The following is a 121,896-nucleotide window of genomic DNA, read 5'->3' as shown; positions in this document are numbered from 1 at the left end:
GATATAGAAAGGGCACACAAAGGTTGCACTATACTTGGAGTTGACCACTGCATCTAAAAAAATGATACTAAATTAAACAATGTGCTTCCACTTATGATGAAAGTGAAATTATGTGGAATCTACCAATGACAATAGTATGTAAATTGTTTTGCACAAAGTAAGAAAAATTGCTAAGCTGCCTATCATACAGAGGTGTGTCCTTGCTTACCAATGACAATTGGGACTGGCAACTCTGTCTAAGCGTTGCGGTCACTAAGCACCATGTTGCCATGTCAACTTAGAACCAAGTGAATCATTGCAGTTGTTAAGCAAGACATCATGATTTGGCAATTTCATTTCCACATTCTCTGTAAATGCAATGGTGGAAATCAATTTGAGGCTCGCAAATGAGAATCATGAGACTGGGATGTTACAACAGTCATAAATGCATGCTGGTTTTGAAGTACCTGAACAGCGATCACATGGATGCTTCAATGGCTGTGAATGGGAGGATGTTTACCAACCATTGAAGTTTTGAATGATTGCTAAACAAAACAGTTGGTAAGTAAGGACTACCTGTATTGTTTGGGTTTGTATTTTAATCAACATTGTTTTAAGTCAGGTAGACCCATGTAAAGAATAGCTAAAGTTCAATTAACTTGATAGACAAGTCTTCCAATCCAAGAACGCTTATTCATTTATACAACAGCAAAGAGAGAATTCTGATGTATTCAACAAAGGAAGAAGGTTTCCTCATGGACAGTATTTCAAAATGTAACAGCCCTTGCCCATACCAAGGCATCTACATGTACCTCAGAGCTTCAGTTTGGGGTGACTGCGTAAGATATAATTAAGCTCATCTATTTAAAGTGAGAGCAGTAGACTCGTGTAGTTGTAGCATTGCACAGATCATGACCTACTTAATTAAGAATTATAATTAGATAAACTCAATTAAAGAAAAAACAAAGAGAAGGCATTGGTCCTACAAAGGTTACTCTTTATGCAACTTGATGATTCCACTGATATCATTGGGAAATTGTGTAAAACAAGGATGAAGAATGTCTCCAGATTTTGCTGATCTACAACTGCTTTAGGTGGAAGTTCAGCAATATCCAAAGGGCACCGAGTTCCCTTAGGCATACAGTAACTTGGTTTCAAAAGTCTGGATGACAAAATGATGGGACAAAATAATTCACTGGATGGAAACAAGGACAGGCAGAAAATTTCTTGCTGCCATGTAGTGATCATTTTTAATTTCTGCAGCCCAGACAGTGAGTGAAAAAAATATGAGTAACTTGTTTCAGAATCAGGGTCTTTATATACATTCTTATGTATGTATATATATTGCACTGCCATACTTTATAAATGCCTATGTCTAATGTAAGACCTATTGGGCTAGACTAAAAGTTAACAAGTCCTGCATGCTTTTCTCACAGTAGCCAACCGGATGCAAAATATTGCATACAGAATACAAATACTATATTTCTTCCCCAAATGTTGTGTTTCAACAACTAATATTCAGAGATATGCTGCCTCCAACTCTAAAGGTAATCTACAGTTGTCATGACTGGTATTTTTTTCTTGCAGTCTTTTCTCCATGAATCTCTCTGTTTTTTAAAACTCTGTCTTGAAAGTCCATGAAATAAAACAGCAATCACAGTTGAAAACATATTTATAGAATTTGGAAAAGGCACAACCTTCTTGCAAATGGCCAGCTGCCAAATACCTACTTTGTCTTCTTGTCAGCTCAGTGCAATCTATGGTTTATTTTATATGTAACATGCAAAGGGGGAGGATGTAAAATAAGAAACCTCAAACAGAGTTTATAATATTAAAAATGCATTTCCATTGTCATAAAAGAGAAGAAATGGATTTACTCCGCAAAATTTGCCATCAATACATTTACAAGTAAAAGTTAGAAGCAGAATTAAAAAACAGCTGAGATTCTCAAAAATAAAGTAGAATTTTAAAAAAGGGTTAACAATAATATTTATCAATCTGTACAATAAAATTTTACATACACATACACAGATGATACATTGGCTTACTAAGGAAATTGTAAGAGGATATATCCCTGATTTTTTAGAACAAAACTATGTGTTAAAATTCAAGTTACACTTGCTATCAAGTAGTGAGAATTTCTTTTCCCCAAATATTAGCCAAGCAGAAAATCAGGAGAACATGATATCTTATATAATCTCCATTTAAAATCCTACTGCCAAGTAAAGTTGAGGTATATGGCAAGTAGGAACATCATTCAAACATAATTTGAACATAGTTTTAGCACACTTTTTTAGAGAAGAGGCCAAGTAGCACCATGATGTGAATTCAATTCCAAATCCATATATAGATATATATATATAGATATATAATATATATTTATATATTTGTACATTATTAAAATACTAAAACATTGCTTTAAAATTGTTTACAAGTTACTATACATCTGTTTTGCTTACACTTTTATACAAACTACCAAATTAAAAACCATCACAGCAAGCCAGCTGCCTCTACTTTATTCTCCCCAAGCCCCTAACTTCTTCCAGTACAACCCTGTATTTCTTTGTGTTGACTCTTCTCAACTTTTCCTTAAAAATATGGCTACATTACACTGAGCAGTGCCATAGACCATAACATAAATAAACCATGATTAAATAAAGCAGTAACCATCATCTGTAGAATGCTATGATCCTTAAAAAGTAGCTCAACATTATAACAAAATGGTCAAGTTTAACATGTTTTTGTCTGTGACTTATATATATATTAAAAAATTAAAATGTGTACTATTTCAGGAAAGAGCTTCTCATTAAAATAGTTAAAATTAATATTCACAATATACCTGTTTGAGACGAGCACCAAAACACGAAACTTGTATTTTTTTTTATCCCGTTACCTATGGTTGAACAGAGTAAATAAAGGATTTATTCTTTCTCTGTTCTTTTAGTGAGTGTTTGAGCAAAGGTTTCAGTTTGTGTCTATAATTGGCTTAAAAACTTTATCCTGCTGTATGCAGTTACAAATACCTTCTCCTCTTTCCATCTTATATAAATTTGCTCCAAAGATCAAAAGATTTAAATAACAATAATAGCAATTTGTTGAACACCTGTAAAAGTTGAACATTTATGGAAAAAGAAATCTGATGTTATAACGATCATGATTGGAGCCCTTGGAGCCCTACCTAAAGGATTTACTGAATATTTGGAAACTTTGAATTTATTGAACCTGAATATCTTAATTTTACAGAAAGCATCTTGCTTGAAACTATCTATAATCCTTAGGTACTATCTTAATAATTCTTGAGTTCTTCATTAATCCTTGAATTAATAAGTTTTCACCAATCTACTATGATTCTAAGTGCAGATTACTCTTAATAATCATCCTAACAATAAGTTATTAAACGTATATGCTACCTGACTCCCAGTGATATTGGATAATATATGAATTTAATTTGCATATACTAAATACATTTATTCAAATAAGTTTCTTTTAATGTTACAGTAAATGTCTGGAAAGTTTTAGCACCCAGATAATATTTTTCAGCCTAAAGAGTTTTTCAAGCACCATTCACAAAATATTTTTCTATTGTTTGCTGCTCTTAATCAGATCTTTGCCAAATGAGATGAATTCTGGTGAGATCCAACAAAGCTTATTTAACATGGGAGAAGTAGCAGAAAGAGAATTCAGGACTGCAGCATGAAAGCCTTATTTGCATTTTCCTGATAATCAAGACAAAACTATTATCTTCAATAGCTTTAGCCAAACAAAAGAAGACCAGTTTCTTTTCTGATTTACAATTCTGTGGAATATTAAGTCACCCAGAAAATATTTCTCAAAATGTTAGCACAGACTGGGAAAAGGGTCTCCTTTTAAATAAGTAGCAACCATTAGCATCATTTTGTTATAGTTACCAAGAGGCTTTGATTCATGTCCTTGCTGAATTAACCTTGAAAAAGAATATTGTTATTTGGTGCTAGTAATACTTGCTATATTCTGGGTTATTAGCAAATCATGGCTTAATCTAACTATGGTTTCCTATATTTACACAAGATAAACTAGAACTGAGATAAAAGAAATTAAATTCTTCCAACCACCTTGTGCTTATTTTCGTTAATTCACATAAAACTAAACCAGAAACAGGCAAAATAAAGCCTGGTCATACCCAGATTTGCTGGGTCATCTGAATCTTTTTTTCTCAAAGTTAATTAGGAAGTTTATGTTGCATGTTGTAATAGATACTACAGAACATGGGATGCTGAATACACAGGTATGCCAAACACATGATCATCCTAACATTTCAACTGTTCCTGTAGATAAACCAAAATGGATGCATACCCTAGTTCTAGCCTATGGTTCAGATTTGTTTGTCTGAAAGATGCCATCAATTCCACTATTCAACCATTGAAGTGTGAAGATTAATTCTTCTGGGCTGAATAGGTAGTGGTAGTCTTAGTTTTAAAGGGTGCCTTTACTACTTTCATTATTCTAGCTGCTACTGGCACATTGCGCCTGCAGTGCTCATACGATAGCTTTGTTGGATCTTGCCCTTGTTTCATCCAGATTTCCATGCTTTAAAATAAGTGTGTCCAACCCATAGCCTATGGGTTGGACACCCATGCTTTAAACAATAAGTTGTAGCTGATTTTTACAAAAATATCAGGTTAACTGGATGGTCAACATCAATGTAAAGGTTTTGTTAATGGATTAAAGAGAGCAGGATCTGCTTTTATCCTATCTAGTGCTAATAAAAGACATTAAAACTTGTCTAAATGCTGCAGTAGACACCATTTTTGTATATAGCACCATGTTTTAGAATAGCCAAAATAAATTCAGTGCTGTTGTTATAAATGTAGCTATCCTGATTAATATCAATTTATATTAAAATCATAGCGAAAACAAAACAAAAAACAAACCAAATTCCATGCTAAAAAGCTACATTTCCAGTTAGCATTTCAGTATACCATCAATTGAGCACCTAGCAGAATCTTCCATTTTCTGCAGAAGAAATACTGCAGTTTTTTCACCATTAGAAAACAAAAACACTCTCTTGTGTTATCTGCTCTTGAGCAAAATGGTTATAGATGTACAATTTTAAAATTATGGTCATTCTTTTTACCAGTAGTAATAGCAGTATTTCAGTCCTAGTTGGTTGTTATGTCTTCTTAATTTTGCATAGGATACTTTGGTTTTAGTTTCGAATTGTTACTTGTGACAGCTCTCCAAATATATGCAGTGGTAAAATTACTTATTTTGCTGGGATGGAGAAGATTTCCTCAATGACAAGTGAAAAAGAAAAATACTGTATCTTGCTGTGACTCTATCTAATCTAAGGAATAATTGCTAACTCTTTTTAAAAAGATGAGGTAACAAACAAAAGTGACTTTTATATATATCTGTTATAAGGCCCTGTAACCCGTGTAAAGGCATATGGAGATGTGGTTACTGTGGAATTTGTGGTAAGAGACATCGTCCTTTGTGCAAGGGACCTGATAAATCTAAAATATGTTGGTTCCAGGTTCTCATTTAATTCAGCAGGCTCCCGTTTTACTTTTTTGCCATGTACTTTCTGAGGCACATACTCTGGACCATACTTCTCACAGTCCTCTTTTTCTCTTGCCTTCTCAGCCATTTTTGCCTCCCACAAAGCCAGACCATGCTTTGGCTCATTCATACTTTTGTGTTGGTAGAAGACAAGCGATATCCTTGTAGGGTGATTCCTGTTAGGATTTTTCAATGGGGTTGTAGCATGGAGTTCACGTTTAGCACACTCTATGAGGATCGATCCATGGGATGGAGCTACTGCAACACCACCTATTTCAGGATCCAGAAAACTTTGCTCATTGTCTGACCAGATATCCTCAGGGTCCTCTGCATTGAGCACCTCTGTTTTATTTGCACCAACTTCAGAAGCAGTTCTATCATGGTTAAAATCTGGAAAGAGGTTTGACAGTCCATTAGCTGCCTGACTATTCTTGTTCTGGAGATGGAGTGAATGAGAAGAGCCATTGAACATGCTATGATAGTCGTGGGAAAGGTGTGCTGAGGGATACAGATGATCACCATTTTTATTCATGAAGTCCACACCTGGATTATTCAGATTTGATTTCAACCTGGAGGTGATGTCTATAAAAGGGTTATCAGTCTCGTGCTGGGAGTAAGATGGGAAAGAACCTACATGATGAACATTTGGTCTAAAGGTGCATTTGTTGAAAGCATCTACTGGCACATTTTGGCTTCCATAATTCAAGTACCTGTGCCCAAAGTTCTGATTATTTGCAATCCTGTGCTGATACAATGTATGTATTGGAGGTAGACTTAGTTTAGACAGAGAATCTTGGCTCTGATACCTAAACAAGTCCATATGCTGAGTCTGAGCAGAATAGGAATTGTAATAAGAACAATTGTCTATTGATAAGCTTCCATTGCATGGATAATGAGGGTACTGGTTATTTTGACCTAAATGAATAGAATAGGGATTTATGAGACTGGAAGAATTCAAATAAGTTCCTGCAGGTTGTGATGACGTTTGGTAGATATTCATTGGATTGGATCCTCCATAAGGATTGGAAGGATGTGTAGAGTTTGAATAGGAATTAGTCGGATTAGACAGACTCATATAGAGATTGGTAGGATCAGAAGCAGAGTATAAATTGCCATGGTTTGATTGAGGTGTAGAAGGGAGACTCTGGCATGGATGTTGGTAAAATTGCTGTTGTGACACAGCTGGTCCTGAAAGATGCAAAAGATCTGTGCACAAGAAAGAGAAGGGAAAAAAAAACATTTATCGTTTGTATAGAATTAATTCAATTATGGAAAGATGTTGCCCATTCTAGTTTTCATGGAAGAGGTTTGTACAATTGTACAATTGAATTAAGCCACAAATACAAGATATGGGAAATTAGATCAAATATGAATGTTACAGGCATCTTTCTTCTCTGAAAATAAAAATATCCTTGATGAATTAGGCCAAGGCCAAAACGTTGCTACTATTTTGTTTCCCAGATATCTTAGGAGGGCTTGGAAGCAGGTGTGAAAACTAACACGGATACTCATCTGAAATATGTATTCAAAGCCCTTCTAGAGTTGTGTAATATTTGAATTCTGATGTAAGCAAAGGTGCTTCAAATCTGGCATGAGTATTCTCCTTGTACCTGTTGGCAATTTCTTAAAGACGACCTCTCTTTCCTTGGGTTTATAGTCAAGCAGGCTCAGAGAAAGTATCTAAGGAAGTATAATGAAGTAGTAATGAGGTGCAATCAAACTTTTGCACTCCCTTGTTACTTCTTTAACTCAGCCACATGTTTTCTGGAGCCTGCACAACTACTTGGTGCTCTAAGAGCCCAGGTAAACATTTGACCCCTTTAAGCTTCTGAAGGTACCAAATACCAAATCTGAAGCACCTTTGTACATTTTGTTCCAAGTATTGAACATTTCTATTTTTATCTTTAAAAGGCATCCAATGATCAGTCACCACTATGCCTAATGAATTCTGAATGGTTAACTACTAAAAAGCATTCTTTTAAATTGTAAATCCCATGCCACTCAGCTATACTAGTTGAGTTTTGTGAAAATTTAAAAAAACCAAAATAAAAAAACTCCTTTTCTACTTTCTCAGTGCCGTATATCAGGGTCCCCAACCGCCGGTCCATGCGGACCGGTACCGGGTCAGCGGAACAAGCCTTACCGGGCCGCTGGTTGCTGGGCGCCGCCATCTTTTTGGTAAAAAGCGCTTCTGGTGAGCTTTTCCGGGTAGAAAGCTCACCGAAGCGCTGTTTTCATAAAAGATGGCGGCGCCAGCGCTTCGGTGAGCTTTTCCGGGTAGAAAGCCATTTCTACCCGAAAAAGCTCACCAGAAGCGCTGGCGCCGCCATCTTTTTATGGAACAGCGCTCCGGTGACGCCACCGGAAGCGCCTTTTCGTCATAAAAAGATGGCAGCGCCCAGTTGACGCCGGTACCGGGCCGCGCGCCCAGCTGATGTCGGAACCGGGCCGCGCGTCGAAAAGGTTGGGGATCCCTGCCGTATATAATTTATACATACTGACGTCCCCTTTCAATAACCTTTTGTCCCAATAAAAGGGTTTCAAATATTCTAGTCTTTTCTTATAAAAAGGTTCTTTGAGTACCTTGATGGTTTTGATTGCCCCCTTCTGTATATCTCCCCACAAATATTATATACTTTTTCAATTATGAATGAGAAATTTATAAGTGTATGATGTGGTTGGCTGTCAGTCTTATCTTCAGTCATTTTCATGATAATCCCCAGCATAATTTCCCCCCCAAAAGCGGCTACATATTGTGTCAACATCTTCATTCAGCTATCAAGACTGATACCAAAATCTTTTTTCTTGATTAGTTTGGACCCTGTCAGTATATATACTGTAAGGTTTTGGTCAAATGTGCATCATTTGGCACCCATTTAAACTACATTTGTCAAGTGTTTGTTCACCCAAAGGATATCCTTCTTAAGCTCTTTATAGACACTTTGTTGGAAGGCTTAATTCCTCAGCATCTCATGATCTATTTATTGAATATAGAAGGGATGCGGTGCAGAAAGAAAGTTAAGAATTTGCTTTCTGTCCCTTCTTTGTCTTTTACGTATCCTATACCTAAAATGATTGCTGATCTAAGGAGTTCTTTCTCTCTTTCAGCCATGTTTTCCAATCATGGAGGAAATATGGATTCTCCTTTTGGTAGGATGTAGGTGATACGCTTTCCCTGTAAATAGATCTCCTTTCTGTTTTAGATATAAATCTTCTAATTTCTTTCTCTAATTATTGTTGAGATCAAATTCCTGCTGTAAGGAAGAAACAACCAGCTCACTTTTTAAAAAACCTCAAGTGGTTCAGCAAACTTGACTACCTCAGTGCTTATTTAAATGAATCATGTAAAAGTTTAAAAGTATCAGTTCCAACATATATCCCGGAAGGATTTCTACTTTCGTAGATTTACTGGCTGAGGAATACTGGGAGTTGAAGTCCACAAGTCTTTAAAGTTGCCCAGTTTGGAGACCTCTGTGCTAAGACATATGCTATTTTCATACAATTTTATTTCAATGTGATCCTGTCCCATATGTCTCATGTTCAAAGTACAAATAGCCCATATGGTTCATGTGACAGAGCTGAAATCATAGCTAATGCCTACTAAAAATGTACCTGCTAATTGCTTGCCATGAGCTGATGCTTCTGCATTGATCTGCTTTTGACGTGCTGAGACTGGTTTTTCTCTCTCATGTTTGTTAGACCCATTCTCCATGGAGACCAATTTCTCTGTTGCTGCTTTCTTGGCTTCCAACTTTTTTTGCCGACAGGTTTTCACAGGTTCAGCCAGCATCCTTACTTTTCGTCGAAAAGAACTAAGAACCTGGATGCTACCATTTCGCTTTTTTTCTTCCTGACCTTCTGTGCTTCCAAACTCATCTACATTGGATATTTTATACAAGGGTAACACGTGCAATTGTTCATCTTCTGGTGTTTGGCCAATTTCACGATTGTCTTCTCTAGTTAGTGTGCAGACCTGTTAAAATAATATGATGGAAGACACATTTGGGCCGACAAATGAAGCAAGGTTGAACTTGGCCTGCAAACAATTATGATCATGACCTTAAAGCCACACTGCTAATTTTTCCTGAGAGGCAACTTGTCAAACTAAATTAAACATGAATTATTTTTAACCACAAATATTCTATTTTTCAATAGTTTCCCCAGGAGTCAGTAACCCATTAAAAAAAACAAAAAAACCACACTTTAAAAATATAACAATTTAAAATAATCTAGACCATGCAAAAATGTTTGTGGGATTTGTTCTCTAGAACAGGGTCTCCAACCTTGGCCACTTTAAGACTTGTGGACTTACATTTCCAGAATTCTGAGAGTTTAAGTCCACAGGTCTTAAAGTGGACAAGGTTGGAGACCCCTGCTCTAGAACATTCCATCATTTTCATTACTTTTCTCCTTTAAAAAAAACCCCAAAACATTTAGAGGCCAGTGAGTGCCACCTAGGAGCACCATGGACTCCATTTTGTCAACATCTTTATTCCTGTATTCACTACTATTTGTATATTATGTATGTTTGTACAAAATGAAGGCTTTGGCATCTTTTTTATGTTTGGAGCACCTAATATTCCTGAGAAATAAAAGTTCCAGTGATGAAATCCATGAACTAATGACACAGGTTTGGGAAAATATTGGTGAGTAAATCCACAAGGAATGGCTGAAAAGAAGAGAAATTGAGTGTTCTGGTATGGGCAAGCCAAGGCCCAGATTTAAATTCCATTAATATGCTGTGAGGTGATTTGAAATGGGATGTACATGCAAGTAGTCCCTCAAATATTGCACAATGGAACATTTGTGCATGGAGAAACAGAAATCCCTTCCCCAGTTGATGTCATAAATTTGTCATTTATTAAAAAAAACCTGCAACTTGGGGTTGTTTCTTCCAAATATCAGGTGTTAGAGCCAACTTAGTTCTTCTGCAGAAGTAAATGGCATTATCTTTTTGTTGAATAAATAATTGCAAATAATAAATTTAATAAATAATAAAGTCAAATTTTCATGTTTTTGTTCAGTTGTGTCCACCTTTATTTTTATATGATACTTGAATGAAGATAAAATATTGATAAGTCCACATATGTTAAGATTGAAAAATTTTTTTTACATGAGGTTTACTTCTTCACATACACATTCGCACCAGCATACAAGGTTGCTAATCATTGCTGAAGAAGGAATTGTCTTTTTGATTTAATCCTATTAAACTTCTGTTAATACAAAACAAAAGTTAAAATATGTCAATCAATAAGGGAATGATTGATTGCAGTATTTCAGATTTGTTGATCAATCTAGAAGTAGCACTTTGGGAATATATCTAGTAACCAAACTTCATTGGCACTCACGCTCAAGAAATCAGTATTGTATTCCTTTTACATTGCCTTGGGAAATGACTAATTTCACCTTAGCAAATGAAGGGATTTCTCAGCTCTCTTCTGCCAGCCCATCTAAAACAAAGCTGAAAGAAGAAAATTGCAAACCACTTCGGTATGACTTTTGAGAAAAATTTGGATACCATATAATGAAATAGTCACGTCAGAAGAATTTCTTAATGGGAAGAATAAAGTTTCATGAATAGGTTTAGAAATGACAACATGGCCATACCAAGGAAGTCTGTTTATCTCAAGTGCTGGTACTGAGTTACTCTTTTTTAGAATGACTTTTTAGAATGAAATATATAACAAAAGAAGCATAAAGTGAGGAAATATTGCAGAATTGCCTAAGTGGAATTTAAGCATATCTAATTGGATATTTTAGAAATGTGAAATTTGTGGATCAGAATGGGCCTTATTAATACTTAATTAAATTTGTGTTTACTACAAACACAACGATAGAAGGCACTAAAAAATCTGTATCAAATACAAAATGTCTTAAATGCTGATCTAATACATATAATAATATGCTGGCTCATAAAGCAGTCCCTACATTAGAGATTGTAGTTTGCATGTAGTGGAATGAGCAGGCTTGGGTTACAAAAGGGTTTCAGTTGTACTAATCACGTATTGGCCAAAACTGATTAATTCTATCCATTACCATTAGTAGAGAATGCTGTACAAGAAATAGGTAAAGGTAAAAGTCCCCTCGCACATATGTGCTAGTCGTTCCCTACTCTAGGGGGCGGTGCTCATCTCCATTTCAAAGCAGAAGAGCCAGCATTGTCCGAAGACATCTCCGTGGTCATGTGGACGGCATGACTAAACGCCAAAGGCGTTTCCCACCAAAATGGCCCCTATTTTTCTTCTTGCATTTTTACATGCTTTCAAACTGCTAGGTTGGCAGAAGCTGGGATAAGTAATGGGAGCTCACTCTGTTATGCGGTGCTAGGGATTTGAACCACTGAACTGCCAACCTTTCGATTGACAAGCTCAGCATCTTACCCACTGAGCCACTGTGTACAAGAAATACATATGACTAAAATAACCTTGAAGTCTGTAGAGATTCTCAGTCATCCAGGTCATGGCTGTCCCAAAGGTGCTTTTTCAGTCATGACCTGGATGACTAAGAATCTCTACAGACTTTTTTAGCTATACAATTTGGGATGAACACCCTTTGAATAGTGTGGGAGTGGGCATGGATTTCCAGAGGAAAAAATTGCAGACTACAGGAACCAGGATCACTACCTGTCTGAGGTAGTGATCTGAGGACACAGATAAACCTCCAAGTGCTTCAATGATCTTCTAGGGATGCAAATGACCATCTGTCTGCAAGGAATATAAATCCTTCAATTGCCCACTATTCTGTCAGAGCTGAAGAAACTTCTTGGATGAGAAACAAAACCTCTTCAAAAGAAAAAAGTAAGTAAGTCCAGTTGCCTTCTGAAAAAGCACCTTTGGGACAAAATAACCTTGACTACACATTCTTTATTTAACTAAAAGTGTTATGTGGAAGTTTTAATTAAGGACCAAATGGCAGTGAAGAATCTATTATCCCAACAAATAATAACTCTGGCATAGTTATATTGCGTGTCTATAAATCTGTGAAAAAAGGGAGAATGTAATTGATCTGAAAGAAGAAAGTTTGATTTTGTGGGTCAAAGTTATATATGCAGACAAAGGAAGCCATAGACTTAACTAGGATTGAAAGAACAAAATTTGTTTCAAAATATAATTCATCTAGATTGTTGTGTATATGGAAATATGAATCTATAGATTGGTGACAACAAATGATAGTAGTGGAAGAATCAATTATGGGGTTTTTTTTTGGGGGGGGGGGGATGCAACATTTTGGATAAATAGAATCCAGAAGAAATTGGTGAGGAATAAATGGATAGTATAAGATAAGAAAGTATAGAAAAAAATATGGGTGATTCAGGGACTCAGAAATAAATAATAGTGTATATTTGGTGAGTATGAGCTTTTAAAGACGTAGAGAAATGAATGTAAATCTAAAATGGTCATTGAGGCTATTGTTTATGATTAAAAATTGAGTAAGAAAAGGATATAAGACTGATAAAAAGTTCTAAATGTGGGATGAACCCAAATGTTGACAATATCAAGAATAGATAATAGGACAAATAGGTATGGAAGAAAAAGAAGACATGAAATTAAAGTGAAAGTAGAATGACTTTAGGAAAAGAAAGTATGATGTGTACTTAATATATCAGAAGATGAGTAGAGTAGAAGAGAAAAAGGAAATATGTATATAAAAGGATGATTGCTGAAAAAATTAGGACAAAAAAAAGGTGCTGAATAATATAGAAAAAAGATGAGAATATATGTCATAAGATTTTTGTGGAGTCTAATGGCTGAGAGTAGTGGGGTATTTACATTTTTAAATTGTATAGAGATTATTGTATGGTTAGTTGTGTTTAGTTTAATTTTTTTTTCTTTTTTAGTGGTGTTTGTCCAGTTTTACTTGTGGAAGAGCACCTCATTTCGTTGCACCCGCTTGCGAGTGTAATGACAAATAAATTCTTATGTCTTATGTCTTATGTCTGCTGGAATAAAAATTGGTGATAAAAACTACTTGAGACATACAGATGATAGCACTTTATCAGCCCAAGTAAGAAAGATGGGGAAGAGTCCATTATGAAACAAAAAGTAGAAAGTGAAATATCTGAGTTAATGTTAAATATTGGAAAAGCAAAAATAGTGTTAACCAGAATGCTAAGTGAACTTACAGTTGATGGTGAAGAAGTGAAGATGGTAGATAGTTTTGTTTTCTTGGGTTCAAGAATAGATAGAGATGTACAGTGCAGTGAAGAAGTAAAGAGGATATTAATCCTAAGGAGGAAGGCAATTACACATTTAGACATGGTTATGAATGATAAGACTGTATGCATGACAACAAAGATGAGAATAGGTCTAATATAATGTATGACTCTGAAAGATGAATAGGAAGAAACAGGAAGAAAAATCCTTTGGATTGTGGATTTGGAGATGGTAAGAAGAACAAATCAACTCTTGAGAAAATAGATCTTGATTGGTCTCTTGAGGCAATCATCAGCAAACAGCAAGTCACAAATTCTAGGCATGAGATGTAAAGAGATGATGAATTAGCAAAACAGGATCAAGCGTGGCAACGTTGAGGGGGAAAGGAGAAGGAAAGACAACAGATAAAACAGACTCTTATTTTCTTCCGTCCAAGCATGTATTTTGGAGATTGCCTAAATAAGTTCCTGCAGTTTTCTTAACAAGATTTTTCAGAAGTGTCTTGCCATTGCCTCCTTTCTAGGCTGAAAGTGATTAGCCAAGGATCACTGATCTGGCTTTGTGCCTAAAATGAAACTACAACTCACATTCTCCCAGTTTCAAATCTGATGCCTTAACTGCTACTCAGGCTGGATCTCCAAAGGGGTGTATCAGAAATGGGATGAACACATGACTGTAGAGAACATATCTTTTATGAGCTCATGGAACTTCTTTCAAAGGGCTTATCTTGTAAGTCTGAAAAATCTTGTAAGTCTGAAAAAAATGCACTAACTTTACAGCAAAATTTCTGTGGACTCCAAGGCATACATTGAGGCTTACATTTCTAAAACAGTTTGTTCAATACACAAGGCAATCAAAACTATATATTTTAAAGTTTCCAAGCATTACTTTATTTCACTATGCTAAAAAAAAAGAACAAGAAGGCAAACAAGAACAAGGAATTTAAGAATTAACCTTGAGAATCTCATTTTTTTAAAAAAAACTAAAGGCCTAGAGCAGAGGTGTCAAACTTGATTTCATTGAGGCCACATCAATGTTGTGTTTGACCTTGGGGGGGGGGGCATGGCTAGCACCCCAGCATATGTGTCAGGGGGTGCCTGTGGTGACCCAAGTGCTCTGCCTGTGAAAACAGGCTCCTAAGCTCCGTTTTTGGCTGGGACACCCTCCTGCAACCCTCTGTCAGGGAAAATGGAGCTTGGGAGGGCCACATGCAGAGACCCTGTGGGCCGGTCCTTCGCTGTTTCTAGAAGAGCCCTGTGGGCCAGATCTAAGCACCCCACAGACCGGATCTGGCTCCCGGACCTTGAATTTGACACCCCTGGCCTAGAGGATTTGCATTCATAATGATGCAAAATTTCACAATTTTCCTTGGTAGCCATCATGTGCCAGTTTAACAGAAATAGAGATTATGAAAAGTAAGAAGTTTGTTGTGCATGAGTAATGGCTTGGTGAACCACTGACTTACCAATGTACTACCATTCTGCATATTGTGCAGGTCTCTATGAGCATGAGCACAAAAATCCAGGCACGCAGTGACCCCTGAGAATGGACGACCTTCTTTTAAACCCAGACGGCATTCAGGAGCTCTGTGTTCATATTCAATCTAGACACAAATATAATTATATAGATTAACTCCAAGGTTAACTTCAGGCCAACAATTAAATAAGCAATATCCCAATCAAGGAACTGCCAAAGAGCCATCAGTAATCAGCCCAACCAAAGCATCTCTAAAACAGCCCCCATCCACACAGACAAACAAGTCACCAGAATATAAACTGACAGCAAACAGCACTCCTTACCAGCACTGATGTTGTTACCTAGTTAGGGTAATGAAATGCCTGCAAGAAAACAAGCAAGCTCAGAGAGCACCAAGGACCCCTTGTATTTATATTATTTAATTCACCAATTGTGTGTTACCAAATTGCTCTTGCAAATAGACTTTTTAAGCTTTGAAGTTGTTGCACCTTAGGGTTATATCCAAGCTGGGAACCATACAATAGTTTGAAATTAGTGATGCTCATTGGTGTAAAATTATTAGCGGAGATTAATAGGCTGTAGTATGTCTATTTATTTCTCTCCCTTTCATAATGACAGATGCTTTCCACCAACAATGGTCAGATAGACATTCCCCCAAAATTCATAAGATAAGATATTGGAAGGAATTCCTCTATTTGTTCTCAGCATTTCACAATAAAAAATTCCACTTTGCAAACAGGGATTTTTGGAAAATCCAGTTTCAACATATTTGCAAGAATCAAAGTTGTCAGAAACTGTGGAGACATACAATGTGCTTAGCCTGTGTTCTTATATGCCTGAAAGGCTCAATTTGAAGTGCCCTCAGAAACAAAAGTAGAGCAATAGTATATTTCATCCATTCCTAATCATAGTGATGCCAAAATGACAAAGTATTGTTATGTTATTAAGGAGAAGAGCTTGGATTATAATGTGGTGATGCATATTCTGTTACTTGCCCTTCCCACTTTGCAAAAGTCTCTGTTTCAAATTCTCCCTTCAGTTCAGAACTGTGGAAAGTCTTCACACTTTGATTGTTATGCACCAAGGAAGACCAACCCAATGTTCCTTTCTCCAGTTCCAATGATAGCAAGCCAATCATGCAGTGTCAATTTGATACTAGGTGCTAAATCATAGAATTATAGGGTTGCATGTATGAATATTTTAAATTTTTATCATTTGGGAGATTTGGCCTAAGACAATCATTTACTTAGTTTTGGTATAAACCCAACCCTTGCGACTTGAAAATAATGGTTTTATTATAGGTACAACAGGCTACTGTGCTTCTTTAACAAGCCATGGTTCATCAATGTGAATTCCATCATAAAAACTGAAAAGAAACATAATTTTTTTACTTCTCTGACATAATAGTGTATTTTCAGAGACACCATAGTAGGCAGAAACAATTTTTTTTCTGATTTTGAATTGTTTCATCATCTTCAATCGTTAATTTTTAATTGTTTCATCATCTTCATTTAATGACCCCATAATCCCTTGTGGGGTGGAGCCTAGGCAACTGAATGGAGCTAGCAGAGTGTTTTAATGGCCGGATGTCCTTCCTGTCACCAATGCAGAGTTTTGTTCAGCATATATATTCTCAGTGTGCCCAGAGAGAGAAATAACTGTCTCTACCTAGGATCAAACTCACAGCCTCCTGATTGTGAGGCAAGAGCACCACCTCTAGGCCACTGCACTGCTCCATTTCTAATTCTTTCGTATTAATGTAAAATAATAAATATGTAGCCTCATAAATGAATTCTACCTTCTAAGTGTGGTAGTTTCTTTTAAACTCTTGGGAGACTTATACATTGGTAAAATAATGCAACGAATCTTAGTATTGTTATCAAACATTTCTGTTTTTCTTTACTCACCTGGTTGTTATATGCATCAGGTGCCAGTTTCTTGTAGGTGGGTGCCATCAGAGTTGACAAAGTTTGCAGATTGGATTCTAGCTTTTCTTCCTATTTTTTTTAAAAGAACTTCACTCATTAACAGTTAATTACTACTTTTAGTTAATAGCTTTAATTCTGAAAACACTTATGGTTATTTCATTTAGTGTTAATGTGATTCAACAGATCATAAAATTATTTCCCAAGAAGAGCATGGAGCAAAATAATAGCTGTTTTCAAATATCTGAAGGACTTTTGTGTAGATAATGAAGGCTGCTGTTGTCCTCTGTTCCCAAAAAGCAATAGAAACAGTGAATAAAAACTGCAGGAAAGTAGATTCTGGCTTAAAATTAGAAGAAATGTTCAGCAATATGACAAATTGACTTGGGAAATAATGGGATATCCACTAGTAGTATTTAAGCAAGGTATGAACTGGCATCTGTCAGGAATGGAAAAACTGAAAATACCTGCACTGGAAGCGGGTTTTAATATGTTTATTTGAATTCTAAAAAATATGACTCCATATTAAAGCAAACTGATCCAACTGATGTATTGTTTCAGTTCTTGGAATTCTTTATATAGAAGAGCAGTGTTTAAAACTTACAAATAAAAACAACAAAAATGCAGCGTTGAAGCCGAATACCCAGACTAAATAAAACAAAAATGGACTGTTGACATTGCCAGTCTTTTTGTACTGAATATCATTACTGTAACTTATCTCTTTCTTTCTGTCTCTCTCTCTCTCTCTCTCTCCAGGAAAAATAATTGAAGGACAACCCTACCTCTTTTGGATCATCGCCTAATAGTTTAAACTTTCTTGGGATCTTGCTTCTGGCAAATTTGCAACCATTATAATACATACTCCATGAGCAACCAAAAGAAAAAGAAGCACCACAACTGTCAGGATCTAGACCTTGGCACGCACAGGTACGTCTAAGGGGAAAAAAAACATTAGCAAGGATTATCAGTGTACTGCCAATATACCATAGCCAATTTAAATCAGTTTCTTTATCATATAGTTATCATATATTATCTCTGATTACTATTGAAATGTAGCTGTTTTAAATGAAGTAAGAGCCAGTATAGTATAGTGGTAAACAGGCTGTGCTAGGCATGGTGAGGCACAGATTCATCTCCACCTCAGTCATGGAAGCTATCTGGGTAACTCTGCACCAGTCATTCTTTTTGCCTTAATGTATGTACAGTGTTATTGTTATGGAGAAAATGGAAGAGAGAGCATTATTAATGCCTGAAGCAAAAGCAAGATATACCTCTAAATTAGATGTGAGGAACTATGGCTCCTTATGACTTGTGGACTTCAACTCCCAGAATTCCTGAGTTGAACATGGCTGGCTCAGGAATTTTGGGAGTTGAAGTCCACAAGTCATAAAACAGTCATAGTTCCCCACCACTGATCTAAATGAGCTAATGAATGAATGATTTATACATCTTCTAAGACAAATTTGACATTCCTATTAAAAATGGCATTGGTTGATGTCATCCATTCCTTCCTTCCCCTCAAGATTTTCAGTTCTAAGATGTACAAAAAAGATCCAGAGAATCATCTAAAATAACATGGGAACATGAAGTACTGTGTCTCATTACAGGATACATGGAGAGATAATCTGAATAAAAATGCTATTTAAATATATTAAAATTATGTCATTAATCAGGATATACCTCTGAAAATATATGGATGTTGATTTAGATGTAGGTTTACATGCAATATATTGAAGGCATTTCCATAAGGGAAAATATAAAGTCTGAAAATAATTAAAGAAAATATGGAGGAAAAAGAAACAGCAGAGATACAGATCTTCCACTGTGAAAGAACAATTAACTTTTTTCATCTAAACAGTAAGAACAGAGCTAGTAAGATTAGTATCTAAGTGCAGTATAACACCTATTTTCCCCTCACAAGAACTCTGTGAGGTATTTTTGTGTATGTGGTAAGTATAACATTAGATTCCTGTCATGTACCATGGACATGTCTGTGGTCATTGCACAGTCAAAATGGGTATTATCCATTACACCACTGTTGAGATAAAACAGAATAGGATTGATCATGAAATGGACGAAAAATGATTTTTTTTTTTAACAAGATGGCTTTTCTATTCACTGAATGGTTTTAAAAGAATTACAGCTTTTGTACGGCTACAGGTAATCCTCAACTTATGATTTTAATGAAACCTGCCCACTCTGGTTGTAACTCATGATGCTCATCACGTGATTGATCCAATTTTATGGGATTTTTTGCAACAATTGTTAAGCGAACCCATTGTTTGCCATGGAGTGTTTTTGTTGAAAACTGGAAGTAAATATTGGTTGTTGGCAAAAACATTGTTAATTGTGGTCATGTACTGTGAGACACTGAAAATGTCTATAAATATGGGCCAGTTGCCAAATGCCTGTCCTGAAGCCATGTGATTGCAAGTGGGGGGGGGGGGAGGAAGGTGGCCAGTGGAACTTTGGAACCAGGTTGTACATACATTATATTTTGGAGGGTCTGTTGTAAATCTGAACAGTGACTAAGTGACCAGTTGTAAATTGAGCACTACATATACCTACTTACCCTGCTTTTACAGTGAAAGGAGATACCAGATCTGTAACTTGCCTGCCAATTGGGCCATGCTATTCAGGAATATTAGAAGTTACAGTTTGAACACATTTATTGGATGCTGGAATGGGGGATACTATGTTTATTATGATCTGTGTCATATTTATTTAAACTATAGGAAAATTTTACTTCCTGGAGGGGAAGGAAGTATATACTTAACTTACTCTTCATTGAGTGCACACCGCCGATTTGTGAGTGTGCCGTACTTCATTAAAGTGTCAGACAATTCAGAGTACAGCTTGTCTGCTAGGCTCTGAGGAATTCCTTCCCACACCAAGATAAGTACAACTATCACAGCTGTTTCACAGTGGTGGCCAGCACGTTCTCGCACTAAACAAAGAAGTTTTTCTTCAGTTCCATTTCGACGAATCACCTGAAAGCATACCAAAAATAATTTTCCAGTAAAAATTATGGAATTCCAGGTTAGCAGGCCATATTATGGTTTTGTTCAATTTTTGGTAAACCAGATTTCTGCATATCTTTTGCATACCATAGTGTTCTGGTTCAACTAGCAGTTTCTTTCCTTGTTTGAAATTTTCAAAGCAGGATAAGAATCTGCCTACAACTTAAAAGAGCTACTATGAGCTGGAAAAGACAATGGACATGGATTAATTGCCCATCATTATAGCTTCTACCCAATTATACATTAAAAGGTAAGAATGATAAATAGTGGTATTAAAAGTTCATGAACTGTGGTACTTCATCCCAACTTTAGGTCTGTGAGCTGTGAGTTTTAAATTTTAATAACAGATTAAGAAAGGCAAGATAGAATAAACCTAGCATAATTTAAAAAGATATAACATTGCAGGTCCACAGATTTTTAAAGGACTTACGTACATAAGACAATAATTACATCCTGGTATACATTTTCTATAAAATTTCTAAGATAAAAAACTGTTATTAATTTGTCATATTTTATTTAAAATGTATTCCCAGTTAACTTCTGTGATTTTTTTAAAAAAATCTGAATAAGATTTTTTTTGCCAACATGAACTGATTATATCTGTAGAGATGAACAATATCCTTTATAAGGTTGTGGAGATTATTCCTACCCATTTAGCTATAGGGCATCCTTGAACACTTCTGCCTTCTTTTCCTGTGTAGACAATTTTTTCTATTCTGATGGCTTTGCCCTTTTGTCCATATCTTTAAAAAAATCAAATCATGAAATAAGTAAATATAAGAACATGAATTTCATATAAATGTAAATGCAATCATATAGGAACACTGGAAACTTTATGACTTAAAATCCTTTCTTGTATTCAGGTTATTTACTATCCATAGCATTTTAATCAGCCTGGTCCAGATTTTTAAGGAGATAGCAAGTCGAAACCCAATCAAAAAAGCCAAACCAAACCCAACTCAAATGTTTCAAAAGTACTTTAATGAGGAAGGTTAATTTTGCTTTATATTTGTAATATAAAAATGTGTTGAGTTTTTACTAAACATATATTTATATTTTAAAAAGAACACTTACATTTTTGTTTGTTAAAGATCGAGTTTATGTTTCAATCAGACAAATGAAGGTAAGTATAGAAAATTTTATATTCAAGAAAAACAACAAGGATCCAGGATTCATTTTAGCTTAATACAATCTAGCCATTTTTCAGGCATGTGTAATTCAACTCCCAGAAATTTTACGAATGGTCACATTGGCTGGGGAACTGGCAACTAAGTCATCATATACAGAGAGTGCACAAATTGGAAAAGGCTGTAGTAGACCAAACAAGCACTGTCATTGTTACTTAAACAAAGAATACTATGTAAAGTATGTGTTTGTGTGTGTTTGTTCTTGATTAATGAGTCTTCAAGTTACACTAGAAATTTATATCCATGAGCACTTAATTGATTAAGCTAATTTCTTACTTACTTACTCTTCATTTAGTTCTTCAAAGTAAATAGAAAAACCAGAGTTTGTACTTTGTTGTGATTCAACAGACAGATTTCTTAAAGTGCCCGTGCTATGCATTCAAGACTGACCATTGATTTCATTATCCAACTGCTGCCCAACTTATTCGGCAGACCAATGAATGCCTGCTCATGTCAGCATTTGCCGGCATCTACCTGGAGTGGGCAACTTATGACAGCCAGTCACAGAGCTGTCCAATATTGTGACTTTCCACTGAACAGACTCTGACCAGGATTGGTAATGCTAGAATAGACAACCTAGCAATAATTATAATGGCTTGCAATGATGGTGTTATTTATGCGAACAGACTGGAAGAAATTCTGACATGCAAAAGTGGATACATTTTAATCTGCTGCATGCTTTTCTAATTCATTACCTTTCTTCCATTATTTCTCTAATAGCAGCGACATTAGGACCAGCTCCAAGGTGAGTATAGAAAGGACCTTCATCTTTTTCAATTATCTGTTCTGTTTAAAACAAAACACACACAAAAAAATGAAAAGATTAATTGGTATGCTTTAAAAGTGTTATATACCACACAACTTTGTTATAGTCTATACTGTATATCTAAACATTCAAGGTGAGAGGTAAGGACAAAGAAAATATCTGTAAGGTTTAATAATAATTTCTGTTCTAGAGCATGATGTTTCTTAACAACATAACTAAAGAATTCCAAACTGGGGAAACCTACCCTTTCTTAATAAACCATAAAGAATAGGCAGCATTTATATTATTTATTTTGTAAACAATAGCAATCAAAACTTACCTACACAGCTACATGAAGGAAAATCATACTGAGTTTTGATAGGTGTATCCAGCAAGTTTTTTAAAGGTGTATCTAGTAACGAAGAAGGTGATTCTAAGAAATTATTGAGGGCTGTTCCCGCATTTTTTTTGGTTGGTGTTTTTTCATTAGAGTGAATGACTTGTTGTTCTAAAGAGATGGCATGGCTGTTGAAATCTGCACCATTAAAATTCCTTGTCAGGATAGTAATGGGTCCTGCAGCCTCAATTTTGACATGTTTGGGTGATTTGATAGTAAGTGACTTGTGATTAAAGGGTGTTTTGACCTGAAACTGTTTCAACTGCTGTTCCATGGTTTCAATGATATTCCTTTGCTCCATGTTCTCACAAACACAGTGCTGAACCTCTTGTTTAATTGCTTTCTTCCATAGTTTGTTTTCTAACTGTCCAACCGGTGGAGGAAGGCAAGCGTTCACCTTTGAGCCAGCTTCAGTTTTGATAGACTTGAAACCCATAGCTTGACATGACTCAGATTTATTTTGGTTAGCTTGTTTATTCAAGATATGCCATCTAATAGCAGCATGCTTTTGAAAATCTTTGTGAGGTTGTGAGGGAAGACAGTGGCTGTGGCTCTGATCTATTGCATGGGATGCTGCTTGCTGATTGAAGGGTGAGTAACTTTGCTGAGTCTGACTAGCTTGTGAGTTATTCATATTGGTAGTCATGTTAGAATATTCCTGTGTTTGCTGGAAGGGCAGCTGTAGAAATGAAGTTGGTGGAGATGGAGGGTTTTGTTCCTGAAAGTTCTGGGGCAGATCTTGTTTAGGAGTTATGCTATTTGGATAATATTGCATGTGCTGCAAGTTGCGAGATAGATTTTGAGTTAAGAGGTCTGTGTTTATAGGATCTTCCTTTTTCTCAGAAACCAAGTGCATGTTGTTTGAGCAGGAATGCTTCATTACATTATTTGTCTGATTATAATGGGAGTTTTTGATGGCTGTATTTGAAATATGGTCCACTCTGGTCTGGGGAATTTGTACTGGGAACTCAACTGATTTGAAGTAATTATTTTCTACTTCAAAGCACTCTTCTAATTTAAGCCGATTTAAGGATGTTCCTTCCCCTTTCTGTTCTTGGCTGTTGCTTGACCGGGGAGAGATTTGGGGCAATTTTGTGGTTTTCATTTGTTGTGTGGAGTTCATTGTTACTTGTGAATGCTGTGGCGGTTGTATTGGCTGAGTCTGGAGCATTGGAGGCAAAATTTGTGAATGTATGAATTGGTCCTCCTCAAATGGAAGATCTAAGTGCTGAGGCTTTAACTGTGCCTCCAAAGTCTGTTCAAGGTGGAGTTCAGATTGTGGTTGAAGGTTAAAGTGCCTTGAATTTTGCTGCTGATCATTTATCTTTTTGGATTGTGGTGAGTGCTTTTGGAATGGGATTTGCAAAGTAAAATGATGAGGCGGTTGTGTTCCTTCACTTTTGAATAGTGCTGGTATTTGCTCACCCTGTATAATGTTCTGGTAGCAAGATTGCCCTATGACTCCTTTTGATTCATTGGAACCTCGAATATATTGTTTTGGATGTGTCTGCTCAGGTGAATTTGCTTGGAGTTGAAGCATGGTCCTCAAAAGTGTTTCATTTGATTTTGGGGAAGAATCACTGGGGTGAAAGGGAGGGGAAGTCATTCTCATCCAAGAAGCTTGTGAGGGGGTTTGTGACTGCTTTAAGTGATTTTTCACTAGATCTTTTTCATTATCAAGAGTAGTCTGCTGATTAATCTGGCTCAGAAGATGTGGAAAATGTTGCAATTCTTTACTGGTTCTTAATCTTTGTGGATCCTGAATTTTAGACTCCAGTTTGGACTGAATTTCACTAGGATCTTGCTGCTTTATTCCTAATATCACTGTACTGAGATCCACATCTGTTTCACGTCCAGTTACTTGTGAAACCTGAATCTTGTATTGATGACCCTGTTGAGAACTGAGTGTTTGTTGGCAAAAGCCAGAATTTTTTTTTGCATGTTCTCCCTGATGATGTGGTTGCCCTCTGTTATTTTCTTCCGTCACATTGAAAATATTTCTAGGATCTTCTGAAGCCTCAACAGAGAGCACACTGTTTATTTCCTGCTCAGGAGAAGGTGGTGCAATAGGGGGTAGATTAAAAGAATCATTCCTGAACATGGAATCTTGTTGGAAACAAGCACCAGTTTCTTCTCTTCGTTGTGACAAAATCTCTGAGCTACTATCATGAGTCTTCAGATTGTTGTTAGGATTGAGTGAGAAATCCTGACTGGGGACCTGCCCTGTATTTTCTGAAACTTCATGGTGGTTTGTAGGTGGCTGGTAAGTATTTTCTGACTTTTGCTGCTCTGAGCTCATTACTTCTGGATGATGAAAATTGGAGCTTGCTTGTAAAGTGGACCCTTTACTGGAGTTTTCTATACTGTGGACTTCAGTAGCTACAGAAGCTAGCACCTGAGGCAGCTCAGAGTTTGAGGTTTGAGCGGAACTTATCTGCCCTGAGGTATGCAGTAAATGTGATGTGCCACATGTCAACACATTAATAGCCCGAGTGTTTATGGCACTTGTAAAAGACGTAGTTGTCTGCGTTCCACTGAAAACATGTTCTGGATTATACTGAGACAATGTTTTTTCCAGGAATTCACCGTGCACGTTTCCCATGGAAGAGGCAGAAACTATAGCACCGTTAGGCATTGGAGCTGCCTTGTTCTTATATGCCATGTCAATGTCCCCGTTGTGGCAGTTGCTGTTTTCATCCCCTTGTTCATTCTGAAACTGGGGAGCTGGAGGAGATTCTGAAGCACCAGAGTTGCATCTTAAAGACTGTATAAGAACTGAAGCTGTACTTTGTTCTGTTCCAAAACCCATAACATTCTTCTCACTGTATGAATTAGAAGCGCCTGCTTGGTTGCTGATGGGGAATGAGCTATCTTGCCGTCTCTTTGCTTCTTCATCTTGTTTAAGCTTCTTGTTCAGGTGAAGTCCGTACAAAGAAGGCTCACTAAAAGTGCGTTTTATCCCACCATTTTGCAAATACCTGCTGCAATGTTTCTTTTGCTGAAGAAGGTCAGGGCTTATTCGACTACTCTCATTCCTTTTTGCAGAATGCTTCATTCCATAGTTGGCCTTCCTGTGCAGCCACATAGGGTTGCCATTCAGTTCATTGTAGATCTTTCCCACTGATGTGTTTCCATTATGCAGCTTTACTGACAAAGGCTCTGCTTGGCAAACACGAGAAGGATGTGGAATTAAAAAAGGATTTAGACTATTGCCTTCGTCATGATTAGTTCTATCTTGTTCCATCTGGCTTACTCTAGGGCCATCCACAAGGTTATCCTCTTACTGGATCTGGAAAGAAATGGGAGATAGAGAGAAAGCCATGTTTATTTGGCTATCATAATATTACTTTATCACATCTATAGAACATGCAAACATGCATTGCTCTAAATAGCCATCTATTGTCTATATGATTTTCAAGGTTCTCTGCTTTGTGTATCAAAAATTGCTTCACAGATTATATTAGAGGGATAGGTAACTCATGAGCCCTGGAGGTACCCATGATCGTTCCTCTGCAATTCGATAATTAAGATTATATGAATAAGTAACAAGAAAAACTGAGATTCCACTATTTTTTTAAGATAATGGTTTGATTTTATAATCTATCCACACATACATCTGAGGAAATTAGGCCCATATGTTTAAAGGTATAGCTAATGCTAAAGCACAGAAAGCTTTTGTGTACATGGTAGATTTCTCCTCCATAGGTGAAAAATTAGATAACTCTTATTTTCCACTATAGAAAAGGAATGAAAAGGCTATTATTTGCTTATGAATCATAACATGCTAATGAAACCTTGAAATTATGCTTATAAAGGAGAACAATAATTTTATCAGCAATAAATAAATAAATAACGCAAGAATTCACTGTATATTTAACATACACTCACCTAAGATTTTTTTGGTAATATGATTTTATTGAATTTCATTATAATATAACAATATAGAAGAAGCAAAAGTTAGAATAGAAAAAAGGAATGGGGAAACAGAGAAAAGATAAAGACATCAATTATTTTGTGTGCAGTACATTACATAATAATAGATCATTCTTTTAGTTTACATTTCACAATATTCCAAGCCATTTCTATAATTACAAAATCATTCTAATCATCAAAACAAATGAAAATGCTTCATTTTTTTTAATTTGTAGCAAAAAAAGTCTATTTGTTTCCAAGAGAAACAAAGCTAGATAATTTTTTAAATTTAAATCAGTCAATTTCACCATCTTTGCTAATTGTATCACCTTTACCATCCACACTTTCACTGTGGAAATTATTGCATCTTTCATGCATCTTCATTTTAAAATACTAATACAATGTATTGAGTACTTATTCGATCTTTTTTTTAAAATTCTATAAAATCTCTGGTTTATGTTTCCATATTCAAACAATATCTCTGAACAATCCAAGTATAGGATTTGGCAAGGGGGAGAGTAATTCTTGAGATAAGAGATTACTTTTGAGAAGGAGATATCTTTCTCAGTATTGAAATTAATGCACAATTCTTTAAAATTGCTTAAAAATCTGATTAAATAAAAATACTTGCTTTTTCTAATCAAGAAGAATCACCAGACAATTAATAAAAAGTAAAGGTTCCCCTCGCACATATGTGCTAGTCATTTCCAGCTCTAGGGGGCGGTGCTTATCTCCATTACAAAGCTGAAGAACCAGAGCTGTCCAAAGACATCTCTGTGGTCATCTGGCTGGCATCACTAAATGCCGAAGGCACACAGAACACTGTTACCTTCCCACCCAAATGGTCCCTGTTTTTCTACTTGCACTTTTACATGCTTTCGAACTGCTAGGTTGGCAGAAGTTGGGGCAAGTAATGGGAGCTCACACGCTGCTAGGGATTCAAACTGCCGACATTTTTGATTGACAAGCTCAGCGTCTTAGCCTCTCAAATAGGTTTCCCATCATGATCAAAAAAAATGACTTGTTTTTCTTCTGGGTTTTCAGAAGAACCTGTATCTGTTACATAGACAATGTAACAGCAAAAAGGCAGATGCATATTCCACAAGTTCAGATGAGGCTGAAGATAACCTTCATGAGAATTTGACAAGGTAGGATCAATCAGGACCTTGGACAGAGTATTGTGGAAAAACTGGCAGGAAAGGACAAGGTCCTTTGCATTTTACAAACTAGCTGGGTTCACTCATTTGTGCTTTTGGTGACAAAGAGTGGCAGCTGTGCTTTGTATCCATGGGCTCCTACAGTTTAGCAGAAGTAAACGTTACCAATCCAAGGAATATGATTTGGCAACATATTCTGTTCCAAAAAGATTTTAATTTGGAGAGTGGGCAAGGTGTAGAGATCTCCTGCCATGCAATTTGAAATAAAAAATATTCCTTTGGTATCTTGTAGCAGCGGAGTAAATAATTTTCTCAGAATATTAAGAAGATGTTGGAGAAATATCATTTGTAATTGATGTGTTAATTTTTGAGTCAGGATACACACACACACACAGAGAGAGAGAGAGAGAGAGAGAGAGAGAGAGAGAGAGAGAGAGAGACGAACACAATACAGAAGCCTGATGATGGCAGATGAGATTCTGCCAAAACGTTGCTACAACTTTAAAAGCACAACTATAATGACGTGGGAAAATACCCAAACAAAGCTGAATACTATATATATATATATATATATATATATATATATATATATATATATATATATATGTGTGTGTGTGTGTGTGTGTGTGTGTGTGTGTGTGTGTGTGTGTGTGTGTCTGTGTGTGTGTCTGTGTGTCTGTGTGTCTGTGTCTGTGTGTATATATATGTATGTATGTATCACTGCTTGCACTGGCACTAAGCGAAGCACCAGCCTGAAGATGGCGAGTGGGACCTCGCCGAAACGTTGCCTCAGATACTTTGAATCTTACGCGGAGAAAACCCGAATAACCAAAGATCCATATATATATATATATATATATATATATATATATATATATATATATATATATATATATATATATATATATATACATACATACATTACATACATACATACATACATACATACATACATACATACATATACATACATACATATATATATATATATATATATATATATATATATATATATATATATATATATATATGTATGGTGTTCGCTTGGTTCGGTATTTTCCCACGTCCATTGTAGTTCTTTTAAAGTTGTAGCAACGTTTCAGCAGAATCTCATCTGCCATCATCAGGCTTCTGTATTGTGTCCGTCTGTGGGTCAGACTTTTACAGTGGTTTCAGATTTAAATTTGGGGCAGCCTATTGCTGTGCCAGAATGGTTTTTTCTTCATCCTGATTGGTTGGGAGTCTTGGTCTGTGTTTATTGGTCTCGGAGTTTGCTGTGTTCTGCTTGATGGGTGTCTCTGATATCTTCTGTCTGTTTTTTGGCTCTTTTTGTATCTTGATTGGCTGGCAGCATGTGTGTTACTTTAATGGAGGTCTTTAGTGCAGCTTGGCTTCGGGTAAATGGAGGCTATCATTAGTTAGGAAGCTGGGTTTCATCTGGGTGCCTGGTTGGGGTGTGTTTGAGCTGGAGGTATCAGGGGGATCTGTTTGTGCCCAGGTGTTTGCCTGGCTTGTGGTGTGAGATTTTTTGTTTGTGAGTGCAGGCTTCCAAATGATTGACAGCCTGGTGGAATCATCTCTTCTGTTCATGCTTTCTGGTCTTTTTTTCAAAACTTAAGAAAATATATATATATATATATATATATATATATATATATATATATATATATATATATATAGAGAGAGAGAGAGAGAGAGAGAGAGAGAGAGAGAGAGAGAGAGAGATCAGGAGGCAGGAGTGCTATCTGTTCCATGAAGCACCTCTGTGTTAGGAGAGAATATTTATTAATTAAATTTATACACTGCCTATCTCACCATCAATACTGGGCAGCTATTCCTCTCGGTTGGCCCCATTATTTTGAAGGGTGTGGTTGCAGATCTTTTTTCTAGAAATGAAAATCCTAGATCCTCCTTAAAATGTTCTTTTCCTTTTCCATGTTCTTTATCCCCTCATGCAAAATACATGGGTAGAAAGCAGTGGACCAATTATATCTTGATCCATTTCAGTTTGACTTTCTTTTCTGGCTCAGTGTGTTTATGTTTCTCATAGATGAGGGGAAGAGCTTACAGAAGTGAACTGAGTAATTAACTAGCGGATGGGGTTTAACTTCTCTGCCAATATCTCAGTTCCAATCAGCAGTCCTTGGAAAGAAGAAAGGCAGTTGTAAGCTTTTAAACGGGAGAGTAAATCCAAACAAGACTATGTAGTGGCTGAGAACAGCACAAAAGAAAGATGAGTTTATTGATAGTGGGAATAAACCAAGGCATCAAAAATAGGAATATTTAAGCCAAAAAACACCCCAAGTTATGAATAATAACTACTATTATTCCCAGGAGAGAATGAGTTTTTGCATAAGACTAATAATTCTCAACCTTGACAGTTTTCTTATCCTTGGACTTCAACTCCCAGAATTCTGAACATTTACAACCACAATTAAGCCCAAAATTAAGCTGAGTGAGACCTTTGTTAAATGAGATTTGCTCCATTTTATGACCTTTCTTGTCACAGTTGTTAAGTGAATTTCTGTAATTGTTAAGTTGGTAACATGATTGTTTAAGTGAATCTGGCTTCTCCATTGACTTTGCGATCATATGACCCTGGGAAACTGCAACCCATCGTAAATATGAATCAGTTCCCAAGCATCAGGATTTTGATGATACAACTGTGAGGATGCTGCAATGGTTGTAAGTGTAAAAAATGGTCATAAGTCACTTTTTTCAGGGCCATTGTTATCTTTGAACAATCACTAAATGAACTGTTGTAAGTCAACGACAACTGTACTGATAAAATATTTCAGTAGTAATGTTTATGTTTTATTGAAAACTCTAAAGGATTCCTAAAGGAAAACCTTAATGAATATTTTAGCACTTGATTTTGAATAAAACTAGAGTTTAAGCCTTTTCCTTTAGGAAGATTCTGGAACTACTGAAAATAAATTGTTAAGGCGGGAAACTGGCTAGGATGAATTTTAAAAGTAAAACAACAACAACAAAAAATCCCTACCTCTTGTCTTTTCCTTTTTCTTTTAGTGTTTGATTAGCTTTGCAAAACTATGGTATTCCATTCCTATGTAATGACTGCTTAGCAAGAAGAGAATTAGGTGGGAGAATGCCCCATTAACTACACTCAAAAGAAATAATAGCATTGACCGAAGGCCAAAAAGAAAAATCGGCAACAATCAGGGGAAAAAAATCCCAATTCTCCTTCCTCCGTAGATATGATAATATACATTTATCTGTACAAATCAGGGAATGGTAAATGATAGAGTTGAAGGCAGTGCTGAATAATGAGGCCACAAATAATCCATATTGCATTGTGGTTCTTTTTTTTTAAATTGAGTAAATTGTATCTTTTCTAAGCTAGCTGTCTACTATTAGGGTTAACTTTCCACTCTGTTCAATAATTGTACTTGAGCTGAGGCCCTTAGCCACTTTACTATGGTTTTTCCTCCCCCCCACAGCCATTATGTATTAGAAATTCAAGGCACATCAGTAGCATCTGCAAAACAATTATTGCATCTAGGACCAACTCCGCAGTCTAATCCATCATAATTATGACTGGCCTCCTTGAAGATGTCATGATGCATGACTTAGAACAGCACATTAGTATGCAAATAACCGAGAATCTTATTTGTCCAATATGCATTTTAAGAAATCTACTCCCACCAACTGATGCTTTGAGACATGAGGAAAAGCTGGTATAATATTTTTCATATGACAAACTGTAAATACCAAGAGACGCACAAAAGAATCCTTTCATCCACCTTCCCTCACTCTTAAAAAATGTCCTTTTACATCCTGTAACAGGTAGGACATTAGCAAATATGCCAAGACCTCATACAAAAAGGTGAGCCATGTATTGTGGTTATCATTGTTTCATCTGACTTCCAGAAAAGTTTTTATTTGAGGAGGTCACCATTTTTTTCTGAGACAGTGAAAAAAGGGACAAAATATTATGTCAATAAATGCTACCTGATCCTAGCTATTAGCTAGAGGGTTTAAACATAGAAAAGTTTACTATCTGTTTTTTCTGCTGTAAAACCAAATTACATAGTAGATGTGATCATATCAAATTTTCTATTTATTGCTCTTTTTTTTCTCTTTTTTTGTATTTTCAAATAGTTATATTGACATCAGGTTAGGACATGGATGTCAAATTTGCGGCCCACAGGCCGGATGCTCTGGCCACACCATGCCCAGTTAGTGAAGGGGAAAAAGTCACTATACGTCACACGATGATGCCTTGGTGATGCGAGTTTTACACCCCTGGGTTAGGGTGATGAGAAAGATCAAGTCTTGTCATTGAAGTAGAGTTGCACACAGATAACACCAAATAAGAACATTCTTAGATCAGACCAAAATCTTCTCTAGTATACACTCACTTAGTAGTCAAACACTTCCTTTGAGACACTTTCATCTGTCTTACTTCCAAATTATTTACAGTTTGTAAGAAGAATTTTTTAAAGAACTGTGTTTTCACTTATGATCCAGATAGTATTATTTATATATTTTTCATAATTCTGATGCTCTTCATTTTTCTTGAATACAGTGGTTATTTCTTATTTTGTTTACAAACTTCTTAAAATTATTCACATTATCATCCATGAATCTTAGGTACAGATACCCTGGAGACCTTTTTCTTCTTTCAGTATTTGTAAAAAATTTATTTTACCAAGAACTCAAAAGCTACCATTTTCCATCTTAACCAATGTGCCTGGAATTTCAGCTCCAATCTGATATCAGTATCATGGTCCATAATTTCATTCATTCATACCAATTTTTCCATGCCTAGCAACACCACCACAGGATTGGTGCATATAATTTTCTTGAAGTATTATATTCAAATGTTTCTCATTTTCCGTCTGGTTCTTATATCACTCATTTCTAAAAAGGATTAGAGAACATGAAAAATAATATAAATGTTACTAAAACAATGAAGCTTAGTAATTCAGAAATCTGTCAAATCTGGACAGAAAATAGATTATAAACCAGAATTATTTTTACTTGGAATTATGACAGAAAGATATTATAAAGAGGAGATTTATCTAATAGTACACATTATCACAACAGCAAGAATGACTTTTGCCCAAAAATGGAAAGATAGAGAAATTCCCAATGAAGGTGAGGTGATAAAGATGATATTGGTATGTGCTGAAATGGATAGACTGACTCTGGAATAAAAAAATAAGGAGACAGAATTCCAAAAGATATGGAATAAATTTTATCAATGGTGGGAAAAGAAAGGAAGGACCCAGGATAAAAAATAAACAGGATTTGTAGAAGGGATAATTACAGATAAAAATTAACTGTATAAAACTACCTGTATATAAAATATGTATTATGTATTATAACATATATGACAAAAAGGAATGTCAGGATGATCACACCATGTCCAATGTTTTAATAACTTAATAAAATATGTTTAAAAAGAAAAAGAAATCTGTCATGCCATGGAAAGGAAAATAAACTGATTTGATTAAGACAAAAAGCATATTTTTTAGTGTAAACAGTGTAAAAAATGAAAGAATTTGATGGAGATCCTGATGTCCATTCAAATTACACAACATAATAGTATTATTATAGGCACAAAATATATTTTGCAATTCTTTTGTTCTAACCATACTGAAAGTGTTGTGACTAGGAAATATTCTACATAGTTCTAAATATTATAGCTTTTCTTATTTTTTTACCATATTTACTTTAAAATGACCCAATTTGATGTCTTGCACATAGCAGAGATTAAAGTGCTACTCAATGCATATTGGATTTCTTGGGGAATAGAACTGTAATGATGAAAAGAAAATTTAAATCATGAAGATCAATCATTTGCTTAGTGAAAAAAAAAACACTAAATCAAATTATCTCTGAGAAACAACCATCTAACCTCTGTTTGGAGACATCCAACAAAGAAGACCTTAACATCACTCTAAGAATTGATTTCACTGTCCAACAATTTTTTTATCAATAGGGAGGGGGGTGTTTTTATTTTTTAATTCTTTTTGAATATTCAATTAGAATCCTGTAACTTAAAGCCATAATTTCCTTTGGTGTATGTTCTTATAATATTTGTCATAATATGTAGTTATATTTTCTTTATTGTACCTTTAATTTCTTCGGCTTCCTATTTTTTGACTCTTTTGGTTCACTTTGCATAATACTGTTTAACTTGAAAGAAAATAGTGTGACGGGAATGCACGTATATATGCTTTTGAAAATTTTCCAAGAGATTTCATTGGGTATCATCAGAGCACAGAAAATGAATGCTGCCCATCTGACAGAAAAATATGGAAGATAGGTAGGTAGGTAGGTAGATAGATATTCAGAAAATTTGCTGATCTGATTTGTATCATAGAAAAGCTAAATAATAAAGAAAGTAAATATTTCCATGGCTAATAGCAAGAAGAAGAATTTATGGAGATACATCTTAACTATGTAATCGATCTACCAATATTTGCAATAAGAGTAGGCTTCTGGTGTACTATCTATCACTATTATTCAATTTAACAGAAGTGAAATTAAGAAACACAGTAGGGGACTTCAGTTATATACTTGAAGATGTCCTGCTAGGAGGCTCTCAAGATATCATATCCTGAATGTCAACTATGGTCTTGTCCCATTGATAGCTCACTGTACTCATTAATCAGGTCACATGATATGATTTGTTATGTTTTAAAAGCATGTTTTAATTATTAATGTATTTTCTGGAAAGGTAGAATATAAATGCAATTCTGAGATGACAGTGGGAAAACATATAAATTGTATTTTTTTCCACACAATTTCTTTATTGAATAGAATTTTTCCTTGCATCACCTTTCATCCATAATGAGATGGAATCAGTAGCCTTTAATTTCATTGGTATATGGTGATATAGCACATTCAACTTGTGGTTATAGCTGGAAAAGGAACAGTAGCCTTGGAAGTGTACTAACCACAAGGCTCAACTAATATACAGTATTGATATGTAAATGCAGGACAAGCTTTCTTTCTCCTTGTTAGTCACTTGTAGGGACAACAGCTTTTAGCAGAACACACAAAGGAATACATAAAAGAAATATATAAGGAATACAGAAAGAACAGGTGCCAATCTTTTTGTGGGGGTGTAGCATAATTTTAGCAAGGCAGGGACACCATTCATAAATACTTTCTTAAGACAAAGACCAACAACAGATCTATGGAACCAAACATAAATGAATCAAAAAAAGCAAACTGAAGCAAAAGAAAAAGGCAAAATTGGAAATTCTACTCCAGGGGTGTCAAACTCATGTCATCATGTCATCATCATGTGATGTATCACAACCTTTTCCCCATTTGCTAAACCGGGTGTGAGCCTGTCCAGCATGTGATGCATCCACCCTGCAGGCCGCAAGTTTGACAGTCCTGATCTACTCTATTTCCTTCTAAGACTTCATCCTGGAAATATTTACACAATTTTAATGATGGTTGTAAAGTTCATCACTGAAATCACAATAAAAATACTTTGCAGTTTACTTTAAAAGCTTGTTTGCCCCTTACAGGTAGTCCTTGTTTACCAACTGTTTGCAGTTACAGTGGTGATTAAAAAGTTAAGTTTATGGCCAATTCTCACATTCATGACCTTTCTAGGGCTGTAAAGCAAAGGAAAGCTTATGTAAGATCATAAGTACAGTTGCAGTTTCACTTACCAGTCATTTTGCCTCATGACTGAGTTGCCTCTCCCAACTGTGGTTACTAAATGAGAGCTACTTGTTTTGGCCTAGTATCTTCAAGGAAAAACAGTCCCTTTTTGTTGTTAATATTTATGTGCTTGGTTGCACAATTTCGTACTGTGGTTGCATAGTTCATATGGTGAATCAATGTATGATGCAATGAGATGTCTGTTCTGCAGCTCACTTATCACAGCAGTCATTGGGTTGAGAGTCATTGGGTTGACTGGCTGAATTTTGTGTCTAAGCCTAGGGAAGACTGAGTTTCCTTGCTCCTAGTCTAGCCCATTAACTACTATACCCGAGAGAACATTGCATATAACAATATACAGGGGAGAATTCCACATATCCACTCTGCACTTGAATTAAAAGAACACCAAAATGGGCAGATGACTTTTTATTTCTTGTTACCATTCTGCAGTATTACATTGATTTTACCGTTCTGTGCATCTGATGATACAGTTCATGAAAAACATATCCCTTTTAATGAAATGTATTAGTCAGAAAAGGTACTAACCAAACATCTTGTTTTTGGTCATCGCTAAGTGAAGCTTGGAACAAGCATCATAAACCTTTCCTTATTCCCCCATTTTCCTTTTAAAATACTTTCAAAGCTTTGCAAACAGACTACCTAACCATCCTCTGACAGGGCAGGAATTCATTTAAGTTGGTAATCTTTCAGTTACATCAAGTGTGTAACTTTAGCTTGTTGAAATAGCACTAAATTACTTCCTCCATTTTTATTATTATGGGCAATATATGCAAAGTTAATGAAAAATGATCCTGTGACAGTTTTAACACAGAATCCCTTCACACATTGCAACAGTCAATGTTATTTCACAGTTGGAAAATTCTGCTTAGAACACTGCTGTAATCATGGCTGTGCAGTAGTATTCATGTGCTGAAAATGAGCTACTTTTTAAAAAAGGGGAGGTTGACTTTCTCTTCAACAATGAAGCAACCCTGTTGCACACAATTATTTTTTAAAGGTGAGTGGAGGTTTACAGCAGCAATTCTGAATGAAGGTTTTATAGAATAATAAGTAGATACAAACTCCTGATTTTTTAAAAAACAAAGTCACTCAACAGCTACTTCAAAATTATATGAAAAATAAAGCTGGGCTTTCAGAGGAAGAAATGGTAGATTGAAGACAGTTCCACAAAACAAGTAGATCGGCTCTTTGTAATTTGCCTTCAGACAAGGAGAAGGCTTAACACTGCCCATAAGTGCTCCAGAAAGTTGCTCCTTGCAAGGAGACAAGGGAATAGCCATCTTGTTCAAACCACATTTGGTGTCTTTGAGACGTTCACATAGATCATTTTCTAATAATTTTCAGAAACTGTTAACTGCTGGACTTCCAGTGGCACTTCCGTTGATGACAGATCAGAGACCGTGATCGTGCGTGGCTTTGATCTGTGTTTACCATGTTGGAAGAGTCCCTATGGGACCGGAGTCATCTGACCCACCTTGGAGGGGTGGGGGAAGATGGGGTTGGGTTGAGGGAAGCCGCATCTCCCCTCCCTAGCTAGGTATTACTCCCCTGGAAGACAGGGAGAAATGGCAGTCTAAAATGGCTGCCCTGAAGACAGAAGGCTGCCAGGACCCTAAGTTTGCACTGGAGCAGTGAAGTGGTGAGTGACATGTAAACAGATAAAAGAACTGAATTTTTTCTTAACAACCCTGAAAAGTAGAAAGAAAGTGCCCTCACGTAAGAGTATCACAGCGGCGAACAGAAAATAAGAGGAAAATACAAGGTAAACACAATTGGAGTACAAAAAGTTACAACAAAATTATAAACTAAATTTTGAATAATATAAATTGGCATTAATTAGGCATTGGATAAAATGCTGGACTTGCCTGAAATTGGTTATTATTAAGAAAATTAATCCTGGAAATGGTTGGAAATTAATGTTTTACATAATTAAAAGAGAAAAGAAAAGAACTTTGAAAAGTGGAAAGTGATACAGAGCACCATCTAATGGTCAAAGACTTTTTTTCCTACAAAATCTTATGGAAATTTACTGGACTTATAACTGTTATGAAACAAAAAATAAATAAAATAATAAGAACCCCAGAAATTAAAAAAAAAAAGAGGGGGAAACTCTACTAAGAGGATAGACAAATGCAATTCCTGGGACTGTTGGGTGTTGATTTTGAAAGAGACAGAAGGATTAACAAGAGAAACAAAGATAAAAGGAGACTTTTGGCAAGGATTGCAATAAAAGACTTTGAATATTAATAACTTAACTGGTTATAAAAAATGGAAGAAATAAGCAAAGACTTTAATTGGAATTGCAAACTGTAAGAGGAATGCTGAAAGAAAGAAGGGAATTATTGGAAAAGAAAATAATGGCGATGGCAGAAGAACAAAGAAATTCCAGTGAGGTGGAGTTAAAGGAAGAAGAAAGAGGCTCAAATAGACATGGAGAACAAAAGACACTGCCAAAAGACACTAAAGGAATTAAAACTATGACACTGATGACAGAGTCAATAAATAAAAGAGAAAACGCTTCCAGGATTAAACAAAAGAAGAAGAAATTATACAATAAGAAACTTCAAAAAAGAGAACAGGAAAGTAGGGGGGGAGAAGATGGGAAAAATGCTAGAAGGAAAGAAGAAGGATCAGGGAAATTTGGAAAAGGGAAAGTTGGCTAAAATTAAAAGAAATAATAAAGCCGAAAAATTCAGAGGTAAGGATTAGGGATTCTATAAGGGGGAATACCACACGGAATATATATTGGTATTTAGTTTAAAACTTGTTGGGAAATACCTTCGGAATGTATAATTACATATATATATGAATATGAACTGTATATAAAATGTGTTGTTATGAACCCTTTTCTTTTTTTGAGGATTAAAACAAGGGAATGGAAATGAATTAAAAATATGATTATTAATGATTATAAGCAAAGTGAATCTAAAATGAGAGATATTAATAAGTTATTTTAGTGATTTACTGGAGGGGATATATACAGTTGACTATATATACAGTTGATTATTTAATGGATATTAGAATTGTATAACAAGAATATTTTATTATGATTAAAGTAGGAGAATGGAAAATACCATGTGGATCCTAAATATATTGGTTTTACTATATTTTTACTCTTTTTAGATTGTTTATTATATATCGGCTTAGAGAAAACTCTAGGACAATAATGATGTGTAATGTAAAATAAAATAGGTGGTAATCTGAAAATAGAAATAATAGGGGATAAAGAATTGAAAACTTATGTATGGATGAAATGATATTGATATTGAATTAATGAACTAAAATATGAATCGCAAATTTATTTAAAGATGAGTGAAATGGATAATAATATGAGTTAATATTATATAAGATTAATGGAAATGAAGGTATGACTGTATAAGTGTTATAATCTGGAAACATGTTGCTCACGTGAAAAGATGTATAAAATTTAAAAAATAAAAAACTTTTTACAAAAAAAAAGAAACTGTTAACTGCTTTTCAGCTATTAGAAACCTTTGCATCAACAAGCGTGACAGCACCAGGTGAATTTTCTTCAATCCTTAGTGAAACAAATTTTACTTATAAATTTAAGAACTTTTAAAAAATGGTTTTGGAATAAACAGAAAAAAGGTAATTAAAACTTTGATTTTACAAATGGTCCAGATAGATTTGAAATAAAATTTTGGAATAAATTATACAGAATGCTTCCCATGGGAAAATGCTTTTATTTTGAATTCGTTTTTTTAAAATAGATAAGACTTTACAAACTGTGGATGGTTGCTTGCTTACAGACATTTCATTATCCAACTAGTGCTTATGTGGGGGTTGGTTGCTGGAGAGGATGTGTTCTGATCTTTTTGTTTCCTTTTTAGCTTTTTCAAACAATCAAGTAGAAAATAATATCCTAATTAAGGAACTACCAAGGAGAAAACTATCTCCAGCAACACTAGCAGAACAAGCTACTTTATATAAACAGGAAGCAAAGCCCACATTCACTAGCACCAATGACGTTATCTAGTTGGGTAATGAAATGTCCGCTAACCAAGCTCAAAGAGCACCAGGGATTCCACAGATCAGTTCTGAGCTACATACATTCTCTAGCAATGAAACTTTAAAAAATGTACACTAGCGGGAACTAAAGATTAGAATTAAAGGAGAACAACAGATTAACTCAATTTAAATTATAGAATGAATCAAATATTGTAACATTTAACATACTGAAGGGTATTTATGAACAATGGATTCAGAAGTTAATTTTAATAATGCCAATAGAGGCATATGCCTCTGTAAAGAAAGTGCTAAACAAAATGATGTTAAATTATGCATACAAAAGAAATTGATGTCTTAATAATTAGAAGGGATATACAAACATAAACCAAGTGATTGACCTGAATAATTTTATTATATTGGATTTACAAAAGAGGTTGCTAAAATTTTGAAGAATCTTATGAGAAAGGACAAAAGAAAGAAAGAAAGAAATGCAATCAGTTCTAAGGCATCATTTGAATGGACTAAAGATTAGGATTAATAGAAATGAAAGGAAGAAATATAAAGTTGATTTATTTGATCAAGATTAAAATAGATATGTTGCTATTTCTGATAACCTTTAATGGATTTGTTTATAGATAAGAGAAGGGATATGGGAAAAAGAGATCATTTATTGCATTTTAAGAGAAGGTGATAAATTACTAAAATTGTTTATAGTTGTGATGAAGTTGAAATTTATTTCTTTATATATTTCTTTTCTTTTTCTTCACTAGATTTTGATTTTTGATTTTTCTCTTTTTTCTGCATCCACTTTTTATTCTTCTACTTTTTTTAGTTTGTACTAGTTTTTACTGTTGTAATTGTAATATTTAATAAAATTTATTTATTTATTGAATTTATATTGCTGCCTATTCACCCATGGTGACTCATTATTATAATGTAGTAATGGTGACAAATTACTACCATGCAAACAATTAAGAAAGCCACTAATTGTATTCCTTAGTTAAAGGAAAATGTTGTTAAATAGACCAGCAGCTCTTTCCAGCCTGTTTTTTTCTAGACATCTTGGACTTCAACTTCTTCAACTTCTTTGACTTCCTTTTTTCATTGCTGGTATAAATAGCCTGTCTGAAACACTTATAAAATATTGACCAGGAAAGACCTTACCTGCATGCCCTTCACCCTGGAAATCTTCTATCAGACCTAACATATCTGGAAATCATCTGACTGAGGAAAATTAGAGCATTCTTTATATCTGGAATCCATAGATCACTTCCCGAGTTACATAGACAGTTACATATATTACTTCTATGGAAATATAGTTACATACTTATATAGATAAGAGATAGATTAAAATAAAGATTTAAGATTCCCTAAAAGGAGGCATGTATGGTAGAACTTAATCTATTAAGTCTGTTCATTAAAATGTCTTATAATAGGTTACTACTTGTGAGGGATGCTGTCTATGGAGGGAGAGGTGGTGTAATGGACTAAAGTGAAGTGGCAGTTTTCCAAAAAGAGGGAGCAAGAAAGGGTACGAGACAAGAGGCAATACAGTCTGCAGCTGGATAGGAGACAGAGGAGAAGACCTCTGAAGGACCAGGCAGCAGAGCTCCTGGGACATCCCCTAACTCCTTCTGGAACCTGTGTGGATCCATCAGTCACTGAGGGAGGTGTATTCCAATAGGTCCGGTCTTCCTGAGGAAAAATCTCAGGTACACCAGAACATGGTCTGACCATGACAGACGGGTTAATAATAGATCCCCCACTAGATCACGTGGCCACTGCTCCAACAAGAACATCATATCCAGAAGTATGTTCACTATACTGCATTGGGGGATGGTTGATCTGGGATAAGCTCAGATTCTGAAGCCGCTTCTGAGGCCAATCCCAGGGATGGCAAATTGAAGACCATAAGCCTGGGAAACTTGACTACCAATCCTGAGATGGTCTCCAGCAGCTCAGGCAGGGAGATTGTTACACAGCAGGGAGGCTGCAACAGCAGCAAGACTCCCAACTGATCCTGTGAGCCCAACTTCAGGAACAGTGTCCTACAACCAGAAATGTAAGGAGTGTGGCCTCTGAAGGCCAAAAGAGATTCCCAAATGTCAACTGTTACTCTCCTTCTCTTGCCCTGAGGCCTTGGCTAGTGACAAACCTTAAACCCAGTTGGACACATCTCCAAGAGGGGAACATCCCTTCTGGTTTCAACCAAGTTTTTCTCCCCAGTAAGGTCACAAATGAGTGTGTTACTAGCTTAAATAAATGGCTCACATTCATTAGTCAAGTATTAGATCTTTTAAATTAGTTATTGCTATTCCCAACAATTCCCAGTGAGATTAGCAGAGATTGTAGTCTAAATCAGTGGTCTCCAACCTTTACAGCTTTAAGACTTGTGGACTTCAACTCCCAGAATTCCTCATCCAGCTTTGCCAAGTCTTTAACCAGTCTTAAAGTTGCCAAGGTTGAAGATCCCTGGTTTAAATGTCACAATATTTCTAACCACTAGCTTAATATTTTTGGTATTTTTTCTCTGTTTAATGAATTCATGAGACTCTCTTATTCCAATAGATTTTCTTATTTGATTGGGCAGGATCTTTTATCTTACAAACTATCTGACATGCCTCAATTCATTTTCAATTTTCAGAAGGCATCAATGGTAACTGGCTTTTATTTCTTTATTTTTCTTTCTTGGGTTAACAAAGTGCCTATTGATCTGCTACCGGGAAATTTTGTTTGGGACTCTCCCTTTAACTGTCCCACAAACGTCCTCTTGCTCATTTACTGAAAGTGAATCTAGTTTCACTTCTGCAATGAACTTCTACAGCCTCTTTTTACTCAGCAGGAAGCTGTCAGTCACCAAAAATGGATTATCACTGTCTGTCAGTTCCGTCCACACCTTTATCTTGATGTAGATGCTAGGGCTCTTTGCACTAAATTTAACAGCCTTAACTGACTCCTTTTTGGTGTTCCCAAAAGATATTGATCCTCCCATTGATCCAGTCAAGTGCTGTAGAAGAAAGTCTAAAACACGTGCGCGTACACACACACACACACACACACACACACACGTGTGTGTACTTCTAATTATATCCTGCATTCTTTTCCTGTTCTATCTAATCTTCTCTAAGAAATCTCAAATCTTCTGAACAAACAGACCTAACAGGAAATCTATTCCATCAGAACATGTACTCTACACACACACACTCACACACATACAGACAGACAGATTTCAATTGGATCTCTTAAAAAAATATCGATTAAAGCGCTTAAGTCTTAATTTTTTTCCTCCATTAGACAGTTAAACAGTAAGAAACTGACTTTCAAAACTGACTTTAAATCTTCAATACTCATACATTTTATCAGGAGTGGGCTTCAAAAATTTCAGAACAAGGGGACTTCCGGTTTTGCCAGGCTTCGGTGGTGGCAGGGTTTCGTGATCTCCGCGATCCCTGTTGCGCTAGCCGTCTTGATGCCTCCGATCCCGATGGGTCTGGAGGATAAGGCTGCCCCGTAGAGGCAGCCGAAGATAGGGGGACCCGGACAGGGGTTTGGGGTTTTCGCAGACCCCTTACCCACCCGGCATAACCCCCTTTTCTCAAGGCGGTGGAGCAGCAGTCAGCAATGGCCGCCACAAAGAAGCCGGCAGCTGGACAAGATTGTGCTGGAGGAAGAAGGAGAAAGTTTTGAAGTGAAAGTTTTTTGGCTGAACTGGGACTATAAGATACATTAAATATCCTGAAAATCCTTATTTTTTGAAAGATACTTTGTTTCCAGAAGAGATTTATAAGCGGTGAGTGAAAGTGCTGAAAGAGAAAGTTTACTCTCCTTCCATACGGAATTAATAAATGGACATTGAAGATCCTGCTATTTTATAGAAGGTAAAAATTTAAAGCTTTTTGTTACAAGTGGGAAGGGAGAGGACAAAAGAATAATTTATATTAAGATTTGTTGGAGGAAATGCCTGGAAGATTTTGAGATTGGAAGTTAATCGCAATAAGACTTGATATTACCCCAATTGATATTACCCCAGGAAGAAAAAGTGTGAAGAACTTTGTGCTCTGTTTGGATTGTTTGATGACTTTGGGATTTTGGGGAATTGTTCCAAGTTTTGAATTATCTTGGTTGTTTTAAGAAGAAGAAGAAGAGAAAAAAGAAGAAGAAAAGGTTTATAATGGCTTTATCTGTTGATGAACTGAGAGAGGAATATGGTAAAATAAAGAAAGAAGGTAAAGATGGTGTGAGATAAATTTTTCGCTTTTTAGAAATGGCGCTTGCCACTTATCAGCAAACACAACAATTGATGGAGGAAGCAGAAGCAGAAGAAGAAGAAGAAGAAGAAGCCATCTTTAACGAGTCTACAAAGTTGATTAAGAAAGGAAGGAGAAAGAGAGGAAGGAAAAAGGACATAAGACTTAAAAAAACATCCAAGAAAGAGAAAAATAAGATGCAAAATCAATACAATGTTAGAAAGCAAAAGAAAAGAGAAATACAACAGAGAGGGGAAGCTAAGGGGTATAAAAAGACCAGATGGGATAAGATAGGAAGGAAGAAGGGGGAAAAAAGCCACAAAGGTATGAAACAAGATGAGAAAAAGAATTTTTTTTTTTAGGGATAAAGGGTAATGCATAATTTTGTTTAAAAAGGATTCTGCAAGGTACATAAGGTAGTATTGTAGTATTTGTATTAGAAATAGAAAATTAGAATTTTATAAGACTTAAGATTAAAACATTAAAGGTTCAATAATGATAGATTTTAAGATTTAATAAAATATTAAAAGGAATGTTTAAAATATTTAGTTCAAGTATAGAGTTTAAATGACTATTGTGTGGATGTTAGTATGAACTTATTATTGTGGTATTTGTTTTTGAAATAGATAATTGGAGATTTAATGTTTAATTATATATTTAATTACTTTATTTTTTTTTCCTTTTTAAAGAAAACTTAGTAGGTAGAATGTACTAAGCAGAATCAGATAGGGAACTAGGTGTTACCTTAAATGTTAATTTAGGGGAGCGATGGAAAGACATCATACTTCGATTAGTGATTTCAGGAGAAATCTTTTTTTTTTCTACTATAGAGAATGAGATAAATGGATAATTGGAAAAGAATGGACAAAAGATACAAATATAATGATTTAAATTAAGATGAAATAAATAAAATAGAATTAAGAAGAGTGGAAAGCGGGGAGAAGTTATAATGAAGATATAGAAGGGTAAATAAGATAGGTAATGGCATATAGATTGAACATGAATTTAATTGAAGTCCATACAAAGAGAGGTAATCCGGGGCCAAGCTACTTTTTAAAAAAGAAGTTTTATGTTTTTGTGTTTTGTGTGTGTATGTCCGTTTGAGATTTAATAAAACCTTGGAGGAAAAATTTTTTTCAGAACAAGAAAAAGTGACCCTGCAGATGATTATGCAAGGAATTAAAAATATTCAAACAAGATCAAAGAATATTGAAAAGAGAATAGAGAACATTGAACAAAGAACAGAGAACATTGAACAAAGAACAGGGAAAACCGATGAAAAAGTGGAGAACATCCAACAAATGATGATGAAGTATGATGAGAGACTCCAAAAAATTGAAGAAGAAGATAAATAAAGAGACAAGAAGATTGGAGACATTGATAACAGATTAACTGTGGTTGAACAAGATAAAAGTGGGATGCTGAGATGGGAGATGGACAGATCAGAATTTTATCTTAGATTCCAAAACAGAGGAAGAAAAAGGACAAAATCTAGCTGAGATAATGATAGAAATATTGGCTGAAGCTTTGGAAATTACTGAAGAGAAGATGATGGATGGAATAGATGAGGTTTATCAAGTCTTCACAAGATATGCGATGAGAAATAGCTTTCCAAGAGAAGTTCACATCAGATTTACAAAGAAAGCCATTAAAACGCAAATATTGCAAGTGGCAAGAGAGAAAACATTGAAATACAAAGATAAGGAGATTGTGGTCTTAAAACAAGTACCCAGAAGAGTGAGAGAGATGAGAAGGGAATACCAATTCTTGACCAAATTATTAATTAAAAATGAGGTGAATTATAGACTGCTGATTCCAGAAGGTTTAATGTTTACATGGCAAGAACAGAGATATAGAATTGACTCAATTGAGAAAGCTGAATCATTTTACACAGAATTTTTCAGAGGGGAGGAAGAGGCAGAAAAAGAAATTTCACTAATTGAATTCCAAGAGGACTCCCAAATGATGACTGAAAAAGAAGAAGGTGCAGTAGGTGGAAAGGAGGAAGCCAAAGAACAATGTGAACCAAGATCCATGAGAGCTGTCAAACCTAATTGCAAAATATAACCATGGAAGAGAAAAAATTGATTACAATTAATATAAATGGACTTAACTCAGCTGTTAAAAGAAGGAAAATCTTTCAAAAATTAGAGAAATTAAAATTTGATATAATGTGCCTACAAGAAGTACATATTAAAAAACAATATGAACAATTGTTGATACAGCCAAAATTAGGGAAAATATTCACTTCCTTGACACAATGTAAGAAAAGAGGAGTGGTTTTATATATTAAAGAGACCATCTCAGCAAAATTGATTTATACTGATGACGATGGAAGAATATTAATGGACAATAATACGAAAACACTCCTGATTGCAATTTATGCCCCAAATGACAAACAAGAAGAATTCTATAAAAAATTACATATGAAAATAGTTGAACTGGACTATGTTAATATAGTTATGATGGGAGATTTTAATGGAATTGTAGACAACAAACTGGACTACACAGCACAGAAAACAATAAAGCAAAATAGAAAGACTCTCCCTAAATCTTTTTTTAAAATGGTAGATGAAATAAACTTAAAAGATACATGGAGAGAAAGAAATGCTAAAACTAAACAATACACCTTCTACTCAAGTAGACACTTATCATGGTCCAGAATAGATATGATATGGATGTCAACAGAATTGTTACCTAATATTCAAGAAATAAATATTGAAACAAGTACTTGGGCAGATCACAATCCAATGACAATTAAATGGAAAGGACAAAGAAGTTCTAGATGGACGTTAAATAATACTATTTTAAAGGAAAAAGACTTCACACAGTGGATGGAGAAAGAATTGGCCTTTTTCTTTGGAGAAAACAAAAAAGAAGATACATCAATCCAGAATGTATGGGATACAATGAAGGCATATGCCAGAGGCTTCATAATACAAGGAAAAGAAATACTATGAAAAGATTAGCCTCTAAGGCATTAGAAGATGAGTATAAAGGACTCGAAAAAGAGCTACAGAAAATGCCACAGAGAAAGGACATTAAATTAAAAATGGATATAACCAAACATAAATTGGGTCTAATAGAAAAAGAAGAATTAGCACAAAAAAATAGAGGTGCCAAACAGAACTATTTTGAAGATGCAAACAAACCAGGTAGATGGTTAGCATATAAATTGAGAAAGGAGAAAGAATCAAGGAAAATATTGCAATTAATAGATGACCAAGGCCAAGTTTGCTATGGTAGTAAAGAGAATAAGGAAATTATTCAAGATTATTATGGGAAACTATACACACAAGAGAATGAGGAAAGAGTTAAACAGTATTTACAGAATGCTAATTTACCCCAGATACCTAAAGAGATTGAAACAATGTTAGAAAGCAATATAACGATGGTGGAGTTAACTGAAGCACTTAAGAAACAAAATAATGGAAAGGCACCAGGCCCAGATGGATTTCCAGCAGAATTTTACAAAATATTACAAGAATCATTGAATTTTCCACTGCTAGAAGTTATGAATGAAGTTATGTTAAAGAAGAGGATACCTAAATCATGGTCAGAAGCTTATATCACACTTGTTCCAAAAGAGGAGACCGATCCATTACAAATCAAGAACTATAGACCTATCTCCCTACTAAACGCAGATTATAAAATTTTTTCTTCAATATTGGCAGAAAGACTTAAAAAATATTTAAATAATTTTATCAATCCTGATCAAAATGGATTTCTGCCAAAGAGACAAATCAAAGACAATATGAGAGGAATCTTGGACACTTTGGAATACTACGAGGCACATCCCGAAAAACAAATGGCTTTGATATTTCTAGATGCACAGAAGGCATTTGATAATGTGAATGGGCGATTCATGTTATTACTGCTGGAACAGATGGGCTTTGCTAGAAAATGTATTCAAGCAATAGAAGCTATATATCATAAGCAGACGGCAAAGGTAATGATAGAGGGAGAACTGACAGAATCTATCGATATAAGAAAAGGAACAAGACAAGGGTGCCCACTATCACCTCTGTTGTTTGTGTCAACTTTGGAAGTGCTAAACAGAAATATTAGAGATGAAAAGAATATAAAAGGGATGAAAATTAAAAAGGAAGAATTTAAGTTGCAAGCATTTGCAGATGATCTGGTTTTTATCTTAGAAGACCCACTAGAAACAGCATCAAAATTGATAGAAAAGATAGAGACATATGGAAAGGTGGCTGGTTTGAAAATAAATAAAGATAAGACAAAGAACTTGACAAAGAATATGCTATCATGACAAAAGGAAGAATTGGCAGACCTATTGAAAATTCAGGTCACGAATAAGATCAAGTACTTGGGGATATACTTGACAGCAAGATGCAGTACACTAAAAGAGAATAATTATATCAAACTTAAACAGCAGATAGCGCTAGATTTGGCGAAATGGGAAAATTTACAACTGTCATTAATAGGGAGAATATCAACAATCAAGATGAATATATTACCCAGAATTTTATATTTGTTTCAAACAATTCCAATTAGGCTTGGAAAAGACTACTTTGAAGATTTAAATAAAATTGTGTTGAAATATATATGGCAAGATAAGAAAGCGAGAATAAATTTAAAACTTTTGCAAGATGCTAGAATAAGAGGAGGATTTGGTTTGCCTAATTGGGAGTTGTATTACCAAGCTACAAATTTGATGTGGGTTAAGGAATGGATAACATTAAGAAATACTAGATTGTTGACATTAGGACATGACCTGTTGTTGGGGTGGCATGCTTTTTTATGATATAAAGGAACTAAAACACAGGGGTACTTTAGAAGACATTATATACGGGAGTCTCTGTGGTTAAATTGGGAGAAGATTAAAAGACAATGTTATTTGAAAATTCCAGTCTGGCTATTGACTATTGAAGCATTTTCTTATCCTATAATATACAAAAAGGAACAGTTAGATATGGTGAAATATTGAATGAAAAGTGTGAAATCTATACAAAAACTAGAGGAACAAGGTATAAAGATGAATTGGTTTTCATATGCGCAAATAAATTCAAGGTATGATAAAGATTCTAAAACAGAAGGTTTCTATGATAAACTGACTGATTTAGATAAGATTTTGACAGGTACTGGGCTCTGGAGGCTTTCCTCAAGCCTCCAAGGAGGTGAAAACGGCCCCATTTCTGACCTTCCAGAACTTTGGGGAAGCCTGTTTTTCACCCTCCTCAGGCCCCGGAGGCTTTCCTCGAGCCTCCAGGAGGGCAAAAGTGGCCTCCCCTGGGCTCCAGAGACTCTCTGAAGGCCGGAAACAGGACTGTTTCTGGCCTTCTGGAGTCTCCAGCAGGCCCAATTTTTGCCTTCCCTGAGCCCCTGTGTGGACCCTGTACTTACCTGGCATCCAAAATGGACCGTGTGAGAACTCCTGGGAGGGGTGGGGTGGGGTGGGTGGGGCCAGACAGTGGTGGGATTTACCAGTTCGCCAAACTGCGCAGAATCTTAGCTAGAGGAACGCTCGAACCGGTGCGAACCTGTAGCAGCCCACCCCTGGATTTTATCTCTATGCTTAATTGACCACACATAAACACACATACATACACACACCATTTTTCATACAAAAGGGATACTAGCATGAACCTAATTACAGATGTATATGAAATCTCCACTACATGATTGTTGCTAATTTTCAATTGCCCATTTTAAATGGTTTGAATGTCAATGCAAAATATTCCAAAAGACACTAAATATTTCCAAACATTTCCTTAATGAAAGATTTTTAAAGTAAACAGTACTGGTGCTTTTTTATTTCAACTGAATACTTTTACATCCATTATACTTAGCTGACCAGCTCAACTTTTTGGAAGTCCAAGATATATGCTTGCTTATATTCAATTTTAACTTCCCTTAAAACAAGAGTATCCAGCTTTACCTAATCAGATTTGCCACATATTTCTGTTGCTTCCAGTTCCTTGATTAAGTTTTCCCTATTGGGTAACATTCAATTAAAAGTAATTATCTTCTTGTAACTTCTCCAACCTCTGAAGGAAAAGTTTTTCGTAAGACAACTTCATTCAGCAAAGTTCATTTTCCAACCAATCTCTGAATAATGGAAGTCCTCCAACATTAATTTTTCATACCTCTTTGAAAAAAATTGCAATTTCTTTTGGAAGGCATCACTCACATTTCTCCTTCATTGGGGGGGAGCCACTATTAATTATATTTGTATTTGTTCCAACAATACTTCATTTATTCATTCCTCCTCTTATTTTAATCTAGATGTGTCACGCAATAGAATCACAAGGTTAAAACAGAACATCAGTGCAAAACTTACTCAATACAAAGAGCAAAATTAGAGGATCCTTAACAAATGACGTTTTTTTTTAATAACATGGTTTTGGATTTCCAGATTAGCCTACAGCACTAACCAGGCATGAACCTGTTTCAGTAACAGCAAAATTATTGGAGCTCAAGATCACTCCTGGCCTAACTTTAATGTTTCATATAATGCTCCAAATTATTTGGCAGCCAAACATATTCACAAACCAAACCAACTTGCCTATGTTAATTACAATGTCCAATTTTGTCCATATCTCCCCACCCCCCACTGAAAATAAAACTCTTTATATATTTGCTACAGACAAGAAGTACATTGTTATAATTATTTTAATAAAGAAAGAATAATGTTTATTTGGAAAACAAGCCAATATAATGGAAGGAGAGAAGAGACATAGGAAAGATTTTATAATCTGTAGCAGTAAGAAACAAAACTAGAAAAGAGCCCAGATTTACTTGACAGAGTGAGGTGGGCAGCACATCAAAACAAACAAATGAACAAACAAATAAACAAACACTTCAGAAATTACAGCTGTTTTACTATTACTATTGAAGACATATTATATTATGTTGTGCTCCATCATTCTCCAAATGTTTGATCTAGTAATCACATTTAGAGTTTTGAGAACTTATTCTAGGCATTTTTGCAAGTTGGATGTAGGGATGGAAGCTGTCCCCTTTCCCAAAATAAATCCATGAGGGATAAAGGCATCAATGTTCCAAATTTTACTTATCATTTCTCCCTACTCCTTTAGAATTCATTTCCAAAATGATATTTTTCTTTACAGTCTTACCAACATTTTTAATTAAAATGTTTATTTAAATGTAAACGGCCAGGTAGGATAGAAGGTACTTGGAAATTGTTCAGTCCACCAACATTTAGTACTCCTGAGCACACTAGGAACTTCAGACTTAAATGGATAATGGAAATTTACCTTGCAATGGATCATACTATACTTACAACAATTCCCTTTAATATTCCTTGATAAATGGAAAAAGACAGAAATACAAAGTAGAATAAACGTTTAAAAAAATTTCTCCCTTGGAGTTCAGAAGCATTTACAAACCCTTACAAAGAATTTTGTTGATATTTCAGCATGATGAATTGTTTACTTTTACACCAATTTAAATTGATTTATGTAGTGTTATCTATTCACTCCCATTCTCTTTCACATGTGGACCATAGCTGCAAATTTTGCTTATAAAATAACTGGAATTTGCAATGCTCAATTGCAGAAAATTAAATAGATCCTCCATTAAAAGAATCTTCCAATATTTGACAGCAGAACTGAAACTCTCAGGGAGAACTAGATTGACTGAGGCTGTATGTAGGTACGATTCACTAAATTATGAAAAAGAATCTTCCAGCCATAGTTTCTATATTTCTGGCAGTTAGCCAGCAATGTATATATGTCACTGAATAGAAAGAACTGTTTTCGTGAACAGCATACATAAACATCTTTGGGGGAATGCATCAAAAGCCCAGGTGCTAGATTAGTTTAAGCCTAATAATTTTAAATGTAGTATAATTATCCTGTTTCACACATCTAAAACGGGAACAATAAATATGTTCAGTGAAAGAAGGGATGGAGCAGAATGAGATTGTGAAGAACAGGAATCATTCTGACCAATACACATTGAACCAATTGTATGTGCAGAAATAACACATGTGAATAACTCAGTGGTGGGATTCAGCCGGTTGGCACCACTTCCGGAGAACTGGTTGTTAACTTTCTGAGCAGCTTGGAACTACTTGTTGGAAGAAACCATTTGGGGCAGAGAACCAGTTGTTAAATTATTTGAATCCCACCACTGGAACACAGTGCCTCTTTGAAGGGTGGAGGCTGGCAATTCAGAAAATGACGGCATTTTATTTACTTTTAATCACATTCAGATGCTTATTGCTTTGATTATTTGGCTGGGATCATTCTTAGATAGAAAAAGCATCTCCAAATAAGCATTAACAGTGGCAGGATAACCAAACATCCAGAGCAGAACTGAGCAGCTAATGAACATTGATAAATATGCAGTACAAATAACTAAAAAAAATGTGATGATCAGTATTTTTATCATGCGTCCAAATTGACCTCCATGAACTGAATCACTAGCTGCATAAATACTGGCAGGTGGCTCCCCCAAATAAACAGTTGATATGGAAATAGTGCAGCAATTATAATAAAAGCAGAAATGAGAAACTATGCAGTATGAGGGAAGGAACAATGATACAGATAGTTTCCTAAACACTCTTATTTTAATTAGTATCTCTTCTGCTGGAAAGACTCATTTAAAGAAATGACAAATTGAATGAACTTTTCCCAGCCAAAATGAATGATGATATTCATGATATCCGTGGGGTTTTTTTCTGAATAAAAATACAGAAAAAAAACAAAAAACCCACAAATGAAATACAAATAATATTCTCTAAACGAATTAATCCAAAATTCGTTTTCTGATTCAAACTCTAACTACATTTTATGATAGTCCCATGGGATTTTTCAATGATACAGAATGTCATTTCTTTATTCAGATTTATTAACTGATCAACTCCAATGAACTCTGAGATGTTCTATGGGAGGTAAAAGTTGAAGCTTGTTAATATTTAGGTACCCTATGCTCTTTGAAGCTTGGAAGCCATAAATCTATTTTAATCAGGTATTTTTTCTTCCTAAGGTTATTCTGCTAAAAGAACAAAAGGAAAGAGGACAAGGAGCTTCCCCTCCTAACTCTCATTGGCTTTGGAAATCTGTCAGCTTTTGTGAAGAAGTAATAACAGCCACTGGCAAAAACTGCCTACTATTTTGAGTTAAACTATTACTGACTATCACAAACCTTTCCTTCTTTCCATGTTTTTGTTCTCTTTTCCAAACACCATTTCTCCTCCATAATAGCAAATATTATTGAGAGATGGAGGGAGGGAGATAGAGAGACAGAAGGAGGGAGGGAGAAAGAGAGAGGGAGAACATGCTTATCTATAGAGGAAAATGCTGTCTAAAAGAGAAAGAGGTTTCAATTCATAACCTGTGCTGACCTCTTAGTAATTAAAATGTTAAAATGCAAAAAGTGTAAATAATGTCAAGTGTAACCTCCTGATCATATCTGAGTGACTAGAAGATCCAGCCTTTCTTCTCCTCCCTTTCAGAAATATTGAGTTAAAAAGAATCAAACTTTACATTTTTAGAAAAAAGGTAAACATACATATCTTTTAACTTTAAATATTAAATATTCAGTACTGAAGGAAATAAATCACATAGGTTCTTAGATCAGTGATAAAGCTGGCAACTTCACTGAAAAGGAAAAGCCAAAATAATAATAGCAATAATAATAATAAATAAATAAATTTGCCATCAGTCAATTGCAGAAGGCAGCTTTACTTGGAACTGCTTCCATCCTGTGGTGATATCTGTAACACCATCAAACATCCAGATTTGCCTATCCCAGGTCCTTGGTAAGGACTCGATAGGTAGACAAAAATGCTAAATCCAATTTGAACATCTGGCTGACTGTGCGATCAATAATGATGATGATGATGATGTGCTATACTACCCATGCAGTGAGGAAAAATGGAAAAAATAGAAGGAATAGAACTGGGAAATGGAAACATCGTGAAAGCATTAGCAAAAGATGATGGTTACAAATACCTAGGGATATTGGAAGCAGATAATATTTTGAATGGAAAAGTTAAATGCAAAAAGAATACATCAGAAGGGTCTGCAAAATATTAAAATCAAAGCTGAATGCTGGAAACATAATTAAAGCCATTAATACATGGGCGGTTCCAGTGATACGCTACCCAGCTGGAATCATCAACTGGACTGTAGCTGAACTGGAAGAAAACGCATAAACTTTTGAATATGTACCATGCTTTACATCTATGAAGTGACATTGACAGGTTATACCTGCCAAGAAGAATAGGGGGCAGAGGGCTATTGCAAATCCATCAAACTGTAGAAGAAGAAAAATGAAGCTTGAATGATTATGTGAACCAAAGTACAGAAAAATTGCTGCAGGCTGTGAAAATGGAGAACATTATAAAAACAACAGAAACAAAGGCAGAATATAAGGAAAAACAGCTGGATGACAGATTAAATGGATGGTAAACCAAAGCTTTGCATGGACAGCACTTGAAAAACATTGAAGGAAAATGTGATAATAACTTGACATGGGCATGGCTTAAGAGAGGAACCATCAAGAAAAAAATGGAAGGCTTAATATTTGCTGCTCAAGTATTAAGACAATCCAAACTGCTGACTTTGCAATGACAAAGTTTCGCGCTTAATATGTGAGTGCAGCAAAATCGTACAAACTGACTGCAAAGCTAGACATGATCGAGTTGCTGAATTAATCCACTGGTCATTATGTAAAAAAATACGTCCTACCTGTATCTGAAAAGTCATGGGAATATAAAGTGGAAAAAGTTGTCAAAAATGAGACGGTGAAGATCTTGTGGGACTTTCAAATACAGATAGATCGCCATTTATAATACAACACGCCAGATATTACAGTTGTCAAGGGCTGAAATGTACAATTTATTGATACTGATATACCAGGAGACACCAGAGTCAAAGAAAAAGAACTGGGGGAAAAAATGACAAAATATTGTAACCTGGCCATTGAAACTACAAAGTTATGGATGAAACATGTAACAGTGATACCCATTGTCATCGGGGCACTTGGTACCATGTCCAAGAATTTTACAAAACACATCAAGAAATTGCAGCTTCCCTCAATAACACCAGCAGAACTGCAAAAAACTGTGCTACTTGGAACATCATATATTTTAAGAAGATACTTGGTTGATACCTAGGACGCTGGCAGCAACCCATATCAACCATTAGTACCAGTCACTGGTATTTGTGATACATTTTTAAATGTTCAGTTGACTGAGTTTCATGCTAATGAATAAAAGAGGTAATAATAATAATAGATACAGTGCTCTGAAGAGCACTGGTTAGTGCTTGTCCACTACATAAAAAGATGAGAATTTCAAATTACTATTACTAAAAATCAAAATATGGTACCTAGAGAAATATATTTTCTGGAATGTGACTTAAATATAGAATAAAGGCTATAACCTGCAGACCGAATTTGTAACTTGTACAAAAAATTAGAAGCAGTTGTACTTGGCACCATACAGGAAACGGAAATAATCTTGGCTGAATTTTTTTTTCTCTTTCACTTACTTACTTCTCTTTTCTCTTTTACTTACCCGTTTCCTGGAAATTCTAAACTTTAATCTGTAGGTATAGGAACAATGTTACCCTGTGTATTCAATGGAGTTCTGGAAAACATTTTTTTCCTATTGCTAGCACAGGAAATGTGTTAAGTATTTGGTTCCATCTGTGGTGCAAAGCATTTTTCCCATATGGAGATATGTATTGTGACTGATCCTCTACCTTGCAGTCTGGCAAGCAGATACATGCACAAGTAGTGGGTATGCCTATCATCATATTTCTGAACATTATCCTCCAAATCATGTGATGTTATCATTGCACAGGGTACAGTCTTACGTTTAGCCAGATATACTTGTAAGTTTAGGATTTATACATGAATACACATGTCCAGGATAATAATATAGCACAGTTATTATCCTACGTTGGGCATGACCTTACAGTTTAACTCAAATCAAACAGAATGCAATTTTTATTTGCAAATTTTCTTGAGAGAATATTGTAAATGTAATGGGTGAGTTTTTGAAACCAAGGATTACATGAAGGATGTTTTATTGAAATCCTTTTGTGTGCCAAAATCCTAATTAGGATAAAGAATTGGCAATTTAAAGGCAGGTTTAAGTATAGACCATTTTCTGATAACCCTCCATTTCAATTACTGCAAGGCACTCTGCGTGGGTTAGTCCATAAAGTTAAGTTTGATATTCCAGCTAGCTTTAGGATTTATCAGCAATGCTGCAGATCACAACACTGGTCATGAAAGAACAGCAACGGCTTTTGCTGTTGGTCTTCAGAGTTTAGTTTATAGCTCTTATCAGTTTGGACTGTCATCCCTTTGGGGAATGCTTCTTCCAGTACAAAGATCATTGAGTTCAAGTCCCGTATTGACCATGAAAGCCAACTTTGACCCAGTCATTCCCTCTCTGTCCGACCAGAGTGGTTGTTTTGAGGAAAATAGAAAAAGGAAGGTACCGGTATGTTAGATATGTTTACCATCTTGTTTATAAAAATAATAAAGGTGGTATACACACAAATAAACATGTACTGACTAAAAATTAAGAGCTGGAGGAGTTTCCTCAGTCTCCAAGAGTTGGAAAAGACATTATATAAGAGCGGGTAGATGCATAGCAATAGCATTTAGACTTACAGTATATACTGCCTTGTAGTGCTGTATAGCACTCTGTTTGGTTTACATTGTCAGCCTTATTTACATATTGCCTCCAAGAATCTGGCTCCTCATTTTACCAACCTCAGAAGGATAGAAAACTGAGTGGACCTGGAGTTCTGTCAGGATTGAACTCTGTGGGCAGAGTTTGCCTGCAATACAGCACTTTAACCACTGTGCTACCAGGACTCTGGCTTGGCTAGTTTTCTATTGTCCTATCCTGGCTTTGCAATATTATTCCTCTGGATGCTAGGCTGGTGCCAACATTATGTATTTTAGCATTATGTGAAGACCTAGTATTTTGCTTGTACATTCAAGATTTTGTGTTTACAACCTCACTGTGAATTTTTTTTATCCTTTAAGTACTTCTCTGTCAGTATTATTGTGGTGTGATTTTAAAGGATTGCTTATTGTATTTGGATTTGTTTATTTTGCTTATTCTGAGATGTAGCCCACCACAGAAACCTTTGGATAGTGGATAACATATAAAGACACACCAAATAAATTTACAAATAAATATAACCTGTTGAATTTAAGGGAAAAAGACAATATATTTGTCAAATATATACCAAACATGAAAGATTTGAGAAAGAAATGTTTTATTTTCTTTGATACGTGTATGCGTGCTTGCACGGGATATCATTTTTTGCTTTGAATTTGCTTGACATTCCCCTGCAGAGATTTTATTTTCCTTGCAGTTTGCTTTCTAAGTAAGATGTCAGTCAAGAGTCATTGACCAAAAGCCATGTCCTGAAACAAACATGTAACAAGAAAACTGGAAAATAAGTATTGTCTGGTTATTAGCTGTGTTTTGTCTTTATTTGTTATCATTATGCATAGATACTAGCCTACTCTCTTGTCTTAGAAAATTCAGACACAATAGCCTTTCTACTCTACTGTAGAAAGACAGCAGAATTCTTAGTTTGAGCACCTTTCTATCTTACTAAAGATGATAGCCATAATATTTGGCTGTTCCTCCCTGTTTAGGAAGCCCTCCAATAACCTCTAGGCTTGGGCTCCTTGCTTTTAAGAACAACTAAAAACAGAACAGAAATTGGGGCACCAATGTCATCCTATGATAAGAGAAGGCTGGCTCCACTGGTATGGACATGTCAAGAAATCAGCACCTTCCACCATGGCCAAGACTGCCTACCAACTTAGAAGTCAATGGCCAGTGACCTTGCAGGTGTCCAAAGCAGAGATGGCAAGACACCATCAACAAAGATATGCAAGCCGTGGGCCTGTGTGTCCTAGAGATGCAGCTGACTGTGCAAAGTGGCATTCAATGATCTGAACAGCAGACCCTGCATCTGTGGGAATATGCTAAGAAGGAGGAGGAGGAAGAGGTGGTCATCCTATGTTCTACCAGATTGACCTAAAAAGATGACGTTAAGGTAAGAAACAAATTGTGTGTGAGAGTATGTCAATGGATGGATGGATGGATAGATAGATGACAGATTGATTGATAGATAGATAGATAGATAGATAGATAGATAGATAGATAGATAGATAGACAGAGACAGACAGACAGACAGACAGACAGACAGTTGGAAAACACAAATAAAACCATAGGTAGACTACAATCCTTTTCATATTTTATTAAACAAAGTAATTTAAATTCACAGATAAGTCAATGAGAATCTCTAGCCTTTTGTAGCATGACAAAATACAAATACAACTCTGTTAATATAATACTACGTGTGAAAGAATCCCACATTAGTCTTATCCCTGACAATGTTGCTCAGATCATGCCAGCAACCTATAGTCAATTATACATTCAGCATGACTGAAGAACGCTTCATGCCTACTCAGGAGTTGGCTTCCATGTGTGCCAAGAGTCTGCATGACTGAGCAACATCAGTGGAAGGGGAGGATTTTCCAGAGAACAAACTGGTGATCAGACATAAAACAGTGATGCATGAAACAGTGATGCATGAACAGAGCTTATGCTTACTGAAATAGTAGTTTACAATTACATCCTCCAGTTTATAGTTGCTCAGTACTCATAAAAAATGAGACTATATGAATTAAAACCTAGGCAGGAAAATCAGTGCCTATTTTAAAATGTAGCAGTATTGTACTATAGAGAAAAGTAGCATAAGAATATTAGATTGAGGAAGGCTGGACAAATATGGCCAAAAAATAATAATACACCATCTGTAATTGATGCATGCATTTGTTCAACATCAGAGTGCAGCCTGACTGCAGGGTAATTTATTAAACAGAAGTCTGGAAAAAAGCCTACCAAGTTCACATAAGGACAGAGAATAGTATGCATCATGACCAAACATGATAAATGAGTTCATGTGCTATCAACTGGAAGGTCAGCAGTAATTTAAATAACCCCTTTGAACACAAGAGGTTTGTGTTGCAGCCTTCAAGTCCTTTCTAAGAAATAAGTTTAGTAGGAGATCTTGGGAAGCTGTCTCACATGACGAACTGTATAGGCATCTAGCCAAATGTTATCTACAGAAGTTGTGTTAAGACTTTAGGCAGAGAGTTTCCCACTCCGTATTTTCACTAGAGGTGTCACAAAATGTGTCTGCCACATTCTACATTTAAAGTTTGTCATCTACCTAATGTGGTCCCCACAGAGGTAACTTCCACAATCAAAATAAATCAATTATGCTGAAAACAGAAGTAGAGTTTCACTAGGGAGTTCTTAGTGGGGAACCCATTTTTAATCATCTTGAGTTCTTATGAATCTGTCTATAACTTTAACTTTAGGACCAAGCAACAGATTAAAAACAGTGAACACAACTGTGTATGTTTCGGCATTCAGAAAAGGATCCAGAAGTATACAGTACACGATGAGACATTTATGAGCCAGTTCATCTTTGAAATGATCCAAAGTGCTTGTTTCACATACCATTTAGATGTGAATTGGATAATTCTGATTTCTGTAAAGTCAATTAAACTGGCCAGAGTGCTTTATCTTAATTCAAGAAGAACATGCTGATCTGATCCATATTACTCAATCTTCATGGGATGAAGAAGTAGTCCTTGACTTATGACCATAATTGAGACTAGCAATTGCGCTTGTAAGTTTTGATGGTCAAAAAGCAGGCCAACATATCCAATCTTATGACCTTATGACCTTATTATCTTATTATCTTATGAGCCCAAATACATGGCCAAACATTAAGAAACTTCTACTGATCTTATTCCATGGCAGTAGAGATATCTTGTTCCATTCTTAACCAGCTTTTATGGAAGACAGAAGGAGCTTTTCTGGAATAGGACCAGTGGTACGATTCAGCCAGTTTGCACCAGTTTGGGAGAACCAGTTGTTAACTTTCTGAGCAGTTTGGTGAACTGGTTGTTGGAAGAAATCATTAGGGCATAGAACTGGTTGTTAAATTATTTGAATCCCACCACTGAATAGGACTTCAAAAAAAAAAAAAAGAGTGCTTTTCAAATACATTTGTGTGCATTTATACCATTGTGACAATGAAACAGTGGTGAATATGATGAAACTACCATTGCAAGAAAAGGTAGCCTGTCTTCTAAAGTCACAATACTGTTATTAAGGAAACCTAATTTAAATCAAATGGTTTTGGATAATTATAATCTAATTTTAAAATATTGCTACTGTAAAGTAACATCTTAATTCTAGGTGAAGTTGGATAATGCTGATAATTAGGCTTGGACCTGATTTTCAGATGGAAGCAATACAAGATGGGGAAAATGAACTGCTTCTCAACTCCACTTGCAATATTTTTCCAGAATTAAATGAGGTGACTCTGCGATACTATTCAACAATATTGGCTAAAGTGAGAGCAAAACAGAGATGACCCTTATCTCTTCCTCACATATTCATGAAATTGTTCCAGAAAAAAAAAAGAACCCAGATATGGATATAATTTTTGGATGGACAAGGAGTAATTGTAGCTTAATTTGCACAAGGGAGCCATTTTGCATATTTGGCAATCTCCTGAATTGAAAAAAAAGTTATTTCTTTGACATTCTGCAACACAAGGTCTTCCTACCTTACTACAGAATAGTTATACTGGCAAATACAAGTGAGAGATCACTTTATACATAATTGTCCTGGACTTTAGAATTGAACAATGGAGGATTTATCAACTGTCTTCAGGTCTTAAAACAAAACAAAATGGAAAGCCTGCCCATCTTGCTGCTTTTTTCCTCATTTGTTGACTACTGTTTTATCTGTAACTGTTGTTCTTAGCTGAACATTACTGAAGTATGTTTCCTCCTCCAAAAAACTTTCAGGTAACAAAATGCCTATGGAGGGAGGAAGTGTATATGAAAACCTAATCGAATGGGAAATACATGTCACCATCAAGTATACCCAATCTCTCACCAAGAACATGATGAAAGTTCATCCTTTAAGACAGAGATAGTATTCAGCAGGTTCTGACCAGTTCTGGAGAACTGGTAGCAGAAATTCTGAGTAGTTTGGGGAACCGGAAAATGCCATCTCTGACTGGCTCTGCCCCATTTGTTCTCTGTCTCCCAAGTCCCAGGTGATCGGCTGGGTCTTCTTTTGTTGCTCTGCACAGGAGAACGGAGCTGGAAACAGGTTAGTGGGATGTGGAGGGAATGGGATTTTGTAGTAACCTTCCCTCAGAAGTGGGGAGGGAATGGAGATTTTGCAGTATCCTTCCCCTGCCACGCCACCAAGCCACGTCCACCAAGCCATGTCCACAGAACCAGCAGTAAAAAATTTTGAATCCCACCACAGCTTTAAGACTTATTAAGAAAACAGGGCTTATTGAACACTGATAAAGAGTGGAAAAAGAGAAGCATGTTCTGCTCTTTTTTAAGTGAATTTTTTTTAACAGAGCTGCATTTTTTTTACTATTTTCTGTGTATTCTTTAAAACATATTTCCTTGGCTGGTTCTGCTTTTGTAAACATCAAATCTCAGCCACTTTATTCTTCTTCTCCTTCCAAAGGATTAAGCATAGGTGAAGATTTTATTCTTTTAATTGGAATAGAGATTATGAATCATTTTTCTACTCAAAACAAAATCTGCAATCTTATGAATATCTATTAGCAGTCCCTAAAGGAACACAAGGCAAGAAAAACCAGAGCAGAGTTTAACTGTTACTTGCAAAATCATATCTAGAATTTCAGTTCTATCAAACAGGTTGCTATATTACTTCAGAAACATGCTGGCAAAATAAAAGCCCCCAATATACATCAAAATGTTCTTAATTTCTTGCTCTGAAAAGACAATAGCGGCTATTCTTTTATTTTTGATATTGCAAAAGCCTAAGATATATTTGTGTACCTTGATGATACTGTTAAGAACATTCTATCCAAGAGTTTAAGCCAGCCAGCCAGATAGTCAGACTGTCCTTAGGAAAAGTGACCTGTATAATCAACATACAATTACACCATGAGACCAAACAATACTTCTATTTTTATTTGTAAATTATTCTATTTTCATTAGTCACAAAAGGGAGAAAGTAAATGATATGTTAAAAGCTAAATGATACTATTACATTTTTCTTTTTTTATCTGATGAGTTAGTTTTTAATATTGTATCACATACTTGCAATGCCCACTTAAAGTGAGACATTTGTTAACTGAGTTTTGCCCCATTTTACAACCTTTCTTGCCACAGTTATTAAGTGAATCACTGCAGTTGATAAGTTACTAACCTGGTTGTTAAATGTATCTCCATTGACTGCTGGTCATAAGGTCACAAAAGGTGATCATATGAATCTGGGACACTGTAACAATCATAAATATGAACCAGTTGCCAAGTACATGAATTTTGGTCTATGATCAGGGGATGCTGCAAAGATCACATAACTCTGAAAAACAGACATAAGTCACTTTTTTCCAGTGCCAGTATAACTTTGAACTGTCACTATATGAACTGTTGTAAGTTGAGGACTACCTGTAATTTCTCTTTGAAAATGCCAGACTCCTGATTCCTTCAGGAAAGGAATGGGTTTTATGCTTCTCAGTACAATTGTGAATTGCCTACACAGAGTTCTTACAATATTGAGGCTGTGACGCTAAAAAGATGGTTAACAGGTCTGAATCTGGAGAGAGAGGAAAGAATCTCTTCTCATGAGACAGAAGTTTGTCAAAAGTGGCAATGACCACTGCTTTAATCTAAAGATCAAGCTACCACCAGAGTTCCTCCAGAGTGCAAAGTGAGAAAGCCACATTAGCCAAAAGAGGATCAACACACCACATACACTGAGTTTCTCTGTGGTCACAAGGGATACTATAATTAGCCTATTCGCTTACCACAGACTTTTACTGCTAATTTTATATTATTATTGAAAGTAAGGGCAGACAAGCCAACTATACAACTCAATCCTGTGCAATTTATATGCATACGTCATAGTCCTAATGTATGGAGGTTGTGCAAGTCTGGATGGGAGATGCATCTTCACATTCAAGAATACATTTGGGCAGCTGTGGTCATATAAGATCCATTCTACAGATCCCTCTAATGTGCCAATTGTGCCCATTCCTGGATCAGAAGGCCCTTTGGACAATCACTGCCCTATCACTGTAAGTATGGACTACTGCTATACTTTAGGCCAGGGGTGTCAAACTCAAGGCCCGCAGGCTGAATCCAGCCCACAGGGTGCTTAGATCTGGCCCACAAAGCCACCCTGGAAACAGCAAAGGACTGGCCCACAGTGCTTCTGCCAGCGAAAACGGAGCTTGGGAAGGCCACGGCAGAGGGTTGCAGGAGGCAGTCGCATTTGGGAGCCCATTGCTTGGGCCACCACAGGCGCCAACATGAGTGATGTTGAGCTGGCCACGCCGACCCTGGTCCCCCAAGGTAAAACACAACCATGATGCGGCCCTCCATGAAATCGAGTTTGACACCCCTGCTTTAGACTTTCTGAAAAAATCACTAGGAAACCATAGCTAGTCCAGAATGCAGTGGTACAATAATAAGCATGTCACAGTAGACCAATGTGACACTTTGAGCTGCATTGGTTGTCATTAGCCTTCTGAATGAAATTCAAGATGGTGGCTATTACATATAAAGCCTTTTATGGCATAACACTTGATTATTCGAGGGACTACTCATTTCTGAATATTTGCACTTCAGGTTCACTTAATTAAACAGTGTGATCTAATGATAAAATATACTTTCATTTTTGCAACACCTGTCTTCTGCACCCTACTCCCAGATACAGTGGCAACAGAAAGGATGTTAAAGAAGGATGTTGAAAAGCTGGTTAATTGTATGAGTGGGGTGTGGACTTTTGTTGTTGTTGAGAGGTAGGGAGGCACATCTCCTTGTTTTTTCTTTTTATTGGTCTAGCTTTATCATAAGTAATCCTCAGCTTATGGCCACAATGAGGCCCAAGAACGTCCATCATTAAGTAGGTGCTTGTTAAGTGAGTCATACTCAATTTTATGACCTTTTGCCACAGTTCTTAAGCAAAACACTGGCTTATTAACTGTATCATGCAGTCATTACATGAATCCGTCTTCACTGACTTTGCTTGTCGGAAGCCAGCTTGGAAAGTCAGAAAGGTTGATCAGGTGACTCTAGCATGCTGCAACCCTTGTGAATCCATTCTAGTTGCCAAGAACACAAATTTTGATCATGTGACCATGGGAATGCTGCGATGGTTGTGTGAGGACCACGTATAAGTCACTTTTTTTCAGCAGCAGCGGTCATCAAATGAATGGTTTCAAGTCAAGGACTACTTGTAGAGGGTATAGTGCCCAGAGTGAGGCATTTTTTAAACCTTAAGTAAATATTGGAGAATTAGTTTGGTATACCGTTTAAGGCATCAGCTAGAAACTAGAAGAGTTTCTATGCCTTTATGTTCTAGTCCTGCCCTTAGGCATAAAGAAAGTTGGGTGACCTTAGGCCAGTCACTCTCTCTCAGCCCTAAGAAGCAGGCAAGGGAAAACCACTTCCAAAATCCACTGCCAAGAAAACTGCAGATAGTCCAGGCAGTCACCCACAGTCAACACTAATTCAAAGGTAGGGAAAAAAATCCATGTTTGCTGTAAAGATTACCATTATTTTGTGCCTTTTAATAAGTAGTACCAAACCAAATTATTGCTTATCACGAAGACATTTCCTCATCTTAAGCTCAGTCTTATGGATCCACACTATCTCAGCCCCAGTACTTCACTTCAGCCTAAAGTTACTGAGCTTCTTTCCCTTAGGGTTAATGTCAATGAAGAGGTAAGTGATGATTTCAGGTATTGATTGGTAATTTCTTCATGAACAAGAACTTTTCACATCGAGTTGTGACCAGTTCTGCATTTTTTAAATGTAAAAATACAACAGGAGGTCCTGATGCACACCTTCCTCCTTTCTTTTCTCTCCCTGAATAGCATTGTATGCAGAAATATCCCAGTTACCATATCATACAGCAGCAGCTGAATGGAGATATTTTTAGAATATATCTTCACTCTCATTTTATGTACAGTCAAGGAAAACCTGAGCAAAGCTCAGAAATATCAAGGGTCCAGTTCAAGTGCATCCCACTTAAAATAAAGAGATCACCCATATTACCATTATATTCCATCTTATGTTACTACTGTTTGCTTCAAGAGTATTTCAGAAAGGAGAAGTCATTATACTAACCACTGCATTCAGAGTGCAGTTCCTATAGCAACCATCTTATTAAAGCAGCCATCTGCTTTAAATATTAAACTTTGCAAGCCCATCACTGCTGGCTTTAAAATAATATCGCATGTTCATGAAATATTAAAATGAGAAACAAAGGAGTGCATGCAAGAATATCTTTCTTGAATATTTTTGACGTCTCCTGGAATTTCCTGGAACTTGTTTCAATTCTTTAGAAATGTAACAATGTAGTAGACCTTTACACAATACCTTTAATAATCACATCTTTTATATTCACGGAGCTGATTTAAGCAATCAAGTGGACAGATTTCAAACTGTTTCCCATTTGATCTACCTTACTTATGTACTCACTCTTTGTATTATTCATTGAGGGGGTTTTCTGTTTAAAATGTGGCAATTTTATTCTTGACGTGTCATGCTTTTTGATTATTGAAGGTCACTTTTGCATCTTTTCCTACAATTATAGGAAATTTTATGCTCCAAACCTCAGAAATCAAAGCCCAGGAAAAGGTTTCTGCTTTTATATTTTCAGTCCGTTCTGCTTCCATCACTCCTTTCCCCATTTCTCTGAAACAAGATTATTTAAATCCAGATGTTCTTTTCAAAAAGTCAGAAATAAGCTTACTCAAGGACTATTGCAGAGGGAATAAACTATTCAGAACTTTCAGAAGAAGAGGTTTATATCCCAGACTGCTAGTTTCTAACTACTGAAATATCATCTGTCTGAAGATGGTACTTTTATTTATAGTTCAGGAATTCAGCAGCCCATGTATGAAAAGTCATCCTCCAAAGCCTTCTAGCTTGCCTTCAGTTCGTTCAATGATACCTTTTCTACAGAAAGAAAATTGTTGCATAAAATTGGCTTCTAAACCTAATCCTTCAATACCTGGAGCTCACTTCTGTTACAGCAAAAGGACGGATCATTGAAGCTTAAGGTGTGGCTTTTGCTAAACCTGCTGGACAAGATTTCTTTCTCCCTTTTTGCTGTTTAGATGACAAACCCATGACAGCATCTGTATTTATTCTGAGTCATTCATCTAAACTGACACACACAGCAATTGCTTTTTGCAAATCTAAAGAGATGTATTTTTCCCCATCTGAATATTGCCTGTGTCCCCTAGCTGTTGTACTTAGTAGATTATTACTACTACTAGAATACTACTTCCAAAAATATGGATCACTTCTACATGAGAGCAAAGGGTTAGACTGTTAGGTCAAGTTATTGTAATTTGGTGCTTGTCAGCCCTGATACAGTAGCAGAGGTGGTATTCAGCAGGTTCTGACCAGTTCTGGAGAACCGGTAGCAGAAATTTTGAGTAGTTCAGAATACTACCTCTGACTGGCCCACCCCCATCTATTCTCTACCTCCCGAGTCCCAGATGATCAGCTGGGTCTTCTTTTATTGCCCTGCACAGGAGAACCAAGCTGGAAAGCAGATTAGTGGGGTGGGGAGAGAATGGAGATTTTACAGTATCCTTCCCCTGGAGTGGGTGGGAATGGAGATTTTGCAGTATTTTTCCCCTGCCACACTCACCAAGCCATGCCCACCAAGCCACACCACGCCCATCAAGCCATGCCCACAGAACCAGTAGTAAAATATTTTGAATCCCACCACTGTACAGTAGCCCTACTTTATATTCTCTGAAGTGTTTCCTGGTGGCCTAATATAAGGGGTAGAATCAGAGGTGGTATTCAGCAGGTTCTGACCAGTTCTGGAGAACCGGTAGCAGAAATTTTGAGTAGTTTAGAGAACCAGCAAATACCATCTCTGAATGGAGATTTTGTAGTAGCCTTCCCCTGCCACGGCCACCAAGCCATGCCCCCAGAACTGGTAGTAAAAAAAATTGAATCCCACCACTGGGTAAAATCCACAGAAAAAATAATTATTTCATTATAGATGCACTGTGATGTTACTCAAAAAATAAAAAAGATATCAGACTGGGTATAGAATATATGTCCTTGAACGTTTTATGCACATACGAATAAATAAAAGCCTACATACAGAAATATCTTTCTCTTACCAATCTATTTTTGTACTTAAAGTGAATCTCTTTCCAATGTAGAAATATTCAAATTTAAAATCCCCACTTTCAATCTCAAGTGACTCAATAAAACACCAAAATAGACATCTTGCATCTGCTGCTTGTAAAAAACTATTTAGTTATGCTAAATAGCATAACTTTTAAATCTTTTTATGATCTTTAGAGACAATTTATACCTTCACCAAAATTGCTAAAATTGTTGAAATGCTAAATATCATTTTAAACATTGCTCTTTGGAAACTTTGATTTACTAAAATAACAACACAAGGAAAAAAGAGTTGAATCCATGATATATCCTAGGCTAAGATCTGTTAACTTTAAAAGGACATAGAAAAGCTTGCAAATATGTTCTGATGCTACAAAAAAAAAAAAAAAAACCTGGAAAATTATACCATTCCTCAAAAACAATAAATTGTATATCATGACAATTGCCCATAATTATTCTAAATGTGTGCTTTACAGAGTTACTTTTATTACAGCAGTTTGACTGTGAAAAGAATAACAGATCATTCTATCTGCACTCAATTTTATAGAGTAAAAAAGTTGCACTGCACATGATGGATTTTAGTATTCTGGTTTTACTGAAATAGTAATTATTTTGTTTTCTATTTACCGAGTTGCAGCTATGTTGTTTTAAAATAGTACATTACTTCAAAGACTCTTGAGGTCAGAAGAATGATGTAAAATACTTCCAGTATTACATGTCTAGCCAGAAATAAGTCTCATTAAGCTCAGTGAAGCTTCCTTCAAGGTTCACAATTACAGCCTTTCAAACATTTAATTCTGTGCAAAGGATTTTGTCTTTATTATTCTTCCTCTTGAATCTTAAGGGACTTTGTACTATTGTACTGTATCTTCAAAACTGTTTGATGATAGTGAATTAATGCTTTAAAATATAGTCTTTTGTAGCAGGGCTCATAGCATTTAAAAATAGATAAATATCATGGGATTTCAGCAATGTATATAACATTGGTTACCTCTTTCATATGAAACAACAGTTGAAACAGTCAACTTACTTTAGCAAATAATCTAATGTGGTCAGCAGAGATTCATCTCCATAGTTTGTATATATATTAGGACACTGAACTCAACAAATCTGGGGAAAGGAAAGATATGATAGAGCCATTAATTATTAAAAAGTACAGAAAAATACAAGAATATTTAATGTTCTGAACTTATCATTGTTTTTGCCCTTGAACTTTTCCAGTTTAATATACAATTTCATAAACGTTTGATAACAGAGGTGCCAACTTTACCTCATAACATTTAATTGTTTCTGAATGTTTCCATTTAAAGTAAGAGTAAAGTGAGTTGCTTATTTTCCTCAATATACAGTATATTCTGAAGTAACTAAAATGATATACAAGGATGTAATAGATGCATAAGCATGTGCCTACCATCCCTGTCCTACTGTTCCCATCTATCCATTTATTCGTACTCATTCATTATGTATATACTTATACCTGTTTATACTTATATGTTTATATGTTATGTTCATACTTATACTTGTTTTCTCACACATGCTTGACAAACAAAATAAAAACAAAATAAAATATGTGAATTCATCTGAACAAACACACATGAATCTTCCTATCTCTGTCAGCTGTAATGCTAAGCTATAATGATTAAATTCATTCATAGTATCGAGGACATTCTACTTTCAGAACTTCTAGGTTAATGTGTAAGTATACCACATTCCTAATAAAACATCCTATAATAATGCTTTACACATACTTTAAATGAGATACTATATGGATGTTGGATTAATTAATGGTTCAACATCAGGGCTTGCAAATCCTTTGAAAAAAGTTTTTTGCCAAGAGCAGAAGTCTATACAAAGAACATTTCTTCAAATTAATAAAGCAGCCATGCCTTTTTAAAAGCACACACAGCTGTTTTATAAGCTGCTCCTTGGTTTCTCAATGAGTGTGTGTGTTAAAGGTCCACACAGTCATATTCAGCTTACATATTTGATTAACATCAATGGTGGTTGTTCACTCAACATATGACAAGCCATGGTGGGCAACATTTGCATCAGTCACTTACACTTCCCCCTGCGTTATTTTTAATCTAATATAATAATAGCTAATACTTGTATTTGAAAATCAGTTAATTAATTAAAACACTAAGTTTAAGGTTACATCTGTGATGAGCTACAAAACATCTCTAATATTTACTTTTACATTACTTTTACAATTTAGAAATGGTAGAAAGCAATATGAATTATGTTGCTACAAAAAGAAAAGTGAAATCATAAAATTGATTCCAGGAGTGAAAACAAAAAGAAATGTATTATGACAACAGATTGTTTTTAATATGCTATAAGAACAGAAAAATATATCCTTGAAAATCTGTTATGACTATATAAATACAACAGACCAGCTTTTCCTATGATTAGCATGGTATTCACAATAAACTTTTTAGGAATTTCACAGCATGTATGGAACCTTAACATATGGCAATTGAGTTGATTAACACCAACTGGCTTCATTATTACCACAGGTTGTATAAATACTGCATGATTTCCAGTGAGATTTCTAATAACTACATATGATCTTTCACAATATTCAGCATTCTGCACACAGAGCAAGCCTGTTGAAGATGAAGTCCTTTACATAACTCATAGCTTGGGCAAATATTTGCATTTGCAAGCAGTTCTTCCAGTCTTTCTTTTCAAAATACAATTTAAATGTCAAATACATTTTAATAACTAAGGAGATCCTTGAGAAAGAGATTTTTGTTGCTATAATGTTCACACTTTATTCTAAATCACAAAAGCTTACGGTACAATACAGAGAATATATCATTGCATTTATTCCATATTCCTGACGCTTTTGCGCATGACACCAAAAATAGCTGCAAAAGGAACATTCTCTGCTGAGATATTTAATGTGAAGTTTTTCCCAGGCTCTTTTCCCCCCCTCATCCAATGGTTTCGCTGAGGCTACACCAACATCTGCGATCCAGGTCATTTAGTCAGTCTGATACTGTACTTGCTGGCTGTTACATAGCCACCCTCAGGAATTCTGGGATCATGTTTGTAAACATTATAGCCATGTGCCCGCGGCCACGTTGTGAGATGACAAGATGACCTGGAGCTGTAGCTCTGGAGGTACTCTGACATGACATAGTTTATGCGTCTAAGCTGTCTTTGTTGCCTAGAATAATGTGAGGTTCTTTTGTGGTCAATGAGTTCTCTTGTCATAGCTGATAAGATGCTGTCAAAAATTTGTCTTAAAAACAGTTAACTTTATTTCTAATTCTAAAATGTTCCTAAATTCAAGGACAGGCTAAGGTCTCTGCTTTCTTCCAATACAATTAACTTTTAAAAACAACTTGCACTTACAGAAAGAAAATTAATCCAAGGAAAAACATTCATTTAGCAAATAATATAGAAAATATTTTAACTATTTCTGATCAATTTTAATGCAGCTAATTATAGTCAGTTTCTTGTATATACAAATGGTCCATTGCTAAATCTCACCTTTTAAAAAAAGTAACTATTAAAAAAAAACAATTATAATCTGTACAAATGTTTTACTAATGGCAAACAAACCTGGCAAAATTTCTTTAAGAAATACAGCAACAAAAGGAACCCTAATTTTTAAAACAACTCAAATATTAGACATTATCTTTTTTATTTTCTTGTATTCTATTTACTAAATGGAAATGTTTTCAATATCTGATTAAAGTTTACTTATCCACCATTTATCTTATAATAGATTTTTGAGATTATCATTAGGATTATTTTATTTCAACTGTTCCATACGTCTACCAATGGCATAATAAAATTTGTCTGTCTCTGTCTATCTACTGTTTATTTTTGTCTCATTCCATTGGTTTGAAATGTTATAAGCTTAAATTTGTACACAATGAGCTAATATACATGTGATTATGCATTGTTACCTTGGTGGGTGTGTTTGTGTATAAAATATTGTTTTTATGCTTATATATGTCATAAGTTATGAATTGAGCATCCTTATAAAGTCAGTCAGTCAGTCAGTCAGTCAGTCAGTCTGTCTGTCTGTCTATTTAAAATAAGTCTACTGAGCCTGAGTAATTAACACCAGCGGTCCCCAACCTTTGCGGCTTGGCAGCCTGGCTATGGTGAGGAGAGGGGAACTGGGCCTACTTGCGCAAGTTGAGCTGTATGTGTGTGCGTGTATGTGTATGTGTGTGTGCTGGCCTGCTACTTATGTGGCCTGGTTGCAAATAGGCCCGGCTTGGGAATGGGCCATGGCCCAGAGGTTGGGGACCCCTGATTTAGACTATTTAAATCTGGAACAAGGAAGATCTATAGCCTTTATATCAAGCCAAGTCAAGGACTGGAACTTTGAAATTATAAGCTATAGGAAGTCTGCAGTATTTTATTTATTTATATATCAAATTTAAAGACTGCCTATCTCACTCACAAAGCAATAGTGAGCATGTGTTATGATAACAGAGTATAATAAATTAAAAAGGGATTTTTTAAACTGTGGTCATTCAATAAAGATACTTAAAGTGCAGAAAATATAATAAGATATTGCAAAATTTATTACATACCTATGTTTGTTTAAATAAATATTTTAAAGAACAATTAAAACTATTACCCTTGGCATACTGTTTCAAAATCAAGTCCCACTGAAAGAAGGAGTGTTTCTGAGAATTAACTATATTTATGTGCTTTCATGACAGTTGGTACTAAGAGTTCTCTGGGCCTTCCACATAAAACATGTATAGCAAATTGGTTCAAAATTATTATAATTTGTGGCTTGCTGTTTAAATAGGAGAAAGCACTCTCTGATTTAATAACTGTGAATTGGTAGTATCCTCTCCATCTTCCTGGTCTTAATGCACTAAAGGTTCTAGATTAAGAGAATCCAATAATAACAACAACAACAACAAACAACTAAGACTTTTAAATAAGACATAGCGTAGATTACATTCCTGCTTTCCAACATCCATTCTGTTTGCTTGATTTGTAGAATCCAAATATATTGCAGCTCTGCTTAATATATGCCGATTGGATTGTGCATTACTTTTTACAATCCACTGAACCAGAACTTACTTATCCTGGCTTACATGTCTTTGTAACTGCACACTTATTAGCCTATTTGGCAAGCTGAAATGAATATTTATTCACTATGTCACACAATCTCTAGCTTGCACTGCCCAGTTCGCTGTCAAGTAGTGACGCTTCTATTTTTGGCTCACCACAGATGACCTTATTGTACGCTACACAGCCGAGTGTCACTAAAACAAGTTTTTTTTTAAAAAAAAAGAAGGCAACTTCCCCAGCCCTCATGAATATATCATCCAGGCAGCATTAAAAATGTGGTGATTGTGGGCAGTAGTGAACAATACAGTAGAAACTGTGGAACTTGTGAAGACTAATGCTGTTAACTAGTGATACATTGCGCCTGCTTGGTTATTACACGCAGCCTTTGAGGATTCTGGGAGGGTGTTTGTAAACAGTGTAGCCATGTGCGCAAAGTCCACGTGGTGTCTTTACTCTGCCTGGATCTGAAGAAATGCTGAATAGGGAAGAGCAAGTACTCGGTCCACGGTAGAACACAGGCAATACATCTTACAATTTTTACAGAAAGGTCAGTCCTGGAATGTATTTGAATTCTGGGAACACGACAGAGATTGTCAATACTATTTTACAGAGTTGGAAGGGACTTTTTAGGTCATGTAGCCCAACAATAGTAACAAGACCAAACTGAGCACCAAACTCCAATGATTACTAAATGAGTTATATGAAGACAGACTACAATATTTAATACTAGAATAGATTTTAAAAGGTAAGCAAAAACATGCAAGGGTTTGTTTACCTGTGCGTTGAGAGGGAGAGGAGTCAAAATTATCAGTTGAAACAAAAAGCCTGGAATTTATTTTTAGAGTTTAAAATTTAAAATTAAAGATGCTGTTTGATTATTGTTCTTTTATTACTCTCAATCTAATGTCACTGAAGTAAACTTGTAGGATTTTTTTTTATTTCTACTGTACTTTTGTTTGGGGATATGTAGGTTTATATATGTGGCAGTTTGTGAAGATGGAAATATAAAACTCCTAACTAAGGCATATTGTCTCTCCAGCCCAAAGAAATGATTGGAAAACAGCCTAAAATGTGCTAACATTGATGCAAGTTCATTTTCATTGGACAATTATATAGTTAAAGTGATTTATGCAACTTGCTAAATCAGTATTATGGGTTGTTAGCATGATACAGATAGATTAAATACGAATTCATTTATGAAAATATGTGTACGTATTTGGCATATGATCTGCCTCAGTGCATACATTTTATACCACAAATTTGGATCAATTGATTGTTTAAGTGACCTTCTACAACCTTATGTCCTTACTTCAACATTCTTGTTTAGAATAACATAGCAATGTTTATACCCAACAACAGAAATAGTCTAAAGGATTTTTAAAAATTAGTTTGGTATGTTTTATTTTCTCTTTTTTTAAAATGCTTTATTGAGTTTTTTTCCATTTATACATAATAACAATACTTATTAAACAGTGCTGTGACTTTATATATACACTTATGTATCCTATTTAGCAATACACAATACTTTCATACCCTCGTATCTATTATATACATTATTTACATTTTCTATTCTTATATCTATTGTCAATCCAAATATACCATGTTTCACATATTGCATTGTATTCCATGTCTGTTTTCCCTTTTAGTTCCATAGATAATTTGTCCATTTCCATGCATTCTAATTTTTTGTATTATTATTAAGCCTTCAGGTGGTATGGAGTTTTTATTCCAGTACTGGGCATAGGAAATTCTTGCTGCTGTTAGTACATGTAATATAAGATACTTTATCTTTCTGTTATAATTTTTTTTATTCCTAAAAGGAATAATTCCAGGACAAGATCAATTTTATTTTTAGTTAACTCTACTAACCACATTTGAACCAATATTTTTTCACTTTGATTGTTGGAGACAAGGTGAAATACTCTTTCATTAAAATATGAATTTGCAAGACCTAAAATTGCTAAATTCAATAAGTCATTACATGTGTTATTTTAAGTTTGATATGAGATTTAAGATTTTTGGACATTCATATTTCTTTGAACTCTTTCTGGTATTTCTCCTGCATGGAAATTAATTAATGGACAACAGAAATTAATTAATGGACAACTACTCTTATCAAAAGAGTAATTCTTTAATGTGGAAGTATATGTTGTTTATTACCACAGATTATATATAGGGAATTATAATAAATAAAGTCTGACTTTATTTAAATTATTGCATAAAATTTTATGTGCAGTACATCCATACATGCAAGAAACTCTTATATAGATAATTTTGGTTAACATTTTACCTTCTTCTTTGCAGAAGTTTTATTAAACAAAGTATGTTTGTATGTACACATATTATACTGTGTATATATATAACAATGATAGCAAAACTTTGACTCTAGTGAGACTAAAAGCTCTCTTCTGTGAGTCAGGCATAAAACATGGGCAGGATAATTAGAAGTTGAATTCGATAGATCCTACTCCCTGATAACTAAAATAAGAATAAAGTTTTATTTTCCCAAGCACTGAGTTGTTGCAACAGATGTCTTCAGTAGGACTTCACCACACTGAAGAACATTCAGACTCAGCTGTAGAGTTTATATTTATTTGGGAATGTTTGCTTTCAACAAACTTCATTATGAATTGGGATAATTCTTTGTGGGGAGTTTTTTTAAGACATTATTCCTTACAGATTGTCCTCAAGATTCAACCACAACTGAGCCTAGATTTCTATTGTTAAGCAAGGAAGCTTTTGTCCCATTTTGCAATCTTATTTTACTACTTTAAGTTTATTATTTTAGCCTTTAAGTTAATCACTGCAATTGTTAAGTGAATCATTTGGTGATTACGCAAATCTGGCTTAAACGTGTTTGGATTAGATTAACAGAGTTGGAAGGGACCTTGTAGATCATCTAGTCCAACCCCACCTGCCCGAGGAGAGCCTACACCATTCCTGACAAATGGCAGTCCAATCTCTTCTTGAAAGTCTCAAAGTTTCTCCCATTGGTGTTGCTTATTGGAAGCCGGCTGGGCTGGGAAGATTACAAATAGGGATCACATGACCCCAGGATAGTGTAATTGTCATTAACACATGCCAATTTGCCAAGTACCCAAATTCTGATCATGGGAGATGCTGCAATGGTTGTAAGTGTGAAAGTTATAAGTCACTTTTTCAGTGCCAACCTAACTTTGGTCAGTAACTGAATGGCTGTAATTCAAGGGTTACCTGTAATTTCTTCACTGCTGTCAAACTAAATATTTGAAGATTCCTACTTTTCTTTTCTACCCTCAGATGTTTTCAGATTCAGTACTCTGGAGAAAGGCTCATATAACAAATGATTTATATTTATTTCCCATAAATGCTGCCTGTATATTTTCCACATTCCAGTTCAACTGAAGCATTGACTACACACATATTTTCAATGGGTTCTGTTCCCTTCCAACAGAAGAAGTTTTTGCAGTTATCTTTAAAGCATGGAAAATATAGGCATGGCAATAGGATGATTACTAATCTACCACTTCTATCCAAACCTCTGTATATTATTAACCACTTTTTATTTAATGCCATTGAAAAAATAAGTTTCAAAGTATGTTTTTTGTTCAAGGTTCAGATAAAAGTTTTCAAATATCAATCAGAAAGAGTCTGAAAGCTGCTCCAGTCCACATCAATGTGGGATAAAAGAATACATTCAATAGAATCATTATATATAGCTATAGCCACATTGCCTTTCATCCATATTTTGCAGCCTTCTTGGCAGCTTACTCTCTAATGTACTGCATTAGACCTAAATATCACTCTCCAATATATTGTATTAAACCTAAATATCACCTAAATATCCCATTTCTGATATATTATCATTTCCTTAAATATCTCAGGCAAATGAACAAAACAATTACCTCAGTTTGTAATTACACCAATGGCAAAGTACTGTATAATATACATTACTGCTGTATTATTACTGGCAATAATACTAATGGCACACAAAAGGCATACACTGTCAATACACTAATCAATTTATTAATGTTTTTAGGCCACCATCTGTTGAAAAGCAAGACTTAATTTCCTTCTAATGGAGATTCATTCAAACATGGGCAGTGAGATATACTAAGTATTCTAAATGAATCCATCAGCCTTGTGATTCTATAAAGATGTGCACACAATCCATTGGCTATCAAGTTCTATGATCCATATTCTCTATGTTATACTAATTTAGTTATTTCTCAACTGTTCAGATACTATAGGATTACTACAATGAGATAACCTAAAGGAAAACTGTTCAGGTTACTTGAACAAAAGTGTATGATAATGAAGAAACTTAAAGTATAATAGAAAGTTCTGGTTTTGCAAAACTTTGCAAGTTATATCTTGACACGCCAGGATACGACAGTCTCTTGCTTATAAATCCCTATCCATTAGTGGTAGATAATCTCTACCTTAGCCATTTAATATTATATTGGATATTCCTAATGATTTAACTCCTTATCCAGTAGCTTTCTGTACAGTAGGAAAATCTGGATAAAATAGAAAATAGTTTGCCTAAGGCCACAGTTCATAAGTTCATTAATGCACAAAAGAAAGAATCAAATTGGATAGCTCCTCTTTAATATTTCAAATTCTTAGTAACTAATATAGAACAGGACTGACAGATGCTGGTGCTTATCATTCAGGCAGTAAGTTCTGGAAGTGGAAAATAGCATCTCAGCTACAATGCAGAGAAGATACTTTTCAATTCTGTACAATACACAACATAGAACCAGTAATATCAGCACCATTAAAAAAAAATCTGAACTAAGTTTCTATAGGTCAAGTAAAATACTGTATATGTGCTGTTTATCTGCAAGTCTTAGTAACAGTAGATATACATATGCAAAAATCCTTTTTCTATCTAGTCATATGATTACTGTTTTTCTGATTCAGACTGCAGTCAATTTTTTATGATTCATAATGCATCCCACTGCGTTTCAGAAGCAGCATATCCAGCAAATTGCCTTTTTGAATGATGTCACAGCACTAAGAATTGGCAAAATGCCTTTGCAGCAATCAGGAAACAGAAATAAATCAATTGTTAGACAAATTAATTTGTGACCATAGCCTCATGTTTCTTAGATAGTTATCAAGTCTTTTTAAAACTGACCACCTAAAAATGACTCAAAAGTGTTTGAAAGACCAAGCAAGAAACACAGAGTAGAGACATGATAGCACTATCAAATATATTGAAGAGATACACAGATGGTCATAAATTATTATCTATTATCCCAGACTGGGGGGGCATGGAATAAAGAATTTTATATAGGAAATCAAATTACACTTAGATGTGATGAAAACCTTCCTGATACTATAAAAGTCAGACAGCTGAACATGCCACCTGGAAAAGAAGCATTTATTTCACAGGGGTCATTTAAATTGAAGTTGGACAGCCATCCATTGTGAAGCTTTAATTGGGATTTTTGAATTAACCAGAGGGATGGCCTTCAGGGCCTCTTGACCCTTTCTATGATTATGTAAATATACAGATGGAAATGCTGTAACTTAGAATTGGCCGGTAATAGCCCATATTAAAGTGAGAAGGCTATGCTATAACAATGGAAATCCTGGGGGGGAATTTTCTGAAGCTGCAGCAGCTGAGTGGAAGTCATCTAAAATTACAGATATAGTAAAAGTCTTCACTCACAAAAATATAACTATTAATTTTTGACAGGCCAAAGGATATTTGTCAGTTACTTTTGAGTAGTTTTACAGCATGTTGTCATGCTTATTTTCAGCAAGATTTAGTAAGTAGTGTTATATTGTTCAATATAAAGGTATATATTTAATGGTAGAGGTAATATAGCAGTTGGCATAGGAATAGCACTTGGACTTATAGTGCTTTATAGCCCTTCCTAAGTGGTTTACAGAGTCAGCATATTGCCCCCAACAATCTGGCTCCCCATTTTACCAACCTGGGAAGGATGGAAGGCTGAGTCAACCTTGAGGCACTCAGGATCAAGTTCCTGTATGGGGGAAGAGTTAGCCTGCAATACTGCATTCTAACCACTATGCCACCACGACTCTTCAATATACTTACTATCATGAAGTAATATAATTTTCCAATTCCAGGGCTCGTTCTCACCTATGTGTTCCACATTTGGATGTAACATGAAGGTTAAGAAAATAACATACTTGAACATCAAATTTTAGCAGAAGAATAAAATATACATGAAATAAATATCAAGAATCTCTATGGCCTTGCTGCGATTGGTATTTTCCTGGCCATCATGGAATTTAAAAAAAAAACTTGATAGAGCTTAAGCTCATCTGTCCAAGAGAACAAGATCATTACAACTATAAACCATGTGTGGTTTGTTATCTTTATGAGCTTCCTGTTGTTGGGTTATTTTTAAGAGTTTAAGAAAAGTAGGATGTTTAATAATAGCTAAATCTAAGGAACAGGCCAGTCAATAAATTCATTAATTGCATCTAGATATTTGTTTGTAAAAGAATAAGGTTGCAAAGCTGTTCTTGCTGAATTCTGAATATGGTTGCCATATAAAAATTCCTTAAAATAAGAACAAAAATATTTAGTATAAAACTTTTTGCCAACATTAATTTCAACAATTTGTTTTGCCTATCTGAATTTCAAATGGGCAACCTATTAAGTTTACATTTTTTCTATGGTATTTACTGCCAGGAAAACAATTACTTAGACCAGAGGTGTCAAATGCACATCATCGTGGCCACGACACATGACATATTGGGACTTTTTTCTCCTTCGCTAAACCGGGCATGGGCACATGATATATCCATCCCGTGGGCCAGGAGTTTGACACCCTGAGTTAGATTTTCAGAAGTAATTTGAATAAAGCAACCTCATGAAGTCTCTGTAATCTTAAAGTAGAAAAGGATTGTGGTCAGAAATTAAAGGCTATGTATACAGTAAAGATAAACTTTAATCAAGCTGTACAGTTTGAAGTATTCATTTTATTCAATGAAACTCACAGAACTGAATAAAATGTGAATTTGAAGAGGACTTTTTAATGCAATGTGTAATCATTATTTTCAACAGAGTTTTAGTGGTAAAAATGTTTTTGACAACAACAATAAAGCTATTACAAAGTTAAGGCATTGAACAAGAACTGGGGAGACCCAACATCCTGCAGCTCATTGCATGACTTTGGGCTAGTCACTCCCAGTTGGACTTACCTCATAGGATTGTTGTTGCTATGAAGAAAATGGAAGATTTCCTGAACAACATGTGGGCTATAAATCTAATAGAAGTGAGTGAGTGAATGAATAATATCAGTAAGCCTAAAACACATTTATTTGCCAAAACTTTCCTAGCCATATTGTATAGATATTCTGAATGTCACTTTTCCAATAAATTTGTATGGTGTCAGCTTCAGGATAGTTAAAAATGGAAAAGAAAGCCTCACTGACTGCAGCTAGAATTTGCTTAAATCATTATTACCAATGTTAAAATTATGGTTTACAATAATAGTTCATGAAATGCAACATTTTTGGCCAGAGCATCAAATCAATAATAGTCTCATTGTCCTGAGCAAAAACAGTGCAGTTATTTTATGCTTAGTGAAAAAAGATCACTATTTAGAACCTACCTAGAAAAAAATATGAACATTTTCGAAGTAGTATCATATTCCTTCCTTTCCCCAACAGACTTTCTCTCCCTCCTCTCTCTCTCTCTGTAAAACATACTATCAATTAAATATCCTCAATCCTTCAATCTAAGATGCTTCATACCATGATAAAGCCTTTTCCTATTGAGAAATGCTTTCAATGGCATTCTATGATAAGAAGGAAATATTTAAATGTCTTACTTTGATATATGCTGTATACATTAACTGTATTGAGGCTTAAAACCACTTTTTGTATTATTTGGAACTTCAGGAACACTAGACTCAACTATTTCAGATGGAACACATATGCCTATTTCTGAACAGCCAAGGAACATGTAGATAGTACCAAGGTGCTAATTAAAAATTAGAAGTGTTTGAGGGAGGGGAAGTCTTCAAGGATGCCATAAATTATTAGTTTTGGTGGAAAGGCAGCAAAAGGTTATCTCCAAATTAAGAAAAAATAACAGTCTCTTAAGATTCCAAACAGAGGCTCTTCTAATTCTGTCAATCAACAGAGAACAACCAATTGCACTAAACCTCAAAAGAAACATGAGGAACATTTAGAGGAAGCTTGGGGGGAAATAAGCATGAAAAAGCAACTAAGAATTGGTGAGTATGTTCTGCCTGAAACCCATTAACTTGAGATCTCGGATTGGACACAGGTTCCCCTTAGTTTAACTTCAGATTAAAGCAGAAAACACTGAGCTGGAAGTAATTAGTTACTTATTTTACTACACTAGTACTACTATCCAAACATATCTCTATGCATCCATGCATGTGAAATCTACAACAGTAACTGAGGACATGAACTGTATTGTAATGCACAGGATTATTGTGTATACTGAGTTCAAATATGATCTTGTGCTGGACTTTCTAACTAAAAAAGGCAATACGCATTCAAGATCCAAATATTTAAAGGTTTTTATAGTTGAGTTTCATAAAAGCTTCATGCACACATTTAACAACATTATGATCAGTCATTGATAGAGAAGCTTAGTGTACCAAGGGATCATCAATAGCTTTCTTCAAAATAAAAGTCTGAACACCTATCTATAATTTACATAATCCAATAAATCTAGCAACTTCTATTGCCCATTTTGAGAAAGAAGGAGAATGCTAATTCTTAAGTTCAGAGAATAATGGCCAGTGTACTGTAGCTGAAACAGTCAATGTGTTTTATTTCAGCCATTCAGGGTGTACTCTAAAAACTCTGCAGCTTGTTAACTTCAAGAAGGATGGCAAAATTGAGAAAGGTGACTTTCAGCACCTAAGGTTGTTTTGGGGATATCTGGTAATGTGCATTTCTTTGCCTTTTATCAGCCCTATAAGAAGACTTTTTTGTGACCCTTGACCATTAACATCTATCTGCTGAATTTGTTTAACAAACAAGCCTTGTAATGGCTCCTTCTCGACTGAGCGTGCCATCACAAAATGCACATTCAATTAAGCAAATGAATTTACAAGCTATCACTATTCTGTCTTCCCACCCCCTTTCCAGTGATAGCTTGCCATTAAAATGCAAATACAATGGCTTCATTGGCTGACAAACAACAGCTCTGCCTTTCTCTAAAACAGAGATATATTTCTCTTCATTTTAAAAATATGAAACAAATATCTATATCACTTGCCATGTTGTAGTATCAGATTTTGCGTCTGCTCACTGTGGAAGGGGAGGGAGGAAACACTCAAATGAGATCATTAAGAGTGAATGTGTCTGTAAGCCTCAGTTCAGCTCCCTTCCTTCCTTATCTCCAACCCCCATAAACAGTCACAAAAAGAATACTATACCCATGACAGAGAGCTGAATCCACATTTTTCTCTTCGCAAAGCTGACCTGCACATAAATTAGCTTTGGAGAAAACTTAGCTCGATTGAAACAATGTTATAAAGGCTTCCATTACATCCAAAGTATTCTTTCAAAGGGATTCTTTTTTTCGTACTAAAACGAAGCGTTTTGAACGGAGCTGTTCCTTGCCAATGTTATTTATGATCCTTGAGGTTGTCACGAGGCCATCATATTTGAGGGATGCGAGTTTCTGTGTTTTTCTGGACCCCACAAGGAAACAGCCCAGCAGTTATTATGACAAAATAGTAGTAGCCATAATATAATGGGGACGATACTGTTCAATGGGGGAGGGCACCCTAATGTTTCCAATTCTCTTATCTCCTAGGATGGCACCTCAGTTTCCTCAAGGGCGCTGACCTTCTAATCCTCAAAACTCCACAGGACCACCACCCCCCCGCGCGCTTTTCTTCCCTTCGGCCACCTCTCCCCCCTCCCCTCGCACTGCGCCTGTCTTTGTGTCTGCTTGTCACTCACCGGTAAACCAAAATGAAGGTTCAGTCATGAAAAATACAAAGCCAGGAGAAACGTTTGTATGTATAATTAATAATGATAATAAATATTCGCCCAGCCAACCCAGCTTTCTGCCCCAGCAAACAGAACGCTCAAGACACTTCTCTAAAAGAGTTCGCTTTCTGCTGAAAGACCACACACCCGCCACTTCAAAGAAAGAAGAAAAGAAAAGAAAAAAAAACCCCCCAATAAATTCTGAAAAGTTTTGTCCAGCTCACCCAGCCACTGATTTCTCTCCCCTGCCCGGTTTCTTTTAAAGCTACCCTCCAAAGTGCTTCCACACACCCCACTTAGGAGACGCTTTCCAGAATAAAGCCAAAGCTATGGAGAAGTCCGCACGTGTGTGAACGAGAAACATATATTTAAAGGGCGGAGGAAAGGAAAGAAGGCAAAAAGAAAGGAGAAGCGCAACTTAAATAAAACCAAGAACTTTTTTAAAATGACAAGAGTGACTTCCCTGGAAACGGGTGGAAATAAACCGCCACCCCTCCGGGGTTGCAGGAGCAGGGCTCAGTAGCAAAGTTCTCCAGGCGACGGCACGGGCAGAAAAGGGGGGAAGAGAAACGCGCGAGCGAGGAACCTCTTTTAAATCTCCGCTTTAAAAAGCCTATTTGACAGCCATGTTCCTATTTGACACCAATAATTTTCTCTCCCCTCTTCTTCCCCCCTCCCATCTTTGGACTTAGTACTGCAGGCTCGGGACTTGAGTGGGGGGCTTCCCCCATTCTCCCCCAGCCCCCCAAACAGTCTTTAAGTCATGCCACAAAGCTCGACGGATAGCGCAGGAAAGGGAAAGGCAGAGAAGACAGGGTGAAGGAGAGAGGGAGAGAGAGAGAAAGAAAGAAAGAAAGAAAGAACGCTACAAGGGCTCTGACCTCCTTCGGCTGTCCCTCCGCTTCGCCCGACTCCAGCCAAAGCAATCTGGTCTGCCTTCGATCCAATCCTAAAGGGCAGCCATCTTGCTTCCTTCTGCTCCTTTACGAAAGCAGCCTTGCCTCCGCATCAATATTCATAAGGCCGTTTTGACGTCTGTTCTCTCATCACTCGATGAAGCCCCAGCGACGCTCCCACTGCCGGACGTGACTGCCATGCGAACGAGTTCCCAGACCCACCGGGGAGAGGAGGGAGAAGGGGAAGGGGACGACCCGCCGCTTCTGCGGCCGGCTCCGGGGCTGGCAAGAGGCCGGCCCCCGCAACTGTCCCCTTGGGGAGGGCGGGAAGGGAAGGAGTCCTTTCTGGTGGGCTTGTCCAGAGAAATCCAAGAACTACTTCCCGGGAAATCTTTTTTTTTTTTTTTTATGGGGATGGGAATTATTTCACACACTTGTCCCGTCCAGGGTTACGGTGCGCAGTAGACTCTGTAGGGCTGGGTGAAGGTTGCCTTAAAGCTGCGGACTTTTGCAAAGTTTAGGGCGGAGAAATAGCTTGGAAAAGGGAGCTACGGCCAGAGAGGAGACCGGTCTCCAAAAACGAGTGCTGGATGAGCTCCAGCAGCGGGAGACAGTTGCAAAACAAAGGGCTCAAAACAAGGAGCTGTCATTCCTAACAGATGTTGTTTCCTGGTGGGCGGGAGGGGTGCAGGATGCGGGGTGCGAGGCGGGGGGGCGGAACACGCATCCTCGCTCTCTTGAAGCAGAAGGAAGCTTTCACAATGGCTCGCTGCCAAGCGTCATCCCACTCGCAAGCCCCGCCCTACAGTTTCCATAGTCAGCGCTCATTGGTGGCGAGAGTCTCCGGGAGAACTGCGTGGGGGGGGGGGGGTTGTCTCTTTCAAAGGTTGCCTTCGGAACTTCCCCCGAAGTTGAGGAGGTCTCGCTTAGCGTAGTTCCTGGTGACTTAGCTGCGCCGGTCGAATGGCACACGCGTCCTTTTGTGCCACTTCCCTCATCTCTATACATTCCCCTCCCTCTCCCCCCCCCGCCCCCACTACCCCAGCATGGAAAGCATGCCCCCTCGCAAAATGTGCTTTTCCGAAACAGTTTCATCCAGCACGAATGCATTTTGGTGTGAATTTAATATGATAAAACCCGGAAAAATAGATGGGGTGGGGAGAAGAAAAACGACTGTCTTTCATTGAGCAGAAAATCCATGTCGGTGCAGAGAATGACAAGCTGGCAAAAGGGGCATCGGGTAAAAAAAAACATTTGAGGTTCCTGTTGGCAGCAGTCCTTCTTTAGAACCGCAAGTTGATATTCACCCTCTCTGAGCAGTAACATACAACTTCGGTTACAACTTTAAGAAGATAAAGAAAATGAACTAATAGATTTCGGTCCAAATAGATCCACCAAATGTTCCAATGTTTGTTTGTTTTTAAAATTAGAACGCTTCTATAGTTTGCTTTTAATTGTCTATCAAACCTGAGCAGAAAAGTGGTATGGTATAGAAATCTTTCAACTGTAACAATTGATAACTTTGTATCCACAGAGTAGCATTGAAACAAAATATCGGAGATACACATTGTAACTAGGAATAGCTACTATTTTATAAATTGTTGATAAGCCTTCTTTTGAGATCTAATAGATTCATAGTACAATCTCACAACTACTTTTCTGGGAATACAGACAACAGACTTTTTAGTCTTGTCCCTCAATTGTTGATCTGAAAACTCTTTAGTCCTAAAGTTACCTCGATCTCAGTAATGTAATCCAGGTCCTGGACTAGCGAGAGGAGTTTATTAGGGAACACAGTCACCAAAATCAGAAAATATTTTAAAATGGTAAAAATGAAAAAAAAAAAAACCTAAATAAATACCATAAAGGCAGCTTTTTTGTTTTTGTTTTTTGTTTTGCAAATAGTTCTGCACTCAATTGATAAAGGGGATTAAGCAAAATACTGGAAAAATGAAAGGAAATTATATATCCCTCACAGGAAATGTCAGTTCTAACACATGTAATACCTGGAGATGCTTTTGTTTGTCCAGATTGCCTTGCAATGCTCCATGAAAGAAAATGTATCTTATATTATTAAAGCATGAAAATGTTTTCTGCTATTCTGCGTTCAACCGCCAATGAATTTTCTTGCAGTGTTTGGAGTGGGACTTCCTTCCTATTTCCTCCACCTCTGCTGTCCCCCTTTGTTTGTGAGGGGTTCATAATTTCTACTATTGAGCTAAATTATAGAGGCCTACTTGGTTCCAACCTTTATTGAAAAACAATAAAAAAATCACTTTTGGAAACCCACCTTAAATAGACTCTGCAAATGCTTACAGCTGGTTGAAGAAAAGGTCCCTGTGAAGGCTTTGGAAGAGAAGGAAAGGGAATGGGCACCCACTACACACTTCCAGATGCCCCTCCTCCAAGTGTTGAATGCCCAGCTCCAGAAGGGGTTTCTCCTTCTGTCTGCTGGAATACAACCCCCAAATTCAAGCAAATGCCAGCAAACGTTTCCCTGATGATCCTCTCTGTCCATCCCAGCAGGCTGATCTCAGGAGTGGGGGCCTGGTGACTCTTCTTAGGGGTACAGCAACTTGTATCTGCCAGGCTGTACTTCAATTACTTGCATGGCTTCTAATGGCAATTGGCGATGACACAACATTTGGGTGTTCTCAATATGTTATGGTAGGCAAATTGTTTTCCCTTTTTCTGAGGTTTGGAGCAGATTGCTCAGGGTCTAGTTTTCCAGTAGATTGTCGAATATTTGTGTTGCCTTGCACTCTGGAGTCAAAACACAATATATTTTTATGTGATGATCTTCTGGGTTTCCTTAAAAGAGACCGTCTGTCTTATTTTCTTATTTTCACTTTCAGTTCACCTTCCGGAGAAATGTACACTTCGCCCAAGAATAGGATCATGCACAACTCTTGCTTTTTGTATTTTTTTTTAGACACGGTAACTGGGACGTGTATGATGTTTGTTTATAGTGGGTGTAAGGAAGTGAAAACAACTTCTTTACTTCGGATGAATGCCAAAAAGAATGTAAAAGGAAGATAAGAAACTTTTGGAATCTAAGTTCTATACTAGTAATAGGCAAAACTGGAACTCATTATTGGGATCAATCAGTAAGCATTTAGAAAGTTAAATATGCGAAATGAAATTTCATAAAGAAGTGTCCTAAAAGTAGCTTTTTGTTTTTATGGTTTTCCTTGAAAATGGTTATGTGAGCATTTCCACGCTTAATTGACAAAATGGATCAAATAGCAATTACACTATTGAAAAATCTACTGTTGACAACTTGATTTTCATTGTCTCCTTTCCAGAGCAATACTGACTCCAATTCATGCTTGGATTGATAGATGGGGTGGATTCAGCAGCTGGAGAAGGAATCCAAACTTCCATGGACTCTCCCACTGGAACACTTTGCATGCATTGAATTCTAAACATTCTCTTAAATAAACATACAAATGCTTTGAACTGCAATAATCTGTCTCTAAAGTACTGTTGCTATTGCTCCTTTTATTCTGTCAGGCCATCAACAACATTGCAAAATGAAACAAATAAAAGAGGACTTGGAGAGATGGAGAAATTTGAGGCTCTCCCCAATGGGTCAAATAGTGATAATTAAGATGAATTTCTACCAAAACTACTCTTTTTGTTTCAAAATATACCTATAAAATTAGATACTTTTTTTTTGGGGGGGGGGGGAATCTGAACAAAATGACTTTGAATTTTATATGGCAAGGAAAGAAATAAAGGATTAAACTAAAACTTCTCCAACAAGCTAAACGAGGAAGTTTTGGCTTGCCAGATTGGGAAATATACTACCAGGCAGCGACACTTACCTGGGTGAAAAATTGGATAACTTTAAAGAATAAGAGACTACTATCATTAGAGGGCCATGACTTACATCTAGGATGGCACACATTTTTGTGGTATGGTAGACACATCGCACATCAATGTTTCCAAAGACACCAGATATGACAAGCCCTATTTATGGTATGACCTGGGGTGCTCACATTGCAGCATTGGCCAAAAGGGGCCAGCAGAGATTATACAACCTGAGACTTCTCAGAAAACAACAACTGAATGAATAACTGCTGGTGACCTTCTACTGCTGCACCATAGAGAGTATCTTAACTTACTGCACCTCTGTATGGTTTGCCAATTGCACAGTGGCAGATAGGAAAGCACTCCAGAGGGTTAATGTCATTGCCCAGAAGATCATTGGTTGCCCTCTCTCCTCTTTGGAATAGCTTTATACCTCCTGCTGCCTTAAGAAAGTTCAAAACATTCTCAAAGATCCATCTCATCCTGGGCACCCCCCCTTTTTTTTAAACTATTACCACCTGGCAGATGGCACAGAATAATAAAAACAAGGACAAATAGGCTGCAAAACAGCTTCTATCCCAGGGCCGTAGCTCTGTTGAATTCTACTTTATAGTGCAGTGTTGGTGTGGTGTCAGGGTTTTCAGTTCAATGTGTGGAGTGTGAAGGATATGTGTTTGTGTTTATTTTCATGGTCATGATGTGCACTGAAGATGGTGTTTGATTTCATTGTATGAGGTACAGTGACAAACTAAACTAAACTAAACTAAACTAAACTAAACTAAACTAAACCTGTTAATTCAGTAGCAAATAATTGGACTGCATATAAACAAAATGACATAATTTAAGATATAAGACCAAAAACAAGATGGACTGACAACATCAACAAGTATTGCAGGCCCAACTGGCAAAAGAAAACTCAGGAACATATTAGTTGGAAACATGCAGAAGTGGCCTTCATTCTGCAATGGATAGACAATGGCTGAAACAACATAACAAATGTTATACTTCAACTAGTTCAAGGTCAATAGTTTTATGCATTTGTACAGTGCATGAAAATATTCACATATAATGTGAAAAATATTTGGTCGGTCATTGGTGAGCAGAATCACAGTTTCCCATATAATGTAGACATATGAAAAAAAAATCTAACTCTTCCTTTGAAGCCATTTTTATACTCTATGATCTTTTAAATGATGCTCAACAGCAGTTTTTAGTGTTCTTCATTCCTGATCATATTTTTAAACAATCAATTTGTAAGCTAAGTTTGTAAGTAAAAAAAGTATCTCATCAATTGTTCTTTGATTAATTTTTCATCTTTCCCTATCCAATAACATATGTGTTGGAAGACATCATGTCCAGTTATGATGTTGATTGGGGAATTGTAACTCAAAGTATTTGAGGTATTCCTTTATGAATTGATAAATAACACTGGTAATGTGTGTGTGTGTGTGTGTGTGTGTGTGTGTGTGTGTGTGTAATTGTTTTGCTATTCCCTCTTGGCACAAGCAAGATGTTAAAATATTTAAATTTAGTAGCTGGAGCAGTGGGATTGTGTAGTGAGCCAGACCACACAGTTATTGATTGATTGGAGAGTGCTGGCTCCTGCGTGAGGCAATCCGCACTGTGCTTTGGGTGTGGAGGGGTTTCCCCCGCCTTTTTTTCCCTGCCTTTTTCTTATGTGTGCCCTGTATGTGATTTACCTCATGATGCTCCTGTTTGCAAACTATATTTATTTATATAAACTATATTTATTTATATAAAACTACAAGTTCATGTCAGCATATCTGGTTCCATTTGGACACCTGCTGCCCAATTCTTTGACATATGATATGTAAGTGCAGAAAATTGAGAGATAATGGTTAAAATAAATGTAAAAAAGATAAAACTTAATCTGTACTTTTTTCAGGACTAACCCAATACAGGTTTGCTTTTTTTTTTTTAATGTGTTTTGTTTTGTTTTGTTTTAAAGATGCCTCAATTAGCTCTCTGACAGTTTTTGTCTATTCATTATATTTTCATATTCTTGTTAACCTCAGTATTATATTGGTTAAGATAGGCAAACAGGTAAGTTTGTTTTATAAATAATAAAACAAATTAATGCAGAATCATCACATTGAACCTGTAGTTGAAAACTGAGCTGATTGAAAATGTTTTTCATTCATGTGCTCACTTAGAAAAGCCTGGAAAAGACTATGAAACTTTGGATGGTTTTGATTTATACCATGAATAAATAAGTACATGTCAATTTGATAGTCATTGAAGAGAAAGAGCATCATGAAAAAAGGCAAGCAAGGTTTAAGTAGAAACACATCATTCTTAGTAAAGGTCAAACAGGAAATAACACCCAACATATATTTTGATACTGCACAGCTTTTAAAAATAAAATAGTGGCATGTTATTTTAAAAATTGGACACTTATTTTCTGGACCATAGTCCCTACATTTCCTTTGCAGAGAGGAACCTTTGAATCTCTTTCCTACCTTCTTTTGTGAATACTTTTTCTCATTCCATATCAGGTTATCATCAACAATATATCATTTATTTTAGCACATCTGTCTGTCCATCTGTCTTCTTCTAAACTAACCTGCTGGCATGAATAAAAGAGGTTCATTATAATAGGAAAAGCCGGGGTGGGTGTGTGAGGGAGGCAATAGACTGAGGAAAAGCCCAAATGAATTCTGCATGGCATTATCATTACTCTTCTAAAATGCTGCTTTTCCTTTTGAAAACTCAAAGACACTAGCATCCTTGTCATCTTTTAGAGGCACCCATTGCTTGGAGCGTTAGCAGCAAGTATTCTAATATGTATTCACATTTCAATCCCATTTGAATGCAAGAGAAAATGCCCTTTGATTGACCATACCATGGTCATACAACTGGCTCCGACAATAATTCTGTCAGCTTCTTGACTGAGTATCCATGCCAATGGTAGCGCTTCCAGAAGACAGCTGATGCTGCTTTCTAAATGCTTTGCACTGAATATAATAAAGTCTGTGATAACTGGAAATCTCTTTAGAATTATAGCAAGAGTAATAAGCCATCCAAGAACGAGATGTCATTTTGAACAGTTTCCCCTGATGTTTCGACCAGTTCTTAAATGTGATTCAAAGTAAACAAAAAAGGACTTAATGTAATTCTTCCTGGTGTAGGCATTTCATATCGCAGGTAAGTCATTTAATATTGATGATATATTTTTGCTATAAGATTTTTATTGACTATAACACACACTGAGGTTTCTGCTACAGACAGCAGAAGACATTTGTAGACTTATTTGGTTTACAACCAAACCAAGTAAATGATTGAATGACAAGAATCACACCCTGGTGGTGTTTCAGATGTGGTATTCAGCAGGTTCTGACCAGTTCTGGAGAACTGGTAGCGGAAATTTTGAGTAGTTCGGAGAACCAGCAAATACCACCTCTGACTGGAGATTTTGCAGTATCCTTCCCTGCCACTCCCACCAAGCCACGCCCACAGAACCAGTAGTAAAAAAATTTGAATCCCACCACTGTGGTGTTCCATTTGTTATCCTGCTATAGGTAGTCCTAAATGGTTGCTTAGCAACCATTTGAAGTTATGGTGGAACCCCTCCCCCCCAAAGTACTTACAACCTGTTCTGAACTTTCAACAGCTATTCCTCTTGTCATGTAACTGCAGTTTGGGTGCTCAGCAACTAGCCTGCATTTGTGGCCATTTGCAGCACCCAATAGTTACATGACCATGATTTATGACGTTTTTACCAAAAAACGTCATTGGCATTCATTTCTGGTTTTCACCAAAAATGCCCAATATTGAACAATGCATTCATTTAATGACTTCTGTAGTTACTTAATGACTACTGCAAAAAAGATCATAAAATTGGGTACTTTTTATGTAATTTGACATTTTATTAAGAACTTTAGCTTTACTGAGCCTGGGAATCAGCTAAGAGAATTATCTTATTTATAAAAGAAAAGCTTTAGATGTTAAGGAGAGGATTCAAGAGATATGTTTTGTTTTAAACACATTTTGAAATGACTTTCAATGACTCTAAATGTAATAACTTATTAATAAGTTGGGCTTGCCATATGTTAGTATTCCTTTCTGGAAATTCTGCAATGTGAATCTTCTTTCTTTTTTCAAATGTTCATTATAATGTTTTAATGATATAGTTGCTGCTGTATTGCCTTTCATCTTTGTTAATTTCACCTATCTTTCAAATTTAAAACCTTTGTATAAAGAATTCTGTGTTATAATGTCATAACTTGTTTTAATAATGCTAGTTTATGGATGTCGTTCCTATGTTGTATCTCATAGATGTGATTATTATTACTATTGTTGGGATGGTTATAATCCTAACTGCTTTTATAATATCTTTGAATAAATCTTGTTGCCTACCTTGTAGAGTTATGTTTTTACAACTCTTAGTCCAAAAAAGAAAAAAACTCCAAGCCCCTAATATACTACAAAGTTATTTAACTTGTTGCATTATGCAATGGCTCCATTTCTAGGCTTATGACTATAATTGTTTTTTAAATGGAGTCATTTGTCAAAAATTATTTTTGCTGTCTTTGTTTTTATTTATTTAATTTAATAAAGCAAAGAAAAGACAGCAAAGAGAACAAACAAAAGGAAAGAGAGAGAGAGAAACAATATATATTATGGCTATTCATGACTGATGAATGAGTTGCTTGTAGTAGATTATTTTATATATGGAAAATTACAATGAAATACAGTCATTCTTTCTTGAAAATTTTACAAAATTTTACATACTTATTTGAGAAATACACACATTCACACACATTTTATTGTTGTTTTGCTTTATAGCAAAGAATGGCAACTTTGTAGAGGTGAAGATCCAACCCATCCTCTTCCCCTGCAGCCATCACTGGCAGGTCCATAGGCCAAGGAGCACAGTAGCCATTGGATGGTTTGACCCACCAGCAAAGAGAGCTGATAGGCCACACTCAGAATTGAGAATGCTACCTTGGAGTAAAGAGAGAATTTAAATAAAATAAAAATCCTGGGAAGTGTTTAAGATGATCCGTTGTTATGCAAAATGGTGCACCAAATTTCAAAAAGGTCACCACTCAATAATTTGGCCAGCTACTTCAAAGAATTCATTGCCTCTTCTCTGTATCTCCTTTTCACCTTATTTGCATCCTTTCAGATTTCATCTCTGTTCTTAACCTTTTTTCCTGCAGCCATTTTCTCATTAACAGGTTGCTCGTCCTACTTAATTCTTTCTTTTTAACTTCCAAATAATGAAAGCAGAATACCATCCTATAGTATCAGCCCAGTGGTTTTTTCACCCGAAAAATGCTAGATAGGCCTGCTAAGCAGGTTTTGGAAAATAAAAATTGTGGCATAGCTCCAGGCTAGCCTTTTGGAAGTGTGATCTATCTGTCCAAAATAAAATCAGCTAATGACAACACTGAGGGAAGCATTAGAGGTTTGGCATGGGGCAATCATATCAGCTTGTCTTCTAGTATATGGTAGCCACCAACCTAAAGAGGTCCGTTAAAAGAGTGTTTGATTCCCTTGGCCTGTTGCCTTCCCAACCCTGCCATTCATTTCCTAGGCCATTCTCTTTTTACTTTCTCTCTAGAACTCCTCTCCTCCTCTTCCTTCTCCTCCTCCTAATCTTGCTCCATTTCTAAATAGGAACTGTTCTTAGCCAGTAAGTGCCAAAGATCTCAGTGGCTGGCTGAACATTCATGGCATTAACTGCAACTTATCAGTGATTTTACATGATGAAAAATTACCCATTCAATGTGGGTGAAGCACTTAAATCCTTCAGGTTGCTAAGCAATTTAGCTTATTGCTTGTATTCTACAATAATTAATGGTCTTTTTAATAATTAGATGACTATTTCCCCCCCCATAAACAGACTACCAAACCTGGGACGTGTGAGAAGGAACAAATTTAAAACATTAAAGTTAGCATTTTGTAAAAGTTGACTTCTTTTATGGAATGTTAACAAATAATCATGTTCCTTCTTAAATTTGGAACATAAAGAAGAGGCATGATTATTTGTTAAGATTCTGTAAAAGAAATCAGCTTTTTACTAACCTTTCCTATAACTTTTCATTTGTCTCTTTACTGCATAATTCTCAAACTATACAACGTTCTTGTCATGCCCTTAGGAAAAACTTTGAATCTTAACACGTGTCTCATTGAGAATAAAAATACAAACACAGAAAGAAGCTATATTAGTTGAATTTTTGATTTTGAACTATACAGTAGAAACCTCTTGTATTCGTGCATGCATAGGCTAATGCTGTAGTCCTATACACAAATACAAGAATAAGTCCTATTTAGGGTAATAAAATTCTTAATAGAACAGAGGTATCTACAAGGTGCAATCAAAAATATGTGTATGTGGCTACACATGTTTTTCATGATGGCTGCCCTGTTGACTTTTTTTTTCTTTACCATATCTGCAAACTTCCCTGATACTCCTGTAGGATTGAGGGTACAGGTAGATAGCAGCACTTAGCTGGCCTTGGTTAATATAGAAACTAAGTTAATTGGCCTGAATGGAGGAACCACCTGAATTGAGGAACCCTCTGAGAAGTCCAGGATTGTTGACTAAACTGGAACGATCAAGAAATATCTTGGAAGAAGGCAGTAAGAAATAATGATGGATCAGATCATATAAATCACAAGGAGGGGATCTTGATATGAAGGTACCTTGATAGAATAGTGGTCTAAGGAGCCAAGAAGGTAGTGTTGCGGGCAAAGTAATATTTCATATATTTGGAAGCTTCTCCCAGAATTATCTCACTGACCATAGCACAATATATTTACTCCCTCCTGGGTTAAAGGCTATTTTCATCTACATGACATAATTATAAACATGATCTTGGCAAGTCTTCATCTAGTCTTTCATGGCCAAAGACTCTGTTACTATGATTCCTCAACATAGAGTAATTTACATTCCTCACTTGCCTTTATGTATGCAGCTCTAAAGAACACTTTTCATTGTTTGCAGACCGACTGTTTGGATCCTGAAACAATACAGATTTTCCCTCTCCTAAGCAAATATTTCATTTTCTCAAATATTGCATATAGCCATAGTTATTGGATTATTTACCTACAAGTGATAACTTGCAAAAATTTGCAAGTCTAGTTTTTTGTCTTGCTTGCTTGAAATACTTTCTATTTGTTTCTCTGCTTGCCTTTCATTTTTTGTTAACTGATGCAATTCACACTTGAACCTCAATTCCTCACACTTTCCATTCATGTAGCAGTCTCTTCACACAGACGGTATTCACACATTTAGTTTACTAGTTGAATTACCTCACTGTTATAGTGTTGCCTTCTCTCTTTTGTGCTTCTTTTGCATCAGTTAACTTTATCTGAATATCTATGCTTACAGTTATTTTCTATCCTTCTCAGCAGTTGGAAAGTGAATAAACATTCCATTAGAACTCAGCAGGCTGAGCCAATAGCCTAGAGGGGTCTGATTTCAATATATAGAAACTTTTATATAGATATATAGAATATATAGAAATTTTATAGCTAGCAATTAGCAATAGAGTTTTCAAAATCTGCAGCTCATGTTCACCTAAGGAATATTGAAGGAGTTATTATTTCTATATAACTTAGGAGATAAAAACACTATCTCAATAAACAGATTATTTAAACTGAACTTAGTTTTGCAAGCAGAATTTTAATATTAAAACATTAATATAACATTAATAATGAAATATCACTGGTAACTGACCATTCAGCATTTCTTAGTAATGAAGAATCTTAATGGTTTTAAAATGTAAAGGAGATTGAATTCCTATTATTCATATTTTTTGTATAAAATTATGTATATATTTAATTTGCAAAAGCTCCCCCTCCAAAAAAAACCATAACAAGAGCTCATTAAGAGATATAAAAATAGTAGTAGGCCTGGTCAGTTTAACATCTATTCTGGGGAAAATAAAGAAACTACTATTAAAGATTAAAAACATTTGGAGAAACAGATCTTGCTTAAGGATAATCAGCAGGACTTCACTAAGGGAAGATCTTGTCCAACTAAACTAGAGTTTTTTGAGACTGTTAATAAACATGTGGATTGTGGTGGAATGTAGACTGAATTCCCAGCAGGGAAGGGCTGCACTCCAGAAGGCAAAGAAATATTGAAGCTTAGATAATTTGGTTGGGAGAAAGAGAATGTAAAAGACTCCTTTTTTAGACTGTATCTTTAATGAGGCAAATAGCTGCTTTTGTTAGCAAGATTTTTGTATATTGCCAAGGAATAATACAGGAAACTACTCATTAGTAAACTACCTGTTTTTCTTGGTTCTTGGAAAGCCAGTAGATACTATTTACCTAGATCAGGGATGTCAAATTTGTGGCCCACGGCCCAAATGTGTCACATGCTGGCCATGCCCACCCCTTGGTTTAGCGAAGGGGGAAAAAATCCCAATACCTCACATGACTAAGTCAGACGTGACACCCCTGACTTAGATTTTCAAAAAACAACCTTTGAAAAAGTCTCTCATCAAACATTTCTAAGTAACTTAACAGCCATGGAATAAAAGGGCAAATTCTTTTGTGAATATGCAGCTGTCTAAAGAAACAAAGAGTAGAAATTAATGGACATTTTTTTTTACCATGTTGGGATATAACTAATGGAGTCCTCTAAGGCAGCTGTCCCCAACCTTTATGAGTCTATGGAGTGGTGGGAGGAGAAGAGGGGACAGTTTTGCACATGTACCTGCTGCTTGCACAAATGCAACTTTGCACACTCACCTGCTTGGGTGGCCAAGTTCCCAATGAGCCATGGACCAGTACCAGTCATGGACTGGGGGTTGGGATCCCTGCTCTAGGGTTTTATCCTAGGATCAGTGCCTTTTACCACCTTTATAAATGATCTGGAATTGGATGTGGCTAGTGGAACAGCCAAGTTTGCTGAAACGTAATATTGTTCAGAATGGTAAAAACACTCTACACATCGGGGGTGGGAGTGTCAAAATGCAGATGGTATTCAATGTGAGCAAGTGTAAAGTAATGCACATTGGTTCCAAAAATCCTAACTACTCATGCAACCTAATAGGATGAGCAGTCAGCAATTGATGAGATAAGAGATCTTTGACTAATGTTAAATAATTTAATGAAGTAGTACATCCAAAAATGGTTCTGAAAATAGAGGTGCCAATATGATAATGCCCATTATACATCAGTGGTGCAGCTACATTCAATACTGTACTTGTTCAATACATGGATAGTAAGTAGCTAGAATGATCCACACAATATGGAATAAACACTTTTTGGGGTGCATGGATAATTTTACAAACTTTCAGTTTACTCCAAGAATGCTCACTCTGACTTTGTTGTGGAATTATTAGGCGTGATGTCTGATGCTCACAGTTACATCAAATTATTGAAGAAAATAAAATCCATTTGAAATATGCATGGGGGAAAAGGAATGAATTAATGAAGGAAGGAAGGAATACAAATCCAATCCAAATGTCTTTGAGGCACTTACTGCATATTACTTGCTTTACAAAAAATGATTTCAAAATTAAAAGGGCACAGGTCTCCATGGAGTTTACACAACATTGATGATTCTTCTACTTCACAACAGTTTTGCTACTATGAGCAACCTCTTTTCTGATTTCTTCTAACTTTTACTGTTAAAGCCGTTAGTCTTATTAATTTACAACACATAAGTTTGGTTAGTATCACCAGGAAAACATATGATAAATATAAGATATGGCAACTTTTTAAAACTTCACTCTAATAACTCTACAAAGAACACACACATGACTTGTTTGAAGAGAAATGAAATGTTCTAGAATCTAGTCCCATTATTTTGAAATCACTGACTAAATTGTACAGAATGAATGGCATAGGGATTCTCTGTTTTGAATTATGCCTTCCTTAAATATATATTAGTATACTTAAAAAATAGGTTCTTTCAAATAAAGGGTTAATAGAGTAACTGCTTTTTATTTTTATTGCTTTACCAGTTAAAGCTATTTTTGAATGCTCCATTCTCCTCTCTCTTTTTTGCTGCAGCAAATATTTAAGACTGCAGCTAATGCAGATATTGTGTTTTCCAAAACAATATTTTACACAAAGAAGATCAAAAGCTTGATCTTATATCACACACTTTCCTGTTTTGCCCATCCTGTTTTATACATTCAATTTGAATATGGTTATGATACTAAATACAAACACAGGATATGCCATAACATTCTGATCTGCTATGAGAATATAAGGGTCTAGATTAGTCAAAACAAGGTCAGAAAATATAGAATATATTAAATATAAATATAAATAGAATATATAAAATATAGAAAATATAGTCAATGTCTGGAATACTCTACCCGACTCTGTAGTTTCTTCCCCAAACCCCCAAAACTTTAACCTTAGACTGTCTACTATTGACCTCACCCCTTTCCTAAGAGGCCTGTAGGGGGCGTGCATAAGCGCACCAACGTGCCTACCGTCCCTGTCCTATTGTTTCTCTTATTCTTTTATTTTTCTTATATGTACCCATTTCATGTATTCACAACTATGTATACATTTATACTTATTATCTTGTAAACAATTGGCAAATAAAATAAATAAAATAAATAAATAAATAAAAAATAAAATAGATTTATTTGTCACTGATACATCTGGTTCTATCCTGGTTTCAGTCTTTGCTATAGAGATTTACATGCTACCCGTTCCCAAAGGAACAGGATAATGATTTAGACCTCTTTGCTATAAAGATACAAATATAAAAATACAAGAGCTATAAATGAAGAGTGATGCAGGGACTTTGCCTAGGCTGATGGATCAATTTTGTACCTAGGCGGATCAGGAAGCCTTGACATGCCTTATCATCTTACATCTAGATGACTGCAACATACTCTACATGGGGCAGCCTTTGAAAGAATGTTTGTTGGCCCAAAGTGCAGTAGCCTGGAGGTACAGTCATCTAACCAATGTTATGTGTTGTGAATCAATAAAAGTTACTAGCATAAATGCAAATCAGGGTTTGGAAACCTGCACACCTGATTGGCCCTTATACAACAACTAGGGATTGGTCCATAAGTAGTCCCTGATTGGCCATTATTTTGACACTTCTCATTGGTTATAAGTTTGAACTTGTTGCACATGTCATTGGTTAATAAGGTAGCAGATAACCCTATAAAAGGGTTGCTGTTGCCCATAGCCTCGCTCTGTTCTGTTCTATTTACGATTATTAAAGAGTTGAAGTCACTGGTCAGATGTCTGGTCTCCATTATTCCCCAAACTTAACACTGGCGACGAGGGTGGGATGCGGAGACCGAAGAGCTGACTGAGTTACAGAGCAACCAACAGAGCACGTGGTCGAACACGCACCATCAACGGCAACATGGCCAGCGGTGCCGTACCACCCGCTCCATTCAACCCAGAAACCGAAGACTGGGAGTCATACATGGATCGGTTCCAGATGTTTCTGGAGACCAACAACTTGAAAGATGCAACAGCCGGCAAAAAAAGAGCTATCTTTCTAACTCACTGCGGGCCTATCGTATTTAAAATGGCAAAATCGCTTGCCAAGCCAGCCAAAGTAAAAGCGATGGACTGGGACGTCCTCGAGCCTTTACTACGGGCTCACTACGCGCCCACCGTGCCAACCTTAGTCAGAAGACACGAATATTACCAGAGGGACCAACGGAAGGGCGAAAGCCTTGCCAATTACATCACGGACCTCCGCAACTTTGGAGGCCTCTGCGGATTCGCCGACTTAGAAGAAGCCCTCCGGGACTGCCTGGTTCTGGGCCTAGAAGACGGCACAATCCAGAGCAAAATTATGGCTAAGGGGGACATCAGCCTCACCGATGCCTTTAAAGAAGCCTCGGCAGCGGAGGCGACCAAGAAGTCGGCAGCCTGAATGCGCCGCACCAACGCACCGCTACGTCAACTCGCCAATGATACCTCGCCTCGCTCAGAGAGACACCCGGTATCGACTCACCACGAAGACCTAGAATCCCCATCAGAAAGCGATGAGGAAGAGGTCAACCGACTCCGAACGGAACGAGACCAGTTCACACAACCCTCATCCCTGTGCAGGATGTGGGGCGAATCACCCACGATCCAGCTGCAAATTCCTCGACGCACTCTGCCGCAATTGTGGGAGACGAGGTCACATCGCAAGGTTTGCAGAAGCAAACAAAACTCCAAACCTCGACAGGCCGAATGCCAATCTTCAGGATTCTTCGGCACACACCGAGAAAAACTGAACCACCAATGGGGAAACCACTCCTACAGAAACAAGCCGTCCACCACTTCCACCAGGCGTGAAGAAACCAGGCGTGAAGAGACCCACCAAACAATCACCATAGGCCACTCTACATCCCTTGATGCCGGGAAAATCCGAGTAAAGGTCGCCATAGAAAACAAACCTTGCGTGATGGAGGTAGACTCGGGATCTTCCCTCTCGATGGTGTCGTGGAAAACGCTCCAACAGCTCATTCCAACGATTCTCCGCCAAGACCTTAACCCTCAAAGGGTTATACTCAAAGACTATCAGGGCAACCGAATTCCCGTCGTCGGGTCCCGCCGATTCAGATCTCTTTCAAGGACCGTGCCGTCGCTCTACCACTGACTGTCGTGGACCGCGACAGGCCTAGTCTTTAGGCCTTCAATGGTTCAGGCCGCTCGGAATCACTGTAGCCGCGAGTCCACCGAGCCAAGAGCAGCGATTGGGAGGAGGCACTCGTGCAAGAATTCCAAGACGTTTTCACGAACGGACTAGGCAAGTACAAGGGGACCCCGATCTCGTTTAACGTGAACCCTGAGATAGCACCCATCCGCCTTAAGCCGCGTCGGGTGCCATTCGCCTTGAAGCCTAAAATCGACGAACAACTCGATAAGCTAATAGCGCAGGGCGTGCTGGAACCCACCGACCACGCCCGCTGGGAAACCCCTATAGTGACGCCTATCAAGCCTGATGGGTCACTAAGAATTTGCGGAGACTACCGGGCCACCTTAAACCACGCACTACAGCAAAGTGCATATCCAATGCCGGTAGTGCAACACTTGCTCCCATTCCTGGGTGGCGGGAAAGTTTCGCTAAACTAGATCTAGCCCAGGCGTATCAGCAATTGCCTGTAGATCCGACCACAGCAGAGGCGCAAACTATTGTAACGCATAGGGCGCATTTAAATGCAACCGGCTCCAGTTCGGGTAAGCGTTGCCCCCGGAATCTTTCAGAGCTTAATGGAAAGGTTGTTACAAGGGATCAGAGGGTTCGTACCATATTTCGACGATGTACTCATCGCCGCCCCTAACAAAGACATCCTAGAAAAATGACTCAGAGAGGTTTTACAAAGATTCCAAAACGCAGGCCTCAGAGTAAAAAAAGATAAATGCCAGTTATGTACCGAAAAAGTAGAATTTCTGGGATACCTCCTGGACAGCCAAGGAATCCATCCCACGAAGTCAAATTAAGGGCGATTAAAGGCCCCCACTCCAAGGAACAAGGCAGACCTACAGGCGTTCCTTGGACTTATCAATTTCTATAATGTCTTTTTACCCCACAAAGCAACGGTAGCAGAACCATTGCATAGACTATTAGACAAAAAAGCAACGTGGGTTTGGGGACAACGGGAACAATATGCTTTCCAACAAGTAAAGAAATTGCTAACTTCTGATTCTGTACTTATGCAGTACAATGAGACTCTTCCGCTCACTATCACGTGTGACGCATCACCTTTTGGGGTTGGGGCAATTCTGGCCCACGTATTACCAAATGGAGCGGAAGCCCCCATCGCGTTTTTTTCGCGAACCTTAGCTAAAGCTGAAAGAAATTATAGTCAGCTGGACAAAGAAGCTTTAGCTATTGTGGCTGCAGTTAAAAGATTTCATGAATATGTTTATGGCCGTGCGTTTACGATAATTACTGATCATAAACCGCTACTGGGGATCATTGCGGGTAATAAACCAACCCCGTATATATTGTCCCCCAGAATGACCCGTTGGTCTGAATTCTTGGCGGCCTACAACTACACATTGTAACATCGCCCGGGGAAATCAATTCTCCACGCTGATGCATTGAGCAGAACACCGCTCCCAGACTCTGTTGTAGATCCAGCCCCAACCATCTCAACACTACAGATCGAAGCTCTACATGCACCACCCTTGACGGCTAGAGACATTGACTTTGAAACGAAACGTGACCCAGTTCTGCAACACATCCTACGCTGGGTTGAACGGGGGTGGCCGACGGACCAAATAGCACCGGAATGGGCGCCTTTCAAAGCCCGCCAAACCGAACTGTTTTCCCAAAAAGGCTGTATCTTGTGGGGCGATCGAGTCGTAATCCCTGGCAAATTGCAACAAACTGTTTTGGCGGTATTGCATGAAGGACATCTGGGTATCGTGCGGATGAAAGCACTCGCACGCAGCTACACTTGGTGGCCAGGAATCGACAAAAGAATCGAGGCCTGGGTCGCTACTTGTCAACGTTGCCAGGACGTCAGCAACGCCCCGCCTAAAGCAAGCCCAACTGAATGGGAAACTCCGAGGGGACCTTGGTCCCGTATTCATATTGACTTTGCGGGGCCTACCAAAGGACACACTTTCCTTATTACTGTCGACGCCTATTCAAACTGGCTCGAGATCCATCGAATGAACACAACTACAACGGACTCAGTTATCAATAAATTAAACAGACTATTTGCCACACACGGGTTTCCGGACGTGTTGGTCTCGGACAACGGCCCACAGTTTACTGCATTACCCTTTGAACAATATCTTGCTGATCGGGGCATCCGCCATGTGCTAACCTCGCCCGCGCACCCTGCGGCGAATGGACGTGCAGAACGCATGGTACAATTTGTAAAAAAGACCCTTCACAAAATGGAATTTGGCAACATCGACGAGAAAATCAATCGAATTCTCTTGTTGCAGCACATCACACCCCACAGCGTGACCAACAAAACGCCCGCTGAGCTTCTTATGGGGCGGAAACTACGATCGCACCTTGACCGGCTCCACCCCGCATTCGCACTGGAAAAGCCCTTCGGCTCCAGCAGCAAATGTCGGGAATTTAAGGTAGGCGATTTAATCTTTGCCAAAAACTTTTCCGGTGACCCGTTATGGATACCCGCAACCGTTACCCACATTACCGGGCCTAGATCTTACCACCTGCTAATGGATGATGGGAGGGTGTGGAAACGCCACATAGACCAACTCCGATCGAGATTACCACCCAGCACCCATGACTCCCCGGGTTCACCAACTCAAGGGGGAGGAAATATCGAGGACATTGACTTTGATATGACAAATAGCAGGCCAACGGAAACCCTACGGCCCAGCGAAACACCGGAACGTGAAGCGGGGAGGGAGTTGAATTTTTCAGGGAACTTTAATACGGGGGAAACCGAACTGCAAAACCCCGAAGAAACACGGAGTAGCAGAGACAACCACAGTAGAAGCAGCACGGAATCACCGTGCAGCGAAACTGAATTTAATAAAGATCATCCAAACGCTCCACTGGAACCGGACCTTAGACCATAACCGGTGGAGCCACGGAAATCATCCAGACAGACCAAACGGCCTGTCTATCTTGAGGATTTTATTACAGCTCCCCTCAAACGGAACCCAAGGGGGAGGGGTGTTGTGAATCAATAAAAGTTACTAGCATAAATGCAAATCAGGGTTTGGAAACCTGCACACCTGATTGGCCCTTATACAACAACTAGGGATTGGTCCATAAGTAGTCCCTGATTGGCCACTATTTTGACACTTCTCATTGGTTATAAGTTTGAACTTGTTGCACATGTCATTGGTTAATAAGGTAGCAGATAACCCTATAAAAGGGTTGCTGTTGCCCATAGCCTTGCTCTGTTCTGTTCTATTTACGATTATTAAAGAGTTGAAGTCACTGGTCAGATGTCTGGTCTCCATTATTCCCCAAACTTAACATTATGGTTCCTACATTGGTTACTGAACTGCTTCTGGGTCCCATTTAAAGTACTGGTAATAACTTTAAAGTCCTGAATGGCTTGGCTCTTAGATACTTGAAACATTATCTCTCCCATTCACAATTGTCCTATCTCATGTGTTCTTGTAGTACTTGTTGTACTTAAGTGTATATTCCACATGGAATGACATAGAAAGAGCCCAGTGAGACGCCTTCTCAAAAAATGTCCACACACTCAGAAATGTTGCAGTTCCTCTGTTCTAGGCCATTGTGAACTTTGAAACTCTTAGAAAGCTACTGAAAACCTGGCTGTTCTGAACAGCATTTGGGTTCCAATGGTTTGTGTGCATTAGATAATTTGATTTTTTTGTTATAATATTGCATTTTTGATTACTTGTAAGCTACTTGGAGTCTATAGAAATAGTCAATCCAAACATTTGTGAAACAAAAAATAGTATCCATTCTGTGGATATTTCAATTTTTCATCTGAATTAGCCTTTACTGAATGAAAGTCATGCATTTGCTTTCTTTTTAAAGGTCCGAATATATAAAGTATCACACTTGGATTGGATAACAATCCATTAACAATTTCCTCTGATTTTCACTTGAAAGGGAGTCTTACTGCATATCAGTGCCAGCAGAAATCAGCACAAATAATTGTTACCTCATTAGCAAAGACTGTGAATGCCAGTTATCCTAATATTAAGCCTTCTGCCACTCTCCCTGGAATTGTTTGACTTGATTGCCTCCCTGTTACACTGACAATCTGTTTTCTGTTATCAGCAGATAGGCTGGCAGCCATTTAAATTCTCATTTAGAAAAATCCATCCCAGAAGGATGAATCACCAAAACCAATGATTTACACAGCATAAAAAGAGAGGGAGGTGCTGAGGTTTTCGAGCCAAAAAACAGCCAGCTGTGGGAGTAGGGTATTTGTTCATTAAAGGAGACATTATTTTATATCTCCATAGGGGAACAATGAAACTAGCTCTCTTTCTATCAGATTTCTGCTGTCTCATTACAGCATAGTTGAAAGATCTTAATAAACGTAAAGACTCTTGCCTTCCTCCTCCTAAGCCTCTAATGTTTGCCACTATCAGTGGTTTCAATGGACATGGTTTCATCAATGATTTGGTCAGGTCTGAACAGTCACTGAGCAAGGGGCTTTCTAGTGCCCCTTCAAATATACTGTATTGCTCTGTCTATTCCAGGGGTCTGCAACCTTAAACACTTACAGAGCCATTTGGACCTGTTTCCCACAGAAAAGAAAATACCGGGAGTCAATAATTTAACAACCGGTGTGATTGGGTGAGCATGGCCAACGCCATATTCAATTGATGCTTCAATTAAATGGTGAGAGGCCTTAAGAGAGGGCCACAAAATTTGGTGCTGTGAACCGTGTTTTCAGCATTTTAATTAATTATATGAAGGACAAGGTGGAGACAATGACAGTCATTGATAACACAATGTTATGTAGGACACCATAGAATACACAAAACAAATTCAAATGATTGAGTCGGAGGTTGAAAAAACCATGATATTTAACAAAAGCCAAGGTTTTTACTTAAGAACAAAAATCAAAACCAAGGTAAAGGATGAAGCATACATAGCTTGATAACACACATGAAAAGGAACTAGCAATTACTCTGATCAAAACTATGTATCAGCAGTGTCAGAAAAACCAAAGAACATTTTAGGTTGCCCAAAGAATAGTATAAATTTAAAAACATAGAAAGCAATACCACTATACTGTGCGCTCATAAGATCTTTACCAAGTCTAGATACAGAATCAAGTCAAAAAGTGTCAGAAAAGGGCAGGGAAGATGTAGATGTAAATTATTAAGAGAGATTGAGTGAACTTTGTGTGTTAAGACTTGAAAAATGCAAATAGAAGAGAATTAAAACAACAATAATCAAGTACTTCAATGCGAGAAGAACCCTTATTCTAGAATGCAAGACAGGGAAGAGTAGTTTAGTTATAGAAAGGCAGATTCTAAATGAGTGTTAGGGGAAATAGTAAAAACAGACCACTACTAGCATCTATTTGAAGAATTAGTATTTTTAATTCACAGGCTATGTTTAGGATGTGGCTAAGCAGGAAATACTGTAATTTGGATTCCAAGGCGAAGCAAGAGACTGCACTCAAATGAACTTTACAAGCCCTTCCAATCCTATGATCTCATTTCCATTTTTTGTTTTTTCTACCATTAGCCATGCTCAATGAGTACTCAAATAATTCTTAAGCTGTTCCAGATGAGAACATTTGTTCCTATTTGTATTACTTCTAGAAAGTACCAGCTAATCCCTTCCTCTTCTTACTGTTTAAGTTACAGAACAATTCACCCTTGGAGAATAAATACATTATTAGCATTGTTTTATGGTTCTAGTCAAATGGTGACACCTATCCAGCCTTGGTTCATCTCAATAATATCAGCTTTGGTTAATACTTTAACAGTATAGGAGACTACTAGAAATAGCGGGGCCATAAGAAAGATTGTGAAGTAGAAAAACATCTTTGGAGGAATCAGAATCACAGAATCATAACCATAGAAGAAGGAATCAGAACCACAGAAGAAATTATTTGCATTTGGTATACTTAGACTTTAGTAAGGCATTTGATAAAGTAAACCCCAGACAACTTCTTGATAAGCTAGAACAATGTGGGATAGACAATACCACCCCAAGATGAATTTGCTGACCAACCACATACCAGCATATCTACATGGAAGGAAGCATGCAATAGAGTACCACAAGGTTGTGTCTTGGGTCCAGTGCTCTTCAATGTCTTCTTCATAAATGGGATTGAAGGGTCCCTCATCAAATTTATAAATGATACCAAGCTTGAGGGAATTGCTAACACTTTGGAAGACAGAGTAAAGAGTCAGGAGGACCTTGACAGATTTGAACATTGGGCCTTGTCCAACAAGATGCAGTTCAGTGCTGAGAAAAATATTCTTTTCTTTTTTCATAAACACAGATGCAAATATAAAGCTTTTTCCCTAGTGTATGTCATCTTTTTTTTCATCTTTACCCATTAATAGACCACCCATTTTCTCAACTTGCTTCTTAAACATTGAAAGAATCTTTTTGGTGTTGTTTTTGCCATTTTATTGCAAGTCTTATTCTGAACCATAAACTTCCTGATTCTGTCCTTGGAGATTTCAGCTATTTTTCTGGTATTTTGTTCTAGTTATATACCCTTTTAGGATAACAGCATTAGGATAAATGGCCAATGATGAACTTGAAAGGGTGAGCATTTAAATCCACCTTTCCTAACAGATAACTATAATTTACACAATAAAAATTGTAACAAAATTTCATTGGGTATCAGGTAAATTCACATAAATAAATTATGACATCAATATAGGAAGATTTCTTCAAAGAAAAATCAAATATATTATATAAGTAATACAGCTAGTCCTCAATTTACAGTTCATTTAGTGACTGTTCAAAGTTACAATGGCACTGAAAAAGTGACTTATGACCATTTCCCAGAGTTACAACCTTTCTAGCATTCCCACGATCATATGATCAAAATCCAGATACTTGGCAACTGGTTCATATTTATGACCGTCGCAGTGTCCCAGGGTCATGTGATTACTTTTTGCAACCTTCTGACAAGCAAAGTCAATGGGGAAGCCAGATTCACTTAACAACCATGTCAATTGGAGTGATTCACTTAACAACAGTGGCAAGAAAGGTCATAACTCTGGAAAGAAAACTCATTTAGCAAATGTCTCACTTAATAACAGAAATTTTGGGCTCAGCTATGCTCATGAGTCGAGGACTACCTGTATTCAGCTTACTGACATTGATTAGATATTTAATGTCTTTGAAACGAGGATAATTGAGCCAAATTTCTGGAATTTTAAATGCAAGATAAACAAAGACACTGGAAGTCCTAATGTCTTTATGTATTTTAATAGTTACTGTGACCTATTGGCATAAAATTTTATTTAATGGAATCAGGCAGGATTACATATTCATGTATTAATAAGATAAGGCTATATCATCATTCCAGACATTCTTCTAACAAAACTAAATCAGCTAGCACAGGGGTCCCCAACCGCCGGTCCGCGGACCGGTACCGGGCCGCGGAACAAGCCTTACCGGGCAGCTGGTTGCTGGGCGCCGCCATCTTTTTTGGTAAAAAAGCAATTTTTAATCAAAAAAGATGGCGGCGCCAAGCCTTTCGGTGAGCTTTTCCGGGTAGAAAGCCATTTCTACCCGAAAAAGCTCACCAAGCATGGCGCCGCCATTTTTGACGAAAAATCACTTCGGTGACGTCACCGGAAGTGATTTTTCGTGAAAAAAGATGGCGGCGCCCAGCTGCGCCGGAACCGGGCCGCGGCGCCCAGCTGACGCCGGAACCGGGCGCGGCGTCGAAAAGGTTGGGGATCCCTGAGCTAGCAGTACCTGGACACACTTGTAAGTCGATCATAAGTTTCCTAATAGACAGGAAGCAGCAGGTGTAGCTAGGCAGAATCACATCTGATACCTGTACAATTAGCACAGCTCCCCCACCCCCAAGGCTGTGTGCTTTCTTCACTACTCTTCTCCCTATATACCAATGACTGCATCTCAAACGATCTACCTGTTAAAATAGTGAAGTTTACAGATGATACAACAGTGATTGGTCTCATTTGAGACAATGATGAATCCGCATACAGATGAGACAACTTGCTTTGTGGTGTGAACCATCTAGAACTGAACACACTCAAAACCGTTGAAATGGTGGTAGACTTTAGGAGAAACCCTCCCATATTATTACCTCTTACAATACTAGTCAACACAGTATCAACAGTAGAGACCTTCAAATTTCTAGGTTCCAGCATATCTCAAGACCTAAAATGGACACCTAATATCAAAAACGTCATAGAAAAGCACAACAAAGAATGTTCTTTCTGCGCCAACTCAGGAAGCTCAAACTGCCCAAGGAGCTGCTGATACAGTTCTACAGAGGAATTATTAAGTCTGTCATCTGCACCTCTATAACTGGTTTGGTTCTGCAACCCAACAAGACAGTCAAAGACTTCAGAGGGTAATTAGGACTGCAGAAAAAACAATTGCTACCAATCTGCCTCCCATTGAGGACTTGTATACTGCACAAGTCAAAAAGAGGGTTGTGAAAATATCTACAGACCCCTCACATCCTGGACATAAACTGTTTCAACTCCTCTCTCTCTCTCTCTCTCTCTCTCTCTCTCTCTCTCTCTCTCTCTATCATCTATCATCTATCACCTATCACCTATCACCTATCATCTATCATCTATCATCTAGGTTTGGTTAGGTTAGGTTACAATATATCATACCCCAGTTAGCCTTCTAGAAGACTGAAGAGCTGATTCTTTCCCTAGGCATTGGGCTAGGTGAGATTGTCAGGGTTAATATTATGGATTGTTGTGGTAAAAAATGTTTGATGTGATTTCTGTGTTTTTATGGGTTACAGTGAACTGCTTAGGATCACTGTGTGAAATAGATAACCATATAAGCTTTTTAAATAAATACATTTATATTTTGTAAAGGGACTGATAGTGAGAAATAATAATACATGAGCAAATAAATTATTTGTTTCTAGACACAAACAAAGTAATATTGTACCATCTATTCATGATATAAATGGGAAGATATATACAAATAACCAGGCCTTCTGCAAAATTTATCTCAGATTATGCCCAAAACAAGAATATTTACAAATGTCCACACCGATCCCAGAGAGAACAAATGGAACATAGTATAACAGAATAACAGAGTTGGACGCCTTCTAGTATCAGGCAGGAGACCCTATACCATTTCAGACACTATAACAAAGGAATACAATTTACATTATCTTCCAAATTTAAAACCAGGTATTCTAATATGTAACTAACTCCACTGTACCCTGGATGGATACTCTGTTCCTGAATCTCTAATTCAGATTTCTGGGAAGTGGAGCTTCAGTTTACCTAGTTTGGCACCAACACAAGAAAAGATGATTCAGCATTCCTTGTGGGAAAAAAAGTCAAAAACAAGACAAATCTGAGCTGTCTCAGTCTTTTATTTAATTTATAGCTCCTATAAATGAAAAACCTTTCAATTTCTTTAGTAATTAATTTTCCTAGGCTTTAGTCTAGGCTACCTAGACAAACAAGTTAGTTTTGATTGACATACAGATGAGATGTAAGTTTTCCTTTAACTCTTCTGTATCTGAACATTTGGGGCTGAATTTCTACCCTCTCCCCATTTTCTTCAATGCTTAATAATATATTGAAAATTCATCACATAAGGCTGGTTTTCATAAAACCAAACATCTTTCTATATTATTGTCTTCTCCTCCCCCCCCCCAAAAAAAAACATAATGCAGGATTTATTCTTTGTTCAGTAGATTTGGCTTTCTTTCATCCATCATAGCAAATTGGAGAAACTTCACAATAATTAAGCCTACCAGTAGAACAGATTTACCTCTCCCGTCTTGTTCTTAAATTCTCATCATGTGAAAATTGGACCAACAAGACAGAGATTTAGGTACTGTATATGCCTTTGTCCTAAAGGCTCCTATCAGACTTCATTAAACCAGTTTTAGATGGATCAACAGACTTGTCATGATTTTCCAGTTGAGATAGTCTGTTTTTCACCATATCCAGTTTGGTAGTTATGGCGATAACAGTAGATTTAATATCTTTTATATCTCTCCCTGATTCCTTTAAGGAAGACACATCTATCTAAGTCTACGCAGCTGTTGCCTTCAGGGGAAAGTAGAAGCAGAACTTTCTTGGGTGCCATCCAAGCAATGAACAAACAGACCCTCTTTGATAATAAAACTGAGTTAATCACCTGTTTCTCCTTCCAACAGTAACATTTAAACAATTGTCAGGATAATAAAACTGCAGGGAATGCCATGTATGTTGATGCTTGTCTGACTACTGTGCCATTTCAACTGGAAGCTCTTTAAAGGATCAATCTTGCTTGGGTTTTTGTTTGTTAGAATTGTAGCCTGCTTTTCTTCCAGGTGAAATGGAGACCTTACTGCCTCCATTTTGCCTTCAGGAGAACCATATTATGAGACAGAATGGGTTGAGAGATAATTAATGGATGGAATTTACTCAGTAATCATCAATGGCTTAGGTAGGCTGTTTCCCCCTTCTATTTTTTTTTTTAAAAAAATACAAAACTCCTTCCCCCAAAGAAAAAAACACAGATCAAAACATTGAAAAAAAGTGCATAAAAAAGAAAATGGATACCTATAATATATTATCCCTCCTAATCGAATACTGGTTAGTATATTACTAAAATATTAGTTTCCCACCCTTATGAAACAGTTGCCCCCCCAATTTTCAAACAAGTAGATCTATTTGAAAATTGTTAACCATTCACCTTTCTACTATATTAATGAGAAAATAGTTAACAAGAACAATAATAATAAAAAAGATAAGATTAAAGTTTCAAAACTGTCTATGAACAAATTGTTATTTACCATGGTATCTTATCTATCCCAAATCATCCCAAGAATTAATAGCAATATGTTACTGTTTCAAATATAAAACCAGTTTATTACTAATCCACCCAGTCAGATTTCTGCTGTTGTAAAGAATATAGACTTCAGAGGGATGTCAACTCAGTTCTAAGCCTGTACAGTCCATATTTCTTTCCAACAAATCTTCTGCTTTCAAATCACATTCTTTTGTGAATGTAATATATCCAGACTACATACATCTGAATATTTTCCAAGACATTACCATTTGATCAAACTTTTTAAAAAAGCTTTCAACAAAGGATTGCATGTCTCCAAATGGTCTTTTTTTCCAAATATCAGACACATTTGCTTATCTGTAATATGATGCATTTTTGCTCAGTGTAACTTAATAATGCTCTTTCTTGTTCTGTGTAACTTAACAATGATAAATAAGAGAACACAAGGAAAAAGGAATGCTGAAGCAAAGTGAAGAAATAGATAAAGAAACAGGGAAGATATTTTGGGGATATTTCAATCAGAGGTGGTATTCAGCAGGTTCTGACCAGTTCTGGAGAACTGGTAGAGGAAATTTTGAGTAGTTCAGAGAACTGGCAAATACCACCTCTGACTGGCCCTGCCTCCATCTATTCTCTGCCTCCCAAGTCCCAGCTGATTGGCTGGGTCTTCTTTTGTTGCCCTGCACAGGAGAACGGAGCTGGAAAGCAGGTTAGTGGGATGGGGAGGGAATGGGGATTTTGCAGTAACCTTCCCCCAGAAGTGGGGTGGGAATGGAGATTTTACAGTATCCTTCCCCTGCCACGCCCACCAAGTCACACCACACCCACCAAGCCATGCCCACAGAACTGTAGTAAAAAAAATTTGAATCCTACCACTGATTTCGATCCAAAGATAAAACATATCCTTTGTTTTCATGACAACTAGGGAGGGTTTGGTCTGAGATATTTTCTCAGGTAACCATTCCACCCTTTCAGGCTTGCCAGACTGATGTTAGCCCTTTAAGGTAGTCCAGATAAGAAGCACACCAATGAATACTAACCCTGTCTTTATTGTAAGATTATATCAACAGAATCTTGAAAGTCTTCTTTTCTTTCCTTTTTCTGCTCAGAAAATTAGGGAGGGTCCCTTCCGAAATGCTTTCCATGGTTGCATTCCTTCTGTGGGTTGAGATAACTCTTATCTGATTTTTGAATAGTCTGTGGATCTTCTGTCTTCCATATACTGTTAATACATGTAGATGACACCACATTCCTTGCCGACAAATGATTTCTCCCATTGTTTGTGAATAGAAGCAGGAAAAGGACAGATCTTTGAGGCTCATAAAGTAAATGTCTTTTCTCTTACTATCCCAATATATATTAAGAAACATGGAAAGGAGGATAACTTTAACATAGTATCATTAAAGAAGAATAAGAAGGAGAGGGATGAAATGAGAATTTAATTATTCCAAATGTGTTAGGGGAGAGAAATTATGCAATTAAAGAATAAAAAATTAATAAATTGCTAGGTTTAGTCAGCAAGCTGATGCAGTTTACAAAGGCTGTTACACAATTCTCCAATGAGACAAAACCACTTGTAACACAAGATCTTCAGCCATCAAGATCTCTGCACCCTGCAGTGGTGGCCTGACTTGCTGTCATTAGATTTGAAATCACTGATTCTTCCTACTTTGATGTTTTAAAGAATAACCATAAATAGTTTCAAAATCCAGATGACCACTATAATTAATTACTATCCATGTCTTGGGTCATTGTTTCAGAAATATTTCCTTACTAGGTTTTGCAGTGCTTTCAACAACAACAGTTTGTAATGTGAGCAGGATAATAAAAGTTCTTAAAAATTCAGGGAGATATTCAGAGATATATCTGCCTCAAAAGTAGCCTGTGTTGAATTGTACGGCACAGTCAAAGATCAGGAGTTGACCACAGGAAATGTTTTGTGGTATTTTGTATTATGTCATAAAATACTTTAGCAATAGCAATATCACTTAGACTTATATACCACTTCGCAGTGCTTCCTAACAGACAGGAAGCAGCAGGTGAAGCTAGGCGGAATGACATCTGATACCTGTACAATCAGCACAGAGGCCCCCCAAGACTGTGTGCTTTCTCCACTTCTCTTCTCCCTATATACCAATGACTGCATCTCAAACAATCCATCTGTTAAAATACTGAAGTTTGCTGATGACACAACAATGATTGGTCTCATTCGAGATAACGACGAATCCACATACTGTCAGGAGGTTATACAACTTGCCTTGTGATATAACTGGAACAATCTGGAACTAAACAGACTCAAAACCATAGAGATGATGGTAGACTTTAGAAAAAACCCTCCCATACTACCACCTCTTACAATACTAGACAACATATTATCAACAATAGAGACCTTCAAATTTCTAGGTTCTACTATATCACATGACCTAAAATGGACACCTAACATCAAAAACGTCATCAAAAAAGCACAACAAAGAATGTTTTCTCTGTGCCAACTCAGAAAGCTCAAACTGCCCAAGGAGCTGCTGATACAGCTGCTGATACAGTTCTACAGAGGAATTACTGAGTCTTTCATCTGCACCCCAAAGGACAGACACAGACTTCAGAGAGTAATTAGGATTGCAGAAAAAACAATTACTACCAACCTGCCTTCAGTCGAGGACCTGTATACAGCACGAGTCAAAAAGAGGGCTGTGAAAATATTTAGAGACCCCTCACATCCCGGACATAAACTGTTTCAACTCTTTCCCTCAAAACGACGCTATAGAGCACTGCACACCAGAATAAGGTGGGCAGTTTTAACAAGGACAGTTTTTTTCCTGAAAGCCATTACTCTACTAACCAAATAATTCCCTCAACACTTTTCAACTATTACAAAGTCTGCACTACTATTACTATTAATCTTCTCATCACTCCCTATCACCCATCCCCTCCCACTTGTGATTGTATGACTGTAATGACTGTAACTTTATCGCTTGTATACTTACGATTTATATTGACTGTTTCCTAGTATGATTTGATTGCTTATTGTACCCTATGACTATCATTGTCATACATTATGATTCTTGACTCTTGACGAATGTATCTTTTCTTTTATGTATACTGAGAGTATTTACACCAAGTCAAATTCCTTGTGTGTCCAATCACACTTGGCCAATAAAGTATTCTATTCATCTATTCTTTACAGCCCTGTCTAAGCGGTTTACAGAGTCAGCATATTGCCCCCAACAATTTGGCTCCTAATTTTACCCACCTCAGAAAGATGGAAGGCAGTGAAAATTTAAGTGCTGAACTGCAGCCAGCGGTCAACAGAGATAGCTTGTAGTACTGCATTCTAACCATTGCGCCATCACGGCTCATTATGATAATTTTTATGTCATAAGATTTTTATAAAATTTCAATTTTACAGGAATCATGGATTCAGAATCTTGGAAGTATTTTGTAAGTTAGCCCATTTCAGGTGTTTTGGTTGACAAAGTTTTGTCCTATGATGCACTGTTAAAAGTTACAGACAATATAGTTTTAGTAGCATAGTAATTAATTATCTGTGTATTTGCTCCCTAGGGGTTACCTGGAGTTTTACAGCCATATGTGGAAGTTCTAGATGCCACACTAAATTGTCCCAGACTGGGACAACGATTCTGTGGAGGTCCAGGATTAGAATAGAACAGCTCCTGAATTTGAGAGAAATGAAAACCTGACTCTTGTCTACACTGTACTCATTCAGAATTTGGCCAAATCTGGCACGTATCCTTGAACGAAATACATATAATTATTCATTACACTAGAGATTTTTAGAAGCTATCCTTTTCAGTTACTACATGCCTATGCATATAACAGCTTCTTCACTGAAAAAATACAGAGAAATGGCTGTGCATGAATATTCATGTAATGACAGTTGGGAGCAGCTTCCAGAGTAGCTGAGCTGGAAAATGACATGGCTGCTTTAACAATTCAAGATGTCCTTTGTAGATATTGCTGCATATTTTAGAAAGCCCTTTCCCCTCCAAGGATTTGCACAGACCTATTTTCCACTGGCTGATATGATTTGCATTTATTTAAAGAAAGAAGGGAAAATGAAAATCTAATTTGACCTATGTCCCCTGAAACATTTATCAGTGACCTTGCACAGAATTGAAGAATTGAAATATGGGTTACATAACAAATGAATAAAGAAACTATTCCAGAATATATAAATGTATTTCAAATATATTAGAAAAATGCACAACATTTCATCATGCTTAGCGGGCATACAAAAAAGCTAAAAATTTTGGATTCATATACATACATTTATACAGAGCATTTTAAAGATTAATATATAGTTGAAGCCAGAACTTTTACTTTTAGGACTGATGGTTAAGCAGTTAGAAAAAGGCCATGGAAGTTTATTTCAATATACAGTATGATTACTGCTGCAAGATTTCTACAGTATATGCACAAAGTTGGAAAGATTTAGCATTATTCCTGGGAAATAATGATTTGCTCAGATAGACAAACTGACATATTTGATTAGAGGAAGAATATCTACATTTATTGGTGACTGGAAATCCCTTATGGACTTTTTTTTCACAAAAAAAAGTTTAAAAAATGAACTTGTAAATTATGGTTTTGATGATTAGACAACATATATTATAAAAAGAGAGTCAACTTTAGAGAGAAAGGCTAAATATAATTGTACTTATAACCACTATGAAGAATATCAGAAGTTATTTCTTTATACCTTTATATTTTTCTTTATATTTTTCTCTTTTTATACTTTATTCTAATATTTTTATTATTTCACTTTCAGCTTGTTCTATTATTTTCCTCTTTTTTATTGTCTCTTCTATTTTGGTTTGCATTAGTTTTCTGTAAAACTTTCTGTAAAACTTTCAATAATATACAAATTATAGTATAGTATAGTGTGTATGTGTGTGTATACTATACTTATTGTATATATTGTAGGAAGCTTCGTATTTTATTTATGTTGTTTGTTATATACTTAATTATTTTAAAAGTATTGTTTTAATTTAGTTTTTAAATATATTATAATTTTTAAGATTTTGTAATTAAACATGTTTAATTCTAAAAAAATCCACTTGTAACAGAGAGTTGAGATAATACTGCAACACTCCATTATTTCAAATATCTTTAACATATGTGCCTTCCCATTAGATATTGTTTCTTAGTTTGCAGATGCTTTTCTTTTTCTGTATCAAAATGGGATTGTTGCAAAAGCCTGTGTTCTTTTCTTAATTGAATGTGTTTGAAAAGTGTGAAGGTGCAATCTATTGTAATTAATGCTAATTAATTATTACATGGTCAAATGAATAAGCAAAGCACAGCCAGATTCTGAAAAGTTAATTATATGAAAATTGGATAATCAATTGTATGTTTGAATGCATGCTTGTGTGAGTGAATGGCTGCTTGGCATTGCTCTTCATTTCCCTTTTTCTTCTAAAAGAAGTTGGAGCTAACTTCTATAATAATAAAAATATTTTGGGGGAAAAGATGCTGAAAATTGAACTATTCCCTAAACATTTCCTGACTGGGAGAAAAAGTGAAGAATCATGCATTGAGAAAGTAAAATTTAATTTTACAAGCCTTCAACTATGTGGCTTTACTTAGTACAATAAAGAAAATAGCCTAATTCTGCCATCTTTCTTTGAACTGAGAGTTTTAAGAAGTGTCAAACCCTACTCCTCATAGGTCGCATAATGAATCTATATTTCATCTTGGAACTGCTGGAGCAGGAACTAAAGGTAGAAGACAGGGCTATCAGTCCTTTGTGGAAGTCATATCACTTTCTGGTCAGCTTGAGATCAACTATGGTAGCTGATCTCTGCAAGGGCCAATAGATGTTTGGGGAATTTCTCAGCCATATGTTGAGACTTCTATGATCAGCCTAATTGCCCTCTGGAACTTGTAGGCAACTAAAGCTTTGGAAAGGATTTCTTTCTTGTAGTCTCTTTTCTGACTGCCAATTGGTCCCAGGATTTTCTTGGATTAAATAAGGAGCTCCGGAAGATGAAGAAACAACATTCTGATAGGACATTTCTAACCAATTATTCTTTTTAGAGAAGATTGTGAGAAAAGGAGTAAGATATCAGCAGCAAAGAATCCCAGATGAAGTGAATTATCTAGATCACTTTCATTCAGGATTCATACTAGACAGAGCAGAAATGGCAGTGGTCACTTTGTTGGTATCCGTGTTGTGGAAGTTCAACTCTTCTAGTCCTGTAGAATTTCCAGAAGCTTTTGATACTACTTACTATGGTATTTTCCTTCACATCCAATGGAGACTAGAAGTTGGGTGTGTGTATGTGTGTGTGTGTGTGTGTGCTGTATTACAGGGAATAGTATTAATTCATAGTATATGGGAAGGGGAAGTCCAGCCTTTGTTTTCTACTCTTTAAAATACCAGAGTTCAATGCCCTCCCCCATGCTATTCAACTTCTATATGAAAACTGCTATGGAAAATTATCCTCTGCTTTGAACTGAACACATACCACAAATTAAAACAAAAGCAGGCAGAACTTCAATCATATCTTAGTGGCTCCTACCTTTGTTTTTCTTTTTTTAACCAAACCTCCTAGAACAGTTATTTGAAGATGATTGCTGTGCTTTTCACTGAAATACATCCCATTATATTACAATTTATACAAATTTAATGAACTATATAAGAAGAGAATGAGACATGAATGTAACATAAAAACGAATGTTTAACATGCTTTTTTAAAAACTAAACCTGTAAACTAATGAAAAGCAGCTACAAGAGAGAAACTTAATTCTTGATCGTTGTCTATGAAGATTCAAGGTCATTCAGGTCATGGTTGTCTCAAAGGTGCTTTCTCCAAAAGGCAACTAGGCTTTCTTGGTTTTTTTCCCTTGGATGAGAAACAAAATGTTTTAAAAGAAAAAAACCAAGAAAGTCCAACTGCCTTTTGGAGAAAGCACATTTGGGACTCTTGATCATTGTTTTGCTCTGTTTTGATCTCATATAGCTTAGAATCTGTACAGGGATGATCAAGTGATATCAAACAGATATATACAAATATGCATAATGGCTCATAATTTAAATGGTGGCTGTGAACAATATCAATTTATACATATGGATACTTTACCTTTTTGCATCATTTATATGCCTGCTTCCCGCATTGGGCCTGGCCTATCTTGAGTCAATAATTTGTACCAAGCCAGGCATACCATGCGTTCAACAACATCATTCTGATGCTGAATTTAAATATTTAGTTTAGCTATAATACAATCAGCAATTTGAAGCAATATCAGTGGTGAAGTATGCTGGGAATTGTAGAGCCACCATAACTGCTTCTCAAGTTGTCTGGCAATTTACCAGTTCAGGAGAATTAACAACTCTCCACAATTTCATATTTCTCATTTAGTACATCAAAAATTCATTTTTTAAAGATTGCATCTACTTTATCATAAAGTTCTTTAAAAAGCACAGCACTTGCCAGGGCTAACTGGTATACTTATCAATGAAAGCTACTTTTTCTGAGGAATCATATCTGTCACTCAAATATTTTTGGGCACTTTTACAGAAAATTATGAAATCATTGCTTTGTTTCTTTGTGACATCTCACTTCTGGAATTTGCTTGTTGAGTTTGGTATCCATTGCAAATGGTCCAAAGCTGCCCCTAATTTTTATTTTAAATTTCTTAGGGATACCTGTCATGAGTTCATGTTTTGCAAGGATGACTTAGCTTCCAACATTTCAATGCAATTTGTAAAGGATTTGATCCCATGGCAAAGAAAAAGAAAAAAAGACTGACACATTATTTTCATTTGTTTCATCTCTAAAACAGTCCCACAGTATCCTGAAGCATTTGTCCTCACCTGAACTTTGAAAACATCCTGTCATTTTAACAACTGGTCAATAGCCGGAAGCTGAGATAGCATCTTGTTGAACAATGTGGAAAGTGATTGCAGTGATCAACAAAATCACAGAAATCCCTAAATTGACCTCTTTTGCTAACAGAACACTGAAATATTTACATATCTTGAGAAGAGTGTTGTATGCATCAAAACCAATTATTCCTGCAGTGTATTGTGTTGTACTGTGTAGAACATGCAACAGACAATTTTCAGCAACTGTATGTTAGAAGATATATGTTGGATTTTTGATAAAATTAAGTGTGGAAAGCAGCAGTATCTAACTTTGTCCACACTGTATGCTGACAGTTTAGGGAGCAGCTCAAGCTCACATAATAGACGCCTTTTTATGTATTTCATAGCCTCCCATTTATCACTTTATAAATTCCAAAACATTTTCAGTTTGTTTATAAGATTTATATCTTGCCTTTCTATCTCTTTAACAATTGGGGTGGCTTAAACAACAAAGATACAGAGTACAAGCTTAAACACCATGTAAAATCCAAATAAAATTAAACTAAATAAACAGGTAAAAGCTTGATAGGAGAGATGTGTTTTTTACCAACTTCCTAAATATTGGGAGAGTAAATTTAACCTTATAGTAAATGCATTTCAAAGCTTAGAAGCCATAAGGAAGAAAACCACTTGTCACATACCAGATAGTTGAACCTCTATAAGTAGAATATTTTTAGAAGAGCCTTCCTTGCCTATCTGAGAAACCAGGTAGATTACTAGTAGTTATCAATACATGGGGAAATGATGTACAGTATATCTCCTTTGTTAGAGACAAAAGGAAAAATAACACTTACAATCTTTTGCTTTGATAAAATCCCAACTCTTTTGGATAAATATAGTACTAGAGCATTTTCCCATAAAATTTTGACCTTCATTTTATCATATGACAAATATTTTACTGAACATTTCTTTATCAACCTTTACACCAAGTCTATTCTTCCATTGGAGAAGTCAGGGGTCAGCAAACTATAGCCCATGGGTCAAATCTGACCCACTGTCTTTATTTGTATAGCCTGAAATGAGTGGATCTTTGGGCAGAAGAACATCGCGCTCAAGGCTCAACCAAGCAAGGGGTTGAGGCCTGGGTGTCTTGCAAGGTAATAGTGGCCTATTAACAACCTCCTTGCTGTGAGCTGCTACCATATGCTGCCACATTCCTTAACCTGCCAGCCAGGCAACTGCATCCCCAGGGCGCAAGGTCTGGCCATTTACCGAAGTAGTTTGCTGCCCCCGGGTTAGTTGAAACTTCACAGCATGGTAAACTGTTCAAAGTTCAGTACTTATTGTACCATCTTAAGGTATCACAGTTTATTTTGGAAAGAAAATAAGGGTGATGTTCCTACCCAGTTCAGTTTGTGCTTCTTAGGCAAACTGTTCTTTGAAAGAGCAGCTGCTGCTTCCTTGCTGCTAATACCCACAGGGAAGAAAATAACTTAATAATCTTCCTTTGTATTCTTCATTATGCATGTATTTTCTTTTGTCTGTTTTGAATTAAACAAAGTACAGGTAGTCTTCGACTTGGAACAATTTGTTTAGTGACCATTCAAAATTACAATCATACTGGAAAAAGTGACCTATGACCATTTTCACACTTATGACTGCTGCAACATCCCCATGATCAAAATTTGGATATTTGGCAACTGATTCATATTTATGACGGTTGTGGTATTCTGGGGTCATGTGATCACTTTTTGCGACCTTCTGACAACCAAGGTCAACGGGAAAGTCAGATTCACATAACAACCATACTGTTAACTTAAGCACTGCAATGATTCACTTAGCAACTGTGGCAAGAAAAGTCATAAAATGGAGCAAAACTCACTTAACAACTGTTTTGCTTAACAATAAAACTTTTGGGCTCAATTGTGGTTGTAAGTCGAGGACTATCTGTATTTCATTTTTATTGCAATGAAAACATTATTGGAATCATTTCATATCCTGCAGCTAAATGAATTAATCCTTAGCCTATTCAGTGTTATTCTACCTTGGCAGCTTTAAGATGTCTGTCTCAAACATGATTTTTCAAGAGGCAACTGGAATTTCTTCTCTTTTTTTTTGAAAATGTTTCACTCCTCATCCAAGAAGCTTCTTCAGCTCTGACTGGATGGTGGGGAATGAAAAGATTTATGTTCCTTGCAGACAGCCAATCATTTGCATTTTTAGTGAGTTGTTGAGGCCACCTGGAGGTTTATCTGTGTCCTCAGAGCTCATAGATCATTTATTATTATGTCTTATTATGTCTCATTATGTCTTATTATGTCGTATTATTATTATTATTATTATTATTATTATTATTATTATTATTATTATTATTATTATTATTTCCATCCCATCTAGACTATTTTGCTTCACAATAGGGAGGTTTGGAGGCCACATTATGTGGGCTTCAAAAATCCAGATGACCATCTGATGGCAGCAAAGGGTTAAGAGTTTCCCGCACAGCAGACAAACAAGGTAGACAAGTGAGTCTATCAGGGAGCAAACTTTAAAAAAAAAATTGAGATTATTTGGCATAATTTCCAGCTGTCTGGCCATCACAACAGGAGATGTTTGCAAGGGCAGAATACAGGGAGGCAATAATGTTTGAGGACTGGAGAGGCACCCCAATTTTCTGGAACTTGGTGTAGCTGCATATGCTGAAATTGTGTTAATCTGACTTTGGGAACAAAACTGTAGACCAGAGATGTCCAACCTTGACAACTTTGAGACTTATGGATTTCAACTCCTAAATTCTCCAGTCAGCCATGGTCCCTGCTATAGACAGAATTATAGTAAATAATTTTATGGTGCTATCATATCACCAGAAAAAAGGCACATAATTTTTCCATGAAAATATTTTAAAACTGCGCTACTCAGATGGGTCTTTAGAAAAAAAATATTAGCTAATTTAACTTTCCTCCCCTGGCTCTTTATAATTATCTGTGCTGTGTGACTGTGTACATGCAGTGATTATCTTCCATCAGAATAATACTGCTCCTATGTCCTCAAGACCATATTCAATTATAACAATAGAAAATGTTAAACTACGATATATAAATGTGTGTAACTGTTTATTAGTTACACTAATACAAGAAATGGAGCAGGAATATCTAGAGATTCTCAAAATCAAATTTTAAACATTAATAGGGCCAACAGCAAATCAGTAATTCCTTTTAATTTAAATAACTTTTTGGCAACTTCACTTTTGCTTTTTTTCTTGGTATCATAAACTTGCTCTTTCATTAATGTTCCTTTTCAGAAACAGGAAGACAGATATATGTACTCTGTGTGTGTGTCTGTGTGTGTAACCAACAAGTTAGCCACATGCTCAGTTTCTTGAGAGATGCTCTCCATTCTAATGATTAAACATCTGGAGTATCCAATTAAAGTCTTATTTGGCTCAGCATTCTGTTTCCAACATGACCAATCAAGACAAATGGACAATTTTCTTCTGCTGATTTTGATCCCCAGAAACTCTCATTTAGAGGAATATATCCTGATGGAAACTTGCATATATCATCTGGCAATAACAAGAACACTCTGCAAAGTATTGCTAGAATTGGTCTTATCATTAAGCAGCTGGAGATGGTCACCTCACATGGCAGATGCCAAGCAGCAACCCTATATTGATTTATTTTAAAAATGTGCATTTTATTTTCAAATCCAGTTTTTCAAAATAAAATTTATGTGCCATGTAGCCTATCCTAAATCCTGCAAGTTGTCTTTGTCTCCTCCTCCTCCTCCTCCTCCTCCTCCTCCTCCTCCTCCTCCTCCTCCTCCTCCTCCTCCTCCTCCTCCTCCTCCTCCTCCTCCTCCTAGTGTTTTTCCTGCCAGTGTAGGGTCTGCTTTTTGGGTCATCAAGCACCATCTTGCATGATCAAATGCAGCATTTGTGTCCAACTGGGCATTTTTCATGTCTGTTGTATCTTGTTACCTTTGATTCAGCCTTCTATGTGGGCACTTGCCATCTATATTAATATGAAAGGCATCAGTGTGGAATGCTGCTTGTAGAACATAGCCATACCACCACAGACATTTCTTTCACATTTTCTTTGGTATTGGCACAGTGCCCATTTGCTTCCAAACTGTGTCATTGCAGATATGGTCAGGGAGAGAAACACTTAATGACCAATGAAGCATATGCATCTCCATGGCATGTAAAGTGCGCTCAATGCCTTTGAGGACTGGCCAACAATCAGCACCATATCGAGCTTCTGGGTGCACCATTGTTTCATATAACTTTGAGATGGAGAGTACACCAGTTATCTTCTTCCACCATAACCATATTTTGTTCATCCTTGTGCATATTTTGTTTTTGATGCTGCTATCGTTTTGTAGAAAGGATCCTAGGTAAGAAAAGGAGTTGATCTTTACTAGATT

General features: G+C 36.5%; 1 protein-coding gene across 1 annotated transcript; it reads right to left on the bottom strand.

Moving 5' to 3' along the window:
- Window positions 1-5,215: 5,215 nt before the first annotated feature.
- Window positions 5,216-82,826, bottom strand: TET2 (tet methylcytosine dioxygenase 2). The gene is made up of 10 exons (XM_026668647.2): window positions 82,490-82,826; window positions 22,364-25,709; window positions 21,974-22,064; window positions 20,741-20,834; window positions 19,853-20,061; window positions 17,854-18,004; window positions 17,054-17,143; window positions 15,136-15,273; window positions 9,130-9,490; window positions 5,216-6,723 (listed from the first exon to the last, which is right to left on the bottom strand). The coding sequence occupies exons 2-10, from the start codon at window positions 25,662-25,664 to the stop codon at window positions 5,360-5,362; spliced, it is 5,799 nt and encodes a 1,932-aa protein (XP_026524432.2). The 5' UTR covers window positions 25,665-25,709; window positions 82,490-82,826; the 3' UTR covers window positions 5,216-5,359.
- Between the last annotated feature and the right edge of the window lie 39,070 nt (window positions 82,827-121,896).

Source organism: Notechis scutatus, chromosome 4 (genome assembly GCF_049901735.1).
Source record: "Notechis scutatus isolate UNSWTSFEM ecotype Mainland chromosome 4, rNotScu1.2, whole genome shotgun sequence".
Classification (NCBI taxonomy): domain Eukaryota; kingdom Metazoa; phylum Chordata; class Lepidosauria; order Squamata; family Elapidae; genus Notechis; species Notechis scutatus.
Note: the sequence above shows the minus strand (reverse complement) of the source record. Positions and strands in the feature narration are given on the sequence as shown.

Coding starts and splice junctions, on each gene's coding strand:
- TET2 (XM_026668647.2), bottom strand. CDS start 25,664: ATGGAACAAGATAGAACTAATCATGACGAAGGCAATAGTCTAAATCCT. Junction 18,005..19,852: donor CGGTGTGCACTCAATGAAGA/GTAAGTTAAGTA, acceptor TTTTCCCCTTAG/ACGTACCTGTGCGTGCCAAG. Junction 9,491..15,135: donor TGCAGAATGGTAGTACATTG/GTAAGTCAGTGG, acceptor TTATTTTAACAG/GTCTGCACACTAACTAGAGA.